The 126,824-nt window shown below is 42.4% G+C and overlaps 1 protein-coding gene across 2 annotated transcripts; it reads left to right on the top strand.

Annotated features, from left to right (window-relative positions):
- Positions 1-48,232: 48,232 nt before the first annotated feature.
- On the top strand, positions 48,233-105,933 carry Map3k9 (mitogen-activated protein kinase kinase kinase 9). 2 transcript variants are annotated; one of them, XM_090344396.1, is made up of 12 exons: positions 48,233-48,632; positions 56,785-57,198; positions 80,611-80,791; positions 84,422-84,570; positions 86,314-86,489; positions 87,680-87,920; positions 89,856-89,978; positions 91,825-91,978; positions 95,032-95,100; positions 96,709-96,821; positions 98,189-98,992; positions 100,249-105,933. In XM_090344396.1, exons 1-12 carry the CDS (start codon positions 48,233-48,235, stop codon positions 100,731-100,733), a joined length of 3,309 nt encoding a protein of 1,102 aa, XP_090200522.1. In that variant the 3' UTR covers positions 100,734-105,933. The 2 variants fall into 2 exon arrangements, with proteins under 2 accessions (XP_090200522.1, XP_090200523.1); XM_090344397.1 differs by lacking the exon at positions 95,032-95,100.
- Positions 105,934-126,824: the final 20,891 nt, after the last annotated feature.

The following is a 126,824-nucleotide window of genomic DNA, read 5'->3' as shown; positions in this document are numbered from 1 at the left end:
CCTAGCCACAAATGAAGTGATGCAAGCAGGACTGAAAAAAAAAATCCCAGGGACTCAGTGTTAAAGACTCACTACATTTAGTTTTGATGGCTGTCACTTTTTTGTATAAGCAAAAATGAAAATTTCCAAGTGATGTAATGAAAAAAAAAACATTCTCTTGGAGATTTTTTTCACAGCTTTCTTTATGGAAACTTTGACAGTACACAAGCATATACTTCTTAGCTTTGTTTATTCATGTGGTTTGGGGTTGGATTTTTGTTTTGATTTTCCTATTTGTCACTAGATTCAACAGCCATTAGTATAGATAACCATTTTCTAACTAAGTACAAACAGTACTTCATTTTTGCACTTGCATACTAGGAGAATACCAGTGCAGGGTAAATTTTTCTCAAATCAGGAGAGATTGTTACTCAAAGTAAAAGCTCCCTGTCTTTTTTCTCAATATTTCCATCATTTAAACTTATTATTGCCTCAAGTCCTGTGTGTTTTGCTTTTGTTCATTTGTTTTGGTTTTGTGGTACGGAGGTTAAACTCGAAGCCTTGTACATGCTAGACAAGCTCTCTACCACTGAGTTACATAGCCTACAGAACCAGAATGGCATTTTGAAGGTTGACATTAACATTTTGGGAGTTTACTTGAGCCAATCTCTTACCATTTTGCATCTAATTAGTCTTTTAAGCCAGTACTTAAAAGTATATTCATATTTGTATTTGAGAAAATAAAACTAAGAATTAGCCAGCAGATAATAACAACCACAGTAGATGTTTGGTTCTCAGCCTCTACACCACCTCTCCCCTCAAACTTTATACCATACTCTCACTGGAATCCAGGGTCTGATTTGGAAAAATTTTATATCAACACATGCCATGTGCTTTGGCAGTTTGCTAAGTCTGAGAAATTTCAGAAGTTATTTTTTTCCTTCTGACTTTCCCCTGTGTTTCACTTAGGTTTTTGGAAACATTCTTAGTGCTACATTGGTATTAGACTGCAGCTGCAAGAAACAGAAAATTTGATTACAACTCACATAAACAATAAGGGAAAGTAGCACTTCATATAACTGGAAATTTAGAAGTCAAGCTGGCTTCTGGGACAGTTGAATTGAGTAGCTCTGGATCTGGGTTAGCTTTGACCTTGGGATGCTTTCTTCATGGAGACAAAATGGCTACTGCTCTTCCTGTTTTCACTGAGAGATGCCACTGATGGGAATAGGAAATGTTTTTCTTTTTCTTTTTCTTTCTTTCTTTCTTTCTTTCTTTTTTTTTTTTTTTTTTTTTTTTTTTTTTTTTTTTTTTGCTAGTACTGAGCTTGAGCTCAGGGCCTGAGCACTGTCCTTGGACTTTCTCAAGGCTAGAGCTCTACCACTTAAGCCTCAGCATCACTTCCGGCTTTTTTCTATGTATGTGGTACCGAGAAATCGAACCCAGGTCTTCATGCATGAAAGGCAAGCACTCTACAACTAGGCCAAATTCCCAGCCCCAGGAAATGTTTTTTTTTAGAACCTGCAGCAAACTTACTGTCCCTGCCTAATTTTGCCCAGGTATTCTCTGAATCATTCATTGATTCTGGCCTGGGTTCCCAAACCAATTACTAGAACCACCTTTAGGCCACTTGATTCCAGATGTGGACAGAGTACAGAGAATGTGGTGGGAGAAGTAAATGCCTAATTCAAACTGGACTGTTAGAATCTGAGAAGAATAGTTCTCAAACAGGCAGACAACCAACCACACATACACTCATAAACATGGTCTTCACATATACATATATAATTACATGTCTACTTATATACCTTAACCAATTTTGGCCTATTATTTTTTCCTATTATTTTCAACTTCAGTTTTTAAAGTTTTAATAAGTAATAGTTTCACATAATTCATTTTTCAATAAATAGTATAGAAATGGCACCTAATATAATATCCCTTCACTACAGATTCAAACCATACAAATATTTAAAATATACAAATACATATAAATGGGAAAACATATTTATACATATATATAAAGAACTTCATCATACTTTCTTGTTGTGTTGTATTATTTTGTAGGTAAGTGCCATAGTTATGTAATGCCTATGAATGATGAACACTTAACTGGCTAATAACATTTTACTCTACAGACTGGTACAAGGTATGTGGAAATGGAACCAGGTGACAAGGAGGGTGGGTGGAGTTGGGAAAGATGAGGATGAGGGGACTTGGAACTGATGTAAAAGGGAGCACATAGGGGCTGGGAGTTGGCCTAGTGGTAGAGTGCTTGCCTAGCATGCACAAAGACCGGTGTTCGATTCCTCAGTATCACATACATAGAAAAAAGCCAGAAATGGTGCTGATGCTCAAGTGGTAGAGCTCTAGCCTTGAGAAAGTCCAAGGACAGTGCTCCGGCCCTGAGCTCAAGCCCAGGACTGGCAAAAAAAAAGGGAGGACATAAAATTAAGAAGATAATCAAAATATTCAATGTACTATGTGGAAATGGAATCATGGAACCTAAGGGATGAGTGGGGCCAGGAGTTTGGCCTAGTGACAGAGTGATTGCCTAGCATGCACAAAGCCCTGTGTTTGATTCCTCAGTAACACATAGAAAAATCCAGAAGTGATGCTGTGACTCAAGTGGTAGAGCACTAGCCTTGAGGAAAGCCCAAGGACAGTGCTCAGACCCTAAGTTCAAAGCCAGGACTGGCAAAATGAAAAAAGTAAATAACCTAAGGGGTGAGTGTAGTTGGAATAGATGAAGGGGAGAATGATACAAGGGTAACACTGATCAAGATGGATTGGACTCACAGATTGACATGTTGAATTGAAACCTCTTTGTACAACTACTTATAGCAGGAGAGGGGAGTGGGGGAGCTGATCCAGGGATAGGAAGTCTATCTCCATGATAGAGTGATTGCTTAGAAGGTGTTAGGTCTCTAGCACTGATAAAGAAGAATATAAAACATTGGTATAATAGATAAAATCATAACATAATTTTGTAATTTGGGATTTTTTTTAGCTGTATTTTTTTTTGCCGGTCCTGGGGCTTGAATTCAAGGCCTGAGCACTGTCCTTGGATGCTTGTTGTTCAAGGCTAACACTCTACCACTTGAGCCACAGCACAACTTCTGGCTTTTTCTGAGTATGTGGTACTAAGGAATCAACTCAGGGCTTTGTGCATGCTAGGTGAGCACTCAACCACTAGGCTACGCTCCCAGTCCCTAGCTGTATTTTTTTGGTCTTTTCTTTTATGGTACTGGGGAGCCAACCTAGAACACTGGACTTGCTAGGCAAGCACTTTGCCACTGAGCTATATCCCAGCCCTAAATTTTGTGACTTGGGAAATGTCCCTCTGTTGTACAAATTCCTCGAAGTTCAGTTAGTGCTGTGTTGCTATTGCAGCAGCTTATCCTTCTGCTGGCAAGGTCTGAAAACACTGGTTTCAGATAAGCCTCATCAGCTGAACTTGTCATATTTTTGGATCTTTAATCATCCAAAACTGATATCTCAGAGTGGCTTTAATTAGAATTTCTTCTTTTGTGAATGAGCTAGAGCCATTTTCATGGCATGCTGAGATGCCATTTGTCCTCCCACCCAAAGGATGTGCCTGTTCATATTCATTGTTTCTTTTTTTCTACTGTACTGTTAATTTTTTTTGGACATTCCCGAGGCTTGAACTCAGGACCTGGGCACTGTCCCTGAGCTTCTTTTGCTCAAAGCTAGCACTCTACCACTAAGCCACCATCCCTGTACTGTTCATCTTTACTTTGATTTGTAGGCATTCATTAGGTGTTAGAGAAATCACTCTTTGGTCTGTAACTGAGCTGAAAATATTTCCATCTTTTAAACCTGTTTACAGTGTTTTTTTCCTTGCAGAATTCGAAGAGATTTAATATATTAATCTTTTTTCTTTATATTATTTTTCAAGTTTAAATTTTTTGGAGGGGAGAGAGTACAACTGGGATTTGAACTCAAGTCTTCATCCTTGCTCAGCTTGCTTGCTCAGCTAGCACCATGCCTCCAGCTTGACTTTTTGCTAGTTATTTTGGAGAGAGAGTTTCACAGATTTTTTTTTCTATCCTGTCTAGCTTCAAACTTTGATCCTCTGGAACTCAGCCTGTTGAATAACTAGGATTACAGATGTGAGCCACCAACACCCAACTAACAGGAATTTATTTGTTCAATTGCCTCCCCCCCCCACTTCATAGTACTGATGTTTGAAACTACTTATTATAGGCAGGGGATCTACTGTGCAATGCCTGCAGCCATTAAATGTATTTTAACTTATAAGTTAAAACATAAAAAATGTACACATTAATGGGGTACTATGTGATGTTTTAATAGATATGTATTTTGTACTGTTTTAATTGGACTAAACATGTACATCATGTACATCATTTTCTTAAGGTGAAAACAATGGAAAATTTGTCTTTTAAAAATATACAGGGTTCCATTCCTCGATACCACATACATAGAAAAAAGCTGGAAGTGGGTTGAGGCTCAAGTGGTAGAGCTCTAGCCTTGAGAAAGTCCAAGGACAGTGCTCAGGCCCTGAGCTCAAGCCCAGGACTGGGAAAAAAAAAACAAAAAAAAACAAAAAAACAGTACTAGGTAGGGAATGTGGACTAGTGATAGAGTGCTTGCCTAGCATTCATAAAATAAAGCCCTGGATTCGATTCCTCGGTACACATACCTGGAAAAAAAAAATACAGGTGGTGCTGTGGCTCAAATAGTAGAGTACTACTCTTCAGAAAGCCCACAGACAATGCCCAGGCCCTGAGTTCAAGCCCCAAGACTGGCAAAAAATATATAGATATAGATAAAGATATAGATATAGATACACACACAGTGTATTGTTTTTACCTATACTCACTGATTGTGCATTGGCACACCAGAACTTGTAATTCCTAACTGCCCCATCTCTCCCCCTCACCCTGAATGAGAATGTATGGTACTGTTCTTCTTCTCCCTGATACCCAGTTCCATTCACGCTGCAAATGATAGGATTTCATCTTCTTATTTCATGTATATTTTCTCTATGTATTCATCAGTTGATAAACACTTAGGTTGATTCCATTGCATGGCCCTTAGGAAGAGTGCTGCAGTATGTACATGGGAGTCAAGATGACTCTTGGATATAACAATTTCATTATCTCTGAATTCATGCCCTGGCCTGGATTATCATTTGGTAATTCTGATTTTTTTTTTTTTTGGTTTCTGGGTTTTTTTGCCAGTCCTAGGTCTTCAACTCAGGGCCTGGGCACTGTCCTTGGACTTTGTTTTGCTCAAGGCTAGCACTCTGCCACTTGAGCAATAGCACCATATCTGGCTTTTTCTATGTATGTGGTACAGGAAATTGAACCCAGGGCTTCATGCTTGCTAGGCAAGCACTCTACTAGTAGGCCAAACTCCTGGCCTCTGGTATTTATTTATTTATTTATTTTTGAGAAACCTCTATACTGTTTTCTATATTGGCAATACTAATTCATATTCCCACAACAGTGGGTAAAGATTCCCCTTCCTTCTCATCCGTACAGGTACTTGTTATCTGTAGTCTTTTTAATAATAGCCATTCTTATTGGGATCTCATTATGGTTTTGATCTACATTCCTATAATGGTAAATGACACATTTACCATTTTTATACACCTATTGGTGATTTATTGGGGCTTTTTTTGCTAGTCCTGGGACTTGAACTCAGGGCTTGGGCCCTGTCCTTGGGCTTTCTCAAGGCTAGAGCTCTAACCCTTTGAGTCACTTCCGGCTTTTTTTTCTGTGTATGTGGTACCAAGGAATCAAACCAAGGGCTTTGTGTATGCCAGGCAAGCACTCTACCACTAGGCCTCACTCCCAGCCCTGTATGTTTTCTTTTAAGAAATATCTATTTAGCTCTATTTAAGTAGTTGAGTCATTAGGCGTTTTTTGCATTTTTTTCATTTTCATATATACTAGATAATAACTCTGTCACATGTATTGACAGAAAGTATTTCTCTTTTCTTTTGTTATACACATTCTTTTCAGTTTGCTATAATCCTATTTGCCCAAATTTGCTTTTATTTCTTGTAATTTTGATGTCATATCCAAAAAAACTCCTTGTCCATCCCAGTCCTAAAGCATTTTCTCTACAATTTTTCTTTTTCTGTTTCTGTGTTCAATGTGATTATTGCAGGGGCCTTCCCCACTATTTAACTGAGTAGCTATTTAATTTCTTCTAAAACTCCAGTGGTTTTCATGATATACATGCAAATATTACATCTCCATGGAGTTTATCCTGAGTAGGTATAAGGATTAAGTTCAACTTAATTTTTTTTCCAGAAGATTTATTTCGTCTCATACTATTATGTAGCATAGCTCCTTATTGCTTTTGTGACACTCAAGGTTTTGTAAGTGTTCTCTGCAGATTAAAAAACATGTCTAAGTTAGCCTTGGCTTTAATTACAAAATGGGGATGGAGGCTGGCTGAGTGGTCGAGTACTTGCTTAGCACACACAATGCACTGGGTTCAAACTCCAGCAACACACCATATACACAACACTTTAGAACTTCTATTTTGTGTGTGTGTGTGTTAGTCGTGGGCCAGAACTCAGAGTCTGGGCATTGTCCATGGGCCTTTGTCCTCAAGGTTAACATTCTAGCATGTGAGCCACAGCTCTACTTGGGCTTTTGGGGTGCTTACTTGGAGACAGGAGTCTTGTGGACTTTCCTGCCTGGGCTGGCTTCAAACTACAATCCTCAAATCTTGGCCTCCTGAATAGCTAATATTACAGGTGTGAGCCACTGGTGCCTGGCAGAACTTTCCATTTTGTTTTGGTTGTTATTTCGATTTTTAGTTTCTGAGACAGTATCACTTTGTAGCTCAGGCTATCCTAGAACTCACTACTCTCCTGCCTCAGCTTCCCGAGTATGGAATTACACCCATATACTACTCTGTCCTACCACACACAAAACAACTAACAGAGTCTCTGTTATATTTTCAAATTGGTGAAGAGGACAGGGCAGAACAATCTTGAAATATTACAAAGAATAATGCCTATTTCATTTTCATAACCATAAAAACATTTGTATAACAAATAAGTTTTGGTTCCGTGATTTAAATAATTTAAAACAGGCATATTTAGGCTGAGTGCTTGTAGCTCACTCCTGTAATCCTAGCTATTCAGGAGTCTGAGATCTGAGGATTGCAGTTCGAAGCCCGGGCAGGAAAGTCTCTGAGACTCTCATCTCTAATTAAATACCAAAAAGTCAGAAGTGGAGCTGTGGCTTAAGTGGTAGGGTGCTAACCTCGAGCAAAAATACTCAGGGGTCCTGAAAACAGCAGGCACTAGCCTCAGTTCGTTCCTTCCTTCGTTCCTTGCTTCCTTCCTTCCTTCCCTTCCTTCCTTCCTTTTTTTTTTAAAATTATTGTTGCTGCTCTAGCACTTGCTTCACACCTCTACACATGCCTCAGCTCTTCTGGAATATGGAATACTGCATCTCTTATACTCTCTTACAGGACTGGGGAGGTAACTTGCTCTGGTTACCGCTGAGCCTTCAATCTCAAGAGGCACCCACTAAGGAGGGATGAAACCCTCTTCAAATCTACCCAGAAGAGGGGCCCAGCAGCAAAGACAGAACATTTTAGTTTTCTGAGTTGTGGATACCAGTAGCAGAACTGGCCAAATCCAGATAGCTCAGGGTTACTCTGTGTAGTTCCCTTTCGTAGTAAGGAGAATGTAATAGGCATTGTCATTTTCTGGTGGGATAGAAACTGTTATTTGTCCACTGCAACAGGATGTCATGGTCATTGCTGAGCAAAAAAATCTTTTGACAAGTACAAACAGAGTTCTGTGGGGCTGTCACATTGCATTATCATTGTTTGTTTACTTTTCTGTTTTTCCCAGGAGACAAGGAGCTCTTTACTGGCAGAAGCTCTTTGTTCTCTTTGAGTCCTCATTGCTTAATACACTCATCATCCCTCTCTCTTGGAATGTGTTTATTGATTGCATTCTAGCTTTTTCTTATGTATGCAGCCAACTTATATATTCCCCTCTTTCTCTGTCTTTTTTCTTTCTTTCTTTTTTTTCTGAAGCCAGCTTGGGCAGGAAAGTCTATGAGATTCTATAACAAAAATCCAGAACTGGAGCTGTGGCTCAAGTGGTAGATCATTAGCCTTGAGCACAAAAATTGAGAGATAGTACCTAGGCCCTGAGTTCAAGCCCCAGGATTGGCACTAAAAAATACACTACTGTTGAAACTGTATATACATATAAGAAGTAAGTGTTGGCTTTAAAACTGGGTGTGGTGGCACATACTTATATCCTAGCTATTTAGGAAGCTGACATGGGAGGAGTCTGGAAGTTTAAGACCAACCTAGACAATGCTGTCTTAAAAAAAAAAAGTTGGTTTTACAACTTTCCCCTCTAAACAAAGGTCCATTACATTAGAATGTATTCAGGATGAATAACCTAGCTTTGATACACGGCAGGGTCTGAGCTGTGAACTACCAAACTCACATCCATCCAGAAGATTACACAATGATCCGCAAGCTTCACTGTTGTCTTTTGGTAATAACCAAAATGGATAACAGTCACACAAGCAACACTGTCCTGGAAGAACTCACATTCAAACTGGTAAAACCCAGAATTTTTCAGGAAAGTAAAGGATAGTAACTTGTAAGGATGTCAATTATTGTCGCTCCATCAGCCCTTATGGTCTTTTATTATAGCACAGATGAAGCTGATACATGTGTGTGATTCCACTGGTAGCATGTGACAGCTTGACCCATCCTTCCTGCTCCAAACATATACCTCAATATGAATAAATGAGGGACATTGTTTACTTTGTAAAGGAGTAAACCACTGAACCTAAAGGAGTAAACAACCACTGAATCTAATTCTTTGGTTAATGATAAACTATTATATAACATATATCACTAATTTATATATCACTGTGTGTAAACTATTATGTGACATATCTCACAAATTATCGCCACAAGGGTAAAATAGGATCTCTGGCTTATTGGGAAAGAAGTGGAATTGGAATACAAATATACTGAGTTCATTTCTGAATTGCAGCTCACTGATTATTGTTTAAGAAATCTAGTCTTGGGGCCAGGAGTTTGGCCTAGTGGTAGAGCACTTGCCTAGCATGCGTAAAGACCTGGGCTTGATTCCTCAGTAATACATACCTAGAAAAAACGGAAGTGGTGCTGAGGCTCAAGTGGTGGAGTGCTAGCCTTAAGAAAAAGCTCAGGGACAGTGCTTGGGCCCTAAGTTCCTGAGTTCAAGCCCCAGAACTGACAAAAAAAAATCTTTGTTTCCTCACCTGTAGATTTCTAATAAAAAGAACTCCTTTCAGGCTCATTGAAAGGATTGGGGTGACTGAAAGCAATGTGTTGTAAACCGCCTGACAAATGTCAATCATTGTTGTTACCTTCTACTACCAGCAGCACCTTGTTATAACTCCTGAAATTTATAGGCTAGTCCTCTAGGGTGACTTATTTTCCTGTTACAATGCAGCCCATGGAAGAAAGACATTTCTGTGATGCAATATATGAATTACTTTCTTAAGGTTAAACGCAATTTCTCTCAACTGAGGTGAGTTGATATACTTTTCCAATCCAAATGTCAGGTCTGCTTAAGCTGCTGCAAAAAGAAAGGGATTATCCCTGCTCAGTTTTCTCACTGCTCCCACAGAGTAGAACAGCAGCTAAGGACCAAGATTCTCTGACACGAGCTCCTTTCTCAACATTATAGGCTAGTATCCTGGGATCTGACATTAACCATTAAGCATTTCTTAAGCAGCAGCACACTGGCAAAGGCAACTGGGAGTGCTAGAGGAGTATGTTAAAATTCTTTTTGATTTTTCTTTTAAACAGTGAAAGTCACGAAGATAGACAAATACACCTAGTTGACTCATACTCCTTAATATAGAGTAAATCATCTTGATGATGACATTTACCATGACTATGCTGAAACAGGTGACCTGTGCTGTCAGCAGTGGGATTTGGAAGCGCTAGAACAAAACGTGGAGATCATTATTTCCTATAGGGAGGAGAAAGTTGACTAAAGCTGCAAGAGCCCAAAGGTTTTAACTAATAGGAAAATTTGATTCAATAGAATTCATTAAACAAGTGGCAGGAAAACCAGGAGCGGGGTGATAAGGGTATAAGCTCAGGCAGGAAGCATGTAAAGAAATGCCCTGGGGGCTGGAAATAGGCACTCCTGTAAATCACAGCCGATGATCTAGGACTGAGACTGACTGAACCACAGGGAGAGTCTGGGAGGTGTTTCCACAGGCATCCCAGCCATGTGCTTCTCTTATCAAGCAAATGCCACTTCCCGTCTTTGTGTTCTCTTTTCCAAGTACTCACTACTGCTCCACCAGCAACTTTCCTTGCAGAAATGAGAGGCCCAACTTTTCCTCCTTGAATAGGATGTCAAAGATAGTTCAGAATGTTTCTAACTTCTCTCTCTCTCTCTCTCTCTCTGTCTCTCTCTGTCTCTCTCTGTCTCTCTCTCTCTGTCTCTCTCTCTGTCTCTCTCTCTCTCTCTCTGTCTCTCTCTCTCTCTCTCTCTCTCTCTGTCTCTCTCTCTCTTTGTTGCTTAAAACAAATCCAGGCCATATCCATACCACCCCACTCCCCAGCCTCATCTCTTCCCATATGCCTTCTTTATTTACCTTTTTTTTTTTTTTGCAGTGGTGGGGATACAATCCAGGATCTTCTTACTGAGCCACATATCCAGCTCCTAAGACTATTTGTTTTGTTTTGTTTTTCGACACCTAGGCCTAACAGGCACAGCTCTGTTTTTCGCTGTTTCATGTGAATCAATCCTTGTCAAACAGATTATAAACTCCTAGAGGATAGGAGCCACATCTTAAATTTCTTGGACTCATCTACCTAATTCTATGATTTCGCAATGAGCACATTCAGAAGCCACTTAGCCCTTGGGGTATCTCTATAATCTGGGAAAATTCAAGAAGACTTAAGCCAGTTACTCAAGAGCATAACATCAAATCAGCTTTTCTGTAGAACTTACATAAACCTTTGCTCTGGTTCTGGTGCCAACTTTGGACTTGGAGATGAAGTCCCTAACAGCTCAGCCCTAGACCTAGATTTTTTTTCTTTTGTTTTGGTGAACCTTGCTGGTATCTCATTTGTTCTTTCTGGATCAGATATCACATTCTTGCTATTGTTAACCCTCTTAAGAACCAAATCCTACCCCTCCACTTTATCCTCTACAGTGTGGTCCCTGATACCCATTACTCAGAGCTTCCAATTCTTATATAGGCCTCTGTGCTATGTCAATTGTGCTCAGTTATCTTAGCTCATCGCTCACCCTCCTTGGCACTGGTTAGCTACCCTTTCTCAGTCCGATTCTTGTGGCTAAGACCTTCTGAGAAAGCCTGCGCTGTTCCTGGGTCTCTGGCTGGCCTAGAAGTCCTTTCTACTCTGCCATCCTGAGCCATCATTCTGAGGTATATTTTTCTTTCAATGTAGAGACATAGCAAACTCTCTCAAATATAGACACCCATATTCATAAAGGCATTCATCAGATGAGAAGATTTCTACTACTATTTTGTAAATTATCTTTAACTTCAGTTCATCATGTCGATATGGGTACAGTGCATCTTGATGAGTTTTATCATTCTTCATCTTCCATCATTCTCCCCCACTCCGTCTATCCCAACTCCTCCCAGCCCCTCAAGTTACCTCATTCCACTTTCACATATGTATATTGAGTTTTAATTTTATGTTATCCCTTTCCAGACATTTAGCATCACTTCTAAGTCTCCCAAAGCTAAGCTTGGAATTTTCTTTATATCTAAGGGACTCTTAGAGATCATTCACTCCAACCCTCTTATTTTATTCCTTGTCTCTACTTTACTACCCTACATTTATGCTTCTATTTAGAAGCTAGTGGCATAAATTTTTTGCTAATGATAACTTTACCAAGGAATTCTTTTTGTCTGTTAGTAAATTGCTATGATGCTAGAAAGCCTCAACTTAGTAATCAGTTACTATCAAAATGCATTTATCCATTGCTAAAATGAGAATTTCCTTCTGTGCCCCAAAAAGGAAGCACATACATACAAGTTTCTCTCCCTCCTTTCTCTCTCTCTCTGTCTCTCTGTCTCTCTGTCTCTCTGTCTCTCTGTCTCTCTCTCTCTCTCTCTCTCTCTCTCTCTCTCTCTCTCTCTCTCTCTCTCTCTCTCTTTCTTTCTCTCTCTTTCTCTTTCCCTCTCCCAATCCCTCTGTATCTCCCTCCCCCTCTCTTCTCTCACAATATGATCAGCCAGTTCTCTGTCTGGAACAATCAAAATACCTCCCAGCTGGAATGACAGCATCATTTTATTGATGCTGAAATGGGAGAGTGATAAAGCAAGTCTCAGCAGGCACAGCAGAAATATGCTGCTTTTATGATTCATATTTCAAAAATGATGCCATGGGACCAAAAAATGCAGAATTTGTTATGTATTGGTGAAAATGTCATTAAGGGCAGTGGCCTCAGCCTTCTCTATGAAACTATGAAAAAGAAAAAAGAAGCAACATTATCAACCAGTTTCCTCCCATACCCTGAGGTTGTACTGGATACTAGGCTTTTCTGACAACCATTACTTCAATGTGCTCTATGCTTTAAGTGGTCTCAGAAAACTGTAATTATTTCCTGTGTTGTGATCTTGCTCTATAGCTTTGGAGTTATCAAAGAGAATTATCATGAAATAGAATCACCAGCATTTTATGTTGCTTAGCTCTACCTCTTTATGGGGACTATTTTTGGTCACTACAGTAGACAGAATGTCTGTCCTCAAAATTTCTATGTTGAAACCAAATCCTACATTAGATGGCATTTCAGAGTTGGGAACTTTGGGAGGGATTAGATCATGGAGCCCTCATGAATGTAATTAGTGCCCTTATGAAAGTGACTTCAGAAAGCTCCCTGCCCCTCATGCCATTTGAAGATGATTGTCTATGAACCAGGGAGCTGGCCTCTACCAGACACAAAATGTGCAGTTACCTTCATCTCAGATGTCTCAGCTACCAGAGCAGTAAGAAATAAATTTCTGTTGCTTGTAAACACCTAGTCTATAGCGTTTTCGTTACAGCAAACCCAATACACTAAGGCAGCCTCAGCTTGTCTCTCTGATTTACTTGGAGAAAGCATAATTCTCCCTCAGATAGGAAACCCTTGGGAACTTCTTTTCCCATAGGTTTCCAGCAGCTCACTTTTCACTTCTTTGACTTCTCTTACAATCAAGTAGGGAAAACAATGCTAGGCTAGCACATTCTATGCTCCCATAGGATTGCTATGGAAATCTGCAAATATGGGCTTGATTCCTGTGAGCTCAGTGGGATCTTTGATGTCAGAATATGCAGACCCTCCATCATCAAAATGCAGGCTCTCAGGTGGACTGGCTTACATCATCTGTAACCACCCAGGGGGTGGTGACTTATTCTCGGACACTGCTAATGAGTCAGTGAAAACCTCTGAACAATCTATGTATTGATTGCTATTTTACACATTTACATTTATACATCAAGTAAAACATTCGGATTTGCTGAAAATCAACAGTGTGCTTTTCTTTGCAATTGTTTTGGCAAATTGTACAGCATACGGTAGGTTTACCATTTACAGGAAGAAATGAAAGCAGAAATGAGTCAGCTTGCATAGTCCCACTTTCTGTAACCCTAAAAATATTGCTCAGCCAACAGAAAATAGAAGAACCTGAGTATTTGCCTCAAGAAACTGAATCCTGAAACAACCTGAAGCTTGAACAAGGGCTTTGAACTCCAAACAAGAACATGGGTAGTCCTAGTGGCACGTACTTGTAATATCACCACTCGTTTCTGGGGCTGGTGGATTGTTTGAAATCATCATGGGTTCCATAGTGAGTCAGAGGCCCGACCAGGGTTATAAAATGAGAAACTATCTCCATAAACAAACAACAAGAAAGAAGGATGGGAAAAAGAAAAAGGGAGTAAGGTCATGAAGAAAGAGCTCAACTAACACCTTGATGTAGCCTTTGAGAATCTAATCCTGCCCTTCCCAGGCTCCCTGTTTTCTGTTTTTTGTTCTTGTGGCAAAATTGTGAGAAAACAAATGGGTGTTCTTGAAGGTGCTAAGTTTGTGATAATTTGTTACTTAGCATGGAACTAGAATACACATCTCACAAATTTTGTTTCTCTTTGGCAGTGCTAGGACTTGAACTCAGGGCTTAATACATTCTATTCAAACACTCTACCACTGAGATATTTTCCCAGCCCCTTTTACCTAAAACTAAATGCTAACATCTTTCAAAGAGAGCCCTGCTAATCTCTGGGAACCAAATCTATAGTATAGGAAATCTACAGAGTAGGCAATAGATTAATAGCATCCACAGAACTGAGGAGCTTGTTAGAAATGCCAATCTCAGGTCCCATCTGGATGTACCAAATCAAAACCTTTGTTTTGATAAATCTCTTGGTGATCTGGATGCACATTAAAGTATGAGAAATACCTGTTAGTGTTTTACTTCAGACCTGGGGATTGGAATCAGCAAAATCTGGATGCCCGGTCTGGCTCACACAGTTTTATTAGCTGTGTGGCTTTAGATGGGTAGTTTAGGTAGGTAGCTTAATCTCCTTGAGCTTCTGTGAATCTGAAAATGGACCAAAAGAGCAGACTGGTTTCAAAGGGTTGTAGTGAGAAGCCAATAGGACAGTATGTAAAATGTTCTAGCCCAGCATTGTATCCTAGCATTAGCGTGGCATGCAGTAAGGGTTTAATAAATGTTGAGCATTTTGGTTCAGGTGGTAATAGCTGGGCACATTCCACCTCAGCTGGAAACATGCAGTATCATTGTGAGCTGTTCCTTCACCTGATGAAGTATGTTATCACAGGACTCCTTAGAGACTGCAGGAGGTTGTGACCTTGGTTTCTACTCCAGCACTGGTTGGATCTGTCCCAAGCTCCAACACAGGCAGCATCTCCCCTAGCCACCTGTGTCCCCCTTGCCCTGCCCCATCTACCTAGTTAGCATTAATCTTGCAGCGCCTCACTTAACTAATGAGATCTGGCCAGAAATCAGAGATGGTTGTCAGAGCTGGAGCAGGTGGTATGAATCCCGGAAGACTGAGCAGACAGCTCATCCACAGGAAAGATGAATTAGATGAGCTACTGGCAAACACAGGCCCTGTGGCAGGGTGAACAGAAATCTACCTAGCATTCTTCTTATTTTTGCTAGAAAGAATGGCAATGATGTTCATACTACAGCATATAAGAACCAATACAGAAACTGGTCATTTCCAATGACCAATAGTAAACCACAGTAGTCATTTGCTGGAGAAGCCCGGCTCCCTATCCTAGCTTCTCTGTTCTTGGTAAATGTCTCACTCACTTGCTTTATTATCTTCTAGGCTTGGGCTAAAGTAATCTCTATGGTTCAATATAAATAAGGAAGATGATGTTGATAATGACAATAGTTCTCATTTGTTGTATTCCAAGTGCCAGGCACTGTTCATACATTATTTATATTCTCTATAACAACTCCATGAGACAGACAATACGATGTTCCTTTTAGCCGTGGAAACAGAGGCTTCAGAGAGGTTAAGTGGCCTGGCCAAGTTTACACAGTAGGATTCAAACTCAAGTCTCTTCAACCCTGAAGTCTGTGCTCCCTTCACTTTGTTTCTGTACCACAGCTATTGTTCTGACTTCTTGCAAAGGATCTCCACCCTCAAGTCTCAATCTTCTCATCACTATTTCCCCCTTTCTTAATTCCTTTCCTAATTTCAAAAGGCAATATTACTGAGGTTAAGGGTATAATATATGAAATATCATACCTCTATATGATGTCGCTTGGTGGTGGAGAATGTGTTTAGCATATACAAGGTCCTGGGATCAATTGGGGGTTGAGGAGGAGGGGGAACTTTATAGTTTTGACTTCATCTCTCTAAGCTTCTATTTCTTACTGGTAAATCATACCTAATAAGTATGCCTCCTTGGGTTAATCTGGAATTTTAAAAATGATACAGATTGATACCAATAATAGTGGTTTTAACTTTCTTATTTATTCTCTTTTAATTTTGCCACACTTTGTTCCCTATTATTCCTTGCAAAATCCTGGAGGAATACTAATAAGAAACAGGCAAGATTCAAGTACATGAAGTTGACTTTCTAGTAAGGAATGAAGTAGAACCATTTTAGTTCTTTTCTTTTTTACCATATGAGTATTTAAAGGTTGCTATGTGAATGTAATTAAAGCAAAGATGGAAATGTTCAAATCCCATTGAAAAGAACACATATTGAGTACATATGCAAGCAGGAGAGTGAACATTCTATTCAGGCCTATGTGATTAATTGGTTAAAGCACTTTCTAATGAATTAGGTCATAACTTCAATTCCAGAAAATGATGAGCCTCCTTCATCTGTCATATGGCTACAGATTGCCCTCTTGAACCGAAGGGCCAGACATTTGTAAGTGCCTCCATTGTTCAGAAGGTAACCAGTTGGAAGAGGCTAATAGAAGCGGTGCAAATCTACATGACAACATCAATCATAGCTGCCGAGGGTGTGGGTCAGTCATGTTGTGTTTGAACATGAAGAACACATAGTCTAAGATACCTTGTAGAGCTCATGGAAAACCAGTGCAAAGCCACACAGCAGTAGCTAGTCTGGGACAAAGGTCACTGCCTCGTCCCTACCATTAATACCTAGAGACCATTTTGAAAACTTCCGTATATGTATTGTTGTTATATGTCCCATGGAACAACCTTTTTTCCCATTCATTGTATTACTACAGGAGAACATGACTGCCCAACTTTAACTGATGCCCTCAGCTTCCCCAGACAGCTTAACTGGTAGAAAGGCTGGAAATATTTCCTTAAAGTCAGCTGAGCCATGCACAACTTGCTCTGGCAAGATTTGCTTGTTCTTTTTTTTTTTTCTTTTTGCCAGTCCCCAGGCTTGAACTCAGGGAGGGCCTGAGTACTGTCCTTGGGATTTCTCAAGGGTAAAGCTTTACCACTTAAGCCACACCACCATTTCCAACTTTTTTCTGTGTATGTAGTACTGAGGAATTGAACCTGGGTCTTTGTGCATGCTAGGCAAGCACGCTACCACTAGGCCAAACTCCCGGTCCAAGTTTTGCTTTTTCTTAAGGTTTTCTTTCAGATTAAAAAAAAAACTAATCCGACCGGGAGTTTGGCCTAGTGGTAGCATGCTTGCCTAGCAAGCATGAAGACCTAGGTTCGATTCCTCGGTACCACATACATAGAAAAAAGCCGGAATTGGTGCTGAGGCTCAAGTGGTAGAGCTCTAGCCTTGCGAAAGTCCAAGGACAGTGCTCAGGCCCTGAGTTCAAGCCCAGGACTGGCAAAAAAAAAAAAAAAACTAATCCTAAGAGCTTTTTAATAATAACTATTGAAAAGCTTTGCCTGATCACTTGAAAACATTCATTTACTGAGAAAATCATACATAAATCAGTATGACTTTCATTTTATATAGGAATCATTCATGGCAAAGAAATGTATATCATAGCAAAAAGGATTGTAATTCTTCATCAAAATTCCATCTAAACTGATATCATGAACATATGTCTTGAATAATAGGATTGTAGCTTTTAGCCATATATTAGCTGTTTCAAAGAATAGAACCAATAGTACGTATGTATATATAGTTTTGTAGTTAGAATACATATATGAGTGTTTGCAGATTTAAATATATAATTACAGAAATACATATAGCTGTAAGAGAGGACTTAATGGATTATTCCAGTGGCTTCCACTACTGGATGCTGGATAATCCAATGGCCATCTATCTACACATGACAGAGCCAGAGAACCCAGTAACAGATCAGGCCAAGAAGCTTCAGTATCAGTCTTGATACTGAAGGCCTGCATAATTGGTATGAATTCAGATTGAAGGCTGAAGAAGCTGGAGACTGATGTGCATGGGTAATAGCAACCATAAACACTTGTGCTCAGGAAGAATGGCTGGCTTCTACCTCCTACTTTTCCTTCTCTCCAGTACAGGAATCTATTATTGGATGGTGCTGGCTACATTCAGGGACAGTCTTCTCCCTTAATGCTATCACACATCAATAGTCTCTGGAAACACCCTTGCAGACATACCTGGAAGTATGCTTTACTAAGCCTCTGAGAATCTTGTAGAGTGGTTCTTGTCCATTGATGGACAGTTGGATTGCTTCCAACTCTTGGCTCTTGAGCACTATGCACATGTTGCTATGAACGTGGGTGTAGTTTCTTGCTCCTTTCTTCATGTGTAGAATTTAAAATTTCCAAAAGACAGTTGATGAGTCACAGTACCACTGGTGAATCTGGAATGTTTCCTTTTACCATTTGTGTTTGGCTTCTTCTATGGGAGTTGTCCTGGTCACAAGAGTCCTTAATCCAATCATCTGTGCCAGAGCAGCTGGGTTTGATTTCCCCTGGCTGACTAAACCGTGAGCAACACCTGGGCCTGCTTTCCTTAAAATGGCAGATAGCTGGGCACTGGTGGCTCATGCCTGCAATCCTACCTACTCAGGAGGCTGAGATCTGAGGATCAAGGTTCAAAGCCAACCCAAGCACAAAAGTCCATGAGACTCTTATCCCCAATTAACCACCAGAAAACAGGAAGTAGCACTGTGGCTCAAGTGGTAGAGTGGTAGCCTTGAGATGAAGAGCTCAGGAACAGCACCCAGACCCAGAAATCAAGCCCAGCAACAACAACAACAAAAAAAGTGGTAGCTATACCTCAGGGGTTAATCCAGATTTTCTTTCCATCCTCTCTTTAATCCTTCATCTCTTGCCTGGAGAAAATAGGATCCACTTAGTGAGTCTAGCTATGCTCACTGAATGAGCATATATTCAAGGACAAATACCCAACACTGGCCAGAACCCTCTATGTGAACATGGGTGACAGTGATGTCGTATCTCATGTTGTGGATACCCAAGCAATTGCCATGTTCAGGAGGAAGTAACTTTTGCCTCACTTTCTCCTTTCCTCTCAGTGTCCTGCCCTTCATCCTTCCTTCAACCTACCTTTCTTCCTCTTTTCTTTCTTCTTATAAACAGGATCTTGCTATGTACCTAGTCAAGGCTAGCCTGAAACTCCTGATCATACTGCTTTAGCTTCCCAAAATCTGAGATTACAGGTGTGTGCCTGTAATGGCTGAATGGCTATTTCATTTGTCCCATTAGAGAACAATACTCTGAGTTTCTCTCTTCCTCCATCTTCTTACCATTCTCTGTGCCTCTTCCTGGTGTAGCTATCTGAAATGGTGGCTATAATGGCAAGGGTTACTTAGAGGTCCACAGGTAGACTGCATGTATAGCTGACTGGAAGCACTCTTGGATTACTTCAAGAAGCAAGACAACTATATAGGTCAAGGTTACTGGATTGCATTCTTTAGCCTTCAGCATAAATGTCACTTCCCAGAGTTTCAGTATAACTTATGCCTTTTATTACACACTTTTATGAAACTGTATGCCTTTCCTAAGTAATGCTAATGAAAACCTGACATTTAATCAATCTCCTCCTTTTTTATATACTTCCTTATTTTGGCTTCCAAGAAAACCATGGGTTTTGTTTTTTTCTTCTACATTCCTAGCTAATCTTATTCAGCATTTTCTTCCTCCTGTTTTTTCTTCTTATCCTTGACTTCTAGATGTTGGATCCCTTAGAATTCAATCCTTTTGGCTTTTCTTGTTTCTTTTCATTTACCTCCTTGGTGGTTTCACCTAGTTTGTGGTTTTATTTTTATTGAATGCAGGGCCTGGGCACTGTCTCTGAGTTTTTGTGCTCTATCACTTGAACCACAAATTGGCTTTTTGATGACTAACAGAGATAAGAGTCTTACAGACTTTCCTGCTGGCGTTGGCTTCCAACCTCCTCCTCAGATCTCAGCCTCCTGAGATCTAGCTAGGATTACAGGTGTGAGCCAGCAGCCACCCACCAACTGGTTTGTGATTTTAAATACTATTTATTCTTACGATGATCTAATTTACATCTTCCCTGGATCCATCTACATAATACCATACAGTATATCTCTATTAAAATGTCTACTGACTCTATAAAGGCCCACAGCCTCTGAAATGAGAAAGATGTCATTTTCTCTATGGCTCAGGTAAAAGACCTTGGTGATACCTTTGCTGGCCCCCTTCCCCCCCCGCTGCCTCTCTGCCACTCAAAAAGCTGGGGAAGGTATTGGGCATTTGTATAATATTATCAAAGAAACAGAAAATGCTCATGTGGAGAATTTCTATCTATTCTAGTATGGGCTTTCTTTTCTTTCCTATTTCTTTTCTTGGGCTTTCTCAAGACTACAGCTCTACCACTTGAGCCACAGTACCACTTCCAACTTTTTCTATGCATGTGATACTGAGGAATCAAACCTGGGTCTTTGTACATGCTAGGCAAACACTCTACCACTAGGCTATGCTCCTGGCCTCTCAAACCTGTTCTTTTAAACCTCCATATCTTTAGAGATGAGCACAGGCCCTAGTGGGCCAAAGAACAGTGTCTTTTTGAGTATATATGCCAGTCCTGGGGCTTGAACTGAAGGCTTAGAATGCTGCCCTTGAGATTCTTGGTCCAAGGGCAGTGCTGTGGTTACTTGAGCCACAGTTTGATTTCTGGCTTTTTGGTGGTTAATTGGAGAGAAGAGTCTCATGGATTTTCCTGCCCTGGCTGGCTTTGGATGGTGATCCTCGATCTTAGCCTCTTTAGTAGCTAGAATTATACACATGAGCCAGCAGCTACTGGCTCAATGCAGGGTGGTAGCCTTGAGCTGAAGAGCTCAGGGACAGTGGCAGGCCTAGTTCAAGTCCCACAACCCATACAGTCTTAGAATCTGGTAATTTGAAATGATATACAATAGTGTAGAGCAGCGTTGAACCATGCTTGGAGTTTAGGTTCTAGAGCCAACAAGTATGGCAAAACTTAAGTATAGAAAAAAACCCACTAAAATCTCTCCAATCATCCATATAGTATAGATTACATGGTTTTGTGTACTCTGTGCCAGCTCTTTCCCTCCAGAGTTAAACAGATGGTTTTTTGGTTGAGTACCAGATGAAGTGGTTGGCTTGAACTGAAGGGCCATATTGTGTGTAGGGGGATGGAAGGATAAAGATGTATATATTCATCTATATTACTTTACTTTTGATGAATATATAGTTGAATTCAAGGAATTTAATATTTGTATATTGTAACTCCGCTGTGACATTTGTTACAATATATGCTGCTAGATCCTTTGCATGTTTGTGCTAGATTCAAGGCCTCTAAAGGAAAGAAGGTAGAAAATGAACTGTGGGGCCACAGAAATAGTTGGCATGACCAAGAAGAATAATAATTTTCCAAAAGATTTCAAAAAAGGCTCTGATTTCAATTGTATAGTAGCTCTAAATACCTACAAAAAAATAAAAACATGTAGGGAGGCTCAGCTCAATGTTAAGTGCTGAGAGCTTTGTCTGCTTTATCTTCTTGAACTGTCTCATAGCAACCCTTTGAAGAGGGTGTTACAAACCCCATGTCCCCTGTGTGCCAAGCAGGCACACAGGTTTGGCTCATTGCCTGAAAGAACACACTTAGCCAGAGCCAATGATGGAGTCTCTGAGGTTGGCATGTGCTGCATGCATTACTGTCCTCTTCCCTTGGGCTTTCTTTCTGTTCACACCAAAGTTGCATTTAAGAGGTACCTGAAAAACTTATTCCTTCACCCCATCAAAAAAACAGAGTACTTAGCTCTAGAGAAAATATAAGTTAACCTATTCTAAGAGTTCTGTATGGTGGGGTTCACCATAGAGAGAGTAGAGTTGGTAGAGTTGGAAACATTCCAATTCTATCTTGCTTTGAATTATTTTATGAATTACCTCTCAGGTAAAAGGTGGAAGAAATCATGGTCATATTGTATGCTGCTTTTTTGAACATGGTCCCTACTTAACACCTTAGTTTCTTTTTTCTTTTTTTTTTTTTTTTTGCCAGTCTTGGGGCTTGAACTCAGGACCTGAGCACTGTCCTTGGCTTTCTCAAGGCCTAGCGCTCTGCCACTTGAGCCACAGCACCACCTTTTTCTATGTATGTGGTGCCAAGGAATCAAACCCGGGTCTTCATGCATGCTACGCAAGCATTCTACCGCTAGGCCAAACTCCCAGCCCCACACCTTAGTTTCTAAGTTGAATAGGTTCTTTGCTCTAATCAGCTCTTCATGAAAGGACTACTAACACAGCACCATTGCTTCAGACAGGTCTGAACTGAATGTTTAAATAGATTAGCTTCCTATCTATTCACTGGAATACATCTTCACCACTTTTATACCTCCTTGTGTTATCTTTAGGGATTACATTTTCCCACATCTCCCAAGATAATATTTAAATATTGGTCAAAAGCCATGTTACCATGTGTACACTTCTGCCATGTTCCCTTCTTTGATATCTCTTCATTCTCAGGAACATGACTCTCTATCATTGGCCTTTATATTGAAACTGGAAATGAAGGACTCTGAACATGGTAGAAATAAGAAGGTTACAGGGAAGAAGGGTGCAGAGAGAGAAGCAGGCAGGGGAATTTAAATAGCTTTACCCATGTGATCCATCTAGGAATTAGTAAAACTGGGAATTGAACCTGAATCAGTAAGGCTCCAAGACACTAAGTATTTTTTATTACATCGCACTACTATTCACCATAAAAGCAGAAAAGTCTTGTGAAATGAAAAGTATTGGGCAACAATGGGAGCAGACTTTATCTGGATAAATAAATAGATTTACAAGTGTGACCTTAGAAAAAGGAGCAGACCAAGTGAAGTACTTTTCAGAGATCATCAACAATGTGACAAATACTTACTCATATGTGGGACCATGTTAAGATTGTTTGAAGAAGATAGAGCATCTGAAAAGATGGCATTCAAAAGAATTAGAGCATCTGAAAAGATGGCATTCAAAAGAATTATAGAGCCGGGCCCACTGGCTCACATCTGTAATCCTAGCTACTCAGGAGGCTGAGATCTGAGGATCAAGGTTCACAGCCAGGCCAGGCACAAAAGGACCTGAGACTCTAATCTCCAATTAACCTCTAGAAAACAGGAAGTGGGGCGTAGCTCAAGGGTAAGGGCAATAGCCTTGAGCTGAAGAGCTCAGGAACAGCACCCAGGCCAAGTTCAAGCCCCATGTCCCACAAAAAAAAAAAAAAAAGGAATTAGTTTCACTGAAGGTAAACTTTATTCACTGTAGTCAAGGAACCTGGCAACAGAAAGAATACACTCACATTGGACAACTAAGGAAAGTTTAAGGGGTTAGTCTACCTGTAAAGATGTTGGTGAGATTTAGGGAACTGGAAAAGGATATTTCAGTGTCCTAAACTAGTAACAGTAGGGTAACCCCAATGCAGGGCAAGGAGAAGGGGGTAGAATGTAGTTGCATGAAGAAGTAACCTATTCCTTCCCCAGGAGATGGGATGTTCCATAGAGAAAAGTGTCCAACTAATACTAAGCTACCACGAAGGGACTCACACTTATACCTTTGTGTTAGTCTTTCCAAATTCACCAAATTACCAGCATCCTTGGCACAGTGAGGCATGAACAAAGGCAAAGTGTGAACCTGAAAGGGTAAATGATGAGCAAAGTAGTTTTGGCACACTATAAAGAGTATTGTAGAGGTTGCAAATCACAACAGTATTCCTGATTTTTTTTTTGCCACTCCTGGCTTGAACTCAGGGCCTAAATACTGTCCTTAGGTTTTTTCTCAAGACTAGAGCTCTACCACTTGAGCCACAGCACCACTTTTGGCTTTTTGTCTATGTATGTGGTACTGAGGAATTGAACCCAGGTCTTCGTGCATGCTAGGCAAGCAAGCATTCTATCACTAGGCCAAGCTCCCAGCTGCTCCTGAGAATTTTTATGTAGATCATATCTCTGTAGTATAGTATCTCTTTGTGTATTGTTATTTTTTTCAGTAGCTTAGATTCAAATAAGAATGGCCCAAGTTAGATATTGCAGTAGACTAGTGTTCTGACTCACCCAAAGTGAGAGGCAGGTGAGTTAAGCAGGCTAAATTCAACTGCACATTTCAATTGCATAAGCAATGTTTTGCTCAATTCTTTCTCTGTTATGTAAGTTTATTCCACTCACTCACATTTTTCTCCATGCCCTTTTCCATCATTTTTTTTAATGTCTTCCTTTCTCCATTTTTACTCTCTCCATTCTTCCAATAAAAAGGGCTGCTTGGCTCACGCCTCCACCAACAGACACTTGGAAATAATGCATTGTGGCAGCCTTTCAAGGATTTTTTTTTTCCTCTTTCCTCCCTCCAGAAAGAAAAACAAAAGGGTAAAGATGGCTGGAGGGACTGGATTGGAACATTGTTTTACTGGAATTTGCAGCTGTTTCTGGATTATAGAATTCACTGGAGGGAAACAATGTGCTCAGGGGCTGAAGGAAACGCTTTGGCTCCAATGTGTCCCAAGTCATCTGAGGAGAGATTTTTTTTTTTTATTGTTACGAAGGTTGATGCTCACCAGAGATTTTTTTTTCTTTTTTTTTTTTTTGCCAGTCCTGGGCTTGGGCTCAGGGCCTGAGCAATGTCCTTGGACTTTCTCAAGGCTAGCACTCTACCACTTGAACCTCAACACCACTTCCGGCTTTTTGCTATGTATGTGGTACCAAGGAATCGAACCTGGGTCTTCGTGCATGCTAGGCAAGCACTCTACCACTAGGCCAAACTCCCGGCCTCACCAGAGATTTTTTTTGTTTCTGCCTCTCTACAAAAAAATGTGTGTTTGGGAGAGAGACACAGAAAGTTCACACAAGATGGAGTAAAAGAAGGCAAAGGTAAAATGTTGGTGAAAGGCAAAGGCTGGGAACTGACCTTTGGTCAGAACCCAGAGTAATTCTCTGGGTTCTGGCTGAGATGGTAAAACCCATGAAAGGTTCACCCTTTATTGCTAAGCTTCTGAGGACTACAGTGAGCCAATGACATGTCCATTTGCCCTGGCAGGCAAAACAAAGATGGGGTGGATCTAGCTAATAAATGAACAAGAGACTCATTTGGGCGTCTCATTCAATGTGAAATCTGAGTTTAAGGGGTTGAACATGGGTGGCTCTGTGTCTATATACTCAGAACAAATAAAACTATACACACCTTTTGCACTCCTAAGTATGTATTCTGGCTAAGTCTGCAGAGCATCTAGAGCTGTGGGGTTTTCTTCCAGGCCCTCTCCCTGTTCTGTGTCTGTCATCACTAAAGAAGGAGCCAGTGGAACACTCCAGCAAGACAGAGTTCCAGCTAGTGGGCAACCTGTTCACCTACTCACTCATTCCACTTTCTCTTGAGAGACATTACAATTAACTTCTTGGGAAGATCTACATGTGGTACCTTCCCCTATAGGATTCTGATGATTGGGGTACAATTCTTAGAGCTTGGCAGTGTGAGAGATAGAATGTTTACTATTTGCATACCCTTAGTCTTCTACTGGGCCTCTCCCCTCCCCTGTCTTCATAGTAGCAAAATTCCCCCCCCCCTTTCTCTCCCTTTCCCCTCTATCTGAATCTCTGGATACCAGAAGAGTCCAAGCCTCACATGCCTCTTCCACATTTAAGTGCCATATAGGTCCTGAGTAGCTGACCTAGGTTACTTAGAAAAATGGGTAGTAAATTGGGAATGTGGCCTAGTGGTAGAGTGTTCGCCTCATAAGCATGAAGACCCAGGTTTGAGTCCCTGAACCACATACACAGAAAAAGCTGGAAGTGGTGCTATGGCTCAAGTGGCAGAGCTCTAGCCTTGAGCAAAAAGTGCCCAAGGACAGTGCTCAGGTCCTGATTTCAAGGCCCAGGACTAGCAAAAAAAAAGAAAGAAAGAAGGAAAGAAAGAAAGAAAGAAAAATGGGTAGTATTTGCACTTGAATTTGAAAGGAAAGCTATAGGTATTACATAACATATGGCTTGGGAGAATCCAGGGGAATCACAACACACTCAAACATTCAATTTAAGTTCATGATTTTGGACCAAAAGGTCACAGATTACCAACATCATAGCAAAAATAAACAACTTCTTAAAGAAGTTTGGAATCTGTCTGCCTGGTTTGGGTTTTGTTACTTGAAAAGTGGAACGGAGTTACAGTAAAGAAGGAAGTCAGAAAAGGGAAGATGAGGAAAGGGCTGCATGATCACTCTCTGATATGGTTCGAATCCTTATAGTTAAGTGGTCAACAGCAAAATTTTGACACCTATGTTTAAAGAGAGACTTTGTGAGATTCTCACAACTAGAGAACTGCTTCAGGAAGAATTGCTTTCTGACTTAAAAGGTTCTCAGAAATTTTGCCTGATTGGACTTCTTTGTCCATAAAATTAAAAAGTCAAAAATTACATTGGATGATGACCGTGGTATAAAGGTAAATGTATTAATATTACATATTGGATTAGTCTGATTTCTAGTACTACAACAAAACGTTTTAGAAAAACACCTTATAAAGAGAAAAGGCTTAATTTGGCTCGGTTTTGAAGGTTCCAGTCTATGATCTGTTGGCTGCATTTCTTTCAGCCTATGACAAGGCAGCACATTGGAGTGGGAACAATATCATGAATACCATAGTCTGGGAAAAGAGCAGAACAAGAAGGACTGAGGTCCCAGTTGAGTCTTCAGGGGTATATTCTGGTGTTCTAAAGACTTCCTCTGGGCCCCTCCCATTAAAAGTTCACCACCACCCAATAGCATCTCTGTGGGAACTGAGACTTTTAGCAAACACATGGGCCTTTGCAAGACATTCAACATCCAAACAGGAGTATGTATTAAAATGTTCATTGATCCTAAAGTTCACTTTCTTCTGATTCTGAAAGAAATGAACATGATTTCACGGGCCTTTAATATTTTGATAGGCCCCCATGCTTAGTGGGTAAGTCAGCCCAAGCTTTGTATGATGTGCACAGTTAATCAGGAAGGGAATCTTTCTTCTAGCTTCTACATGATATCTAGGCCTACCTGATAGCAGCAGAATTAGAAACTGCTGGAAGATCCAGAGATACCACCATCCTTATGATGGGCACTAGCACAGATAAGGCTACTTAAAGAGGCTCTGAGATCAACAAGCATAAACGAGTGAGAGATATAGCAGAAGAGAACACTCAGGAGGGATGACTTCATGATGACTACAGTGACAATGAGGGGTTTTTTTGGTGTCTGTATTTTGAATTTTTATTTATTTATTTATTTGCCAGTTGTGGGGCTTGAACTCAGGGCCTGGGCACTGTCATTGGACACTTTTTGCTCAAGGCTAGCACTCTACCACTTGAGCAACAGTGCCATTTCCAGCTTTTTCTATGTATGTGGTACCGAAGAATTGAACCCAGGGTTTGTGCATGTAAGGCGAGCACTTTACCACTAGGCTATGCTCCTGGCTATTCTGAGATATTTAATCAAAACATTTTCCTTTTGTAAGTGTATTGTCTGATGTTAACTAAGATTTATTGCTGTAGAGGACAACTATCAGTTTTCAAAAACCAGTATTCCACCTCCATTGTTTTCGGTGGTTCTGGAAATGGAACTCAGGGCCTTATGCTTCCTAGGTACTGACCCACAACCTTAGACCTTCCATTTATAGTTTGTTTTCATAAATGGTCTCAAGCTAACTTTTCTTTTTTTTTTTTTCTCATGAAACTTTTTTTTATTGTAATTAGTAAAAGGGTTACATGATATTTGCCAGATAGAAGGTGCATTAATTCACATACATTGATACCCTTTCACATGTCTTGGTATCCGTTTCCCTCCCCCCCCACACCCCCACCCGTCTTGGTTTTCCCCCCTTCCCTATCAAATTTCAAATATCCAAATACAAATAAATTCAATATATCAGATAACAAAGTGAGATACTATACCAATATGAGATAACCAAGGGACAGCAAAGGAGATGAGAGACAACATAGTACATTAAGGACAACAATCATTCATTATATGGCTATTGTTTCACTATCCTGGAGGTCCTTTCAATTTCAAGCTAACTTTTCCATGATGGCCTTGTACCATTATTATACTTTTTTTTGCCAGTCCTGGGCTTAAGCTCAGGGCCTGAGCACTGTCCTTGGATTTTTCTCAAGGCTAGAGCTCTACCACTTGAGCCTCAGCACCACTTCTGGCTTTTTCTAAGTATGTGGTACCAAGGAACTGAACCCGGGTCTTCGGGCATGCTAGGCAAGCACTCTACCACTAGGCCAAACTCCCGGCCCTATTATTATACTTTTAACATTACCACCTGAGTATTCTGGATTCTACATGTATAGCACCATTCTATTTCTTCCTCCTCATTATTTTATTTTGCTATAGTTTCAGCATTCAACTGAACTTCTATTTCCAGAGTTTTTATTGGTATTTCATGGTATTGCCGTGATTGATCAAATCACGAATCACATGATTAAAATCGGTTTCTAGCACTCATCAGGTAAAGTGACATTACAAAGCCCAATGCACGAATCCCTTAATCATGAAGCTAGTTTTCCTAGTATGAACAAACTCCAGGCTGTCACTTCACTAGTATAAACTCAAATATGGTCCCATGGGTGCTCAGCATGAATAACAAAAACCCTCGTCACTTAGGAAATTCTAAGGGCTTAGTTTTACTCCCAGGAAACAAGGAGAAGACTAGAAAAACTACTGACCATAAAAGATTACTGACAGATTTGTTGTGTGAATAAGAGATATATGCATATAGTACACTTAAAGGAGTGTGTACAGAGTAGCTACCTGGTAAATGGTAATTATTAATTACATAATCAGCTTACATTACAAATTATGAAAGGCCTTCATAGAATACCTGCACAATCAAATACCTGTAAAAACATTTTTATAATATCTATGAAAACATCTAGTACAGAATTTTGATAATGAGATTGTCTTAGAAAATCTCCTTTAAACTATCTTTAGTTTTATTTTCATATAAAGTTGGTAACAGAAGTTGTAAAAGGACTAAATGGAAAGAAGCCAACTTTATTAATGATTACGCTAAAGCAAAGATACATTTTATTTTATTTTTTTAATTTTTTGTTGGTCATGGGGCTTGAACTCTGGGCCTGGATGCTGTCCCTGAGCTCTTCAGCTCAAGGCTACCTACCACTTTGCCCCTAGAGTCAAAGCACCACTTCCAGTTTTCTAGTGATTAATTGGAGATAAGAGTTTCTTTGTCTTTAGTGCCCAGGATGGCCTTGAACTGCGATCCTCAGATCTCAGCCTCCTGAGTAACTAGGATTACAGGCATGAACTACTGCATCCGGCTACATTTTAATTCAGAGCTCAATGAAGGTTGAAATACATATGTTTTTGGAGGATTAAAAACACGTCCAATATTATTGCTTCATTTTCTTGCCAAAGCTCCTACCTGAGCATATCACAATCCACTTGAGAAAGCTCATAATCATGTTCTTAGTATTGTGAATGTTGGCCTACATTACTAGTGATATTGAATAATCTGTAAATTTGTATTAAGACAAATAGAGCCAATAGGCTGTGTGTGTGTGTGTGTGTGTGTGTGTGTGTGTGTGTGTGTGTGTCTGTGTGTGAAGAAAGGGATTTCCTTCCTATCCTTTATGGAGGTTGATGAAAGTTTAATTCAAAGCAAGCTGAAGATAAAAGACTTGCAGTTTGAGTCCCAAGACAGTCTGCTACAGAACCAGGAAGAGTTAAACTTCCTATTGCATAGGAAGTTTAGGTACGCTATTCAGTTCAATATACTGGAGAATTCCTTTGCCTGGAGGGGCAGGAAGGCCAGTGTTTGGTTCTAGTCAGGCTGTCAATGCAATGGATTTAGGTAAGGCCCACAATGCTGTGGGGAGCAATGTGCTATTCTCAAAGTCAAATAATTTAAATACAAATCTTATGTCACAACACCCTCCCAGAAACAGTGCCCCTCCCAGAAGAGTGACCAAATATTGGAGCATCATGGTCCAGCCAGGTTGAAACAAAATTAGTCATCATAAAATTGTTATGTACAATGAGTGCAATAAAATGATGTGGTTTGACATAAACAGTTCTGATACATAAGAAAAAATGACTAAAGGAAAGTATTCTAAATGCTGTGGTTGAAAAGCTAGGAGTGAAAGGGCACATCCAATTTCCCAGAAGGCAAAGGGTAGAAAAGTCATGGTCCAAAACTCAGACTGAGACCCTATCTGGAAAATAAATTAAGAGCAAAGGGACTTGGACTCATTGCTCAAGTGATAAAGCATGTGCCTAGTAAATGAGATCTGAGTTCAATTTCCACAACTGAGGAGCTAGAGAGACAGAGACAGAGGGAGAGGGATGGGGGGAAGGGAGGGAGGAAAAAGGAAAGAGGGAGAGAAGGGAAGAAGGGAAGAAGAAAGTCAACTATAGATGTGTGTATTAAGATGGTGGAATCAGGATCATTTATTATCTTCCAGAACTCCTAGCTTGAAGAAAGGCCTAATTCAGAGGAGGTGGGGATACTAATAAAACTCAGCCTAAAATAACTGAATACAGACTGAAGAATGCCGATATTCCTCAGATGGGTAGACTTATAGGTTCCGGTCAGAAAGATTCCTCTAAAGATAAAGAAATTAGAATTCTGAGAGTTAAGGATTCACCTGGCAATATAATAGCCATCAGTCCCAAGAAGGAAAGCAAAGGGAATAAGGAGAAATGTGAAGAAATGAGAAAATATTAACGAAAGGCTTGTCACCATAGAGACAAATTTAGATTAAAAACTGGTCTACTTAACTGAAGAAATTATTCTCATTATACTTACTGGGTTTGCTGGATACACTGACTTTTCCATTTGCTCTTTTCTTGATCTTTCATGTGTGCATTTCCATTGCATTTCTGGCTCCAATAGAACATTAGATCCATTTTATTAAATGAGTGAGCTTTGGTGAACTCTATTAAATCAGCCTCATAAATCAGCTCCCCTATTCCTTAACTATTGATTCTGCTCAGGCCTGGACTCTCTCCCACTTATCTCTGTCTGGCATAGAATTATCCATGGCTGAACAGAGTGTCCTTGATGGTAGCAAGCCTGTGTTATCGCACATCCTCCCTCCTATCTTTCCTAGTTTCTCCTAGCCCTTCTTCTCCATTCCTCCCTTCCAAGGTCCTTGGTTGACTGGAACTGTTTTACACAGCACTTAGTGCTTTGTTGTGTCCCCCAGACAAGACTCTGGGCCAAATCTTATCTAGGCACTTCTCTTTGGCGCCTCTGTATTTGTCTACAAAGTTAGCAACTTCTTCCAGCCAGAGGGACCTTGATGATGTACTCTTGACACAGGAAACTCGTGTGGAAAGTGGCATGCAATGTAGGGCTTTGGAAGATCTGAAGGCTGGGATGTGGTGCTAATAGTAAGAGAACTTGTAGGGAGGTGCCAAGGCTAAACTTAAATGTAACTATGAAGCTGGCAGAATTCATCTTCAGGCGCATCATGACCTTTCCTGTTCTCACAATCCCTCCCAGTTCACAGGCCTGTCAATAAGATCAATCCCAAAGTATATTTAATCAATTCTAAGCCAACATTGAAAGGGCAAAAATGTTAAGAGAAGATACAGAGCCACTGGGAGCCACTGGTTCATATCTGTAATCCTAACTACTCAGGAGGTTGAGATGTGAGGATCTCAGTTCAAAGCCAGCCTGGGGAAGAAAAGTCCCCTTGAGACTGTTATCACTAATAAGCTGCTCAAAAAAACAAACAAGCAAACGAAAAACGTGGAAAGCAGGATGCAGTGGCTCATGCCTGTACTTCTAGCTACTCAGGAGGCTGAGATCTGAGGATCAAGGTTCAAAGCCAGCCTGGGCACAAAAGGACCTGAGACTCTTCTCAACAATTAACCTCTAGAAAAACGGAAGTGGGGCTTGGCTCAATGGTAGGGCAGTAGCATTGAGCTGGAGAGCTTAGGGACAGCACTCAGGCTGAGTTCAAGCCCTGTGCCCCACAAAACAAAAACTAACAAACTAACAAACAAAAAACTGGAAATGGAGCTGTAGCTCAAAGTAGTAATCTTGAGCAAAGGAGTTCAGGGCTAGGCCCTGAGTTCAAGCCCCATAAACAACAAAAATAAAAAGATACAGAACAAATAATTAAGTTCACAAACAACAAAATGACCAAAATTACTCACTAGTCATTAGGAAAATGCAAACTATACCCACAATGAAGTACCACTAGTCAAGGGTGCATTAACCCCAGGGTAGTTAAAATGAAAAGGATGGATCCTACCAGGTATTGACAGTAACATAAAGCAACTAGAAGTCTCATTCACTGCTGGTGGAATTGTACAACTTCTTTGGCGAGCACTTTGAACCATTTCTGAGAGGTAAAACATACATGTCCCACACAACCCAGGTATTTCACTTTCTAGGTATGTGCCCAAGAGAAATGAAAGCATAGCTTCCCCAAAACATTTGTACACAAATGCTCACTGCAGCTTCAAAGCCTCACACTGGAAATAACTTTGGTGGGTTTACTAAAGCTGCCATCACAAAATACCCAAGACTCCATGGCTTAAAGAGCAGAAATTTTATTTTCTCACAGTTCTGGAAGCCAGAAAGTCCAAGATCAAAGGTCTAGAAGGTAGTATTCCCGTTCCAAATTTCTGGCTTACAGATGGCTGCTTTGAGACAGGACTTAGGAGTTACACGTGGTCAGAGTACTTGTTAAATACTGTGAAAGCAGTGTTAATGGTCATGAGAAGCCTTTACTGTAAGCACTTCTAATAGTAGTTTTCCCCTTTAACTTACCTAAGTTATCGGGGGCTGGAGTGATATGATTTCCTATTAGGCCCTTCCCTGGTGTTCTCATACCAGAACCTGCTGCTCTGAACATCCCTCAGATACCTAGAAGAAGCAAGGCCACCACAAGTTGCTGCTGAAGCACAAGCCTGGCTCCTGAAGGCACTGTCCCAGCAAACATCAGACTTTTTGCCACCACAAACCATGGTGAATTCTAGAAGACCCTGCACATGTTTTCACCTAAGGCTTGTGATTGGTGCAATAAAAACACTCCTTTATTTGTATGAAAGGTCTGCCTTGATTAGTGCAGACACTTGGCCATACCCATTTTATGTAAACTGGCTGTTTGGTTCACTTTGAGAGTCAGGTAAAAGCCACCCCCTTGTGCTGCCTGATGGAATTGCAACATTAGACCCAATGAAGCTTTCTCTCAAATGGCCTTCTATTGCCTGGTTTTGATTTGCCTCATTAGCTGAACTGGCTTCCCAGTTCACACAAAAAAGGAAGTGGAAGTGGCAGGGGCAGCCTCGGAGCTAGCACTGGCTGCTGTGACAGAAGAGCTGCAGTGGTGGCCCAGTGGTGGCAGCAGTGACCAGTGGTGGTAGCCTCAGAGTGGCAGAGGAGCGAGTGACAGCAGAGGTCATGGTGAAGTCACAGCAGTGGCAGAGCAGCTGCCCCAATGGCAGTAACCATGGTGTCAGAGGTCAGGATAAATTGGTGGGAATACAACAAGGGATAGCAGAAGTAAAGAGGAAGACAGAGCATGGAGAACTGAGCTGAGGAAAGTCAGGAGGTTATAAAGATGAGAAATTGAGGGCCGGGAATTTGGCCTGGTGGGAGAGTGCTTGCCTAGTATGTATAAAGTCCCGGGTTCGATTCCTAGGTACCACTTACATAGAAAAAAGCGGGAAGTGATACTGAGGCTCAAGTGGTAGAGCTCTAGCCTTGAGAAAGTCCAAGGACAGTGCTCAGGCCCTGAGCTGCAGGGAGAGTGCTATAATACCTATCACCACCGTCCACAACTTATCGGCATGACCTCTGAGGTCCAAGAGCTGCAACCCTGGTCACACCTGCTGTTCACTGCTTTCTGCTGATACCACTCTGAGACTAACAAAAGCTGCCAAGAGCCGGCCAGGGATAACTGGATAAGCTTCTCATCTCCCTACCCATGGTTCCTTGTTCACTTTTTCTCACTGGTTCTGATTCTACCATACAACTGAGTCACATTGGGACTTGAGAGCAACAACAACAAAGCAAATTGTAGTAGTGCACTCTTGGAATCCCAGAACTCAGGAGGATGAGGCAAGAGGATCTTGAAGTTCAGGGCCAGTCTGGGCTACATAGTAAGACATAAAACAGATCAGTGACCTAGTACCAGGTAGTTATCTGGTTTACATGAAGGTTAGTTAAGGTTCAGATACACATCATGTTCTGTTACTTTGATTCTGAAAACTACTACATAAAATCGTCAGAACCTTTACATCTTGACTATTAGTGGAAGCAAATACTTTAGTTTCTATATCCAGATTCCTTGTCATATGTTTACTGCCCCCCAAAAATCTATATAGATTAAGAAAAAATTTATATTTAAAGAAAACAAGTTGTCATGTGTGGAAGGTGTTGGAGTAGTGTAAAGAATTCTGGTTGTGGATCTATTCTATAATATCCTATCATTTTGATTTCTAATGAATCTCACTGTGAGAGGCTACTTGTATTAGGAAGTATTTCCAGCAATCTGAGTTGCCTAGAAAGAGTATGGTGTCTGTTAAGAACACATATAACAACAAAAAAAACTCCCTCCCCCTACACATACTGTCTCTTTTAAATTTTCATTTATTTACTTATTGCCTGTCCTGAGCCTTGAACTCAGGGCTTGGGCACTATCCTTGGGCTCTTGGGCTTTCTCAAGACTAGAGCTCTACCACTTGAGCCACAGCACCATTTCTGGTTTTTTTCTATGTATGTGGTATCTAGGAATCGAACCCGGGTCTTTGTGCATGCTAGGCAAGCACTCTACCACTAGGCTAACCTCCCAGCCCCCACACTGTCTCTTCTTGAGACAGTGTCTTGTTAAGTTGCCCAAGCAGATCTCTAACTCTTTTTTTTTTTTTGCATTTTTTTATTGTAATTAGTAAAAGGGTTACATGATATTTGCCAGATAGAAGGTGCATTAATTCACGTGCATTGATACCCTTTCACATGTCTTGGTACCCATTTCCCTCCTCCCCCACAACCCCCAAGATCTCTAACTCTTAAGTTCAAAGATCCTCCTATCTTTCTCCTTAACTATTATTTGTATCTTGCTTTCAAGTTTGAGTTTTGATGATTTTTTTCCTTTGGAAATAAGCATAGATGGCTTAGTAGAAAGAAGATCAGGTATAGCAGGAGCTAACAGAGGCTTTGTAGAAATAACAAACTTGCTGTCCTGAAACAAGCTTCAGCTTTCAGCCAAATGATCTGTGTAGATTTCTATAAATAAAAGACATGGTAAATATAGATCCACTGTAGAGTCTTAAAATAGGAGCCACTTTGCATTGCAACTTTCCTCTCCTACTTTTTTGCTTCACTCATTCATAAGCTTTTACCCAACATGGATAGCAAAGATGTATTAAGACGCAGGCTAAAAATAACTCAGTGGCCAATTTAGTTCAAAGGATAGTTTTCTTTTGAGATTTAAAAAAAAACTGCCAGGTGTGGTGGCTCACAGCTGTAATCCTAGCTACTTGGGAGGCTGAGATCTGAGGATCACAGTTCAAAGCCAGCCATGAGACTCTTATTTCCAATTAATCACTAGAAAACTGGAAGTGGGGCTGAGGCTCAAGAGGTAGGGCTGTATCCTTGATCTGAAGAGCTCAGGGACAATGCCCAGGCCCAGAGTTCAAGCCCCATGACCCACAAATAAAGAAAAAAACAAACAAACAAACAAACAAAATACAACCAACTAAGTCCCAAGATGGGGCAGCCCTAACCTGAGCTCGTGGATGACCCAGCTCCAAACACCTTCTGTATTTGTACCTTTGCTCAAAATTCCAATTTCCCAGAGAGACATTTCAAGTGAACATTTTGGACTGCTGACATTAGTGAGATGACTTGTAGCAGACAGTAGGGTCTTGTTGACATGAAGCTTCCACCATTCATGGAAAAATGACAGCCCCAGTCTGACCATCCAAGGTCAAGAACTTCTTGCTGATATACGGAGGAGATGAGGCTATAACTAATCTCTGGAAGTGATACAGTCACTAAGATTTCCAGACCTGACACCCCCATGTCTGCAGACCCCATTACAGCTTGAGGCCTTGTGATTACCAATGCAGCTCTTCTTCCCTTTCCCATCTAGACGGTTCACTTTTTATAATCTTTTTTGTGCTGATCCTAGGGCTTAAACTCGGGGATTGGGCACTGTCTCTGAGCTTATTTGCCTCAAGGCTAGCACTCTACCACTTGAGCCACAGCTCAACTCCCAGCATTTTTTTCTGTCAGTCATGGGACTTGAACTCTGGGCGTGAGCACTATCCCTGAGCTCTTCAGCTCAAGGGTAGTGCTCTACCACTTGAGCCACAGCACCACTTCTTGTTTTCTTGTGGTTAACTGGAGATGAGTCCAACAGACTTTCATGCCTGGGCTAGCTTTGAACTGTGATCCTCCGATCTCGGCCTCCTGAGTGGCTAGAATTATGGGTGTGAGCCACTGGTGCCCAGCTCTAGAGGGTTCACTTTTGCTCTGCTTTTGCTTTGTATTAATAAACCTGCTCTTACTTATGTCTCCTCTGTGTCCAGTGAATTCTTTCTCTGTTGAGACCAAGAACTTTGTAGAAACCAGAACCAAGGTGGTAAAAATATGAACCATTCCTAGAAAAGAGATATTTGACAGGCAAATCAACTGGTGTCTCCCATAGGAAACACACAACACAGTATGTATTTACCTTTGCTTTAAGAATACTATCTGGGGCCCGGGAGTTTGGCCTAGCGGTTAAAGTGCTTGCCTAGCATGCACAAAGACCCGGGTTCGATTCCTCGGTATCCCACATACACAACCAAGCCGGAAGTGGCAGAGACGAGACACAACCAAACCGGAAGTGGCAGAGACGAGACTGCAACAAGCGACAGAGAGCGACGGAGCCCAACCGAGTGGTGGCCGGGGCCAGGAGCGTGCGGGAGCGGGGCCGGAACGAGTGGGGCCGGAGCGAGCGGGGCCAGAAAGAGAAGGGGGCCAAAAAAAAAAAAAAAAAGAATACTATCTGGGGGCCGGGAGTTTGGCTTAGTGGTAGAGTGCCTGCCTAGCATGCAGGAAGACCTGGGTTCAATTCCTCGGTACCACATACATAGAAAAAGCCGGAAATGGTGCTATGGCTCAAGTGGTAGAGCTCTAGCCTTGAGAAAGTCCAAGGACAGGGCTCAGGCTCTGAGTTCAAGCCCAGGACCGGCAAAGAAAAAAAAAAAAAAAGGATACTATCTGGGACTGGGACTATGGCTTAGTGGTAGAGTGCTTTCCCAGCATGTGTGAAGCCTTGGGTTTGATTCTTCGGTATCACATACACAGAAAAAGCCAGAAGTGATGCTGTGGCTCAAGGGGTTGAGCATTAGCCTTGAGAAAGCCCAAAGACAGTACCAATGCCCTGAGTTCAAGCCCCAGAACTAACCAACGAGAGAGGGAGAGAGAGGGAGAGAGAGGGGATACTATCTGTCCTTACTCTGGATCAAATCAACTATTAAATTATTATTATTATTAATATTGGGGTGGGGAAGGGGTCAGGGGCTGAAGCCTTCCTAGTCAGAAACATCAGCTGATTTGACAGGCAGTGACCCAGAATCCACAGCAATTCTACCCTTAGCCAAACCAGTCTTTGGGAAATGTGAGGCAGAATTCATATTTTCAGCACTAACAACTGGCCGGAGGTCTGGTGGCTGAGGTTGAGGGCTTATCAGAATAACTGCACTTATTTAATTTTCTTCTCTCCTTCACACCTACCCCTACCTATTATCATAGTCCCAAAATACAGAGGAAGTAGACAAGTGATAGGGGGTGCCAGGCAATAAGGAAGGGAGAGGAACCAGACAGTACCAGGGACCCAGCAAAGGCTCTGCAGTTGCACCCATCATTCAGCCTGTGCCAGAACAGCTGCGAGATGACAAGGCCACCACGGGAGTAGTCAGAGTGACAGGAGGCAAGTGTGCTGACTGCGGGATATTAATAGGCACTGAACACACCTTTACAGTCAGTGGCATGAAATAAGGGCAGAGGAGTCCCACAGAAACATATCAAGCTCCATAAAAGGCACTCCAAGTGCAGTGTGCAAAGTTAGCATTTTGGACCCACCTCGCCTACTCCATAGGGACAAGTTTAGGCCATGGTTTTAGCAAGGTTTTTGGTGGATATGTGCTCCAGGAGTGTGCTGCAAATCTGCATGCAGTTTATGCAGGAAAAATAATCAACTGAGAGGGAGAGAGGACAGACAGAGTGGGAGGAATGAAATGAGGAAAGAGAGAAAGGACTTTTTGAGGACCTGAAGAGGTTACACAATCCCTTCTACTTTCATGGTGGGCTCAATATGCCCCAAGGTGTAGTGCACCGTGCAGTGTATAGATCCCCTAATTTCATCCTGAGAACCCCTTTAGGGATTAAAAAAAATTGTACTTGAAGAAACAAGTTTCACACAGAGAGGTCAAGCAAATTGTGTAGGCCACACGAGTCACAGCAGAACTGGGATGAAGCAAGCCAATCTGTTTTCAGTCTGTGCTTCTGAGCAGAACATGAACACCACTTGGCAGAGCTGTTTTCTGTTAACAATTAGCATCCAAGTGATATTTGACATCAGATCCATGGAACAGCTGGTTAGGAGAAGGCTTCATCCTTCTGTACTAAGGGCATGTATGTGAGCGCCTAACCCACTGGGGCACTCTCCCAATAGGAGAGTGGCAGAGCCCATAGAGCCACACCTGATACAAGTGAACATCGACAAAACTGAAAGAAGCAAAGAAGGGAAGAGAGTCTTCAGCTAACTCTCCTGCTCTTCAGTAGACCACGAAATACAGGATACAGGGTTCCATTCAGCAGACATCTGAGGTCTAACCAAGTATTTGGAGACTCACGTGTTATGTCTAGGACAAAAGAGAACAGCTTTCATCCAAAGAGGCAGAGCTATGTAAAAACATTGCCCGGTGAAATTTGGGGAAACCATTATGCTGGAATGTAAAGCATTTCATCACTTGAGGCCCTGGAGTCAATGTCTTCCATGTCTGTGGGCTTATGAACAATGGCTCTTGTTTGAACTCAAAACATACATCATCAACTGTCTACTTGACATTCCCAACCTAGCACACCGAATTTTGGGATTATTCTCCTTTTCTACAAATGGAACTCTCAGCTCAGGCCCAAATTTTCATATTATCCCTGACTCCTTCCTTTTGGCCCCCTTCTAATCCATCAGCAAAGCTGTGGTCTGCCTTCAAAGCATATTTTACAATCTAAGCACCTTTCATTCTACCCCACTGTCTTTCTTTGTTGAGTCTGTTCTCATTTCTAAATAGCATTATTAAACAGCTGGTCCCCGCCTTTCCTTTCTCAGGCCATCATGAATGAACCCAGGCATCTCATAAGCCTATTAGAGTCAGTCTGATCACAGCACTTCATTGTGCACAGTTCTTCAATGGCCTAGCTCCCTAAAAGTAGGAGCCAAAGTTCTCCTGTGACTGAAAGGCCCCATCTGGACTGGACTTCCATTACCTCTTAGAGCTCCTACTCCTTTCAAATTCTTTTCCTGGCTCTCTTTTTCAGGAGCATTTCCCTGCTCCAGGGCCTTTGTTCTATTATGCGAAAACTTGGCTGAATGTTCTTTCCCCATATCTGTATGGCTGGTTTGCTCAGTTCTTCCCTTTCCTGATTTAAAGGTCACCTTGGCAAGGAGGCCTTCCCTAGACAGCATGAAATGTATCCCTTCTAAGTTTCCCACTCCCATCCTCAGCTTTTTTCCTTCTTTGCATTTACCTCTCTCTAATATTACATTATATATTATTGCATATCCTGTCATTCTGTCTCTATTCATGAAACATGAGCTTTAAGTGAGGTGTGCTACCTTGTTTGTTCATTATTGTAACTCTTAGTGCTTTTAGACACATGGTAATCGTGTATGTAAATATTTGGTGACTAAATGGATGAGTAAAAAATGATGGGGCTGAGAGTTTGGCCTAGTGGTAGTAGAGTGCTTGCCTAGCATGCACGAAGACCCGCGTTTGATTTCTCAATCCCATATACATAGAAAATAGCTGGAAGTGGTGCTGTGGATCAAGTGGTAGAGCTCTAGCCTTAAGAAAGCCCAAGAGGAGCCAGGAGTTTGGCCTAGTGGTAGAGTGCTTGCCTAGCATGCATGAAGACCTAGGTTTGATTCCTCGGTACCACATATATAGAAAAAAGCCGGAAGAGGTGCTGTGGCTCAAGTGGTTCAGCTTTTTCTTGAGAAAAACCCAAGGACAGTGCTTAGGCCCTGATTCTAAGCCCAGGACTGGCAAAAAAAAAAAAAAAAAAAAAAAAAGGAAAAGAAAAAGAAAGCCCAAGGACAGTGCTCAGCTCAAAACCTGAGTTCAAGCCCCAGGCCTACCAAAAAAAAAAAAGACTCTAAACTAACCATGGAAACTTTAGCAAGTAATTGACTCAGTCTATGTTTGTTTGGATGTGAAATTATATATCTAACTCTAAGTACTCCCCTTGCCTCTGCCTCAGCTAAAAGGCTGGGTTAACTTGAAAACCTGGGAAGTTAGTGGTAAGAAAAGTTCTGGTCAGGCACAGTGGCTTATGCCTGTAATCCTACCTACTCAGGAGTCTGAGTGAGATCTGAGGATCACCCTGGTTCAAAGCCAGCAAAGTCCAAGAGACTCTTATCTCCAATAATCTGTTTTCTAAACAGAAAGTGGGGCAGTGGCTTGAGGGTAGGGCGGTAGCCTTGAGCTAATGACCTCAGGGACAGCACCCAGGCCCAAAGTTCAAGGCCCATGACCCACCAAAAAAAAAAAAAGAGTTCTAATGTTTTGTTTTCATAGCCTCCCTTTTATTTATTTACTTTACATGCCAAATATAAATTGTACATATAGTACAAAGTGTTTTGGTCTTTTGGTTCAAGTTCTGACAGTCTCATTTGTCTCAGTTTTTGTTTCCCCACTAAGGAATTGATAGGGCCACACCCAGTGAAGGCTGCAGTTATTTCTAGTGCTTAAAATGTAAACAAACAAACCAACCACAACAAAAAAACCTCTAAAGGAGAGGATATATCCTTTGTGACCACACGGTGTCGCAGTTGTCTACCACTGGCTCTAGGATTATGTTGTGCCAAGTCCATTATGAAACTGCAGCAACTACTGCCCACTACTGGGTTGGCCCACTACTGGGAGAGATGCTTGTTCAGATTTTTATTGGTTTGTTAAATAGAAAATGCCTGCAACAAAATCCTTAACTTGATATTACTTCAGATAACAAACACAAATCTTGAAGGAGTTGAACTTTGAGCTAAAGCTTGATTTGGAAAAACTGAGGAATCCCCCCTGCCTTGTTTTGTGGCAGTGAAATGCCTCTTGATCATGCACAAGTGTTTCACTGTATCTGGTTTCTGAATCTCATTACAGTTGCTTGGCTCTGCCATATGGATCCTATACTCACTTTTGGCACAGCTACTAAATCGTTTTTGTAGATCAGTGTAATTAAAGGAGTGATATGAAAAGAAATTAAAAATACATCACTCTTGTGATCACCATGCTGTACAGTAGCTCTCTTGTCAACATTCCTCTTTGCTAAGTGAAATGTTGTATGCTTCGACCAATGTCACCCTCATTTTCCACCCCCCCAGACTCCTTCCATTTGCTGTTTTCCAGCATCAGCTTTCTTAGATTTCCCCCATAAAAGTAGGATTTTATAGAATTATTCTTTCTGAATTCAATGTGCTTTTCTAATTAGACAATCAGTATGTTTTAATGGCAGGAAACCCTAACTAGGCCAGACAAAGAAAAATAATTAACTCTAAACCCATCATCGACATTGGAGTGATTGTTGTTCACATTTTAATATCTCTCAATAACATTTATGCATTTTTCTCTCTTGACATATCAAGAGAGAAAATTGCAAAATTTTCAAAATTACAAATGATTGGTTTCTACTTTTTTTTTTTGCACTTATGTGGTTATTTTTCTGGTCATTGCATGTTCTTTATGAACCCCAATGGTTAAGTATAATCTTTGTAATGGACTATCTCTTCCTTTGATTGTATCTATTTGGGAGCCCTTGATTATAAAGCTTAAATGATGGCCTTGAGAGCTAGCACAGTAACAGCTGTGTGATTTCACAGAGAGCTATCCCAAGGGCGCAATATGCCACCAGACTGCACGAAGCAGACATTCTGTTTGCCTCTGCTCCTTGAATTAAGGCCTGATCCTTGCTCAGATGCAGCTCCCACCTTCTTCCTTAATCTGTTCTCCTTCTTTACCAAGATTTTCCTAGGAGACAGGAGGGAGAGGCAAAAAAGGAGATTCCTTACCACTCTGGTGTTCTAAAGCAGCATTCATTCTCAGAAGGCAGGAATAAAAATACTGTCAACTGTATGAAGAACATTTATAAATAACTGAACACTTATCTACTGGTTATTGCCAGGAGACCCATTACTTCACCTAATCTTACAACCCCATTTTATATGCCTTCAGGAAAGGCTCAGAGAGGTGAAATGCCTCTTTTTTTTTTTTTTGTGAAATGCCTCTTCTGCTGCATACTCTTCTATGCCATCTGCTTAAAATCACACTTAATATAATCAAGAGTTTATGAATCAGGGTCTAAGAGTTCTTTTTCTGAGTGTCATATCATGGGAAACAAGAGGAAGGGACAGGCTGACCCTTTTTTTTCACTTTTTTTTACAGAAAGGTTGATGTTTTCACTAAAGCATTGATTTAAAATGATTCCCAAAAGGACCAAGGGAGAGTGACACTCATTCACTCAATAAAATTTTGGGACCAAATAATGACCACTTACTAGAGTCTGTGTTTAACACAAAACACACATAAATCATGGGTGGCCAGAGATAAGTATTATTATCCCTAATTTCTAGATGAAGGATCTGAGGCACTGGGGAGAAGAGTATCACTCAGAATCCAAATTTAAATTTGAATCCAAGAATTTAAACTCAGAATCCAAAGCATCCAACTGGTCATTTTTGATTTATTCTTTTTCTTTCTTTCTTTCTTTTCTTTTTTCTTCTTTCTTTCTTTCTTTCTTTCTTTCTTTCTTTCTTTCCTTTCTTTCTTTCTTATTTTGCCTGTCCTGAGGCTTGAACTCTAGGCCTGAGCTTCTTTGTGCTCTAAGTACTCTACTACTTGAGCCATACCACCACCTCTGGCTTTTTTGATTAGTTTATTAGGGATAAGAATCTCATGGAGTTTCCTGCCCTTGCTGACTTCAAACCACAATCCTCAGATCTCAGCCTCCTGAGTAGTTAAGATAGCAGGCAGGAACCACCAGTGCCTGGCTGCTTTTATTTTATTTTTTAAGAAAAGCTTTAGGTTCAGCTTTTTGCCAAGAGATTGCTACAGTTTTCTAAGACGCATATTTCTAAGGATAGTGCATAGAGAAAAGAAAGAGATCAACATATTGACTCCTTGCTGGGTGATAAGCAGCATGCTTTTGGATGTCATATTTAATCCTGTAAACATATATTGGGGGAAAAAAGGTTCTAAGCTGGGCTCAGTGGCTCACGCCTATAATCCTAACTACTCAGGAGGCTGAGATCTGAGGATCATGATTCAAAGCCAGCCTGGGCACTAAAGTCCATAAGACACTTATCTCCAATTAACCACCAGAAAACCAGAAGTGGCGATGTGGCTCAAGTGGTAGAGCACTAGCCTTGAGCTGAAGAGCTCAGGGACAGCACTCCAGGCCCAGAGTTCAAGTCCCATGACCAAAAAGAAAAGTTCTATTATTATACCTACAACAAAATGAAGAAACTAGGGCTCAAAAAAGTATAATGCTACATCTTTTCTACATCTCTTAGTTTTATTTTTAAAATTTCTTTCAAAGGATAGAGTGAGAATATATCATGATTTTCTAACCTAAGTCTAGTGCCAACCTGATAATTTTCTCCTTGCTTTGTGCTAATCTTCCCATGCAGGAACCTAATAGTGGTGAAATTTGGCAATTTCACCTGGATTTCAAAGTCTCAAAATCTTGCTTTAGTCCCCCCCCCTCCTTTTTTTTTTTTTTTTTTTTTTTTTTTTGCCAGTCCTGGGCTTTAGCTCAGGTCCTGGGCTTTAGCTCAGGGCCTGAGCACTGTTCTTGGAGAGCCTGAGCACTGTCCTTGGACTTTCTCAAGGTTAGAGCTCTACCACTTGAGCCTCAGCACCACTTCCAGCTTTTTTCTGTGCATGTGGTACCAAGGAATCAAACTCAGGTCTTCGTGCATGCTAGGCAAGCACTCTACCACTAGGCCAAACTCCTGGCCCCTTTAGTCCCGTTTTTGCCCTGTCCTCTTGTCTAGTTAGATTTTGTTGTTGTTGCTGTTTTTTGAAACAGGGTCTTGCTATGTAGCTCAGGCTGGCCTCAAACTGGTGATTCTCTTGCTTCAGCCTCTCTCTAGCTAGAATTATTATTTTTGCCAGTCCTAGGGCTTGAACTCAGGGCCTCAGCACAACTGTCCTTGGGCTTTTTCCTCAAGGCTAGCACTCTGCCACTTGAGCTACAGCACTATTTCTGGCTTTTTCTATGTATATGGTTCGAAGGAATCAAACCCGGGTCTCTGCATGCTAGGCAAGCACCCTATCACCAGGCCAAACTCCCAGCCCTCTAGCTAGAATTTCTATCATTGCCCATAACATCAGTTCCCAAATCCATGACTTCTACTATATACCAATTAAATTAATTAATATCCTTCAACGCCCAACTTTGGTCTCTCCAAATCCACCCCTCATCCATTCTAGAGGTATTAGTCATTTTACAGCCCTGATCAAAACCTTCCTTCATTCTGCTGCATAAAACCCAGACTTTCAAAGCTAATATCCAAGTCAGCCATTCAAGTGTGACTATTTCCTGAGAGTCAATTAGGTGACAGGAATTCTTTAGGTGCTGGGAAAACTGAAGAACCAGACAAACTGGTTCTTGCCCTTATGGCAAACACACTTGGCATTAAATAATTACAAATAATCAATTAAGTAATTACAATGATGAGTCAAGTAATTACAAGGTCCTCTACAACTTGTTTGCAATCTATCTTCTCAGAATTCTTTCTTAACCTTGATTCCATCCAGATGGATTCACTTTTCCACCATTTCCCTCGTCTATGCTTGTACCTCCTCCCTCCTTCCCTTCCTGAACTCTAGCTCTTTCCTGCTCTTCCCCACACCTCTTCAGGACCATCTCTTCCCTGAAGCTCTGTCAGACAACTGTGGCCTAAAGCCTCTTTCCGCCTGTGAATTCCTAGCATTACCCATTCAACAAATATTTACTGAATGACTTGCTGAAGTGTTTGATGAATGATTCTTCATGAGATCTTAAATACTTGCTGTGGTATTAAAGATTTAAATTACACCAGAAGTGAGTTGCCTACTTCTAAGGGATCAAGGATTGTTTTCCTCTTCTCAAAACTAAATAGAACATACAAAATTACAGTTCAGCAAAATGACAATAAAGATTATCCAACTGCTCATAATACTACTAGTGGAACCGACCTGCTAGATATTTCTTCTGGTGTTTTCTTTATTTTTCTCTGTGTCTATACCTAGTTTGTAAAAAAAAAAAAACAAAAAACTTTCTTTCTTAAAGGCAAATTTTAAGAAGAAAATCAATTTTCATTTGAACACTAGTGGCTCATGCTTGGAATCCTAGCTGGCTATTTGGAGTGTTAAGATTTGAGAACCATAGTTCAAAGCCACAGAAAGTCTGCAAAATAGTCAGAAATGGAGCTGCTGTTTAAGGGGAAGCTGTCATTTAATGCCAGTCTTGAGAAGAAAAAGTTAAGAAATAGCACCCAGGCCCTGAGTTTAAGCCTCAGTACTGGCGCAGAAAAAGAAAAAAAGAATATCTTTAAGATTATAAGTTCCCTTCTGTGCTTCTAATACTTTCATCCTAAAAAAAAAATGTAGAGAACTTACTCAGACTCATCTGTATGCTCTCCAGTTCTCAATTCTATCTACAGTACACACTGCACATCAGTTTAGGGCAGTTACTTCTTAGATTTTCTCCAGAACTACTCTGGATACTCTTCAGAAAAATGCCTCTAACGTTTCACTTTTAAAACCGTAAATACGTTGTGTACTAGGTTGATAGTGCCCACCCAGGGTCATACAATTGCTTGGTGATTTTTTTTTTTCTTGCCAAAACGTTTCCCAATAATAAGTCCCAAACTAAAATTAAGCAATAGTCAGAAGTGGCATGGTACTACATGCCTGTAGTCCCAGAACTCAGGAGCCAGAGGTGGGATGATTTCAAATTCACAGCTAACCTGGCTACAGAGTGAGACCCTATCTTATACAAAAACAACCCAACCTATCTACCTCAGTGAAATACTAACTCTTGCTTAAATAACTTGTGTCTGCTCTTGCTTTGAAGAGGAAAAAGGTTGGAAGACATCGGGCTAGATACTTAAGTATTGGTTTGTTTGTCATATCAGAGAACATTCATAGGATGTAGACATTGGTAGCATGAAAGTACAGCAGAAATACTAGGGGCCACCTATCTCGTTCTTTCTCAAGGTTTGAAAAAAGAAAAAAAAAAGGAGTCTGAGCCAGGCACTAGTGACTCACACCAGTAATCTTGGCTAATCAGGAAGCAGATATCTGAGGGTCATGGTTTGAAGCCAGCCGCAGTCCCTGTGAGACACTTACCTCCAATTAACTACTCATAAGCCAGAAGTGGCAACTGTGGCTCAAAGTGGTACAGCACTAGTCTTGAGCACACAGAGCTCAGGGACAATGCCCAGGCCCTGACTTCATGCCTCACACTAATTCCCTCCCCCATCCCCCCAAAAAATGGAGTCTCACGCCTGTAATCCTAGCTATTCATGAGGCTGAGATCTGAGATTCATGGTTCCAAGCCAGCACAGGCACTAAAGTCTGTGACTCTTACCTCCAATTAACCACTACAAAACCGGCAGTGGCACTGTGGCTCAAGGGGTAGAGCGGTAGCCTTGAACTGAAGAGTTCAAGGACAGCACCCAGGCCCAGAGTTCAAGTCCCACGACCGACAAAAAAAAAAAATGGAGTCTGTATAACAAAGAGCTGTGGAAGGCCAGGCCTTGTTCGGGAGCAAGGCTCCAGCTTCTATATCCATACTTATATACAGAGAGACAGACAGACAGACATATATGCTTTGGTTTTTTCTGATCTGATTTCTATAGGCGTCACCACCGGTGGAGGTGCAATTAGAATTAGGCAAGAGAACCTGGAGTCAGAAAGATTCTCACCAGGGCTTCCTCAGCCTCAGCTTGAAGCCCATACAGATGTTTTGTGGGCCTTTCCCTTCTGGCCTTCTAAGGCCACGTGGCATTTGGCTGTACTAGGCCCAGTGGGCCAGAAAGACTTCAATAGGGAGCTGGAAGCTCCCCTGTGAGGAAGAGAAGAAGCATCCAAACTGGTCCCTGAGGTTGGGCCAAGAGGCAGATGCGATAGATGCAGAATCGCATGAAAATAGAGTTCTTTTTTGGGGGGGAGGGGGAGAGCACCCTTGCTCATTTCTCGGCCCTTTGGGGTGAAAACACAGTACACCCCAGAGGAGCTCCACTCCACCTACCGCAAACAAAAGGAACGGGCTCCCTCCCAGGCAGCCTTTCCGTCTGAATGAGCGCCCGGCGTCACCTTTCAGGACCCACCCTTCGCAGCTGACGTGCGGGAGGAGGCCAACCCTCCCCGGAAACGGACAGGTGCGACTGACCAATGGTTGGAGCCACGACGGGCCAATGAGAGAGAGCGCTGGGTCGACCTGGGGTTCGAGAATAGGAGGAGAATTCGCCAAGAGGGCGGGACAAGGGGCGGCGCGTCGGCAACAGAGAGGGCTGAGAGAGGAACCTGTGGAACTACCTATGTGTAGGGGGGGCGGGGGAAGGGGAGAAACCTAGGGTCGCGTCACCGCAGCCAATGGAAGGACGGCTTGGTCCCGGGGGCGGAGCCAGGTCTCAAGCCCCGCCCCTCAGGGTCCGCAGGGCTGGGGCGGAGCCAGGTCTGCGTCAGGTGGTCCCTAGCGTGCGGGCGGCGCAGGGGGCGGGGCGCGCGCGGCGCGGGGCGGATTTGGGGAGCGGCAGCCGGCGGGCGGCGGCGGGCACCGGCAGCGCGGGCAGGTAGGCGCACGGCTGAGGAGGTGAGGCCGCCCCGGGAGGAAGGCGGGGGGGCGACGTGCAGGCGGGGACTCCTGTTTGCCGCGCCCCTCTGCTGCGGTGAGCACTCGGCTGTCGGCACCCTCGTCCAGCCGCGCCGCCCCGCGCCGCCAGCCCCGGGCCAGTCGGCTCTCCCCGCCCCGGCAGCCCGGGCCCTACCTGCGGCCGCCGTCGCGGGGGAGGGGGTCCCCCCAGCTCTGCGGAGCCGCATGAACAATAGGCGGCGGCGGCTCCTGCGGGCGGCGGCGGCCCCGCACCCTATGGATCGGCCGCTCCATGGAGCCCCCGAGCGCGATTCTCGGCTGCCTGGCGAGCGCCGCCGCTGCCGCCCCGCCGGGGGAGGATGGAACGGGGGCCGGGGCCGAGGAGGAGGAGGAAGAGGAGGAGGAGGCGGCGGCGGCCCCCGGGGGGCTGGGTTCGGACGCCCCGCTGCCCTACTGGACGGCCGTGTTCGAGTACGAGGCGGCGGGCGAGGACGAGCTGACCCTGCGGCTGGGCGACGTGGTGGAGGTGCTGTCCAAGGACTCGCAGGTGTCCGGCGACGAGGGCTGGTGGACCGGGCAGCTCAACCAGCGGGTGGGCATCTTCCCCAGCAACTACGTGACCCCGCGCAGCGCCTTCTCCAGCCGCTGCCCCCCTGGCGGCGAGGACCCCAGTTGCTACCCGCCCATTCAGTGTAAGGCGAAAGCGGGGCGCGGGATCCGGGCGAGGGGTGGGTGGGTGGGCACGGGATGGAGGCCTGGGGTGGTCGAGGAGGGAGGGAAGGCCCGGCTGAGAGTGATAGGTTACAAGTGGGAAGCCAGGAGGGGGCCGTGATGGACTGTCCGGGTGGGGTGGGGTGGGGGGCGGCGCGCGCGATCCCCGGCCGCCGGGGCTTTAGTTGGGTGAGGTGGATTTCCCTGAGACCCCGGCAGGCCAGACTTGGAATTCAGACGCTTGAGCTTCTTAGCCTTCCTCTCCCACTCAGCAAGAACTCCAGGGGTCCACCGTCCCGAAACCCGAGCCAGAGAGTCTTCCCGCTTTCCAACCCTTTCCCCTTCCTCCTCTCTCCTGCAAATCGGGCAGGCAAGCCGGTGATTGGTTACTACCATAACCTAAGTCCTCCTGATCGGGGACTGTGCTGACCTCTGGTGTCGCCTGTCCCCGCCTCTTAGAGGTGTTTGCTGGGAGAGAGGTGGAGGGTTGGGCTGGCTGGCTTACAAGTCCCGGAAGCATGTGTGAACTCAGGGCTGAAGTGTCTTTGAAATGTGTTGATTTCCTGGATCCTAGTGTTCTGTTTCAGAATTGCACCTTTAGCAGTCTCGCTGTGTTAAGTAAGATAGGGGAGTGTGTGTGTGTGTGTGTGTGTGTGTGTGTGTGTGTGTGTGTGTGTGTGTGTGTGTGTGTGTGTGTGTGTGTGTGTGTGCGCGCGTGCGCGCGCGCGCGTGTGTGTTGACGATTGGGGGTGGAGAAATAATTAGAAAGGGGCAAGTATGTCGTTCCCTTACGAGACAGTTCAGGAGCACAAGGTCCTTTAACAGTCATACAGTTCAGACGATAGATTTTCTACTTTCCTCTCACCCTAGATCTTTGCCTATATTTGGAATTGCCTAAATCTCAGGGGGGCCAAGCCCAGTGTTCCCTCCCAGGGCCTTTCTCCCAGTGTCCTGGTTTTCCTCAATTTCCCAAGAGCACTCTGGTCCACACCTAAAGGACATTCCCTTCGGTTTTTCTTTACAATTCCCTGCCTACCCACTAGTCCTAGGACTTGAACTTTTTTGCTCTAGGCTAGTGCTCTAACCTACTACTTGAGCTCAGCTCCACTTCCGGAGATAAGAGTGGATCGGGCTTTCCTGCCCAGCCTGGCACCCTTATCCTCAAATCTCAGACCTCCGAGTAACTAGGATTACAGGCATGAACTGCAGGAGCCCAGCTACACTGTTTTTGCATTTGAGAATTCCATAATTTCTTCTCTGTTAAAAGGTATTGCTAGTATGCATTTATTATTGTACATTTCCTTCAGTTATAACAGTTATTTTTGTGGCTCTCCAACTTATCTCCACCTGAACAATGGTGGCACTTTATCTTAAGATATGTAGCACTTAATATCAAAATTACAGTACTTAGGATCAGAATCATTAGTTTCCTTGTTTTTCTACCCTTTTCTTTTGGTGTTTAGAATGCCAATTTGATAGTCCGATCTTTAATTTTCTTTATATTTCTCTCACTCAGTTTAAAGCTTTATGTTTCTACCTTTTGATCTCTAGAATGCCTGGATGACAAATTAAATTGTTTCCAGTGCTACATCTTTTTGGCACTGGTATTGGTAAGATGAAGGCCAATCAAAGGTCCTGGCATAATATTTTGAAATAGTGTTAAAGATAACCTTGGCCATATGTTGGAAGACATAAAAGTAGTGGCATGTTAAGAAACATTGTAGTTTTAATTTTAAGTCAGAGTTTGAGCTCTTTGTGGGTGAAGTTCTGTTTTGTTTTTAGCAACAGCTACTGTCAGTGTACATGTGCAGTTTGTGAACAGAAACTCAGTTTGTTCAGGCTTGATTGCTGTCATTGCAGTCAAGAGTGAATATGAGTTAATTTGACTTAGGCTAAAGAAACTTTGTCCAGGGAGCCAGACATGTCAAAAGTGTGCTGCATTAGGAACTTACTTTCTGTAAGATGGCCAGGACTTACCTAAACTGTAATGAAAATTTCCTTGGATAGAGTCTTCTGAAAACTAGATGATGAGGAAAGAAGAGGTATCTTGTGCTTGAATAACAGCCTTTGAAAGTCCTGCTTGTTAAGTATTTGAATTTGCTTTGTTAAACTTGACTGCTACCAATTCCTGATAATTCTGATATTTCCAGTCAAAAGTTGTTCAGTACCTAGTGACAGATACAGTGTTAGGCACTAGGAGATAATGACAATAAGGTGCTTGAAAGTTACATTAGGTCATGTAAATATAAAATTTCAGTTTAATGCTTTGACAAGACAGGTGGTTCTCTGATCTGTATGGTTCTATCTACATGTGCACTTAATGCCAGGCAGAAAATAAAAGTGATTGATAAAATTTTTCTCCCCAAACTTGAAATATAAAGGCTTCCATCATGGCATTCAGGTTATATTCTGGATTATGTGAATATATAATACTCAGTTAATATATAATGCTCAGTTAATAAGTTAGGTTTTGTTAGTTTTTCAAAGTGAAATTTTTGTTTGAACTTTATTCCAAATAAAGGGAAAATTCCTAAGCTTTTTGTTTAAAAAAGTGATACAAACCACTTGCATTTATATAATGCTCTTTTTCTTGTCCATTGTAGATGTTAGGGCTCATCTTTCCTTTGATGACAAATATAAATAAATCAGAGTCTCATGGACTTTTGTGGCCAGACTGGCTTTGAACCCAGATCCTGAAATTTCCTGAGTAGCTATGATTACAGGCGTGAGCCACCTGGCTTAGGATGGATTCTTTTTAAAGAATAGTTATTATAAATGTGCTATACATACAGAATAGTTACAGTTAAATAAGTCAGGTAAAGAGTACATTTACTAGGCTGGGAGTTTGGCCTAGTGGTAGAATGCACGAAGACCGGAGTTCGATTCCTAGATACCACATACATAGAAAATAGCCGGAAGTGGTGTCGAGACTCAAGTGGTAGAGCTCTAGCCTTGAGAAAGTCCAAAGATAGTGCTCAGGCCCTGACCTCAAGCCCAGGACTGGCAAATAAATAAATAAAATAAAATTTTAAAAAATGAAATGTTCAAAAAAAAAGATTACATTTACTTTTGGGCAGTGTTATCCCATCCTTTGCTGTCCTTCCAGTTTTTCCCTCCTGTCCCCAGCCACAAGTTGTATAGTTCATTTTCAACATAGTGTCTAGTAAATACCACTGCTACATTTGTTTGCCCTTTCTCGTCCATTTCTGCACCCCACCTTACCCTCTCAAAGACAGGTAAATGAATAAGACAGAAAAGGGGCCGGGAGTTTGGCCTAGTGGTAGAGTGCTTGCCTAGCATGCACGAAGACCCAGGTTCGATTCCTCGGCATGACATAGAAAAAAAGCTGGAAGTGGTGCTGTGGCTCAAGTGTAGAGCTCTAGCCTTGAGAAAGACCAAGGACAGTCAGTGCTCAGGCCCCACAACTGGAAAAAAAAGAAAAGAAGGCTAGGAGCGTAGCCTAGAGACAGAGTGCTTGCCTAGCATTCACAAATCCTGGGTTTGATTCCTCTGTACCACATACATAGAAAAGTCGTGCTGTGGCTCGAGTGGCACAGCGCTAGCCTTGAGCAAAGTGTTCAAGGACAGAGTCTAGGGCCTGGGTTCAAGCCCCAGGACTGGCCAAAAAAAAAAGGAAAGAAATAAAAGAAAACAACAACAACAAAGAAAAAGCTCCTTTCTATATCCTGGAGTCCATTTTAGTAAATGTTATTTTATATGATCAGATGCACATAGGTATTCTCCTTTGGTTTCCCTGTGTTTGAATGCCTAGAGTCCTATATAATTTGTCATGTCCCAGTGTATTTTAGATGTAGCTTTTTTTCTTATTTTATTTTATTGTAGGGTAATATATAGGGGAGTTACAGTTACATTCGTCAGGTAGTATGTGCACTACTTCTGGCACATTGATACTCCTTCTCATGGTTTTGTCCCCATTACCCTTCCCCCACCCCTTCCAAATTATCTATGTTATTTTTTTTTCTCTCTTTTTTTTTTTTACCCTTATGGTTAATCTCATGTGGTTACTGAATCTGACTTTGTTACCTGGTATATTGTATATACGTTTATTAGTTTATTTGAAATAGGGAAGGGAAGGGGGAAAACAGGAAAACTAGATGTAGGTTCTTCCTTCATTTGAGAGAAAACATGTGCCATTTGTCTGTCTGAGCTTGGCTTACCTCATTTAACGTGATTTGTTGTAAGTCCATCCATTTCCCTTTAAGCTACATAATACTATTCTTTCTAATAGCTATGTAAAATTTCACTGTGTGTAGGTATCACATACTTTGGATCTACTCACCTATGGTAGGGCACCTGGGCTGTTTCCATAGCATGGCTATTGTGAATAGTGCAGCAGTGAACATGCTTGTGCAAGTTACCTTTATGGTGATGTTCTGGGTAGAATACCCATGAGTGGTGTGGCTGAGTTGTAAGACCTATGTTTAGTTTTTTGAGGAACCTACAGACTGATGTCCAGAGTGTTTGTATTAGTTTACATTCCCACCAACAGTGTAAGAGGATTCCTTTCCCCCCTACATTGTATTTTCCCTATTCTCTTCATTTGTCCACTGCTTTCCTCTTGACCCACACTACTATTGAGTATCTGCTTCTTGGTGCTTTATTCTCCTAAACTTTGACTTTGCCTTTCTAAGGAATTGCACTATTTGAGTTTTCCCTTGAATCTATCATATTTCTGTACTTAAGATTGGGAGTTTTTATGAGACAAGATCTCATGTGTACCTAGGCTGGCCTTAATTTCTTGATTTTTCCTGTCTCTGCTTCCCAAGTGCTAGGAATATTGGCATGTAGCAGTATTTCCACAGACCTGGCTCTGTAGGTAAGATTTAAAAAAAAAAAATGAGTGGAGTATATACCATTCATATTCTTGGATCTTCCTGTATATTCATTTTCTAACCATAAAATTAAGTAGTAGTATTTTCACTCTTAAAATTTAAAAAAAAACTGTCTTAATATTCCCAGGCATATTGTCTACAGAAGCTGAAAAATACGCTAAGTGCAAGTTGACCTGATTTTTTTTTCTTTCTTAAAACCAGGTCTTGACTACAGTAATGAATACACACACACACGGAGAACTCCATGTAATTCTCTGCTGAAACTGAAGCTTTAATTCCTTAGCTCTTATTCAAGGGGATTTCTTAGCAGGGAAGGAAGGAAAAAGAAAGTGCCATCCTGCTTCCAGGCTTTTTATGTTAGAAACCTGTGTTCTATACTTTTCTTGAAGACTGGTCACAGAAGTTCCTTAACTAAATAGGAGGAACACCAGCTTTTATGGTCTTTCCAAAGAGAGGCTATTGTTTTCCTTTCTCCATATAGGGCTTCTGTCTTTGGTGACCTGGCCCAGAGGAGCTGTCCTTTCAGCACCTCAGTCCCACCTAAACACCCCTTCCCCAATTCAAATAAGCATTCAACACCTACTGTGTGTTAAGGAAGAGCAATAGAAATTACCTCAGGAAGAACTCAAGACACTGTTGAGGAACTAGGATAATGAATGAATACACATTTGCTGAGAGGTAGGTAACTTTTCATCGTCCTAAATGATAGGGGGTGAAGAGACTTAGCATTTCTAGCTTTCTTTTTTTTTGGGGGGGGGGGTCATGGGACTTGAGCCTGAGCTCTGTCCCTGAGCTCTTGGCTCAAGGCTAACACCCTACCCCAGGGCCTGGGCACTGTCACTGAGCTCTTCAGCTCAAGACTGCCGCCCTACACCTTGAGCCTCAGCCCCATTTCCAGTTTTCTAGTGATTAATTGGAGATAAGAGTTTCATGGACTTCAGTGCCTGGGAAGGCTTTGATCTGTGATCTTCAGATCTAAGCCTCTAGAGTAGCTACGATTACAGGGATGAGACACTGTGCCCGGCTTGTAGCTTTCTTTAAGACAGATGTTTTTCTCATTCATAGAGAATGGATCAGGCAAAAATGAGCAATCAGTTAGGGTTCAGTTTTAGGACTCAGAAACACTCAAGCTATTTTAAGCAGGAAAGGGATCTTGCACAGGAAATTAAGTGCTCACAGAGTTGTTAGAAGACTGAGAGAAGAGACTTGGCTGTGCCTATGGGAAGAACTTCCAGGGTATGGCAAGCTACCACTTCTCTGCTTAGGCAGGTACAGATTCTGGAGTCACCATTGAAGATATTGGCTTGAAGAACCCTTTTGTTTCTGTAGCCCAGAGTTGAGGCCACCACTTGGCAATGAAGCAGTCCTTCCTACATCTATAGAGCTCGTAATTGGACATTTACCTGTTGTTACAGGTAGCTCTGCTTGTTAGGAGAAGTATCAAGAGGGTCTCTATGTTGCTTCTGCATTGGGTTGGCAGAACTTATTTTGTAAGGAAAGGTAGTTTCTCACCTTCTCACCTTAATACTGAAAGACAGCTAAATTGGAATGGATGAAGACTGCTAGTCTCCAGTACCATCCATATCATTTGTTTTTCAAGACTGCCAGATAAGGCAGTAACTATATTGGCAGTCAAACCAGGTCCTTGCAAATGCTAAGCACGTGCTCTACCATCATCATCCCTAAGGCCATAACGCACAACTTTTTTTTTTCTTTGTGCCTGTTCTGGTGTTTGAAATCAGGCCAGAGGTGCTGTCCCTGAGCTTTTTTGCTCAAGGCTACTGCTCTGCTTTTTGAGCCACAGCTGCACTTGTGGGTTTTGGTGGTTAATTGGATATAAGTGTCATATAGACTTTCCTGCCTACCTGGTTTTGAATCTTGATCTTCAGATCTCAGCCTCCTCAACAGCTAGAATTATATTGGTGCCTTGCTGAGACCATAACTTTTTTTTTGCCAATCCTTGTGCTTGAACTCAGCGCCTGAGCATTGTCCTTGGGCTTTTCCCTCAAGGCTAGCGCTCTCCCACTTAAGCCACAACACCACTTCTGGCCTTTCTATGTATGTGGTACCAAGGCATTAAACCTAGGTCTTCGTGCATGCTAGCTAGGCAAGCACTCTACCACTAGACCAAACTCCCAGCGTGGCCATAACTTTTTTAAAATTAATTTTTTATATTTTTGCCAATCCTGAAGCTTAAACTCAGGGCCTTGACACTGTCTTCAGTGTTAGCATTCCACTACTTGAGGAATTGAACCCAGGGCTGCATGCATACAAGCACACTACCACTAGGCCAAAATCCCAGCCCAAGGCCATAACTTTTTCATTAGAACTTTTAGAATCAAATGACAGTCCATCTAACTTTCTCTAAGAGATTCTCTATGAGTTTAGCAGCCTGACAGTTGCATTGCAAAATACAAGTGACTATTAGCTCCAGATAAAATGGAAGTGCTATAATCAAGCAAGGGCAAATTTTTGGGCATCATTAGCATCTGAGTAGAGAGCAGGGGTGTGGCAGAGCTGGTCAGGAAAGGAAGTAAACATCTAGCAGTGGGCAGTTCCTCTTTCAATCTTGCCAAACATTCAGAATTATCTTTGTTTTCTTAGTATTTTAGTACAGTGTGATTGTTGTTTGTGTTTGTCTCAGAAAGCCCGGAATTTGTTTTACATTCTGCTGAGGTAGATTTGTTTTCATTTTATGTCAGCTAACTATTGGTCATCTACTCTTTTTGGCATGGTGTGTACAGTGCTGAGAGGGCAAACAGAATCTCTATCCTATGGATCTCACTGTCCTACAGGGTGGCAGATGTTGTAATCTTGACAAGTCTTTCAGAATGGAAATTGCTATCAAAGTGTTCAGTGGGGGGCTTTACTACATTGGTCTTGGGATTAGAAGTTCCTCTGTGAGATCTTTGAGGTGAGTCTTAAATCAGTCAGATTAAAAACAAGAGTCTCAGAGGACAAAGTTTCAAAGGAGAAGCATAAAATAACACTGTTCATATAGCTCTTAACACCTTATCTTTTAGCTCAACATTTATAATCATTGGTAACTGTTATTATGTATCCTTGAAAGGCTTTTTGAACAGAGCTGAAGGTATAATCAAGTACCTTAGGTTCAGAAGTTCAGACTCTGGATTTGGGAAAGAGAATGAGTTGTGTACCCATCAGGGGAAAAGATAGTTAAATGTGGTTCTTAGGAATTTTTTTTTTTTTTTGCCAGTCTGGGGGCAAACTCCTAGCCCCAGGATATTTTTCACTTGCTTCTTTTTCTGTTCTTTTTCAGTGTTAGAGATTGATTTTGCGGAACTAACCCTGGAAGAGATCATCGGCATTGGCGGCTTTGGGAAGGTCTATCGTGCTTTCTGGATAGGCGATGAGGTTGCTGTGAAAGCCGCTCGCCATGACCCCGATGAGGACATCAGCCAGACCATAGAGAATGTTCGCCAAGAGGCCAAGCTCTTTGCCATGCTAAAGCATCCCAACATCATTGCCCTTAGAGGGGTGTGCCTAAAAGAACCCAACCTCTGTTTGGTCATGGAGTTTGCTCGAGGAGGCCCTTTGAATAGAGTGTTGTCTGGGAAAAGGATTCCCCCAGACATCCTGGTGAACTGGGCTGTGCAGATTGCCCGAGGGATGAACTACCTTCATGATGAAGCAATTGTCCCCATTATCCACCGAGACCTTAAGTCCAGCAACAGTGAGTATAAAGAGCTGGGATGCCCACTTAGTCTCTAGCTTCAGCAGGAGTGGATTCCCAATGGAACCTCACTTAAAAATGTTCTGTCTTTGAGTGGAGATGTAGGGCTAGAATGAATGCTAGGAAAAACAGGTTTAGAAAGAGAGGAATGAGGGCCAGGAATTTGTCTTAGTGGTAGAGTGCTTGCCTAGTATGCACAAAGACCTAAGTTTGATTCCTCAGCACCACGTACACAGAACAGGCTGGAAGTGGTGCTGTGGCTCAAGTGGTAGAGCTCTAGCCTTAAGAAAGCCCAAGGACAGTGCCCAGGCACTGAGTTCAAGCCCCAGGACTAGCAAAAGGAGAAAGAAAAAAAAAAGAGAGGAAGAGGTACCTGAGGCACGTGTAATTTTGAACTCATCAGGCCAAATTGACAGTGTTTTGATTCTTACATGCAGTGTAGAAACCCCCAAAATACAAATATATTTTCTCACTTGAGGGAAATGTATGTATAATCACACAAGGGGGTTACCCCTTTGTGGAACAGCAGGTAAAGCTGTTTGAAACGCTGCCTCAAGATCTCAACTTGAGGTGCTTGCAAGAGCAGAGACCATCAAATACTGAGGCACATTCAGCTTAAGCTAAGCCGGTTAAGGTGCTGGTACGAGTCTGGAGAGCATGTTGTAGTTGGTGGTGTTACAGACCTCTTTGTAGCCCAAGGGTGGTATTAATTAATTTCATAACTCTTAGAATTTAATACAGGTAACAGAGAAGCAACTGTTTATTAACAGAATCCATAAACTAGATTGTAAAGTAGGTATGAGATATAATTAAAGCAGTAAGTTGCTAGAGACATCAGTCTTTCACCTCTGTTGAGTGTGCTAGGAATATACTTCATTTGGGAATGATTTGCATTCTCTCTTGCTCAAACAGACTACAGAGATGAGCATCATGTCCCAGAGATGGGGGCATAAATATATGTATACATAAATGTTAATATATTACCAATTTACTTTGGAATAGTCATTATTACTTTTGTCTTTTCTACAAGTACCCTCTGTCTGCCTAATAAATGAAAACTTTGTCTCCTAAAGAGTAGAAATATTAGATCTGTATTTTAGATACAATCTATTTTTTCTCCTTTGCCTTTTTTTGGGGGCGGGGGCCTTGAACTCTGGGCCTTAGCACTGTCCCTGAGCTTTCCAGCTTAAGGCTAGCATTCTGCCACTTGAGCCACAGTGCCACTTCTTCCTTTGCCATTTATCTTCTTAATATTCATTTCTCCTCCAAACTATGATCTTTAAGGTATTAAATAATTTGGACTTACAGTGGCTTCTTTTCAGAGTACTTTCTACCTAGAGATTACTCTGGGTGATGGGATAAGAAACAGCAGGTGTGTTAAGAAATATGACATTGAAGATGAATTTTCCTCTTTTATTTCTTATGTCCTACTATGCTGAAAGAACTAGGCAAAGCTCTGTTATATAATTAAGTCCATTCAGAAAGCTAGGTTAGTATAATAAAATTGAAAAAGTTTGTGATTTCCTCAGTGAAGTTTTCAATTGAATTACAATCTCCAGCTTGACATACAAGATAATGTCTTTCATAAGATTTCCTTTTCAGATCTAGGTTCTCATGAATTAAAAAGCACCTTGCTAAATAGGCACCGATGGCTCACACCTGTAATCCTAGCTGTCAGGAGGCTGGGATCTGAGGATTATGGTTCAAAGCCAGCCCAGACATGAAATTCCATGAGACTGTTATCTCTAATTAATCACCAGAAAACCAGAAGTGGCACTGTGGCTTAAGGTGGTAGGGTACTAGCTTTGAGCTGAAAAGCTCAGAGATAGCTCCCAGGCCTAGAGTTCAAGCCCCACAACCAAGCAACCAACATACATACATACATAAATGCACCTTGCCCAAGTTAGGATGTTGGCAGGATAGGGCAAGGGAACTGGTATCACTGCTATCTAGATGACAATGCTCTGGTCCTTTCTGGTTCTTAGGATGCTAGCAGGGAATCTCTCAGGGGAATATATATCACAAAAATTGATTTCTACATAGGCAGTGTTTTAAAAGGACTCAGGCAAAATGTGGCCAGTAACTCCTAGGTAATAGGCTATGGGTGGGTGAGGATTCATACATCGTGTGTGTGTATACATATTTGGAAATCTTTTTGGAAATGTAATGCCACTTCTTTGCTTATTGCTTCTAGTTTGGGAGTTGTAACTTTGTTGTTTTTGTTTTGTTTTGATTTTTGTAAGTTGTAGGGCTTGAATTCAGAGCCTGGGTACTGTTCCTGAGCTTTTTCACCCAAGGCTAGCACTCTGCCATAGTGCTACTTTATTTTTCTGGTGGTTAATTGAAGATAAAGGTCTCATAGACTTCCTGCCCATGCTGGCTTTGAACTGTGATCCTCAGATCTCAGCCACTTGAGTAGCTAGGATTACAGGGATGAGCCACTGGTGTCAGGCTGAGTTGTAACTTCTTTATGTTTTGTAGCCTTGAAGACTTTATCTTCTATTTTTTATTTAATTTTTTTTGCCAGTCCTGGGCTTGAGCTCAGGGCCTGAGCACTGTCCTTGGGCTTTCTTAAGGCTAGTGCTCTACCATTTAAGACACCCTGCTACTTAGGCTTTTTCAATGTATATGGTACTGAGGAATCCAACTTGGGTCTTCCGTGCATGCTAGACTACCACTAGGCCAAAGTTCTGGCCTCTTCTCTCTGCTTTTATTAGAAGTTTCCTGGTGCTAGATTTTGATCACTATCATGTAAGGGCAGAATACTGCAAATCATATTAGTTAATACTGAGCCAGTAGGGTGATGGATACAGAGGAGCAGCCTTTTTGTGGGTAAATAGTTGATGATCAACATTGATTTGCCATAAAGTCTTAGTGATTTATTAAATTGTTTTGCTATTATGATCATCTACTTAAAATAATTATTTGCTCTTTACTGATAGTAAAAGATATATGCCAGCTGGGTACAGTGGCTCACACCTGTAATCCTAGCTACTCAGGAGGCTGAGATCTGAGAATCATGGTTCAAAGCCAGCCCAGGCACTAAAGTCCATGAGACTCTGATCTTCAATTAACCAGAAATTAGAACACAACCACAAGAGGCCAAAAAAAAAAGAAAAAAGATTTATATCATGGATGGTATAGTACCCAGTGCCAGTGCATACTTGGCATTAAGTTTAGGTTTGATTGCATATAATATAGGAAAAAAATCAAAATGACAGTCATCAAAATAAGATCTAGATTTATTTTTCTTTGAAAAGAAGTCTGGAGGATTTTAGAACAGGCTCCACAGCTACAGTGTCACCAGGCCCCAGGCTTCTCCCATCGTCACAGCACCTGTTTGCATCCTTACATTACTTTCTGGTTTTAGATGACCATCGTAGTACCAGTTATTTGATCCAAGTACAGGCTTGAAGGAGAAGGAAAAATAGATATTCAGAAAATTCGCAGTCAGGCCAGAGGTCCAACCTGAAAATCCCATCATCTCTCTCAGCTCTTTAGTATAGAATCCTTTATTTCCCTGTTCCTCAGGCCTTCCTGGCCTCTCCTGAGTGAAATGGCTTTCTTTCTTTGTTTCTTCTTTTCTTTCAGTTCTGGGGATTAGATCCAGGGTCTTACATAGTGGCTTACTTTGAGCTATACTCCCAGACCTGATAGTTTTTTTGTTTTCTTTTATGTAGAAGATGAATACATGTTTGAAATATAACAATACGCAATAACAGACACAAGCCTGACCCTGTGGGATCAAGGAGAAGGACTTATCAAAGCAAAACACGCACAAATGTAAATCCAAGAGTGTGGTCAGTGAAGGGGAGGTGTTGGTGCCCTGAGAATGACTGGTGAAGGCATCTGCCTCCATAGGTGCAACTGCAGAAGAGTTTTCTGAGGAAGTGTATCACATGTGAGCTGAGGAAGTTTTTATTTCAAATTTTATAGGAAGACAGGAATCTGCTTGCTTTCTTTTCCTCCACATCTCTTATGAGACTTTTTCATTCCTTAACATGTACCTCATTCCTGTGAGGTAGCTCAGGGCTTCTTGTTGTGCAGACATAAAGCCATGATTTCAGTGGTCTGTTGGAGTCAAAAGAAAAATGTAACTTCTTCCCCAGGCTCAGGGACATAGTCTTTTACCTGAAGTCTTCAGTATTGCAGCCTCTTGTAGAACCATACTGCAGTCCACGTATAAAGCAAGGATCGTTAACATTAGGTCTGTGTATTCCCTGGAGTCTATGCAAAGTGTGTGTTGGTGCATCTTAAGGAAGAAGATTGAAACTTGTATTAATTCAAATCTTAAAGAAGATTATGAATCAGTACTCTCATCAAGAGCTTAAATTGGACACACATGGGAGGTAGACTGAGGCAGTAGAAGGAATATCGGCTCCAGTGCCATTCTTGATACTGATTGGCTGGATGGCTGTGAGTCCATCTTGTGAGGTCCTCAAGACCTCCAATTCTTCATCTGTAAGGAATTCTTTCATTGGGATGTTTGGGGTTAGAGATGTGCCTCAGTTAAAGCATCAGGTAACCAAGTTTGAATCTCAGTCTTAGACAACCAAAAAGGTACCCTATGTTGAGGAATCTGGATGAAGCAGTGTCTGAGATCCCTCCTCAGACTTAATGTTCATATTTCGAAGAGGTGATGACAATATATAGTTTATATCTCCATTTGCATGGAAGGGTACAGTGTGTTCAGGTTCACAACTTCTGGGCTTCTTACAGGGGCTCAATTTCCTGAGATTCTGCTAAGAAGGTTAGTGGAGAAACTGGACAGGAGCCTGCAAGTACTCTCCTTCCCCCATTGCTGCCCAAACTATGACAGATGGCTTTGTTAAGAGAAGATGCATGAATCATGTATCATGAAAGGGATTTACAACAAAATAAGGACAATCTTCATCCTGGAAGCAGGGCATAGTGAAACACCAGATCTGCCCTTGGAGCCGGGCATATGGGTATCTCAGACATTTGCTGCTGAGTACAGCAAAGAAGGTGCTGACTTGTACTTTTTTTCTTGTACACTTTTCTGAGTCAACCTGGGGCATATTCAGAGTGGGCCTGGGAAAGTGGAGATGTGGCTGATCAAAAAAGCCAAGTGAAGCCCAGTGCTGGTGGCTCATGCCTATAATTCTAGCTACTCAGGAGGCTGAGGATTGGAGAATCATGGTTTAAAGCCAGCCCATAAGACTTTTTTTTTCTCCAATTAATCACCAAAAATAACAGAAAACAAACAAAAATAAAAATAAATGGAGCTGTGGCTCAAATGGTAGAGTGCTAAGGAAGAGCACTTTTTTAACCATGAGCAAAAAACTCAGGGACAGCATCTAAGCCCTGAGTCAAGCCTCAGGACTAGCACCAAAAATAAGAGTGTAGGGGTCGGGAGTTTGGCCTAGTGGTTAAAGTGCTTGCCTAGCATGCACGAAGACCCGGGTTCGATTCCTTGGTACCACATACATAGAAAAAAGCTGGAAGTGGTTTTGAGGCTCAAGTGGTAGAGCTCTAGCCTTGAGAAAGTCCAAGGACAGTGCTCAGGTCCTGAGCTCAAGCCCAGGACTGGCAAAAAAAAAAAAAAAAAAAAAAGTGTAGTAGTAAGTTCAATCCTCAATATTGCCATAAGGTGGGTCTGGAACTTCTTGCATGCTTTTAATTCTGTTCCTGTACATTCTCATTTACCAAGAGAATCATGGAAAGTGGCTCTACCACTTGAGCAATGCCTCTAGTCTTTTTGCTGTAGTTATTTTTTCCTTTCTTTAAAAATGCCTCTTGTGGATCAAAATTTAAGGTGAAGTACTAGATTCCCTGGAAAATGCTACCTTGTCCTGTCTATTAAGGCCTTTGGCATGATTAGATGAGACATCTGGCCATTTTATGGCTCTGCTGGATTCTCAGTTGATAATTAAAAATACTTTTGCCGCAAGAGAAAGATAGGACATTTCCTTCCCTCCCTTCTCTGCTGCTGAGGTCAAAAAGAGTATGTTTTCACATCCTCTCTTTGCTTCCCATTTAGTATTCTGTGACATAACCTTTTTAAAGACTGAATATTGTATTTAAGATGTGCTATAGCATTTTTATTTGGAAAGTGCTTGCCCTGTTTCTATCTTTATGGGGCAACTATATCTCATACAGCTACTTCCTGGCTTTAACTGGGTCCTCCAGAAGTGATTGTGAGTTTGGTCACTGCAAATTCCCACACTGCCTTTTTCCATGCATCCTCTCTCCCCAGTAGACATTTCCTAGATGTTGTCAACAGTCTCCTCAGATCTTAAATGTAAGATGCGAATCCTTTTTTCCATTGGAGATCACCCCTTGAGCTCTGTGTCCTGCCTGGTTCATTTACCAATGAGGATCTTGAATAAATGACTTGCTGCATAAATGTGAAATAGGAATAATTATAACAGGATTTATGTCCTCTTATAGGATAGACTCAAAGATCAAATAAAACAATGTAAGCAAAGCTCTTAGTCTTGCTTGATACTTAGTAAGTACTAATGCTCAATGAATTATAATTCTGGCTGTCACACTTATACCCTCAATATTTAAATCTCAGCAGTGCTGTACTTTTAGTATATTTTATTCTGTGTGTGCTCATTTTGTGTTTTAGTCACATTTTTCTCAGTTGCACTATAGACTTAAAATTTTTTTAATGCAGTGTGGGCACAAGGGTATGAATAGCACAAAATGTGAAACACAGAAGAGAATCAGTGTCCTTCCCACCCCAAGCCCCAAGCATAATTCTTACAAGTAAATGTAATTTTAAAAAATCTCTTTTGACAATGTAAGAGTGTCAGTGTTCTCTTTTCTTTTTCTTTTATTTTTTCCTTTTAAAATGTTTTAGTCTATAGTATTTTTGATAGCAAAGGTGTTATTTTTTAATTACTCAGGAGGCTGAGAATCAAAGAATCAAGATTTCAAGCCAAACTGGGCAGAAAAGTCCATTAGACTCCATTTTCCAAAATAACCAGCAAAATTGAGGCTGGTAGCAAGGCTCAAGTGGTAGAGCACCAGCCAAGGGAACACAAGGCCCTGTACAAACCTCAAGTACCTCAAAAAAAATTCTCTTTAAGCCCTTGGTTTTGTGTGTTCATTTCCTAACCTTTTCAGAATCCTGGGATCCTAAAGAAAGTGTCCCTTGGAGTAGCTAGTAAGTTAGAAGCCTAATGTTTGCTTCTAAAACTTCAACTCTAACTTCTAAATCATTCCTAAGAGCCGTGGGGGCAGCAGATCCTTAGCAGCAACTAGTCTTATGACTAAGCCCTAGCTCTGTAGTCTCTTGTGACTGCAAGTGTTGGTGCTGGTAAATCAAGGCCACAGAAGAGGGAAAAATGAATTATCTCAGTTTCTAGAGTGGAGTGCAAACACATTGTTTCCATCTTTTTTTTTAAAATTTGGTTCTCCTGCATGCCTTATCTCTAAATACCTTATCTCCTCCTACTTGAGTCTTAGTATATATGTTATCTGGACAGTTAAGAGTTTTTTTGGGAGGAGTGCATCCTGTAAACTTAGTCTGGCAAAAAATAAAAATTGGGGGTGGGGGGTGGTCTGGGAATGTTGCTTTGTGGTAGAGTGTTTGTCTAGCATGCATGAAGCCCTAGGTTTGATTCCTCAGTACCACATAAACAGAAAAAGCTGGAAGTGGTGTTGTGGGTCCAGTGGTAGAGTGGTAGCCCTGAGCAAAAGAAGCTAAGGAATAGTGCCCAGGCCCCGAGTTTAAGCCCAAGACTGCCCCCCCCCCACCAAACAAAATATATGTTTCCAAGGATTTCTACTTTTCTGCTAGTAACAGATATGAATAGACTTACAAGTTTGTCACCTACTATTTTCATTCCTACTTCTTTGAAATAACCCATTTCAAACAAGAACCTTGTTGTTATTTCATAGAGACAGTAGATCAGGCTTTGAGAAGGGGATAGTAGGGGAGGTTCTCAATGTTAAGAACCTCAGCTGGGAAAGTATGCAGGCTCAGAGTGGGGCCACAGATGGAAATGGGAATCTGAAAGTTGATTGTCTACATACCTAGTACCTAGGCTGAGAGGCCTTGAAGACTAGGGTAGTAGGATACCTACCTGTAACTCTCCCATGGGTTTGGCTACCTCAGGACTCTTGGCCTTATGTGGTAGCTTAGTGCTGCAGGTACAAGGGTTTCAGTGAGTAAAGTTAGAATCTACAGTATCATTTTTTATGAGCTTAGAAGTCATGAAGTGTCTCTTCCACTGCATTCTGATGGTTGTAGGGAGTCTCAAACCCAACCAGATTCAAGTGGAGGGGACAGAGACTCACCGCTCAGCATTGAAAAAAAAATGCATATAAGGTAAATGATGTTGCATGTGAGTTTGAAAATACATTCTTCCATACTACCTGCCAAGGGAACAATAGAGCAGAGATTAGGGGTATGCTAGATCCTGGGAGTCTTTGCAGCAGTTCAATTCCATGTCTACATGTGGAGGAAGAACAACGTTCTTTTGGCAAAATCATACAGGGTCTGATGTACTGTGCACTTCCTCTTAAATATTTTTAACTGGCATGTATCTTGGTGCCTTCAATGCCTGAGAGAGATCTGGTAGAACTTCTCAGTTGATTGGAGTTGCTAAGGTAGGAGAATATAGTGCAGGCAGGTATTTGAGGAGATGGTCACACTGAAGCCTCGCTCTGGCTTTCTGTTTGCTTGCTTTCTGTGATGTCGGTATCTGGCTGGCGTCAAGGCTTGATTTCCAGCTGTGCCATTTGGGCTCAATTTCATAAGGTAGATGCTGCATCACACTTTTTGACATAACTTCTGTTTTTCTGAGTCTTTGGAAGCAGTTGTATTTTAGGATGTTAGAATCAGATGTCTTGCAAACACAGGCTGGGAGATTTAGTAAGGGAAATGGTTTCAATCACAAAAAACTTTACCCAGCAGTATGGGGATAAGCGAAGGGATAGAGCCTCCAAGGAAGAGATGAAAGTGAAATTGGCATGGGAAGTGGCAGCTGGCTAAAGGACTTGTTTTTCAAGGATAATGAATTAGGGTTGGCTTCCAATCATGCCCTCATCCCAGTAAAGTAGCAGAAATCCACATGTACTATAGACTAATGTGGCAGGCACAGGCATGGGAATATTATGAAGAAGGGTGCTGCTTTAATTTGTTTCTCATATTCAAGTCTATAGGTCTACATCTGGTTTTCTTCCTTGTTCTCTGAGGCACAAATTGATAGCCAGGAAAAAATTGGAAGTAACCTGGAAGCCTAGAATCCCTTGATTCCAGCTAGACCCCAGTATTTCGGTTCTCTATATGTCTATCTAAACACTGTGCTTCAAACCGATATGGCACCTGTCTGGGGAGAACATGAGTTAGACCTGGATGCTCTCATATCATTCCTTGACCTCCTTGCTGCATGCCCTTTTCTGACATTGATAATGTGGGCTTGCCCATTGTCTATGATTAATGGAGGCCCAAGCCACTTAAGAAAACAGTTTGGTTTTATCATCTAGAACTATGATATTGCATCTGATCCAGATAGTGGCTGTCAGTAGTTTGGAGTTGATGACTGCAATTGAAAATGAGATAAAGAAATATAACCACAAAAGTCCCTCTGCTGTTTGATCCTAGTGCTGTTTCATAGGATTGGTTATATACAGACACCTAGCCAGAGCAAATAGATAGGACAGTGGTGGTAGTGATTGGGGATGTTTTCCCATCATTACCACTTGTAATGTCCTTTACCATATTCTAGACAAATTGTATCCTTGCTGCTGATCTATTGCTTTTTCAGTTGAATGTATCTCATTACAGTCATGGTTTTGCTGAAACATATATCTCATCACACCACTGCCTAAAAACTGCTGGTTACTCAAATGTAGATTCCAAGCTTTTTTGGCATGATTTGTAGTCTGGTCCTGTCCCTTCACTTTGTTTCTTTTTCATGAAGGTCCTACTTCATCGACAAGGTTTAATTGATAGATGTGTCAGGCCATCTGTGTCAGCTAGTCCATGTAGGAAAGTCTATAACACTCTGAACTTCAAATACCAAAAATGCCTGAGTGATTAGAGTGCTAGCCTTGAGCAAAGAAGCTCGGACAGTGCCCAGACCCTGGTAGTTCTGGCATATGTAGGTATGTATGTCTAGCTAGCTAGCTGTGACAATATGGATGAATGTAAAGAAAGGCTTTTATCTGTATCCCATGATATCACCAGTGTTTGCACTTTTTGTTTATTATTTTTATTTTGCCTGTCCTGGGGCTTAGACTCATAGCCTGGGCACTGTCCTTGAGCTTTCTCAAGGCTAATGCCCTACCACTTGAGCCACAGCACCACTTCTGGCTTTTTCTGTGTATGTGGTACTGAGGAATCAAACCCAGGGCTTCCAGCATACTAGGCAAGCACTCTACCACTAGGCCAAACTCCATTTCGTAGAGATCCTGCAAGGCATTTTTCCATCTTATAGACAGTGCTAGATACAATATCCTTTAAAAAAAAATGTGGTCCAGGCCTGACCAGGTGGTTCACACCTGTAATCCTAGCTGCTCAGGAGGCTGAGATTTGAGGATCAAGGTTCAAAGCCAGCCTGGACAATACAAAGCCAAAGGTGAGAGACTCTTATCTCCAATTATTTAATCACTAGAAAATGGGAAGTGGGGTTGTGGTTCAAGGGTAGGGTGGTAGCCTTGAGCTGAAGAGCTCAGGGACAGTGCCCTGGCCAGTGTTAAAGCCCCAAATGTAGTCCAACTATGCATTTTATGTATTACTTATTTAGTGTGATGCAGTTACATGTATTATCAAGCTGCCTATTATATGCCCCCCCCATGTTGTTAATTTGACTTAAACTCAGGGGTTGGGCATTGCCCTTATTTCTGGCACTAGAGCTAGGATTACAGGCTTGACCCAATGGCACTAATTAAATCTTTTTGTTATACTTTATTTTTTGTGGTGTTGGGGTTGAACCCAGGGCCTTTAAGTAATATGCATAGTATTTAATTTAAAGAAACATCAACACCAGGCATGGTGGCTCACGCCTGTAATTGTAGCTACTCAAGAGGCTGAGATATGAGATTTGTTCACCTATCTAATTAATGCAAACTTCAATTTCAACATGATATAACCTCTTCAATGCAAAACAGAAATACAGCTGGGCTTTATGGTATGCACCTACAGTCCCAGCTTTGTGAAAGGCTGAAACAGGAAGATCACTTGTGACTAGGAGTTCAGGGCCAGTCCAAGCAGCATAATGAGACTTCCTCATCACAGGAAATAATGCAAGGAAGAAAGAGCTAAGGTATATTACAAGTTTTATAATAAGTAGCAAACATCCTCTGTTCTGCCATTTCTCATTCTCTTGAATTCTGGTTAGTTAGTGTCTGAGGAGCTACTAGTTTGATAGCTATTGGAACATCCAGTACACAGTGCCTTATACATGTGGGCCTTCCCTTTACATGAGTTTGAGTGCGTACATATGTGTGTATGTGTGTTCATGTGTGTCTGCACCCTGTGGCTTGAACCCAGGGCCCAGGCACAGGCCCTGAGCTTTTTCACTTAAGGCTAGCACTCTGGCACTTGAGCCACAGATCTACTTATGATTTTTTGGTGGCTAATTGGAGATAAGCATCTTACAGACTTTCCTGCCCAGGCTTGATTTGAATCATGATCCACAGACCTCAGCCTCCTGAATAGCTACAATTACAGGCATGAGCCACTAGTTCCCCCACACATGAACTTTTTTTTTAACAGATTTAAGTCAAAACCTATTATTATAGAATGTAGCATAATGCTTTAAAAATACGTAGCTGAAACATGTTTCATTTTATAGCAGTATAGAGTGGCTGTCCAAATTGTTAGATATGTACATATATTTTTGGATTGCTTTTTTTAAAATGTATTTCTGTTACAGGCTTGTTTTTATGTTTTGTCTGTCTGCCTTTCTTCCCTTCCCTTCCCTTCCCTTCCCTTCCCTTCCCTTCCCTTCCCTTCCCTTCTCCTTCTCCTTCCTTCCTTCCTTCCTTCCTTCCTTTCTTTCTTTCTTTCTTTCTTTCTTTCTTTCTTTCTTTCTTTCTTTCTTCTTCCTTCCTTCCTTCCTTCCTTCCTTCCTTCCTTCCTTCCTTCCTTCCCTCTTCTTTCTTTCTTTCTTTCTTTCTTTCTTTCTTTCTTTCTTTCTTTCTTTCTTTCTTTCTTTCTTTCTTTCTTTCTTTCTTTCTTTGTGGATCATGGGGCTTGAACTCAGCCTGGGTGCTGTCTCCGAACTCTTCCGCTCAAGGCTACTGCCCTACCCTTGAGCCAAGCCCCACTTCCCATTTTCTAGAGGTTAATTGGAGATAAGGGTTTCAGGTCCTTTTGTGCCCAGTCTGGCTTTGAACCTTGATCCTCAGATTTTAGCCTCCTGAGTAGCTGGGATTACAGGCATGAGCCACCGCGCCCAGCTTTACTTTCTTTTTAGACAGGGTTTCTGTATGGAACTCAAGCTAGCCTCAAGCTCCCAGTTCTCCTATCTTAGCCTCTTGATGGCTGCTGAGATTCTAGGCATGTACCTTCCACCAGTTATATTTCTGTTTTGCCTTCAAGATATTTTTTTGTGGGGTGGGGGACACGGGGCTTGAACTCTGGGCTGGAGCACTGTCCCTGAGCTCTTCAGCCCAACTCTAGTATTCTACCACTTGAGCCATCGTGCCATTTGGTTTTCTAGTGTTACTTGGAGATAAGAGTCTCACAGGCTTTCATGCTCGGGCTGGCTTTAAACTAGGATCCTCAGATCTTAGCCTCCTGCATAGCTAGGATTACAGGCGTGAGCCACCAGCGCCTGCTTAAAGAGATTTTTGTCATTGTACTTTTTTTTTTAATTGTTGGAATAATGTATAGAGGGGTTACAGTTACATTCTCAGGTAGTAGGTGCATTATGTCATTGTACTTTGTAATAGTCAGCTGTGAACAACAAAGTGACAGTGACTAAAAGAAATAGAAAAGTCTGTTCCTCTTGTATGTGACCATCTTGTGGGAGGCAGTCTATGGCTGGTGTGACATCTCTCCTGCTCACAGCTCTGCCAGCTGGGCATTATCCTGTCTCCAGGGGTCAAGATGGTTATGAAAAGCAGTCTCATGCCACTCCTTAGTTACCTGGCTACACCTTGGTGGAGGAGACTGGGAAATGCCATTCCTGTTAGGAGTAGATGCTATTACTGTGGGAGGAGGGGACAAGAACCATTGTGATTAACAGTCTGACTCACAGATTTCAAGCTCTTTTCTTGTCATTAATCCCTTGTTAGCTTTCTATGAAATGTTGCTGGGTTGCTAATGTAGCAGCAGTCTATTTCTGTCCCTTTTCAATTTGTTTTCTTTTCCTTTCACATACTGCTGACACAGACCATTTGCTTTAGCCCATATTTGGAGATTACTTTCCCATTTGTCCCTCTGGAGTGGGAGGCCTTGAGATACCTTGAGATACCTGGTGGATTCTTAGGAGCACTGATCTCTGCTTTTGGTATTGTGCAGCATTGAGATCAGTAGTCTCCCCAAAGGGTCTGCTGTACACATTTGCAAAATGTGAATAATAATCTTTCTGTTTTACAAATGTTTGTATATAGAGATAAGTGGTGTGTTGTTAAGTGCAAATTTATTTACAGTTCTCTTTAGGGTATATATGTGGTCTGAGGCCCTGGATAGTTTCTTCTAGACCTTTGTTAGGTCTGGCCTCTGTGGGACGCTGTTTGTCACTTATAGTTCAGCCTGTTTGAATTCTAGTCTCCACATTTTAAGTAATAATAATAATAATAGCCTACCTTCTGGAATTGTTGACACAAAATGCTTCTCAGTCAGTTCGGGTGTGGGTTCAAATACCTATTTGAAGCCTTCTTTAGATTGAGCAGAAGCATTTTGTGATCATTTGCCTTTATTATGCAAGATCTACTACATTTTCTGATTACTGGAAAAGGAGAGGCCAGTATGGTTTACTTTTAGCTCTGGGACCTAACAGAAAGGTTACTGTATTGAGTGCTCCTGATTTTACCTATATCCATTCACCTTGGTTCTTCTGTACCAAGAGCAATTGTAAATCCCCCAAAATCTGCCACAGTTGTTCAGCAGGACTTCGGTTGCCTTTACCTGCGTGCTTGGGGGGAACAGCATGCTGGTTGTGCCAACAGAACTTGACCCACCTCTGCTGACAACATAGAGCCTGGCTAGGCCACCACTGGGCCTAGAGTCGAGGAGTCTAGGCTGTGAATCATTTGCCTCAGTAAGCAAGTCCTCACAGTGTGCAAGGCCTTGCCTTGGAAAGGCAGAGTGGGCACAAGGCCAGGAGAGGTTGAGGGAGGCACACTCTATATCATACCTGGTGGTGGACCCTAGTCAGGCTTTCTCATGTAGCTTTTGCTGAGTTAGCCACTGGAGGCCATTCTGTGTCAATAGTTGCTTTGTTGGCATTTCAGGCTGCCAGCTACAGATGTAATTCCAAGATCATCTTCCTTCCTTCCTCTGGAGACATGGTGCTGCTGGCTGAATGTCTCAAGTGCTAGGTCAGTGCCCTAAGGCCTGTAGTGTTGCAGGAATGTGGCTTTGCCCTACAGTAGACTCACCTTGCCTAACTCTTCCATGCCCTTGGATTTAGCTGTTCTTCACTTCAGACAGATGGTGGAATTTGGCTGGCCTCCAAGGAAGATTAGCATTGCTTTCAAGAAATTCTAGATTTTGAGAATGACAGTATTAAGGAAATGGGGTCCCATTGAAGAGTACACACAAAAATGGAACCAGAACCTAGACATCCTGGATCCATGTCTTGATTTCTTCCTGCTGTGCTGCAGCTCACAGGACCTCAGAGAGATTGCTGGAATACAGACCTGGTAGAGTTTTGTTTTGTTGGCAATACTATGGCTTGAAGTTGGGGCTTTATCCTTGCTAGGCAGCTGGTCCTCTACCACTAAGCCACAATTATAGTCCTAGATTTGGTGTTAGAGCTCTGGGCCTTAGTAGGAGCCAGCAATAGTATGGAGTTTGCATCTTGGAAGAGGTGAAAAAGCACTAAGGAGAGCTGGAAACCTTCACAGGTACCTTTGAAACAGACTGTGCATACTATCTTCCTTCTTTCTGTCCCAAGAAAACAAACAAAAACAAAGCATGGTGCCACTCTAAGGAAGCAGACCAAACACAAACAAATGGTACGTCTGCCTCTGCTCCTCTTGGAACAGGTAAAATGACAGCTAACCCCCACAAGTACACCAGACAAGGGACAGCACTAGCTAAGTTTTAGAAGTTGGAAAGCAGGTGGAATGGTGTCTGATGAAAGCAGGAAAGCAGATTCAGTATAGTGTTAACCACAGAAGTTTAAGAAGTGTAGAAACCAGAAGCTCAGGGCAGTAGGAATTGGGGTGAAGGATGTGCTAAAATAAAATAGAGTAGTGTTAATACATGAAATGTAAATTCAGGCCCACAAATCTCTCTTTTTTTTTTTTGCCAGTCCTGGGTTTGAGCTCAGGGCCTGAGCACTGTCCTTGGACTTTCTCAAGGCTAGAGCTCTACCACTTGAGCCTCAGCATCACTTCTGGCTTTTTTTCTATGTATGTGGTACCGAGGAATCGAACCCAGGCCTTCATGCATGCTAGACAAGCACTTTAACCACTAGGCCAAACTCCCAGCCCCACAAATCTCTTTCTTTTCTAGTCTAAGTTGTTTCCTAACTGGTAGAACCAAATTTCTATTTTGGAAACACCAGATTTGGCAGAGGATGGGAGTACTTTATTTTAAAAAAGTGGCGATGACTTGATACTGGTGGCTCACACCTGTGCTATTCAGGAGGCTGAGATCTGAGAATAGTGTTCCAAGCCAGCTCAGGCAGAAAAGCCCATGAGAAGCCAGGTGCCGCTGGCTCATGCCTGTAAGCTACTCAGGAGGCTGAGATCTGAGGATCAAGATTCAAAGCCAGCCTCGGCACAAAAGGACCTGAGACTCTTATCTTCTGTTAACTTCTAGAAAATGGCAAGTGGTGCTTGGCTCAAGGGGAGGGTGATAGCCTTGAGCTGAAGAGCTCAGGGACAGTGCCCAGTCTGAGATCAAGCCCCATGACCCACCAAAAAAAAAAAAAAGAAAAAAGCTCACGAGACTCGTATCTTCAGGTAACCAGCAGAAACCTGCAAGTAGAGCTCACAATTGTAACACTTGAGCCTTGTAGAAAAAAGATTTCAGGGACAGCACCCAGCAATCGAGTTCAAGCCCCATGACCAATTTAAAAAAAAAAAAAAGTAGAGATAAAGTAACTTTATGTACTGAGGCCTGCATGCTAGACTACTTAGCCCTCATAACTTCATGCCTAGCACATTTTCCTTTATTATTATTACTATTATTTCTTTTATTATTCCTAGCTGGAGTTTAGAAGAGTGCTGTGGAGGTGCCTGACAGCTCAGTTACCTTAGATATTAGCCCTTCCATCTGCCTCTTCTCCCTACCCAGAGGTCCTAGTTAATTTTTGGCTCCCTTCTCTCCTTCTTTCCCTTCTCTCTTCCTTCCCACTAGTTACTATGGAAAACATGCATGGGTATACGGAGGAATGACCCACTGAACTCCTTTTTACTTATCTTCCTGTTCTAACAATTATCAACTCATGAATATTTTTCCTCCTTTCCTCACCTTCTCATTTCCCGTCCTTGATCATTTTGATGGGAAGGGAAGCTTCAACATCCTCCTTGTCCTACAATTGTCTTGGTTAAGTATTTCAGTGTGTTCTTTTAAAACTCAAGGATTACCCTTAAAATATAAACACAATTATGGTACTTAATCAAAGCCAAAGATGACCCTCTCTCGAAGCAAAAGCAGATTTGAGACCAAAGTAAATTGGAAAAGCAGCTGAAATAAGATGTGCAAGGGACACCGAGCAACAAAGAAAAAAAAAAAGAAAAGCATGTAGCTGAAGTTTGGCTTATTGGTAGAGTACTTGCTTGGCAAACATAAGGCCTTGATTTCAAAAACTAGTACCTGCAGAAAAATAAATATATTTTAATATATTTTTAAGAACTACACCTGTGCAAGAGAGAAGACTTGATACCCCTCTTATAAAACCAACTGCCTTTGTGTTACCCACTCCAAAAAATATAAAACTAGAAAAGAAAAATATCTCTTAAAAATTATAAAAATTCACCAAGCACAGTGGCTTATGCCTGTAATCCTAGCTACTCAGGAGGCTGAGATCTAAGGATCTCGGTTCGAAGCCAGCTCAGGCACTAAAGTCTGTGCGACTCTTATGTCCAATTAATCACCAGAAAATGGGAAGTGGTGCTGTGGCTCAAGGAGTAGGGTGGTGGCTTTGAACTGTAGAGCTTAGGGACAGCACCCAGGCCCAGATTTCAAGTTCCATGACTGACCAAAAAAAGAAAGAAAGAAAGAAAAGAACAAAAAACCCACAAATTACAAAAACTCTTGAGTTCAAATCCCAGTAGTATATCTAAATATATAAGATTGTGATAGGGAAATTTTTTTCTTTTAGAAGACAAAGTGCCACATCTTGGAAAGAAGAGCAAAATGATGGGAAAAGTAGATGAGAAAAGTAAGAAAAATGGAGCAATGATCTAAAAAGTCCATTATCTGAATAATAGAGATTCCAGAGAGAAAAATACAGAGAATACAATGAATGTTCAGATTTTACCATATTCACTAAACACTTCCTTTGGTTTTTGTTTGCTTTTTTGTTTTTGCGTAGACCTTGGGCTTGAACTCAAGGCATTGGCACTATCCCTCAGCACTTACACTCAAGACTAGCACTCTACCACTCGATACAGCTCTGGTTCTCAAGGACCTTACTGCCTAGGCTGGCTTTAAACTACAGTCCTCAGATCTCAGCCACCTAAGTAGCTAGGATTACTGTGAGCCAGTGCCTGGCTCACTACTCACTTTGAAGCCACATTATCTAAGATTTTAGAACATTGAAGAAAATAAATATCACAGAGAAAAAGGTATATGTCATGTACAGAGAGGATCAGGAAGCAGAATGGCTCTGGGCTTCCTAACAGCAGTGTTGGAAGCAAGAAAATAATGCATAGGTGCCTTCAAAGTTACAAAGGAAAAATCTCAAACCATCTTTACATCAAATATAAAGGTGTAGTATTTTCACTTCCGACAAAAGGAGAGAAGGGAAATGATCCCAAGGACTGTGAAGAAAGCGGCTAGGGAACCTCTCTGCACTATGCCTGGAGGATGGCAGCCTAGAGCCCAGCAGCACCACTCAGGCTGTCATTGCCAACTTACCTACTGTCAGTGTGCAATCCCCTGAACTTGAATATTCGCCGCTTGGGGAAATCTGGTCTAGATGACTAATCTGTACTTGGCTGGCTGGCTGGGGTGCTCATGAAATTCCTTTCGACTGTCCCACAGATCAAATAGACACTCATTTAATTCTCATTGGAAGTGTTTTCTTTGCCCAACTCCAAGAATATGAGGTGGGCCAGATGAATTTAGAAACTGAAAATACAGAGCGGCCCAATTGTCCAGACCATATTCCTGATGGATATCCAATTATCTTCCCTACTGTAGTTCCCTGCCTCATGACCTTGCCTTTCCCCAGAAGGCTCTTTTTTCTTTGGTAGTACTAGGGTTTGAACTCTGGGCCCTGAACTTGCTAGGTGGGTAGTCTCACTGCTGAGCCACACCTCTAGTTGTGTTTTCTACTGGATTTGTTTGTTTAGGGTTTTTGTGAGGGGATCAGTCTTGGGGCTTGAACTCAGGGGACGGGCATTGTTCCTGAGCTGCTTTTTGCTCCAGTCTAGTGCTCTGCCACTTGAGCCACAGCACCACTTCTGGCTTTTTTAATAATATATTGTTGATAAGAGTTTCATAGATCTGATATCAAAGCCAGGAAGCAGAGATCAGATACAACGGTTTGAGGCCAGTCTGGGCACAAAAGTTCACAATACCCCGGTTCGTTAAATAAATGCCAAGTGTAGTGTGTATCATTATTCCAACAATATAGGAAGTGCCAATAGGAGGATCAAGGTCCAGGTCAGCATAGGCATAAATGTAAGTCCTTATTTAAAATCATGGACAAAGGACTGGGAGCATGATTCTAATAGGAGTTGTACCTGCCTAGCAAGCATAAGTCCTTGTATTCAACCCTCAGTTCTCCCCCACCTCCCACCCAGAAGAACTAAAACTAAAAGCTCTCTTCGAAGAAAACCTAGAGGTAAATCTTTAGGATGCTAGATTTGGTAATGGATTCATAGTTATTATATCAAAAGATGAGCAACAAAGGAGAAAATAAAGTGGATTTCATTGAAATAAAAAACATTTGTTCCAAAGGAATTTAATAAGTAAAGACTGTGAAATGGAAAAGTTACTTGAAAATCCTATGTCTAATCTGAAAACATATAAAGAATTCTTACTATGCACCATAATAAGCTAAACCACTCCTTAAACATGAATTGAGGATTGAGTAGACATTTCTCCAAAGAAGATAAATGTCTAACAAGCACATGAAAAGATGCTTAACATCATTAGTCCATTAGAGAAACTCGACTCCAAATCTCAGTGAAATACTACTTCACATGCATTAGAAGGACAACTTAATAATAGTTATGGAAAACAATAAGTTATTAGAATGAAAATAAATGTTAGAAAAGATATGGGGAAATCCTCATTCTGTTGGCAGAATTGTAAAATAAGTTCAGCTGCTATGGAAAAGTTTACTAGTCTTTTAAAAATTAAAGCTTAGCTAGGCGCTTGTGGTTCAAGCTGTAATCCTAGCATCTCAGGAAGCTGAGATCTAAGGATTGTGTTTTGAAGTCAGCCCAGGCAGGAAACTTTGTGTCTCCTATCTTCAACACACAACTCAAAAGAACTGGAAGTGGCCCTGTGGCTCAAGTGGTAGAGCACTCACCTTGAGCAAAAGAAGCTCAGAGACAACGCCCAGACCCAGAATTGAAGCACGGAGACCACCACCACCAACAAAAAAGGTTAATTGCATTGTCTCCAAAGAGAAGTTAGAATGAGTAATTAGGTAGATTTAAGCACTATTGACCACTGAAAAAATAAAACATACAAGGTTAATTTTATGTTACATAGTTTTAACCTCAGGAAATAAAAAATCTAAAAAGCACTAACAAAGAAGAAAGCTATCACAATTTTAGTGTTTGGTAGGTACCTATTGGTAAGATTTCTAGTTGCTTCCTGATTGCAGCCCCTCTTCTTGGATGAGAGTAGGACCTCTGGGTCAGGCATTCTTAAATCAGATGCCTTCAGAGACCTGAACTGTCAGGGCAAGTGTTGGAGTGCCATCTGTCCAGGTGCCAGGCAGCAGGGACAGTGGGGATTAGGTGGAATTGACCTGCAGCTGTCCCATCTCAGGCATTTCCATTCACACAGACTCCCTAGCTGGTCCTAGCCTATCCATCTGCCATCCTTTGTAATTCATCTGACAGACCATCCTGAAGCTTTCTTTTCCTTTCCACTTTACCCTGCTCATGAGGGTTTGAAGTGACAAGCCTCCTGGGGCCAGGGGTTTGGCCTAGTAGTAAGAGTGCTTTCCTTGCTTGCACGAAGACGGGTTCAATTCCTTGGTACCACACACATAGAAAAACACCAAAAGTGGTGCTGAGGCTCAAGTGGTAGGGTGCTAGCCTTGAAAAAGCTCAAGGACAGTGCTCAGGCCCTGAGTTTAAGCTCTGAGATTGACTTAAAAAAAAAAAAGACCTATTAAATATGGAAAGACTCCTCCCTTTCCATCCTGGTATGGGCTTCTAAGAGGGTAGCAGTTAGTGCCTGTTGGCTGCTTCTGCAGGGGAAATGGTGGATTTCTTCGGTGATATCTGCCATGCTATTTGAATGTCTACTTGCTAGCTGTCTGTCATAGATTTTTTGTTAATAGATGAGCTAGAGAAAGGATTAGTTGTTGTTCTTTGTTCTCCCTTCCCCTCCCCCTCTTTAGATTTGCCTAAGCATTTGAGGCCTGCACTTTCTCAGGGTATAGGAAGCCTGCAGTGGGGATGCATGTGTAGGGAATGAGAGTAAGAGAAGAGGCTCTTGTAAGTTAGGTCTGAGGAAGGGTGGTTTTGTACCATTAGTTCTGTAGCTGCTAGTAATCTGGTGTGCTGCTCCTTCTCTGAGAAATACATAGGAACATAAAGCTTGCTTTATATTTTTTCAATCTCTGATAATTCAGTGGATAGCCAGAGAGCCATGTGGCTTTGAGTCTCTACCTCTGCTCTGAAATAGCCATCCAAAGTGCTACTGTCCTAGATTCTTTTCTGGAAATTTGAGCTCTCAGAGAGCGTTGGTATGAAATACATCTTTAGAGGTGATAGCTTTCATCAGAAGCAAAATGGAACATAAACCAGGAAGGACAGACTAGTGAGGAATCCTCTGAGATAACCTGATACTTAATGCTTAGATTTACCTTCATAGTCTTCAGATTGTCAGACAGAGATGGCTAGATAAAGCAGACCTAACATTTCTTCTAGTTTCTAGTCTGTCTCCTGCAGTTTCCTTGATCACACTCACCATTTAGATTTGAGTAGCAGGTATGAGGAGGAGGGAGCCTTGCATCCTGCTCTGAAATCCTGCATTCAGAGCCCTGAAGTCTAAGCAGCCCAGTGTCTGACTCATGAGAGGTCATGTTCCTGTGGAACCATCCTACTTAGGAAAACAGAGGCTTCCTTTCCACATATCCAGAGAGTCCATAGCTGCCTGCTCAGGCAGTTTGTTACAGTACTTGAATAAATTCATGGTTTGGGTGTTTTTGTAGATCAGCTCCTATAAGGATATAATTATGAATGGGACTTTGTGTCACAAGGTGAGGTAGCTGCCTAGGCTGCTGTGCTAAGACAGCCAAAATGCCTCCCAACCCAGTGCTTTGGGGTTAGAGTTCAGTGTAATTTAGGGTCTAGAGAAAAACTTTGCCAAGGCACCAGCTTCTTCCTGACATGTATCCATATCATAGTTGTAAACATGTATGTACTTCTGACTTCCCTGACTTTCCAGCCACTTGTTAGTGCATTGGGGCATTTCTGGGTTATGCAGTAATTTGTGGAGCCTGGTAGCCATGTTTTCTCTAAAGAGCATAAAAAAAGTGTGGAGAAGAAATTCATGGATAGTGTCCAGACACTATGAAACCTTGAAAATCGAATGTGCACCTCCATTCCCTGTGACCTTCCAGTGTTATAACTAGGGATGCCCTGGCAGATAAGACACTAAAGTAGATGCAGCTCAGAACCCCTGTAACACACAGCTCTTCTCCCAGAAGATGTGAAAAGCCTGCTGGTTAAGAAAGCAGGCTCTGATGTCATATGGCCTAAGATTCAGCCTTGAATGCATCTAGTGGCCTTGGGAAGTTTAACAGTTTTGTCTTAAGAGTTTCTTCATTAAATGAAGATGACAATATAGGTTGAGTAATACTAGAAGAATTATAGGCTCTGGCTTTTTTTTTTTTTCCTTTCAAGATTTGGCCATATCTGGGGGACAGGAGTTTGGCCTAGTGGTAGAGTGCTTGCCTAGCATGAATGAAGACCCGGGTTTGATTCCTCAGTACCATATACATAGGAAAAAAGCTGGGAGTGGTGCTGAGGCTCAAGTGGTAGAGCTCTAGCCTTGAGAAAGTCCAAGGACAGTGCTCAGGCTCTGAGCTCAAGCCCCGGACTGGCAAAAAAAAAAAAAAAAAAGATTTGGCCATATCTGTTGACTACTGATTTAGCGATCCTATGTCATTTTTAGACTTGTAGTACCTACCATCTAAGATTCTGGTAAGAATTAGAGGCAATGCTTAGAAAATATATAGCATAAAAATGAGTGAGTTATCAGTGTTTAAGAAATGGTGGAACCTGGCACAAAAGGACCTGAGAGTCATCTCCAATTAACCTCTAGAAAAGGGAAAGTTGTGCTTGGCTTAAGGGTAGGGTGGTAGCCTTGAGCTGAAGAGCTCAGGGACAATGCCCAGGCTCAGGGGTAGAATAGTAGCCTTGAGCTGAAGAGCTCAGGGACAGTGCCCAGGCTGAGTTAAAACCTCATGACCCACAATAGATAGATAGATAGATAGATAGATAGATAGATAGATAGATAGATAGATAGATAAATGGTGGATCCTAAGCTGGGTGCTATGGTTCATGCTTGTAATCCTAGCTACTCAGTAGGCTGAGATATGAGGATCACAGTTCAAAGCCAGCCCAGGCACTAAAGACTGTGAGACTCTTATCTCCAATTAACCACTAGAAAATGGAAGTGGTGCTGTGGCTCAAGGAATAGGGCAGTAGCCTTGACCTGAAAAGGGTCAGGGACAGTGCCCAGGCCCAGATTTCAAGCCCCACAGCCAACACCAAAAAAGGAAATAAATAAATAAATAAATAAATAAATAAATGGTGGATCAATCAACCATTGCAGAATGATATAGTCCTGCAGGAGAGGCCAGAAGGCTAACAGGAGGCTACTGTGTTCACTGCTTTTCCTGTGATTAATGCAGATCTGGTTTCTTATCTGTTTCTCTTCTTGCCTAGTACTGATCCTGCAGAAGGTGGAAAATGGAGACCTGAGCAACAAGATTCTGAAAATCACTGATTTTGGCCTGGCTCGGGAATGGCACCGGACCACCAAGATGAGTGCAGCGGGAACATATGCTTGGATGGCACCTGAAGTCATTCGTGCCTCTATGTTTTCTAAAGGCAGTGATGTGTGGAGGTAAAGACTAAAGGTGTGAGGGTACTATGCTAGATTCATTTTGCCTGCCTGCACACTTGTCTCAGGACTTGAAGAATGGAAGTTACAGAGAATCTAAGACAATCTAAGCAGGGCTAAGTGACTCCTTCTGAGCTATGTGTGCTTATTCCTACCATAGTGCTAAGGCACAGCCCTGTGCTTTCTTCCACCAAATAAAATCCCTATATTGCTGTGACAAGCACCACTTGGTGCAGACCCCCTTGGTATTGGAGATTGTTCCTAAGAAAAGTCCACCTTGTGCCCATCTCCCTGTATTATGCATGGTAAGCACATTTAGTCACTCCTGGAAAACTTCCCTGGTAGTCAGCTTGGCCTGCTCAGCAATGGTACTGGGCTTTGGGGCTTATAACTGTTGTATTCAGGGAGTCCCGATATTCATCCGGACTTTGTCTTACCAGCTTTCTTCATTTTTCCTTTTTTGTTACTGTGACTTTTAAAATTAGCCTGTGTAATTATCCAGTTAATCATTTTACTCAAGGCTCCATTGTTGGATATTGATCTAGAAATGGGTAGAATTACATCCTAAGTGTGTCCCAAGAACTACAAGTTATGACTTTTCTCCCCAGTAAATGTCAGCATAAGAGGACACAAGGATAAGAAATTAAAAAAAAAAAAATTGTGGAAGTAGACGTGTGGCTCAAGTGATAGAGCTCCAGCCTTGAGTGAAAAAGCCAAGAAAGAAAGTGAGACCCTCAGTTCAAACCTCAGTACTAGCACAAACATTTTTTTTTCTTCTTTTCAGTGAAGGAGAATGAGCAGCTATAAAGTGTATGCTTCCTCATACCTGTGGGACAGGTGCTTCACCCTGATTGGACAAAAAACAACAAAAAAATACAGTGTGCCCTGGTGTATGCAGTCAGTGTTTCCTGACACATAAAGCTATTAATAGCTTCTAGTCTGCTGTGGTAAATGCCATATATAGTTAGCTTAAAGCAACAGAAATCTATTCTTTCATAGTTCTGGGGCCAGAAGTCTGAAATGAACGTTTGTAGGGTCACACTGGAGAATCACTCATTATAGATATGGGGTTTCTTTTTGGGTGATAAAAATGTTGTACAAATACACAGTGTATAGTAAGTTGGGTTAATGATGGCACTAAAAAGATGTGCCAAAATCCAAGTTAGGATTCCAGATAATAGGATATCAACACATCTTTTTAGGAAAACTGGCTGGTTTAATTATATCCAGAAAAGCTGGGCAAGAAGTGAGACTCTATCTTATTTATTTATTTTGTAAAGGGGGAGAAGGCTGGGCTGGAGGTGTGGCTCTAGTAGAATACTGTCTGGCTGCTCAAAACCAGTGAAAAACAATAGTCATTGCAGTGAAAAAACAATAGCAAGCCATAGTGATGCACACCTGTCATATCCACTTGGGAAGTTGAGACAGAAAGATAGTGAGTTCCAGGCCAGCCTGGGCTCTATAACAAGACTTTTTTCTCCAGGAAACAAATGAGGTGTGATAAATAAGTACTGGGTATTTTTTACTTGACATGGCTTTAATTGACTGCTGCATACCACTGATAAATATTACAGAAATTTAGTCACTGTTAAAAACATAAGGAAATCAAGTCTTCTGATAGATCATAGTCTTACGGTTTCTTGTCCTGACTTATTCACTGGAGAATTAAATGTAATGTTATTTTGCTTGATTTTGGTTGTGAATTGTAGAATAATTTTTCCATTGAATTTTGTTCTCTACATTCTCTGACTCAGGGGGCATGTGAATTTTTTTTTTTTTTTTTTTTTTTTTTTTTTTTGCCAGTCCTGGGCTTGAGCTCGGGGCCTGAGCACTATCCTTGGACTTTCTCAAGGCTAGAGCTCTACCACGTGAGCCTCAGCACCACTTCTGGCTTTTTTTCTATGTATGTCGTACCAAGGAATTGAACCTGGGTCTTTGTGCATGCTAGGCAAGCACTCTGCCATTAGGCCAAACTCCCGGCCCCGGCATTTGAAGTTTTTATGTGGACTCTACAGGGTTCATGACTAATAGCATGTTGTGTCCTCCCTGAGAAATATCACCCTTCACATTAGACCAAAGTCCCTGAAAAGGACTCACTAGGGTCCATGGATCTTTGATCAAGTGGACATTTAGAGGAAAAAACTTGGGGGCAGGGAGGTCAGTTGTGGGGATTGGCACTGTCCCTGAGCCTCTTTGTGCTCAAGACTATTGCTCTACCACTTGAGCCACAACATCACCTCCAGTTTTTGAGTGGTTAAATGGAGAATGGAGTCTCACAGGAACTTTTCTGGGCTGGCATTAAACAATGATCCTCCGATCTCAACCTTCTGAGTAGCTAGAATTACAAATGTAAGCCACTGGTTCCTGGCTAGACAAAAATTGTTGAGTGGTCAGCTCTTTTTTCTTTTCTATTTTCTGTGTTTTGTGTGTGTGTGTGTGTGTGTATGTGGTGGGGGGGCGGAATTGTTACATGAAATTGAACTGTAGTACATATTAAGCAAGCACAGCCCTTTTTTTTTTTTTTGCCAGTCCTGGACTTGAGCTCAGGGCCTGAGCACTGTCCTTGGTTTTCTCAAGGCTAGAGCTCTACCACTTGAGCCTCAGCACCACTTCCCGCTTTTTTCTATGTATGTCGTACCGAGGATTTGAACCCAGGTCTTCATGCAAGCTAGGCAAGCACTTTAACCACTAGGCCAAACTCCCGGCCAGCCCTTTACTTTTTTAAAGGTAAAAATGTGTATTTCAGAAAAGCTAAAGGGTTTTTTTTCTTTGTTTTGTTTCTGGTCAGTCGTGCGGCTTGAACTCTGGGTCTGGTCCTTGTCCCTGAGCTTTTCAGCTCAAGGCTACCACCCTACCCTATGAACCACAGCACCACTTCTGGTTTTCTAGTGATTAATTGGAGATAAGAGTCTCATAGTCTTTAGTGCCCGGGCTAGCTTTGAACCTCAGATCTCAGCTTCCTGAGTAGCTAGGATTACAAGTGTGAGCCACCACGCCAGGCAAGCTAAAGTTTTCTAAAAACAGTAAAAGATTATGTTTGAAAGGCTGCCTCTTTTTTTTTTTTTTTTTTTTTTTTTTAACCAGTTCTGGGCTTGAGCTCAGGGCCTGAGCACTGTCCTTGGACTTTCTCAAGGCTAGAGCTCTACCACTTGAGCCTCAGCACCACTTCCGGCTTTTTTTCTATGTTTATGCTACTGAGGAATCGAACCCCAGGTGCATACTAGGCAAGCACTTTACCACTAGGCCAAACTCCTGGCCCCTGCATCTACTGTTTTTATTTCATTAATGATGATAAATAATTGTAGCCTTTGAACACTTGTTTAAGCCCTTAATAGTTCATTTAATTTTAGATAGCCTTGTGAGGCTGGTAGTGGTATTTGCTTTCTGCAAAGGAGTAATTAGAATCAGTAGTTTACCCAAGCAAGTTCCCAAGAATGATGGAATAAGATTTTGAGATGTATTCTACTTCAGAGCCTTTGCTTTAGCCAATAGGCTGTGCTTCTTTTTTCTGTTATATTAGTATGTCTATTTCATTACTCTCATACCAATGTAGGATCCGTGGTAAAACCTCATGAGCTGTTTCAGTGAGGTTGAAACTGGTTTCTTACATGACTTTTTTCCTCTTCTTCCTAGTTATGGTGTGCTGCTTTGGGAGCTGTTGACTGGTGAGGTGCCCTTCCGAGGCATTGATGGCTTAGCCGTGGCATATGGAGTAGCAATGAATAAACTTGCCCTTCCTATTCCTTCTACATGCCCAGAACCTTTTGCCAAACTCATGGAAGGTAAGTCACGCTTAGCTTGTCCAATCTTTAAACAAACTCTGGCCTATATATTGTCTCTGTGCTTCTGTGCTCAAGGCTAGTAGTGCTCTACCTCTTGAGCTAGAGCTCCACTTCCAGCTTTTTTTTTGTTTTGTTTTTGTTTTTTGTTTATTTGGAGATAGAATTTCATGAATTTTCTTGTCTGGGCTAGCTTTAAACTGTAATCCTTAGATCTTGGCTTCTTGAGTAGCTAGGTTTATAGGCATGAGCCATTCTCTGCGCCCCCCACCCTACCCCAGGCTTATCTTTTTATAGCACTTGGTCCCATTTCATGAGATCAGTCACAGAAAGAGGGGATAGAATTATTATTTTTTTTTCCAGTCATTGGCCTTGAACTCAGGACCTTGGTGGCCTTTGTCTCTGTGCTCTTTTTCACTCAAGGCTAGCATTCTACCAATTTCAGCCACAGCCCCATTTCTGTTTACTGATGGTTAATTACAGATAAGAGTCTCATGGACTTTTCCTGCCTGGGTTGCCTTGGAACCATGACCCTGAGATCTCAACCTCACAGACATGATCCACTGGCACCTGGCTAAGAGAAAAATTTTACTCTCCCAAGGAAGAGAGCCCTATGTCAGTTGGAAGAGCTAAAGGTAGTAACAACCCTGCTAAGGCAGGTAGGTCCCTTTTGTTATTTCCCATGGCAATAGAAATTAATTTAGTAACTAGAACTTGCTACTTCACTGTCTTACTTAGTACAAAATAAGAAAGTACAATAGCTTTAATTTTAGGACCTCTGAGTGTTTTTCATGTAAAAATAAAGAACATTGCTGGGTAAGGTGGCTCACTCCTGTAATCTTAGCCATTCAGGAGGCTAAGATCTGAGGATCAAGGTTCAAAGCCATCCCAGGCACTAAAGCCTAAAGTCCATGAGACTCTTATCTCCAATTAACCATAAGAAAATGGGAAGTGGAGCTTGGCTCAAGGATAGGGCAGTAGCCTTGAGCTGAAGAGCTCAGTGACAACACCTAGGCCCAGGCGTAGGGTGGTAGCCTTGAGCTGAAGAGCTCAGGGACAGCACCCAGACCCAGAATTCAAGCCCCACAACTCCCCCCCCACCAAAAAAAAAAAATCTAACAAGAAAGAATATGTAGTCATCAAGTCATATTCTAGTCTTTTATAAGAGAAATACAAATCAGAACAAGTTAAGAGAATAAATGGTGGAAAAAGCACGCAGAAGACAAAGACAGGAAGATCCAAGTTCAAGTCGAGGCAAGGCTATATAGCAAGAACCTGTTTGGGAGGTAGGAGGGACTTGCCATCCCATTAGTGACTGGGCTGGGATTAAACAAAATTCATTTTTCTTGACTCCCACTTGCTTGCCTTTATTTTTGTCTTATCTTCCTTCCGTGAGGTGGGACAAAAGCAATGAATGTATTGATGAGAAATTGAGGCAAGCCTGCAGTTAACCATTGTCAAACCTTGTATTGTGGAGAAATATGGTAAATTGTGCTAGTAGTACTTGATGCAGAAAATTGTATCGATGGGGAACTGTTACAGTTGATTTCCATCTGATTTTCACTATTATATGGTTGTGATATTAGGTAAAGTCTACTTTACTTGGCTTGGGATTATTTAGATTCTTATCTCTGTTTCTAGAAGAAATTGTGTGCTAGTCTCCTGGTAAGTTAAGTAATTTAATATCCTAAGTCTATGTTTACCTCTTGTCCATTCATGCCTCTTTTCCTCATATGTGCCATTCAGACTGCTGGAATCCTGACCCCCACTCACGACCATCTTTCACAAGTATTCTGGACCAGCTAACTACCATAGAGGAGTCTGGTTTCTTTGAAATGCCCAAAGACTCCTTCCACTGCCTGCAGGATGACTGGAAACATGAGATTCAGGAGATGTTTGACCAACTCAGAGCCAAAGAAAAGGTAAAAAAGAGAAAAAAAGTATATACTGACTTAGTGGACCTTCTCCATCGGGGCATAACCACCTTAATCCTAGTGCAGTCACTTTCCTGCATGGCATCTCTTAATTGTGTAAGCCGGATAAAGAGCACTCTTGGACAGCTGCCAGTGGGGTGTCTCATCCTTCCGGCTAGAAATAAAAGAGGATTCTAGAAAGTTGCTTGGATTTCTAGAGGGAGCTTGACTTTATATAGAGATACTTAAATGTTGACAATGGTTATCAGAAAATCCTGCCATTATCTTTTGATATTAGAGTCAGAAACAGGGTAAGAGCCAGAAATATCCTTGGTCTGCAATGTGGCATTTTTTGGCTTTATAGAAAAGGTTATGAAATGAGACTATTAATGGAATGATCACAAGAAAACTACTACTGTTCCATATAAAAGAACTCCCAGAGTGGCTGGCTTTTTATAGACTTGCGAAATTATTGACTCTTAGCTCTTTCTTTTGAGTGATAAAATTATAATATAATTATAATAATAAATTACATAAGCTAGTGAGAAAAATGACAATTAGATTTAATCAGTAAGTAGTTAATAACTACCCTGTCCTTTGTCCAGGTTCACTTTCTGTGGTTTTAATCACCCTCTATAAACATTATATGGAAAATTTCAAAAGTTATAAGTCAACCTACACTGTGTTTTGAGAAGTATGATAAAATCTTTCCCTAACTCACCTGCAAATCAATCACTTCTGATGGTATGTTCTAGGAAGAAACACTCCTATCTATGGTTTTAAGCATCCTCCGAGGGTCTTGGAAAAGAAGATGCCCAAAATGAAGGGGCACTACTATTTTAGGAAGTGAAACTCATTCTCAGAACATCTAATATTTGTAGCACATGTGCTATACTCTGTAATAATTGGTATGAATTGTCTTAAACAATAAGATCATGCTTGTGCTTATTATTCTAGTAATCCTTTATTACTTGTGTATCTACTGGACTCCTCCAGTTCCTGATCTGTAACATTAACATTTCTTGTTGAGGCCTTTGTATGGTTACCCAGAGCCTTCCCTCTACCCATCCTTAGGATGCTCAAGTGTGCACTTATCCGCTAACTGTTGAGCCCCTTCTCCCCACTGGACAGTTTAAGCTGTTCCCTGGATTCCGTCTACACTGAACACTCTTTTCGCTGATGTTTCTGCCCACCTACAGGAGCTCCGCACTTGGGAGGAGGAGTTGACAAGGGCTGCACTCCAGCAAAAGAACCAAGAAGAGTTGCTGCGGCGTCGAGAACAGGAGCTGGCTGAGCGGGAGATTGACATCCTAGAACGGGAACTCAACATCATCATCCACCAGCTGTGTCAGGAGAAGCCCCGGGTGAAGAAACGCAAGGGCAAGTTCAGGAAGAGCCGGCTGAAACTCAAGGATGGCAACAGAATCAGCCTTCCTTCTGGTCAGTGGCCAGTGGCAGGAAGTAGAAACAGGATCAAGAGCCATTGTGCAGGGGAGTTTGTTGGAGTCATGGCTCAGCTTGGATGTTCAAGTTCCTGAGTCAAAATAGAGCCTATTGGAATGGGCCATTCTTTTCAGGGAAGGACTAGCCTGCTAAAACTATCCTACTTCAGGGGAGCTGTTGAATGGGAATGAGTGCAGGAATTGAAGTGAAAACAGACTTGCAAGGCCCAGGAACTCTGAAATATGGCAGCTCACCCACAACATCTAACTATAGGCAGAACCAGAAAAGAATTTCAGGTTGTATATATGAGACACCAGGATTTGGCTCTGCAAAACAATTCATCTTGAGGTTTCTTTAAATAATTTTGTGATTGCAGTTGAGATTCAATTTCATGTGTAAGAATTTAAGTCAAGTGAGGTAGTATAAACCTTTAATTCCAGCACACAGGAGACTGTGTCAAGGAGATTGAGTTCAAGGCCAGTCTGGAGTACATAGTAAGACCCCTGCTCCTCCCCAAAAGAAAAAAAAGCCAAAATGAATTTACATTGTAAAGTTTAAAAATGACCTTTCAGAAATGAACCAGCTAAGAAAAGGTACATTTGTGGTACTGCAGCCTTGGAAAAAATGTAAATTGGAATATTTTGGTATATAATGTACCCATAGAGGGAGTTAAATGCTAAGTGTGTTTATATAAATAAAATGTTTTTTGTGTTCTGATTCTGTGAGGTCCCAGGAAGCAAGCTTATTAGAAGTGTGAGGAACAAGGCAGTTGTAGATGATTTTAAGCCTCAACAGTGGTGGCTGGGGCACAGAAAAGGGACTTCATTCAGTGCAACTGAGAAAATGTGCTTGTGAAACTGATTTACTGATTTTACTGCTTGCTTTTTTTTTCTGCTGCTTTTCAGATAGCCAGATAGCATGGTGTCTTGAAGTATCTTTTAGTATCTAGCCTGGGTCAGGATATCACTGTAGCTGGGGATGGAAATGTAAAAACTATAGTCCCCAACTGTGGGGAAATCTAAATACAAACAGGTGTTTATTGTATTTCTTTGATGTGAGGAATTTGAACTCAGAAATTCAGAGCTGAAAGTATCACATTCTTTAAGCTGTCCCCATCTCCCTGGTGTCCCACCAATGGCCAGTCTTTAATATTCTGCCCTCTTGTCCTTAGTGAGAAGCACCAAACTCTCTATAAAAAAGATATATACTAGGGCCAGGAGTTTGGCCTAGTGGTTAAGTGCTTGCCTAGCATGCACAAAGGCCCAGGTTTGATTCCTTGGTACCACATACATAGAAAAAAGCCGGAGTGGTGTGGAGGCTCAAGCCAGGACTGGCACAAAAAAAAAAAATAAAAGGTATATACTGAGCTTATGTGCCAAGAGTTTTAAAATTATACATCTTAAAATAATCAACAATATTCTGTTGAGCTATAAAGATGTTCCCCATACACACACACACACACACACACACACACACACACACAGGGAGCTTCTGAAGACTGTCTAATGATATTCACTCAACCTGTAAATTTTGCATCATTTTTTTTTTTTTTTCCCCAGTCCTGGGCTTGAGCTCAGGGCCTGAGCACTGTCCTTGGACTTTCTCAAGGCTAGAGCTCTACCACTTGAGCCTCAGCACCACTTCTGGCTTTTTTTCTATGTATGTGGTACCGAGGAATCGAACCCGGGTCTTCGTGCATGCCAGGCAAGCACTTTAACCACTAGGCCAAACTCCCGGCCGCATCATTTCATATATTCATCTTGCCATGTCCCTTTGGGGAAGAGATAATTGTTAAAGACATTACCAGGTAAACAGAGCTTTCAGAAAACTGCAGCCTATCTCTCAGGCCTGCCAAGAGACATCATATTTTGTAAATGCATTCAATAATGTGATAGTTTTAATACATGCAATTATATTTGTTTTCCCCAGCAGATTTTCAGCACAAGTTCACGGTGCAGGCCTCCCCCACTATGGATAAAAGGAAGAGTCTTAGCAGCAGCCGTTCCAGCCCTCCTGCAAGCCCCACTATCATTCCTCGCCTTCGAGCCATCCAGTGTGAGACTGTTTCCCAAATTATTTGAGACTAGAACAACCAAGGGAACCTACCCTTTGCTCTCTATGATTTCTGCTACTTCTCCTCAGCAGTCTGTATATACATAGACATATGCATGAAAAACCCTTGCTTTTCCCCTTGTCTCTTTGCATTAACTTAACCACTATCTCCTCCATTTTTTGCTAATTTTTTCTTTTCTTGCTTTTATTTTTTGGTGTGTGTGTGTGTGTGTGTGTGTGTATGTGTATGTGTATGTGTGTATGTGTGTGTACCAATAGAAAGGTTTAAACTCAGTACCTTGTGCTTGCTTTGTTTTCCTGCTCATCGCTGGTACTCTACTATGTCTCTAGCTTAGCTTTTTGGGGAAAAGACTCACAGACTTCTGCTCTGGTGGGCTTTGAATCATGATCCTACAGATCTCAGCCTCCCGAGTAATTAGAATTTTCTGGCTTACCTTTCATTCTTGGTCAGATATCAGTTCAGGTATTTGTGGTGCTGAAAGATCTCTAGTGAATTACAAAGTTAATTGGAAACTGCTATATAATACAACCACAGTCTGGTACCCTGGTCTGGGGAACTTTTAGTGTCTGCCCCATTTGTCTCTTTGTCCATGCTTCCCAAGTAGGAACTTCTCTAAAGAAAATTCTTTAATAACCTACCAAATACCTTCTAGTGGTGAAGAGCAATTTTATGTTTACTATAATATTATCCTTAAAAATGTATTTATATTGGACTGAGAGTTTGGCCTGTTGGTAGAGTGCTTGCCTAGCATGCACGAAGACCCAGGTTCGATTCCTTGGTACCACATACATAGAAAAAAACTGGAAGTGGTGCTGTGGTTCAAGTGGTAGAGCTCTAGCCTTCAGAAAGTCCAAGGACGGTGCTCAGGCCCTGACTTCAAGCCCTAAGACTGGCAAAAAAAAAAAAAAAGTATACATAAGTGTGTGTGTGTGTGTGCGTGCGTGTGCGTGTACGTGTATGTGTACATGTACCTACCTCTATACAGATAGAAGGTAGAAAATGTTTTAAAATCCTGAAATCTGACCTTCCTTAAAAAATTAAATCAAGTTCCCTTTTTCCTGTATCCACAGTTGGCTGGAGCTGATAACCACTTCTTCATATACTCCATAATTTGCCTTTGGCCTCTCAGCTCAATATTTTTGGTGACTGACTCCCTTCCCTTATTTCTGATATAAATCTGGCCCCTGAACATTTTGGTCTTTGGCTTTTGCTCTGATTGCTCAGTATCACAAGACTGTCCCTTCTCTCTTAACTGCTGGTTCTCTAAACTTACTCATTTTTCTCCTCTTTCTGACTTCTCGATATTCCTGAACTCATTGTTTTCTTTTTTATTCCAAAGTTCATTTTTTTTCTACGTTTTCTTATCCCTTGTCTTTTTTTTTCTCTTTCTTTTCTCCCCAACAACCTCTTCATTTTCCCACCATCCAGTTCCACCCATTAAAACATGTTCCTTAAGTCAGATCTGCTTAGAACTTTAGTTTCTGGCTGGCTTGACTTCCAGCTTTACATTGGACTTGAGAAAAATTTAGGACTTTTTTTTTCATGTTTCTTGCTATGAGAGAGCTAAATATTTGATGCTGAGGATTCCATTATTCTTCTGGAAGGATTTACTTCGACATAGAGTTTCTGATGAGATCTGATTTCTGTTCGTGCGTGCGTGTGTGTGTGTGTGTGTGTGTGTTTGTGTGCACACACGTGCACATTTGTATAGATGCATAAACGACCATCTGCACGTATATGCACATATCTGCCTGCTGTGATAGATGCTGGATTCAGAGAAGCCTGTTGTCCATTTTCTGTATCTCACCCAATCTTCGTTGTTTACAGTAACACCAGGTGAAAGCAGCAAAACCTGGGGCCGGAGCTCTGTTATTCAAAGAGAGGAAGGGGAAGAGGAGGAGAAGAGGGGCCCAAAGAAGAAGGGACGGACATGGGGGCCGGGAACACTGGGGCAGAAGGAGCTTGCCTCAGGAGATGAAGGGTGAGAGCCACATGGTGTAAAATTTTCTCACTTAGAGATGGATAAAGCATTTTAAAATATAGAGGTAATACCTATAATACAGAAAAATGTATGTTTTAATACTTTCTGAGAAGTTGCAGCCTTCTTAGTCTTTATAATAGTTTTCCCATCTGTTTCCCTGGACACTCTAGGACAAGAATTGTTAAGCTTTATCTGAAGAGGTAGAAAATAAATATTTTAGGCTTTCTGATCCATAGTGATAGAGAAGTACAAAAACACTGGTAGACTTTGGGTAATATGTAATGAAAGAGCATGTCTGTGTTCTAGTCAGATCTCATGAGAAGAGGTGAACAGAATTGAGTCCACCAGCACAGTTTGCCACTCCCTGTAAGGACCAGGTAATCATTAAGGAAATGCGGGAAATTCTGCCTTAAGCTTTCCACTTACGTCATACTCTTCCCCTTAAAACATCCATTCCAAGACAAGACAAGAAAGAGTAGGAGTTAATGAAAGCTCATCCTGAAACAGGGACAGGCAGAGAACCCAGCATCCTTATTGTAGTAGTATACATATAGGATAATTCAGAGCTCTCTCGGGCCTCACCTTATCACTCATGGATGCATGTAACAGCTCCTCTGGGAAAAGCTCAAGGACCTTAATGTCTTCTTTTCTTTTCTTTTTTTCTTTTTCTTTCTTTTTTTTTTTTTTTTTGCCAGTCCTGGAGCTTTAACTCAAGATCTGAGCACTAACTTTGTGTTTTCTCAAGGCTAGAGCTCTACCATTTGAGCCACAATACCACTTCTGGCTTTTTCTATGTATGTGGTACTGAGGAATCGAACCCCAGTCTTCGTGCATGCAAGGCAAGCACTCTATCACTAGTCCAAACTCCTGGCCCGACCTTGATGCTTTGAATGTGATGTATACTCACTGTAGGCGTGGAATCTAATGAGGCAGTTTTTCCCCTGTGTCTGTGTTCTTTACAGAATAGGAATTTGTGGCATAGTAATAAAGAACTTAGATTCTTACCCCAGACTGATTGGGGATGAGTCCCAGATCTACTGCATCACCTATGTCAGCATGTGTTTTCTCATTTCTAGAATGTAGATAATACTAGTACCTAGTCATATGGTCAATGTGAGGATTAGCTAAGTCCATCTTTATGAAGAGCATAAATTAGCGGGCTTGTATTTACCCAAGTATGGATAAATATTAACTGTGATGATTTTTCCCAGCCTCTCTTCTCTTTCATACCCAAAGCATGGAAATTATGGTTTATATATGTTTTTATTCTTGGTGTTAAACTCTATTTCCTAACTTTTCTAAATGTGATGATATAGCCATTTACCTGTTTTTGTTTTTTTGTTTTTTGTTTTTCTTTTTTTTGCTGGTCCTGGGCAATTTCTTTAGTGTGCTCAAGGCTAGTGTTCTACCACTTGAGCCACAGTTCCACTTTTAGCTTTTTGCTGATTAATTGGAGATAAGAGTCATAGACTTTCCTGCCTTCAAATCACAGTCCTCAGGTATAGGCATGTACCACTGGCACCCTTTCGCCTTTTTTAGTGATTTTCCAAAGACTTTCTAAGGCTAACTATTAGATTTATGGGTACCCTAAACCTGTAACTAGCCTCAACTTTATTCCCTTTGTCAGATCAGAGTGTGGGTTGAAAAGTTTGGTTCAAACGTACTGACTTTGTGATGCCTGTCTTCAGAAATCGCTAGATATCTTTGAAGAGAGATTTTTTTTTTGGCCAGTCCTGGGGCTTGAACTCAGGGCCTGAGTCCTCGGGCTTTCTCAAGGTTAGTTCTCTGCCACTTGAGCCACAGGACCACTTCTGGCTTTTTTTGTGTATGTGATACCAAGGAATCAAACCTATGCATGCTAGGCACTCTACTACTAGGCCAAACTCATGGCCCTGAAGAGAGAATTTGTAAATTTAGACATGTAGAACAAACTATGCAATGTATGAAATTCAGCAGCTGACTCCTTTGGGAGTTCTGTAAGAGCAAGAGTTCTCTGTCTGTCTTTTAAAAACCATGCTAGATAGAGTAGGATATGAGAAACTCAGTCACCCTGAATCCTTGCTATTTTTAAGATTATTGTAATTGCAGATAGTATTAACCAGGCTGTAGATCAAGTAATTTCTTTGGCTCTGCTTCATTTAAAGATAGCTTTTGTCTTGGTAGAAAATTAACTTTTATTTCACACTGGTAAATATCAACTTTGAACTTTTCTTCTTCACATAAACTCCCTTTCTTGTAAATTTTTGAAGCAATTAAAAAATATGGCCTTAAATTATACTTCCCAGTTCCTATTAAAGACCTGAAAGTACTTTCTCTCTGGTCTTAAGTAAAGATCTCATTGGTGTCAAAACTTTTTTTTTCTTTTGTTTTGGTGCAGGTCCTGGAGCTTGTACTCAGGTCCATGGAACTCTCCCTGAGCTTTTCTGACCAAAGCTAATGCTCTCCCACTTGAGCCACAGGTCCACTTTGGCTCTTTTTAGTAAATAGGAGACAACAGTGCCATGGACTTTCCTGCCCAGGATGGCTTTGAATCATGATCCTCAGATCTCAGCTTCCTGAGCAGTTAGGAAGGATTATAGGTGAAAACCACCGGCACCCACCTGCCAAAACTTTTTAACTGCCTCTACATGATAATATTTCTAATTTTAATGCCTGCTGAGTAGAAAAAAGTATGTAAGTGGCATAAAGCTGTCTTGAATTCTGTAGTAGTGAATGCTCATCTTTCTCCTTTTAACCAACAGTAGATATCCATAGGAAACACACACATTGGTCTATAGACAGCATAGGTATCTATGAGGATCTGCAGATCTCCTGCAGTTAACTTCATTACTGTCCAGGAATATTTGTCTCATAGATGGAGAGAACCTAGACTCAAGGCAGCTCAAATAGGGCCTTCTTGTTGAGGTCTCTACTGGTGTAGGCTTGCTGACTGGACAAGGGAAGGGTAACTGGTCACATAGCTCAGGTCTAGTCTTAGGCATTTGATATGGGAGAGAGGCTTAAGTCAGCCCTGCCCTTCACTTTCTACTTCTGATTTTCTTTATTCATTGAAGATCCCCTCAGAAACGAGAAAAGGCTAATGGCTTAAATACTCCATCAGAATCTCCACATTTCCACTTGGGGTGAGTCTAACTTCTACTCACCAGCTATTGTGGTTGGTAATAATCATCTTTTCATTTCCTTCCTCTCATACCCCCATAGAATTAAGCCTCATCCCAATAGGGGCTAAGCTGATTTTATTATTTTTTTTTTTTTGAGGGCACTACCTATCGCCATGCACATTGGGAAAATTCCTATGTTGAACTACCTCTTTCCTAGCCACTTCAGTTACTTCTGGCCCCCTTAGTTTTAGGGGAAAAGAACTGGTCTTTGATTTTGCTAATGTTTTATATGTATGGGTCTAGAGGAACGGGGATTAGAGCTGGATGTGATATTACAGAGTTGGCAGTTAGGGATCCCAGAGTGTGGGTTTAGTTAGTTAGCATGTCTGTCTCTGGCTTTGTAATTTTACTTACTTGTTATTTGTTTATTTGTTTATCTTTATTTTTGGTCAGTTGTGGGGCTTGAACTTGGCCTGGACACTGTCGCTCAAAGCTAATCTCTAACACTTTGAGCCTCAGCACTACTTCCACTTTTCTAGTGGTTAATTAGAGATAAGAGTCTCAAGTGCTTTCTGCCTGGGCTGGCCTTGAACTGAAATCCTCAGGTCTCAGTCTCTGAGAAGCTAGGATTACAGGTGTGAGCAACCTTTGCTCAGCTTGGCTCTGTATTTTTGTTGAAACTAGCAGCAGTTGGGATGTATTTTAATTCATTGATATTTCTGATAATACTTGAAACAGAGTTTTGAGGTCAAGGAGAAAGCTAGTCCTTCTGTCTCCCTTAGGTAGGCTGGGTCATTAGAGAGTAGGCTTTCATTGAAAATGTCTTCAACACTGAAAGTAGAGCCATCTCTGATCGAAATCCTGAATCTCCATACCACACAGATTTCCTCAGTGCTCCTTTTTACTGCCCTTGAAAACAGAGGCTAGGACTCTCTGGCCTCTTGATATACCCCTTTGTGTAAGGGGATGGTTCAAGACCCAGTCTGTATCCTTGGAGAGTTACTACCTTGCCAAATGATTTGATTGCAGGGATTTGTAAGAGAACTGCTGTCCTCTTTTTAACCATACCTAGACAAACAAGGGCCATGTACAACGTAATGTCCTATTCACATAGGTCTGTCCCAAAGAGCACTTGGGTTGGTGCAACTTTAATTGATTGTTGCTCGTTTTTTTTTTTTTTTTTAAAGCAGATGGCTTTGAAAATTGCTTAAGCATGCTAAACAAATGCATGGAAGGAGAAGTTGAGACATTGTGTGAATGGAATGTCCCAGCCTGTTTCTATTGATTCATCTACTCTGTGCTTAGTTTTCATTACAGTATTTCTAATGTCACGAATATTGTTTTATTCACTGTCTGAATCGATTGCCTCTGCCTTAAGAATGGCTTATGTAAGATCCATACCAGCTGGGCAGCCCAAGTTATTTCTGTCTGCTTGTTTACCTGCCCACCACATCTTTCCACAGGGAGCATGTGAGGGGCTCAGCAATACCACTGTTTTTCTTTCCCTAGAGCATGTGCACTTCTGTTTGTGAAGCAAGTGAAAGCAGTAAGAATTATTGGTGTGATCAAACATATAGCTAGAATAAGAAAAGTAGTTTGTTGTGATAGTCTCTTCATTTCCTCTTTCAGCCTCAAGTCCCTGGTAGATGGATACAAACAGTGGTCATCAAGTGCCCCAAACTTGGGGAAAGGCCCAAGGAGTAGCCCAGCCCTTCCAGCATTTACCAGCCTTATGGAGATGGGTAAGCATCAGGTTTCCAGAACTGTGTAAAGACCCCCTCAGGTCATGAGGTTTGTTTGATCTTTTACTTGACTCCCAACCTACAACTCTTTCCTTAGTCTTTTTTTTCATTTCATTGAATCTCTAAATCACAGTTGTTTTCTACCTGGATTTCACCCCAAAGGCCAGTAATAATCTTAGGGCAATAGGCTTAGGCATTGAATCAGACATTTTTTTTTCTTCTCCCTGAGTCTGTTTCTTCATATATTAATTTGAGGAGTTACAAAGTAGAGGATGTTAGAGAAAATAATGCATCTTTCCAGGAAGCTTTCCAGTGTTGTCCTCCAATTACTGAATGGTGGAAAGTTCTTTTCAACATTTCTCTCTCTTCTGGCTTCCTAACTTTCTTCCTTCCCTCCCCCTTTACCCCTCTATTCTTCTCTCCTTTCCCTACTTTCCTCTTTCTCTTCCTCCCTGTCTCTTTCTCTTCTTCCTTCCTTTCTACCCTCCTTTCTTCCCTCCCTCCCTCCCTTTCTTCCTAACTCCCTCCCTCCCCCCCTCTCTTTCACACACACGCACTTTTCTTTCTTTCTCTCTGTCAGATGATATTCTTATCTCTAGATTCCCTTAGAATAGGTTAATCCATAGAGTATTGGCCTTCACCCATGTAGAGGATACTAATCCTTTATAAAGACCAGTCTTAAGTTACAAGGTTATAATTCTAGAGATCCAAATGCCTTTCTAATTTTAAGGTACAAAACATAGGACTGTTTATTTTCTAGTCAGAGTTCTAGAAACTCATAATGTATTTGATTGAGGGTTTCTGTGGTACTGAGCATATAGCTCAGTGATAGAATACTTGCCTGGTTAGTATGCATTAGATCCTGGGTTCAGTCCCAAATATCATACAAGAAAGGAATGTCTCTAAGAAAGACATAGCAAATGCTGGGTGCTGGCAACTCACGCCTGTAATCCTAGCTACTCAAGAGACTGAGATCTCAGGATCCTCATTCAAAGCCAGCTCAGGTACAAAAGTCTGTGAGACTTCTTATCTCCAATTAACTACCAGAAGAGTGGAAGTGGCTCAAGTAGTAGAGTGCTAGCCTTGAGCTGAAGGACTCAGGAACAGTGCCCAAGTCCAGAGTTCAAGCAGAAAATTATCACATTCCCTTTTCTGTAAATAGGAAAATGGGCTCTAGAATGCAGATTGATTTCTCTGTGTTGGTCAAATCTGAGTTAGGGGAGGGAGAGATACAGCTCTGTTGGTCTAGGGTCCAATTACATGTGCCTTCTGTTAGGCTATTGGAACTTCCCATCCCAGACCTTGAATCAGGTTGCCTGGGTCTGGGGGACAAGGATCAAATTCTTGTTCTGCTCTTTTCTTCACAGAGGATGAGGACAGTGAAGCTCCAAAGAGTGGAGAGAGTCATCTACCGCATTCACCCAACCAGTCTTACCTCTGTATCCCATTTCCTCGTGGAGAGGATGGGGATGGCCCCTCCAGTGATGGAGTCCATGAAGAGCCCACCCCAGTCAACTCTGCCACTAGTACCCCTCAACTGACACCAACCAACAGCCTCAAGCGTAGTGGTGCCCACCACCGCCGCTGTGAGGTGGCTCTACTTGGCTGCGGGGCTGTTCTGGCAGCCACAGGCCTAGGGTTTGACCTGCTAGAAGCTGGCAAGTGTCAACTGCTTCCCCCAGAGGAGCCTGAGCCACCAGCTCGGGAAGAGAAGAAGAGGCGTGAGGGTCTTTTTCAGAGGGCCAGCCGACCTCGTCGGAGCACCAGCCCCCCTTCCCGAAAGCTCTTCAAGAAAGAAGAACCCATGCTGTTGCTAGGGGACCCCTCTGCTTCCCTGACATTGCTCTCTCTGTCCTCTATCTCTGAGTGCAATTCCACACGCTCCCTATTGCGCTCAGACAGTGATGAGATTGTGGTGTATGAGATGCCAGTCAGCCCAGTTGAAGCTCCACCCTCGACCCCATGCACCCGTAACCCCCTTGTCAATGTTCGTGTGGAGCGCTTCAAGCGAGACCCTAACCAATCCCTGACCCCCACCCATGTCACCCTTACTGCCCCCGCACAGCCAAGTGGTCACCGACGGACTCCTTCTGATGGTGCCCTTAAGCCAGCAGCTCTCCAAGCCAGCAGGAGTCCCTCCAGCAATGGATTGACTCCCAGCCCTGGAGCAGGTGAGTTCCTCTTTGTGTCTCTCAGAGAGCCAAAATGTGGTAGATGCCCCATTTCTTCTTCCTACTTCTGTATCTGTTTTCCTCATCCTCTTCAGCCAAGCATGACAAACTGATCTTGTCTCAGGGAAGTAGCCAAGGCTGGCTGACAGCTCCCTGTTCTGGACCCCAGCAGGGATCTTCCCTGGAGAGTAAAAGGAAATAGACATGTTCTAGGAATAATAGATCTGTCTAGTGCTATCCAGGATAAGATACTGCTTTCAGGAATCTAGCTTCTGGTTATTTCCTGATGTGTTGGCAGCTACTAGGAAGTAATCTGCACAGCACTTAGTCGGTGCTTTCCCACAGAGCTGGGCCCTTGCCTTCTACTACCATAGTGCGTCAGACACACTCATACAGTGAGCCTCCACTCATATCCTCGTGCTCTGCAGCAGCCTTCCCTGACTCACAGCACCTCTTCACACGTAACCAGGCAGATTATATCTTAAGTGTACATTTCTGTCTTGTGCATCTGACACCACACCATCTCAGCCTAGGACTGCCACCATTTCTAGCTCCACAAACCTAAGTCTGAGTTGGAAGCAGTCCCTAGTCCAGTGGGAAGAGGGATTTAAGTGCCAGTGACAATTGTCTTCTTTCACTTGACCTCCCTCCCTGTAGATTGTTTATTATACTCAGGTATGTAATCTCCTGGGGAACAGAGACTCTGTATTCCTCACTTTTAGACTTCTGCTACCTGGCTCTGTTCCTAAATGAACAGGGAATGACAGACATTCCCTGTTATAGGCTGGTAAACTGTTTGAGAAAGGACAAGAAGATAAGTAATTAGGATTTGTGGGTCAATTTCTCTTGTAACTATTCAGCCATGCAGCTGTTATTAGAAAGCAGCTATTGTGTGTATCCACAGTATATTCCCATAAAAGCTCATTTACATACTCAGTGACCAGCTTGTGGGTCAGTATTTGTCTTATCTGTCAATTGTCAATATCTGCCTTGAGTTATTACATTATAGAAGTGACTCCTATCTGTCATTACTGTTAAACCATAAGGCCAGTTATTAGACCCACAAGGCCTAGACCTTCTAGTTCATTCACTGTTGAGTCTTTAGTACTTCCCAGCATGGTACCTAATAGTTGCTTGTTTGTTAATTTTCATTGTCTTGAGTGCATAGGGATACCACAGGGCCCGGGAGGAGCAGTGGTATGGATCTGACCTCAACTATGGTACTATCAAGTAATGCTCCTTCTCTCCTTGACCAGGAATGTTGAAAACCCCTAGTCCAAGCCGAGACCCAGGTGACTTTCCCCGTCTCCCTGACCCCAACGTAGTCTTTCCACCAACCCCAAGGCGTTGGAACACACAGCAAGACTCTACACTGGAAAGACCCAAGACTCTGGAGTTTCTGCCTCGGCCACGTCCTTCTGCCAACCGGCAACGGTTGGACCCTTGGTGGTTTGTGTCCCCCAGCCGTGCCCGCAGCGCCTCCCCAGCCAACAGCTCTAGCACAGAGACACCTAGCAACCTGGACTCCTGCTTTGCTAGCAGCAGCAGCACTGTGGAAGAACGGCCTGGACTTCCAGCCCTGCTCCCATTCCAGTCAGGGGCTCTTCCCTCCACTGAGCGGACGCTTCTGGACCTGGATGCAGAGGGGCAGAGTCAGGACAGCACTGTGCCCCTGTGCAGAGCTGAACTGAACACACACAAGCCCACCCCTTATGAGATCCAGCAGGAATTCTGGTCTTAGTGTGAAAAGGGTCACGGGTGGGCAAAAGGGAGGCCAGAGGAGATGGAGCTGGCTGGCACAGCCCGTTCTCAGAGTTGGGCCCCCTGGCATCCAGCCCTACTTCTTGCACTGATAATGCACTTTGAAGATAGAAGGGATGGAAACAGGGCCACTTCACAGGGTCTCCTGTCCTGCAGGGCCTTTCTACCCATGTCCACTGGAGGGGCTGTGGCCATTGGCTCTGGCTGTGGGAGGGAGGGAGGGAGGGTGCATGCATGTATGTCCTCCACTCTCCAGTCTTCCTTGCCTTTAGAGTGACTAGCAGAGTCACTCAGCCAAATCTTTTCTGCTGCTCATCCTCAGCCAGAGCTATCCTTGGGTCCCTTTGTTAGCCTTGAATTCCACCCTCTCACACACCAGTATTGGGTGTACTGTGATTGATTTGACTCCTTTTCCACTCTCCCCAACACTTATGAATTGGGAGTCTTGTTTGGTGTGAGATATGATCTGTCCCGTGTTCTAATCCTTTTTGTGCCAACTGGAAGACTGAAGGTGTATGTAGTGTGGGGCATAGGTGTTGACAAACAAGGCACTACCCACCTGCATTTGCAGGTGCCCTGCCTGTTTGAGCCCACATGTGGTATGGGGAACTGGCTCTGTGAGAATGGAGGGGAAGGGGAAAATGCAGCCAAGTTTCAGTGAAGAGAGTAAATGAGCCATCCTGCCTGCCTGCCTGCCTGCCTGCCTTCCTTCCTTCCTTCCTTCCTTCCTTCCTTCCTTCCTTCCTTCCTTCCTTCCTCTGACTTCCTTCCTTCCTCCTACTTCCTTCCTTCCTTCCTTCGAGTCAGGACATGGTTACACAAGGTACTGATCCAAACATGCTCGTCCTAGGACTAGCTTCTTGGGAAACTTAAATCACTGGTGTCAGTTCTGAAATCAGATATAGTTCCCATATTTATCTCTTCTTGTTGTATCTTTATGTATTATTCCCTCCCCTTGGCCTTCCCACCAATGTCTGTGATCAGTGGGTTTCAGTTCATGTTTTTGGATAGGGTCACCTCCACAGCAGAGCAGAACAGCACAGTGGAGTAGGTCCTGGACACTGGGAGTTGGAACTGAGGATTCCCTCTCTGCTGGACCATCTGTTTTGTGGTACCCTTGAAGTAAAATGGAGCCTAGTAGTACCTTCTGGAAATGGATGTTATAACAGGATGCAGTGTCAGTACTCAGCCACTGACGCACAATCGCTGTGAAGTCAAAAGCTCCTGTCACTGACTGAGGCTGCGTTTGTCTCTCTGCACAGGTGGCCACCATGCTAGGCTGTACACCCTGAGCTGGGTAAAAAGGAAAACAGAGGGTGATGCTGATATATCAAGCTTATTTCCCGCACTTGAATGTTGAACTTCATCTAATACTTTCTCATGTATTTTCTATACTGTCCACTTTTTCTGAGGCCTCTGTGTTATATGTGGACTGTGGTCTGTTATAGCTCGTTTGGGAATATAGTCCTCCCGTCATGCTCCTCTTCTCCCCCCCACCCCAAGACTCTCAGTGTTGTTTCATTGTCTTTGATCATAGAATATTCTGTTGCAGATGAGTCTGCAGGTTTCTTGTACTTGTTGCCTTGAGGCCTGATTGATAGATATAGAGGTAGAGCCGACACAAGTGATAAATTGGTCTTAATATTATTCTTAGCTTTATGAGCGTATTGTAAGACTGGCTCAAGAGTCTCGCCAGTTCTCAGATAGGGAAGTGCTCCTGGTAGTGTTGCCTGGGATTTCGTTACTTTATCTTCTCTCTCTCTTCTTGGTTCATTGAAATCAGAGAGTGATTTTTTTGCCCCCATATTTCTACTCTTCTCATAGTAGGGAAAAATCTGAATTCAATCAGAAGTTCCCGCCAACCCAGTAAGGACTCTTAACTTGATGAGAAGAAGGAACCAAATTGGGCCCTTGAGAACCCCTGTCCCTGAGACAGGAACACACTTGTTTGTCTGTAGACCCTTAAGTGATTCTCAAGTAGACTTCAGCTGACAACATTGTCTACATAACAGAGCTATGCTGGCTTTAGACTTCCCTGGCAAAAGGTAGGATTTTGTTCTTTGCTCAGTTTTTACTTTGCCATTTTGTTAGGGTGTAGCCATCCTTCTTGGTAATGTATAATGGCTATGGTGGAAAGTGAATGGCAGCTGCTTACCACTAGGTGAGAAGTCAAACTCATTTCTCACTCATCTACCCAGGGAAAGCTAGAGAAGACTGATTTTTTTGCTAAAGAGATTATTGTACCAAAGAAGCAAAAGCAGGATTGTTCTAAAGATACTTCTATGAGCATGCATAAAATAGAGTTACCATCTCTCTGTTCCTCCTAGCCTGTTGGGCCTTTATCAGCACACTCTGGTGCTGAAGATGGGATAAAGATCAAGAAAGTAGCCATTTGTTTTCTGTCCACACAGGCTCTGTGGTCATGGTCAAGAGCAGGCCCAGAACTGTGCACAAAGCTACTTGAGCAGCAGTTGCCAACATCCCTTTTCCCTTTACTTCCCTTTCCTCAGAGAAGGTCCTGCTTTAAGCAGGTGGTCACTACATGGAAGATGGTGATAGGAGCAGGTGTAGCTCTCTGCCCCTTCTCTGGATCCTTCAGCTCCTTACCAGTGTGTCTATACTTGTTTATTTTCTTTATGCCCTTGGAGGGCCAGGCTGCTGCTGGCAGCTGAGTAGATGCCTCACTTTCCTTACACTACTTCTAAGAGGCTTTGGTAGATTCTCTCAAATTGGCATCCTTTGGCATTGCTAGGGTCTACTAGTCATAACCATAACAGTAACTCACATGTGGACTATTTAGAATTAAGGGCTAACTTTTTCTCCTGACCTTTACAAAATGACATCATTTTCCTTCTGCATTTGATAACCTAGCTGGTTCAGGTGGGAAAATGATTACAGATGAGGATGCAAGTGGCTTGTTCAAGGGCTAGACTGATCACCTAGTCAGGCTGCTTGGCTGTTTCCCCATTTGGCTTTATTGTATGACCTTTAGCTCATCTCTTAGCCCTTCTCAGATTTCTTTCCTTTAAAAGCCATCCTCATGTTTCCTCTCACTTTAGCAATAGGAGTATGTATCCGAGAAGGTCAGTGAGGCTCTGTGGCTCCCTGCCAGCTCCAAGAGGAAGTTTCTTCCCTCTCTGCAGTTCCAGTGTGTTGAAGCTGACACTGTGATTCTCCCTGCTTTTGCCTCGGGCAATCTTGCCTTGTTTTATCCTTCAGCCTCTGGAAGAGGAGTGATTCGAAGCTATGGCTAGTAATAGCGCCAGGCAACGTAGTGAAGCACATGCCCTCTGACCATGTTCCTTAGCACCTCTCATGACAAGCATCCTTTCCTACTTAATTCCTCCACTTAATCTGGCAAGCCAGCCATCCTCACCATTTGTGTCTCATAACATAGGAAGAAATGAGAGGTGAGTTGCTGGCAGGATCAGAGTGACAGTTTGCTGTCATTCTACCATTATCAAGCTCTTTTTTGTTTTGTTTTGTTTTGTTTTCAGCAGAGATCAAGTATTGAAGGTTGGATGGCTTTGACTGGAACATGTCAGGGTTGAAATGTTCTTCCATTCAGCAGCCCTTTGTCACTTTGTGTTTATTTGAGTCTGTCCCTTTTGAGTCAAGTGTGTGAGGAAAGGGTCAATAGGTAGGAAAAGGACTCTGAAAGTACCTGGGGAAGGAAAAGCAGATACTATTGTTTGTATAATGCCTGTCTTACGCAGGAGGCTCAGCCAGATTGTGGGCCTAGGGTAGAGATGAGAGCAGCATTGTGGCCCTAGTGAATGAAGCACAAGGACCTGGTGATCTGAGCTTCCCACATAGTACTAGTAAATTTGAAAAACAACAGAAAAGCCCTCTCTCTCTCCCCAGCCTCAGAAGCAGTGCTTTCTTGCCCATCCGAAGCCCCTTCTAACATTAAAAATGTAAGCTCCTATAAAATATCTGATCCTAGCCAGGCGCAGTGGCATGCACCTGGAAATCCAGCTGTACCAGGAGATGGAGGCAGGAAGACCATTTGAGCCCAGGAGTTTGGGGACAGCCTGGTCAACAAAGCAAGACTCTGCTATCTCAGTTATCTGGTCCTGGAGCTTCTACTTCAGCACTGATAAGCCTCACTTTGCTAGGTCTCCCATGGAGAAAGTATATAAATGTATGTGAGGTTGTAGGTCAGAAGTCACATTTATTCTGTTTCATGTGTCTCAATTATCACTTGTCCTTCTTGTAGGTTGACCTGAGAATGAACTTAGGAAGAGGGTTAAGGTTGGGAACACATTCCCAGATGCCTTCCTTGCAAACAAATCAGTTTTTTCCTAGATCCTAATTAATGAAATTTTATGTGTCAAAGGAAAACTGAGGAGACCTCACTGCCTGGGTTCTCACCACTCAGCTGCTGGTGTTTGAAAACAGGAACTGGGGCTGGGAGTTTGGCCTAGTGGTTAAAGTGCTTGCCTAGCATGCACAAAGACCCGGGTTCAATTCCTTGGTACCACATACATACCAAAAAAAAAAGCCGGAAATGGTGCTGAGGCTCAAGTGGTAGAGCTCTAGCCTTGAGAAAGTCCAAGGACAGTGCTCAGGCCCTGAGCCAAAGCCCAGGACTGGCAAAAAAAAAAACAAAACAAAAAACAGGAGCTGGTTGCTGAACTCATGGTCAGTAAGACTAACAGGTGCCTAACAAGTCTTACGCAACCCTGACATCTGGTTGGACCTGCAGGTCAAATGAGTCTCATTAGCTTTTTCAGACTCTTAAATGTTTCCTGTCCATCTTGATGGACCTTCTCCATCCTTGGTCCATTTCCATGTGTTGTGAGCCATGAATTCACTTAGGTTACTTAGGAAACCCTTGTTGCTGTCTTTTCAGAATTTTCTGCCTGAGCTCCAGTTTGTAGAACTGGTTCTTCCTGATTTCTTCCTGCCTGTGGCTCTCTGCAGTCCCTGTGCTGAACCTGTTTTGGGCATTGAGCTGGAAAGAGAAGAGCCTAAAGCCCAGCTGGTTACCAGAGCTCAGAGATTTCCCACAACTGTTTCCCCGACTGTTTTTCCTACTGACTAGTCTGACCTGCTCTCCCATGGACTGATTGGCAGGCTTGGACATAGCAACCTGACTGTACAGCAGAATAACTTATTGGAGTAAAAATCTCATCCATTTAATGACAGAACTTTTCATTTCAGTTTGTTTTTGCCAGTCCTGGGCTTGAGCTCAGGGCCAGAGCCCTGTCCTTGGACTTTCTCAAGGCTAGAGCTCTACACTTGAGCCTCAGCACCACTGCTGGCTTTTTTCCATGTATGTGGTACCGAGGAATCGAACCTGGGTCTTCATGCATGCTAGGCAAGCACTTTTACCTCTAGGCCAAACTCCCGGCCCCATAACAGAACTTTTCTACTGGGACACTTGAGATGGGTATCTCAGGATGAGGTGTGCCGGCAAGCAAAGGCCTCGTAGCTTTGTTGCTGCTTGTCTTTCCCTCACTGAAGTCCAAGGTCAGGTTTCAGAAGTCACATGTTGCCCATATTTCTAAAATCCAGATACAGAGTTGACTTTGTTTTGATACTCTATCACGAATTTTTCATTAATTTAGATTTTTAAAGAATACTGTATTGAAATAAGTTGATTATGTGTGTTTATGATGCCCTCTTTCAATTTTACATCCAAGGTACGGGCTTTACTCTGCTCCCCTAGCCTAGGCCCTGCTTGCCCCTAAGTCCATGAACAGGCTTAGGCAGTGTTGTGAGGAAGGTATTATTTATTTTATTTTATTTTTTTGCCAGTCCTGAGGACTGAACTCAGGGCCTGAGCACTGTCCTTGGGCTTTCCTCAAAGTTAGTGCTCTACCACTTGGAGGTTTTATATTTTTATGTTTTGTTGTTACTGCCTTCCCCCTCTTTCTCAGTGAGGAATGTTATCTCTCTGGGAGATATTTATTTAAGAGTGCATGGGAGAGATCACCCAATTTCTAACTTCAGACTTGCAGTTTTTCTTGGGTATTCTCTGGCTGCCTTTTAGGCTTTCTGAAGCCCTGAAAGCCACTTTCTAGGTACATAATATATTCAGGAGAGAAGGGGAACAATTACTATGGAGAGGATCCTATAGATTCACATCTTTAACCTTGAACTTGGGGTCACATAGCTGTAGTCCTAGCACTTGGGAGGCTGAGGCAGAAGGACCACAAGTTTGAGGCTAAGCCTATTCAACATAAAGAAGCTGTCTCAAGGGCCAGGAGTTTAGCCTAGTGTTAGAGTGCTTGCCCAGCATGCACGAAGACCCAGGTTCTATTCCTCGGTACCACATACATTTGGGGTGGAGGTGGGGCCAGAAATGGTGCTATGACTCAAGTGGTAGAGCTCTAGCCTTGAGAAAGCCCAAGGACAGTGCTCAGGCCCTGAGTTCAAGACCCAGGACTGGTTAGAAAGAAACTGTCTCAAAATAATAAGAAAAGTACACTGATACATCTTCGAATAAGTTCAGTCATTCTCTTCCCCAAGTTCTTGGAAGAAACTGAGGAGAATGGAGGATTCTCCAATCTGCATTGAGTCTCACTAGCCCAAGGCCCGCACAGGGAGCCTTTTAAACACCTCCATGAGTATCATTTCCACTACTATTTCTACCCACAATACCCTTGTATTGTTTATTCTACCTCTAGATCCACAAGCCACACCCTTGCTGCTCTCTGCTTTTCTGCTTTTGGTGAAGCATGGCACCATCCTGACCTATATATGTGGACTCAATAAGTTATACGAAACAGTCATTAAGTCTTCCTTGTCAGAGGTTCTTTCCTGGAATTTATGTGCTTTTTTTTTTTTTTTTTTTTTTTTTTGGCTTCTTAGAGTAATCCAGGCACTTAGAATATTTGCCACTTCTAAGGATATGTAAACAGGCTCAGATAGTTGTATAATTTGATTGGAGTCACACAGCTGAGGAGTGATGATTTGCTTGGTTCTGAAGTTGACTTGTCCTCAGAGCACATTTCTAGATTAATTGGCCCAGCTTAGGCCCACCTACGCTTTGAGATCACTACTTAGGAGTTGTTTCTCTTGGATCTCCTGCTATCTGCCTATGTGACTGGAGTTGCCACCCCTCTAAAGTTGACAGCTGCGGTCTGCTTTCTCCACCATTCCCTCTACCTGGTTCTGCAGGGATTCGTGCTTCACAGAGCTGACCAGTTTCATTCAGTAGCTCCTTCTAGCCCCCTGCAGGCTCAAGGCCTGCCTGTTTTCAGCCCATAGTTATCCCATTACCATTCCTCAGTACAGCCTCCCCACACTCTTCTTAGTCTCAACCTTGGAAGTCTCTTTGTGGCTCATGTCTCCTTGGGAAATCATGCTTTGCTTCTGTGACATGGTTACATGCCCTCGGTATCCAGCTGTAGCAAACAAAGGAGGTGATGAGCTCCCTAACCCCTTCCCTTTGCATTCCTTCGTTCCTCATACTGCTTATGCCGCCACAACTGCAGTCTGAGACTGGTCTTTCAGAGGACTTTAAGGAAAAGAATTGGAGATGGGTTTTACTTAGTTCACAGAAAAGCTTTCTTTAGGATTTTTTCCTACCTTAGAGTCGTTGAGTGTAGCTAAAGTGAAAGTTCACATTCGTGTTTTGTTTCTTTCCTCTGTTAGTGTCCAGTTTTCCACTAGTCTGTGCCAATGTCTTCTCTGTATGTCTTGACCTTGTGTTCTCAGAGTCCCCTTTGCTTTGGGGATTTAAGTTATTGTATATTGTCGATGTTTAAAGATGGAAAGGTTCTGAAAGAAATCAGGTTCTTTCCTTTGACTTTTTCTTTGCCTTTTCCCCCCCTTTCTGTTGGAGGTACTGTAAATCATTAACTAGGGATGCCAAGCAGGCTTGGTTCAATGGCTAAACCTCTTATTGTATTACAGTGTAATGCTGATCTCAGCCTGGTCTCAACACCAGAATACACAGAGACTTGAATAAAACTTGGAAAGATTACTCCTGCTTGCTCATAGTCCTTTGTAAATTTGTTTTCCTCCCCTTTTCTTTTTCACTAAGCCAGATGTCCTTGTACCTGAGCTGTTCCTAGAGGATTTTCCTAGGGAAGAAAATACAAGGAGAGAGTTACTCCAGGAATGAGGTAGTGGGTGAGAACTCTGAGGGATTTGGGGAAGTTGTGCTGTTGACCATTGCCTCCCCGCAGGCAAGGTCATGGCATAGGCGGGGGAATTAAGCTTTTGAGAATCACTTTCCAGTATGTATTGTCTCCTAGTTCCTACCTATGTCCATGATGGCACTCCAGGTAAACCTACAGATGGGGTGAGGGGGACAAGCATAGATAGAGGTGTAGACAGATTTATCAGCCTTACATTGAGTATTCCTTATGGCTCTGATATCCTTTTTGATGTTGTAGTTCTAGGGTTTGAACTCAGAGGCACTCTACCACTGAGCCATGTTTCCAGCTCCAGCTCTGATTTGTTCACTGACACTTGTCAGTTGTGTGAATTTGGGTAGGCCAGTTACATTCCACAGCTGCTTCTGAGCGGAACAAGCCTGTCACAAAGCAGCCTTTATGCTCCCACTTTCCATGATTTTGTGTTGGAGAGAGATAAGGATAGAAGCGGAGCAAGGGTCTTGTTGAGGTCATTCTTTACCACTATGTTCCTGATTCAGTTACCTGTGGAGAAATGGCATCTGAGCCCCTATACTAAGACACCTTTGTGCTCTAATACTGTGATCTTCATTTCACTCCTGGCCTCTTGAGATCTCCTGTGACACCTGGGGAAGGGTGATTGCTTGCAAGGAGATGCTGGCTACTTGCCTGAGGACCTGCCGTTTTCAGTGCCAGCCACACGTTGGAGAGTCACAGTTCATCAGACCGAGCCCTCCCTCTCAAGACTGTGAACTGAGGAGAGTAGAACATGAGAAATACATTTAATATAAGCACTTGTCAGTGGCATAAGGGTTCCGGTGGGAGCACTGTGGACTGGTGTTAACCTCAGTGGGGAATTCATGGAGGATTTCAGTGCAGGGTCCCTAGGTATTCTCTAAAAGATGGAAAGATATAAAGGTACACATGATGGTATGGTTCTCCAACATGCCAAGCAACATACTTTTCTTTCTAAAAGTAAAATCTTAAAGGTGGGGGGGACTGCTAGGTTAGGATAAATAGGGGGGAGTCTGCCTACTCTGTGTGCTTGCTTGTCAGATTTTTTTTTTGGCTGATGGTGCACCCTCCTGTAGAAGTAAACTTTGCCTTATTGGGGGGAAAAAGTGAGGTGTTTTTTTTTTTTTGCCAGCCCTGGGGCTTGAACTCAGGACTGGGACACTGTCTTTGGGCTTTCTCAAGGCTAGTGCTCTATCATTTGAGCCACAGCACCACTTCCAGCTTTTTCTGTGTATATGGTACTGAAGAATCGACCTCAGGGTTTCATGCATGCTAAACAAGCACTTTAGCACTAGGCCATGCTCCTGGCCCCCAAAAAGTGAAGTCTTGTGATAACTCACTCTAGGTTCTTATCTTTTGTTTTACCCATCATATGAGATATGTTAACACTAAAGTTAAATTGTTAGGGAATATTTAAGAAAATGGATAACTGTTTATAGAAAGTCAAAAGACAGGATACAAAAAGCTTCAAAGACAAAAGCCAAGTGTGATGGGATATGCATATAATCCCAGCACTCAGGAGGCTTAGGTAAAAAGACCAAGTTGAAGGCAACTGGCACCATACAGGATATGCTATCCCCAAAACAAAACAAAAAACCTAAGCAGGTTAAAAAAAAATTATCTTTTAAAAGTGCACAGTTGCAAAAAAAAAAAAAAGCACAGTTGCTAGACATAAGGCAGACTAAAGGAAAGTCAAGTCAGATATCTTGGTGGAAAGTAATGATTTTAAAACTCTTGAAATTGCTGCAACTTTTAAACAATATAAGAATATAGGACTATAGGACCAGGCACAGGTGGCTCACAGCTGTGAACCTAGCTACTCAGAAGTCTGAGATCTGAGCATTGTGATTCAAAGCCAGCCTGGGTGTGAAAGTCTGTGAGACTCTTCTCTCCAATTAAACTGGCAGAAAACCAGAAGTGGCACTGTGGCTCTAGTGGTAGAGAGTGATAGCCTTGAGCTGAAGAGCTCAGGGACAATGCCCAGGCCCAGAGTTCAAGCGCCACCACTGACAAAAAATAAATAGGAATATAGGAAAGTTTTTATAGTCACCAAAAGAATGGCAAAATAGTTGGACCTGCTTTTCCAGGCCACTTACTTCCAAGCCAACCTCTGTCGTCAGCAATAAAGCAAATATCTGTAGAACTCTTAGTAGAGTTGGGCCCAAGGTGAGGGCCATCTTTCTTACCGTGAAGGATTTTCCCTTTACCCCTTTATTCACCAGTGGAGAAATGGTGCTGGAAGGATAAGTCACCTACAAACCGCAAGTATAATGTGAGCAGAGAGAGTTTTGAGAGGGGAGGTGCTATGTGGGTCTCCTAGAGGGCAGAGCTGGGTATGAATGTCAGGTCTTGTGTGGGCTTAAGACACACTAAGCACACACCCCTTTATAAAAGAACCTGGTCTGGCCTACCCTCACCACACCCTGTTTACCTGGCTGTGGAATGAGTTTCTTTCAAGGCCCAGGCTGGTGTCCTAATCCTCTGAGCCCTCCAGTCCCCACCCCATCTAGTCCAACCAGCTCAAGCTGGAAAACACGTTTTGACAGGAGACGGGGTGGCATGGGGGTTGGGTATCTGCTGTTTGGCCTGGCTCTTCCTCTCAACACAGATCACAGACTGCTGTCAATCAGGAGGCACTGGGCACTTCTTCATGATGAGGAAAGGGGAAGAGAGAGCTGAAGATCAGTCCTGGCAAAATACCCGAAGAGTCCTACATTGCCTGGTCCCCACCTACCTTCCCAAGGCCCCCATCACAAGTTGCCTGCTCCAGTTCTTCCCCAGCCCTAGACTGCATATGCTTCTGCTTTCTAGGTTTGGTTTTCCTAGAATGGTGGTCCTCTGTTTGAGACAGTACTATTTACTTATCATCATATATCTGCTACCTACCCAGCTATCTGAGTCACCAAATCATGTGGTAGAATTTTTAATGGAGAAGAGGTAAAGGAGACCTGGGCATGAGGAAGGATAGAAGGAACGAATAGAAAGCAGATTCTGAAGCAGGTATATCGGTACATGTCTGTAATCACAGCCCTTGAGAAGATGAAGCAGAAGGGTCTTGGGATAGAAGCCAGCCTGGTAAAACTCTGTGAGATGCTGTCTCAAAAGAGAAGAAAAAAGAAGAGGAGACAAAGAAGGCAGGGAGGAAGGGAGAGAGCGAGGGAGGAAGGCAGCATCTGTCCTTCACAAGATGACAACCTCTGTGGAATGCAGTGAAATGTACCATGTATCATAGGACTGACTCCTTCGAATGAAATGAAATTCTGAGGGTCATAGTTGGAGATAGCCAGTTAAACATACACTTCCCATATTGGTTTTTGGTTTTTTGTTTGTTTGCTTTGTATTGTATTAATGGATTTATCCAACCTGAAAAGAACTCAGCTTCCTCTGATAAATAATTATTTTGGTTTGGGAGGAAATGTACCTGGCAATTCTGAGTTTTTGAGGGGTCAGACAGGTGAATGGGTGAGGTAGTCTTAGGACACAGTAAGATGAACAGAGAACTGAGGAGTGGAGAGGCAATGCCCCACCTAAAAATATTTACTCGGAACTAAAAGCACAAGTCATCTTTTCGTTCTAAAGCCCCAAAGAGTGAAAGAGATGGAAATTCAGTCCTGCCTTTTGTGGAGTTTCCCATCAAGTGGAGAAAATCAAGATGAGATTCTATGAGAGGCTATAAATATCTGTATTTTCATATCTTTGCATCTATTTCTTTATCCTTATATGGAGAAGGAAAGGGTGGGAGGGAGAAGAACATGACATACAGGTGGAAAAGTGATGTCTAAGCTGAGACCCAAAAGACTTGAAAGATGACTAAGCTCAAAGTAGTCCCTGGGTGCCAATGATGGTGATTGTCTTGTATACCAGGAGAGACCCATACAAAGGGGATTTTTTAAAATCCTCTGCCAGCCTGCTTTTCTTGCATTTCTCAGGAACTTCATTCTGAAAGTCTTTTCTTTATCATTAACATTAGGGTCTGGCAATAACGGACAAAGAAAAACAATTTTCATAGAAAACAGAGCAGGTACTTCTAGCTAGATCCCATTTAGGTCATGTGGGCTGCCCTGGGGAAAGGAAATAGTGTGCCATTGAGGAGAGTCTATGAGGAATCAGAAGCAGGCACTGGGAAACAACAACATGTGCATGAGAGCTTTGGGAGACTGGTTTCAGACATTAGAAATCCTTTCCTTGGTTCCATCTTTTTGAGCCAAGGATACTAAAATTACCATATAACTGCCCCTCCCTCCTCACTCATACATTCAATTCATCTTGGGAGGTTTGTCTCCAGAGAGCAACAGTTTCACAAACTATTCGTTTCTGGAGCCTAGACAATTTTCCTGAGCACACTCAATAATCAGTTGCCTTTTCTCCTGTGTTAATAGTGCAGGTAAAACTCACACCATAGCATATGACATGCCACTCACCTGGTCAGACAGTGTATCATGTGTTCTTTCCCATTAGGTTTTCCACATTGTAGGGATGCCAACTCCACTGAAGAATGTTCTTGATATATAGGAGTTACACCGTAATATTATTAATTATATCTTGACTCATAAGAACAGTGCATATTTTTATGATTCTTTGTGATGAAATGTGAAAGTCATAACAAGTACTTGGGCCATGTAGCATTTTATCTGGAGAGAAAGATTATGGATTGATGGACTTGTGAGATGAAAAATTAAATTAGCTACTTATTTTTCATAGAATACTATTTTTACTCAAGAAAATGATGACCAATCAAACTGTAGTTATTCAGGCTTGAAAATTTGGCAAGTCTTTTCTTGAAAATGAATGAAGTAAGCCTGCTATTTCAAGGCAAACCACTATATTTGCTGCCAATGATCAAATTCAAGCTTTCATGTAAAAATTAGAATTTGGAAAAGTTATGTCATTAACTTGACAGTTTCTGGGCACTTACAGAATGTTTTGATGGGATTGCTAGCCATATTAATAAGTGTGATTTTTCTAATGTCATATAATAATATTTGGGAGATCTGTGTTGTAATCAATGAGCCAATATTTTCCCAATAACAATGTATGAACTTACAAAATTAGGCATTAAAAAATCTACTCTCAGTAGCCACACACCAGTGGCTCAGGCTGTAATCGTAGCTATTCAGGAGGCTGAGATCTTAGGATAGCAATTCAAAGCGAGCCTAAGCAGACAAATCTGAGACTCCTGTCTCCAATTAATGAGCAAAAAGCCATAAGTAGAGCAGAGCTCAAAAAAAACTGAGCAAGAATAAGAGGCCCGGAGTTCAAGTATGTATTGGCATGTATGCACACAGACTTGCATGCACACACACGCAATTCACTCACAGTTGAAGATACATCAGTAACATTAAACAGTATAAAAAGCTCATGGATATGGTTTCAAATTCTATATTCCAACTAAACTCTATGAAACTAGAACCTGTTGGGTTTTGCTTTAGTTTCAAAAAAGAATACCCACCATCATCTTAAAATAGGTATTAAGATATTCCTTCAGCCAGATACAGGTAGCTCACATCTATAATCCTTGCTAGTCAGGAGGCTGAGATATGAGGATCCTGGTTCAAAGACAGCTCATGTAGAAAAGTCTATGAGATTCATATCCCCAAGAAACTGCTCAGAAAAAGCCGGAAGTGCCACTGTGGCTCATAACCTTAGGGACAGTGCCCAGGCCCTGAACTCAAGCCCCAGGATCAGAAAACAAAAACAAAAACTTCCTTTTCCAAGTAAATATCTCTGTTAGGCCAGGTTTTCATTTTTCAAAAAAACAAGATATTGAAACAAGTTGATTATAGAAGCAGATATAAAAATTTAAGTGTTTTCCATGCAAAAATATAAAATAATGCCACTCTGCAGAGAAAGTTTCTTTTGGTTGGTTGTGGGACTTGAACTCACAGTCTGGGTGCTGTCCCTGAGCTCTTTTGCTCAAGAATAGCACTCTACCACTTTGAGCCATAGCACCCCTTCTGGTTTTTAGGGGGTTAACTGGAGATTTGGCTTTGAATTACAATTCTCATATCTCCTCCTGAGTAGCTAGGATTACAGACTTGAGCTACCAGTGCTCAGATTCACAAAACTTTTTTTTTTTTTGCCAGTTCTAGGGTTTGAACTCAGGGCCTGAGCACTGTCCTTGGGCTTTCTCAAGGCTAGCACTCTACCATTTGAGCCATAGCACCATTTCTGGTTTTTTCTATGTATGTAGTACCGAGAAATCAAACCCTAGTCTTCATGTATGCTAGGCAAGCACTCTACCACTAGGCCAAACTCCCAGCCCCCAGGACTATTTTTTTTTCAGGACTATTATTTTTAAATGTATCAGTATACCCTAGTTTATCTGGCTAAGCAGTATAAAGAGAATCAGTAAATATCAAAAATATTTTCAGTAAAGTAAGCATCATTATAGACACATGACATATCCATATTAATTACTGAGAGTCTTCTGTAATTTCTGAGTGCCAGAACACTCAAAATACCACTAGATGGTGCTGGTGAGAATTAAAAAAGAAATAACCAAGATTTTGTGTGTGTGGGCGGGGGGGGGGGGGGGGGAGAGACAGAGACAGAGGTGGGATTTGTTAATAGTTTTATAGCATTGTGAGTTCTAACTAATGGTGATATTTGTATACCAAATGGGGAAAAAATGTTGACAGACCTGGGACTTAATCATTAGGTTTCTAAATTAGATAGACTAGTTTGTGCCAAATAATATGTTGAGCTTTGGGTCTCTTTTTTTTTTTTTTTTGGTATTAACAAAAGATCTGCACATTTTTTGGAGAAGCTTTGTACAGCCTCAGAAACTAAGCAGATTAAACTGAAAGAGCTCAGTCTCTCCCATTCTGTGTTGCTAATAAGATAACATTAATCTCTGGGGCTTAAAGTAAAATGTAGGCAGTCTTCCCAGGAGTGCATGTATCACAGAAACCTCACAGCTTCCAGCCAATTCCTACAGTTCCCTGGAAGTCCTGAGTGGGGAGGAAGCAAATGGAAGATAATGGGAGAAGCGACTTTTGAATGTTAGCTAAGGCCTTGGAATGACAAAATAATATAAATGCCCACAGCTTTGTGTGAGGAACCAGAAATTGGAGGCATTCAGAAAACAAGAAAACAAACTTGACTTCCTTTCACAGATGGCCTAAAATACTGGGATATAATACCAATATAAAATTATTATCCATAGGTGAGTTAAAAAAAAAACCCTGGTATTACCAGTAAAGGGTTATCAATAAAAGGAGCTCTATAGGTGACTAAAGGAAAATGATTGACAGGCATTTGTGAACAGTGCAGGGGCTGTGTAGTGAAAGCACTGAATGTGGAAACAGCTGGGAAAAACTCTTAAAAAAGTATTAGGGGCCCCAGTAAATCTTGTTCATTAGTTTATTTTTAATTGCCCAGAACATGGTTGCCAGGGTTTAAAATTGTAATTCAGTATAGCATGTAATTAAGTGAGAGGGCTCGGTCAGCATCAATTGGGATACCAAATTGTTGATGTAGCTTATGATAATGACCTTCTGATATTAAAATTGGGGGACTAGGGGTGTTATTTGTAAATAGCCCTATTTGTAAATTTTTCCTCTGGGCCATCGTCAAGTTTCAGGTAAGAATAACCATATCTGTTTAGTATGTTTTCCTGCTATCTGTGTGGAAATCTCTACATGAGTCTCAATATGGCCCATGGCAGAGTTGTTTGTCAGAAAGAGTTTCTTGACCCCAAGCATGGATCCATCAATTCAACCCAATCATGAGCCATCCTCATCATTACCAGTGCTTCATGTCATTTCTTCTTGGGCTTTAATAATGCATAGAATTTTAGAGGTGGAACGTGAAGCTAGTAACTAGCTTCTTGTTTTCTCTATGAGAACTCTGATCTAAAGATCATTTAAGGGATGGGAGGTGTGGAGAAACAACTGGGAACCTGGAAGCTAGACCTAGAGCCCTTTCTGGGGTGACTGAGAAGAACAGCCCAGTAATGGTTCACTTTCAAGTCTCGAAAGAGAAGCATTTCACCTTGGCAAAGACATACACTTAGTGAATGGTCAAGGCCTGGAAGAGTTCCTGCTCCTCCCCAAAGTGAGCAATTATCTACTTCAGCTCTGCCTGCACAGGCCCATAACATCACAACGGCCTTCTGCATTTATCTAGCAATTATTTCCAGTGGGAGCCAACTCTTTCAAGAGGTTCTTTGATCTCTGATAGCAATATTGGTAGGCAGGTGGCCAGGCAGATGAGGATCGTCTAGAGAAGAGAAACCAAGACACACAGTTGGACCCAAGTTGGTCAGGCATTAATCATGACAGTCTCCAGATGGACATCTCCCACCCAAGCATTTTATAGATTTGCTAATGCTCTGGCAAGTAGATGATTTTCAAGAATCTCAGTTTCCCTTCCCAGTGGAGGGGAATCATAGACAGCAGTGAAGAAGGTGTTTATTAGAGGTTGCTATTATTATAAAATCTGAGAATCTTTGATCTGAGGATCTTTGGGATCAAGTAACATCTATATATACCTGTTTAAGTCCCGCATCTCTTCAATACCTTGACTTCAAATATTCTGTTCCCTCCTTCAGGGAATGGACTTTGAGATAGAATCTTACTATGTAGCACAGGTTGGCCCTACTTAGGTTGGCTCCAAACTTGCTATCTGTATCTGCAGCTGGCCTCAAGCTCATTGTATTCCTGTTTCCACTTGTGATTGGCTGCGATTATTGGCATACACACCATGTCTAATCCTCATCCTCCTCTCTATGGTCATGTGCTTGTATATATTCTGATTCTGAGCACTGTATTGACACATCACACTTGTTAACAAATGGGATTCTTTGACTCCTTCTTGGTATTTGATTTGGAACCCTAAAAAGCCTTCCCTAGAGAAGCCAGCATTAACCTTCCCGGTCTCATCAGCCCATCACCTGAGGAAGAACACATGAGAGTCTGAGAATCAGTTCTGAGTCCTTTACTGAGTGTTAGACTTTATCTCCCATGGCCCTTTCCTGTAGTCTATACTAGATCTCCAAGTTCCAAGTCTATCCATCAAAAGATATTTTCCAAGGCTCTCTTCCCACCATGGATACCAAAATTTGCAGAGGCCCTGCTATAAAATGACACAGCATTTTCACATAGCTTATAGATATCCTCCTATATATCTTAAATCATCTCTAGGGTACTTACAGGACTTACAAAATATAAATATATATATAGCTGTTCCATTTTAGGAGTAATGGCAAGGAAAAAGAGTCTATACAAGGTCAGAACAGACACCGTTCCCTCCCCCACCCCACCCCTGCCCCCTGGCCCAAATATATTGGATTGCAGTTGTCTGGCTCCATGGTTGAGGGTGCCGAGCTGAACCTGTGGACATAGGAGCATGTACCAGCTATACTTAGTGCACGCCTCAGGACCTTTCTCTGCAATGCTCTTCCCTCAGAGATTGATATGCCTACACCATTGCCTTTTGTCAAGCCTGGCTCAATGTTATCGTGTGGAAGCCTTCCATGACCATTTTCTCTAGAATTACAACACTCCCCTCTATCAAAATCTCTTCTCCCTTGATTTGTGTTTCTGGATTGCTTTATTTAATCCCCACAAAAATTATATGGAAGAATATTCTTTGTATCTTCAGTGTACAGGTGTGGAAATAGAGGCTTAAACTCACATTCTTATTTCTTAGAGTTCAGAGTAAGGACTGTTTTTCCCCTCAGTCCTGAAGCTTGAACTCTCAGCCTGGGCACTATCTCCGAATTCTTTAGCTCAAGGCTAGTGCTCTACCACTTTGAGCCACAACACCACGTCTGGTTTTCGGGTGGTCAATTGGAGATAAGAGTCTCACGGACTTTCCTGCCCGGGCTGCCTGTGAACCATGATCCTCAGATCTCAGGCTCCTGAGTAGCTGGGATTACAGGCTGAGCCACTAGCGCCCAGCTTAAAGCTAGCTCTCTTAACCCTGGCAGCACTTTTCTAGGTCCATGTAGCCACAGCTTGATCAGTACAAATTTCCATTTCTATGTTTTACAGGTTAGGAGCCTTTATGATGAATCCTCTCTGATATTCTTCCACTTCTGGCTTTTGCTGATTATTTGGAGAGCAGAGTCTCATAGACTTTCCTGCCCTGGCTGGCTTCAAACCATGATCCTCAGATCTCAGATTCCTAAGTAGCTGGGATTCCACATGAATGCCACAGCTGCCCCTTCTTTTGTAAGCCCGTCTTCCTCCTGTCTTCAGGAGACAGTGTGGTGTGGCAACAAGACTGTAAGCTTGTTAGTGTTGGGAGACCTGGGCTCTGGCACCTCATGTCTCTACCTTACTGTATGATCTTGGGCCATGGCTTGCTTTCCCCAGGTTTCATTGGTTTAGCAAGCACTAAGGTCTTTTCCCAGTTCAAGCCACCTGAGACCAGTCCCCCTGGGGCACAAAATCTTGTCCCCAGGTTGTGCCCTCAGCCTCTGCCTACTTTGAACATCCAGGCTTTCCCCTCACATACCTCCTTAGTGTACAAATCAGGCTGATAGATTTGAGTGGGCAGATAGAGGGGGTAGGGGCCCAGTGTTTTTCTAATCCTTTCTCTAAAGGCAAGATCATGAGAAAGAAAGGAAGTTCAATTCTCTGGGTTCAATTACCCAGCCCTCTAGAAATCTCGGGGACTACATGAAAGAAGACATCCACCCAAAACCCCCTTTCCAGTTCGCATGGCATGCCTCCTACCAAAAGAGGGACCCCCTTCCTTCCCAACTTGAACTTCATCTCTCTTGACCTCCCAGTTCTACACTGGGAAATCTTTATCAGCCTTCTGCAATAGTGGCTGAATAAGTCAAGCTAGCCAATGGCTTGGGTTGTTCTCCTTGATTCACTTATTCATTCATCCACTCAATCTGACATTTATGTTCTAGACTGCGAGGGCAATTAGTCAGGTCCTGGGAACTTTGAATTGGGTAATAGATAATGTGAGGAGGGTTTAATGAAGTGTTTGTTTTTAGAGGTAAAGGCAGAGTATAGGAAAACATACAAGTAGTGTCTTAGAGCCAGTGTGGCACAGCGTTGGTATCACCAACCCCACTGGAGGAGGAAAGTCCCAGAATCTAGAAACAGAGTCTAGTGGAAAGGGCTGTCAGAGAGGAGCTGTAACATCTGTTGAGGGTCTTTTCTAGCTGGTGCCATGGAAACGATGCCATGAAAACTCTCCTGTCTGGTGCCTGATCTTCTGGGAGGCTGTTAGCCTGGGCCAGTCTCCTGGGACTCTTGGAGAGGGGTCAGAGAAGGATTGCTGTAAGACCAACAGAAGATTTCAATCACAGAAACCAGATGTGGCCTCTGTCCTCAAGGAGTATATGTCCTATCAGGAGAGAAACAGCCCAAGGATAAATATCAGTGTGGTGGATACTTCCATAAAGATAAGGATCAAGTGGAGTCTCCCTGTTAGGAAGTAAATTCTGTCAGGAAGAGGGTTAATGGAGGGGAAGTTGGCTTTAGGGAGGGGTATGTAGAGTGGTTGGTGTTCAAATGATGATCTGGCTTCAGAAATTTTAGGTGAGTAGGAGCTACCTAGGAGCAGAGGAGAAAGGAAAGTTGGAATTCTGGAAGAGTGAAAACTATAAAAAGACTAGAGGCTGGAAGAGTATGTGGAACTCACTGGAAAACCCTAATGTCATATAATAGTGTCCAGTGTGGAGGGAGAGAGGAAGCACACAGAGCATGACAAATTCTTTGGCCAGACTAAGGAATCTGGAACTTTGTCTAAGCTCAATGTTAAAGTCTTTAAAAGTATCACTTGGAGGAAGTGAGAGTTGATTTAGGGCTGATTAATTAGAACATAGCTGGTTTTGTAATCCACATGACCCAAAGCAAGCTGGCAGAACAATGGGTGGGAAGAAGTATTAAGAAGACAAAACCTACCAGGCACTGGAGGCTTAGGCCTGTAGTCCTAGCTACTCAGAAGGCTGAAATCTGAGGATTGCAGTTCAAATCCAACTTGGGTAGGAAACTGTAAGACTATCTCCAGTTAACCATAAAAAGCCAGAGGTGGAGCTGTGGCTTAAGTGGTAGAGGGCCAGCTGTGAGGTGAGCAACTGAAATTAACGTCATTATCAGAAGCCTCAGAGTCCAGAGGACAGGTAGGAAAGATCTAGATGAAAGGGTAGGTAGTGGGGGTCCATGAAAATGTGAGGCATCAGTAGCAAGAACTTTCTGACTGGGAACATATGGAGGATGGGAGAGGCATGTGAAGACAGACAAGCCAATGACAGGGTGACCCCACTTCTGGCATGCTTCCCCTCCCCCTTCCTCCCTCTTCTCCACCCCCTCTTCCTCCTCCCCTTCCTTGTTCCTTTCTTTACCATCCTCCTCTCCCATCTCTTTTCCCCACATCTGACCCCTAGGCTTCTGTATCTCTCTGCTTTCCTTCCCATCAACCACTTTCTCTCACAGGCCCTACCCTGTTTTCCACTGGCCCCCATTTATGCATTGGACATGTCCACACTCCCAAGCCAAACCCATGCAGCAAGGAAAAATCTGTTTCCTCAGCTTTGTTCTCCCATGGTGACAGTGACAGACGCTGACACATCTTTTTTAACCTTGCTTCTCTTTCCATTTCCTGTTTATAGAGTGGTTTAAAAAACGTTGACCAGTGTCTAGGATTGTTCTAAAGACAGACACATGGCTCCAAAGAGAACCTCGAGGGAATTTCTAACATGAGGGAGGAGGAAGGAAACCCTTTGTCTCACTCTTGCTGTTTTCTCTGGAGTGGTTCCTAAAGGACCGGGCCTGCCAAGGCAGCCCTGGGGCCTTTGGGGGTGGCCTTTCTATCCTGGCCCCTGGTACAGCCTGCTTCAGGACCTGGGAACTGGTGCTGCATACATGCCGGGCGCCATGCTGGCTGGACCTTTCATGTTTGGGCTCCAGCCCTGTTTCCTACCCCAGCCCCAGGGGAAAGGACAAACTGTTTCACCTCTTCTCTCTGGTGCACTCCTCCTCTCTATGCCCCACTGCTTGCCTCCTCCCAGTCCATTTCCCCAGCGCTCTGTGCCCACTCCTAGCCCACAGCACTTCCTAGACAACAGAGGGATATCCCGGTTTCCCTTTGATTTGGGGTTCTAAGTATCTTTTTTTTCCCGTTCATTGCCCTTCCTTCCAGGTGTCTTCCTCCTCATACCCTTTGTCCCATCCCTTGTTCTTGGGAAATAATGGATCATCAGTCAAATCAGTGGCCTTATCTTGTGGGGTCATAAAGCACTCTGAATTTCAGTGGCTTAATCTAGGCTTGGGTCCCCTAGCATGCCACTGAGGCTATGTTTTTTGTTTTGTTTTGTCGATGGAAGTCTAGGCCTGGGCGCGCTGTCCCTGAGCTCTTCAGCTCAAGGCTACCACTCTACCCCTTGAAGCCACTGTCGCTATGTTGACTAACTTCTTCCTGCTCAAGTTTCCTTAGCCTGTACATCAAGGCTAACAATAATATATCCTCATGGAACTGGGGGGATCAAATGACTATTTGGACACTTTGAGAGTGTTATTGGGGGTGATAAATAATGATCAAAGTATACATTCATGTGTCAAAATAGACTCTTCTATTTTTTTGCATAGTTCAAGTCTCAATGCACTTCATGTGTTCTTCTTCCTCTACCCCCTACTCTCACTTCCACAGAGGGTTGCATGAGAGTTAAGGGCTTCAATATGTCTTCTCTGCTTTCACTGTAAGAAAGGGATCCAACACTCTGTGTGTGTGTGTGTGTGTGTGTGTGTGTGTGTGTGTGTGTGTGTGTGTGCAGTCTCAGGGCTTGAACTCAGGACCTGGGTGCTTCCCTGAGCTTCTTTTGCTCAAGGCTAGAGAACTCTACCACTTGAGCCACAGTTCCACTTCTGGATTTTGGGGTGTTAATTGGAGATAAGAGTCTCATAGACTTTTCTGTCCAGGCTGGCTTCCACTTGTGATCCTTTGATCTCAGCCTCCTGAGTAGCTCGGATTACAGGTGTGATCTGGTGGCATCCAAGCATAAGGTTTTAAGTTTAATTAGCAATTGGCTCATTGTGACAGTTCCACACATACATACTATGTTCCCTGATTAATCTTAAACACTAGCAAAAATATCCTTAAGCCAAGTCCCCTAGCTAAGGTGGATTTCCATAAAAATTTCTATTTCCACAGTAATGCCAGACGTTAATCATTTTATGGCAGATTGTCAAGGAAGTCCTTGATAGGGTAAGGGGATTTACGTGTCTCTGGGTAGTGCCATTTATTCATCTAGGGAAAAAAAAACCCTGCTTCTTTCTACTAATCTATATATAGGTCTTGAATGCTACCCCTGCTTAGCCCTTACTTCAAATCAATTCCTTACTTCAAATCTAGTACTTACCCTTGATTTAGTTTTAAAGAAATTGCTTTCCTAACTAGGCATGGTGGCTCATGCCTATAATTCCAGTTTTTCACTGGGCAGTGATTGTGAGGGTCATGGTTTTCAGGCCAGTCAGGAAAAATGCTCTAGGATTCTGTTTATTCTCTAGCTCCAGCAGATGAATAAATGAGTAACTGAATAAATGAACAAAGAGGAGATAAGACTTCTTGAACAATGAGTGAAAGTTATCTCAAAAGAGGATTGTTGCTGGGCGCAGTAGCTTATACCTGTAATCCTAGCTACTCAGGCAGCTGAGATCTGAGGATCACAGTTCAAAGCCAACCTAGACACTAAAGTCCGTGAGACTTTTATCTCCAAATTAATCTGTAGGAAAGAGGAAGTGGGGCTGTGGTACCAGGAGTAGGGCAGTAGCCCTGGGCTAAAGAGCTCAGGGATAGCACCCAGGCCCAGAGTTCAAGCCCCATGACCCACCAAAAAAAGTGTGGGGATAGTTATTTAGGCAAGAAGTAGGGGATGTGGGGAGGAGGAGGGAAGGAGAGGCCTAAGGGACCTGACTTACCACTCACAGTATTCATCGGTATTTTCATTAATGACTTGAAAGATAGAGTGCAGAACATGCTAATCAAATTGGTGAAGCTTGTAAGGCAAAACAGAAGCTGAATGCTCAGGAGGCAAGCTGGAGCGTGCAGACAGTCCTTGACAAATTAGAGAAATAAACAGTCGATAAACACAGCTTCAGGAGCTGCCGTCTTCAAGTAGCTCCAAGGGAGGAGCAGCTGCTAATGGATCTGCTTAGAGATGCTGGTGACCCACTTTTCTGTAGGCTTCCCCTGGTCCCATTGCATTGTGGGACCAAGGCCGACTGAGAGGCTCTCAGCGTCCTTGATGGCCACCAATTTGGGCCTAGGAGCCTTAATGCTTGGGCTAAATTGTCACCACACTCTTTTTGGTCTCCTATTTCTTCCTCTTACCTAGCTGTTTGGCTGGCTGTGTCTCAAGAGAGAGAAGGAGATGGTTCCATTGCTCCCCCAAAGGGTTTATCCTCCACGATTCCTACTCACCAAATGGTACTGCCCCTCTCTGCTTTCTCCTCCCTGGAAGTGTTGGTTTCTTGTCCAGTTTGAGGCTGACAAGCACGTTCTTCTGCTTAGGACAATGAAGCACTACGGTCTGATGGGAAAACTACACACAGCCCCTTCCAGTCTTGGTCTGAGAAAGTTGGTGGTTGCAGAAATGAATGGGCTGAAGAGTTCCAGCTTCATTCTTCTCAACCTATGTTGTGTTAGGTAAGTCTGACTTCTCTGAGACAGGCTTCTTTGATGATAAGTAATTGAAAGCCACTTGATTTATCTTTAAATGGGGGTATTTAATTGGAAGAACAAGAGTCTCAGAGAACCTGGGAGTTGGATATTCAAGAGGGCTTGTAAGGATGGGATCTGGAATGGATAAGCTACTGTAGACCAAGACTTCCTTCTCCTTTGGAGTTGTGAAGTTCTCTGAAGCTAATTTTCTCAGCAATCTGAGTCTTTCTTTTTCCTCTATTGGCCTCAAGTGTTCCAATCCTGTCTTAGGAAGAACAGTAAGGACACGTGTATCCAAATTTATACTTCTATGAAAAAAGAGTCTCAGGTCCTTTTGTGCCTGGGCTGGCTTTGAACCTTAATCCTCAGTAGTAGATGAGTAGTAGAATTACAGGTATGAGCCACCATGCCTGGCAATTTTTTACTTTTATTTAAAGTAATATTCATTACCTGGTGCCAGTGGTGTACTCATGTGGGGTTTTTACTGGGCCTGGGGCTTGAATTCAGAACCTAGATTATATCCCTGAGCCTCTCTGTGCTCAAGGTTAGTGCTGTACCACGGGAACCACATAGTACCACTTCTAGCCTTTCTGTTTATGTGGTACTGAGGAATCAAACCTAGGGCTTCATGCACAGGGGGGGGGGCAAGTACCCCACCACTAAGCCCCATTCCCAGCCTGAGGATCACGTTTGGAAACCAGAGCAGGCAGGAAAGTCCTCATGAAATATTTATCTCCAATTAACCACTCAAAAGCCAGAAGTGGAGCTGTGGCTCTAAGTGGTAGAGCACTAGCTTTGAGTACCAGAGCATAGACATGGTGCCGGGCCCTGAGTTCAAGCCCTACAACTGACAAAAAAAATGTAATAATCGTAAGACTTATTGAGTCAGTCCCCACCCCCCAAACACATCTTACTACATACTTCTTTTTCTTGGGGGTTGGGGTGAGGTGGTTGGTCCTGGAGCTTGAATTCAGGGCTGTTTTTGGCTTAAGGCCAGGGCTCACAAGCAGTGGCTCACACCTTTAATCCTAGCTACTCAGGAGGCTGAGATCTGAGGATCACAGTTCAAAGCCAGCCCAGGGACTAAAGAATCTGAGACTTATCTCCAATTAACCACTAGAAAATGGAAAGTGGGGCTGTGGGTCAGGGGTAGAGTGGTAACCTTGAGCTGAAGAGCTCAGGGACAATGCCCAGGCCCACAGTCCAAGCCCTATGATCCACAAAATAAATATATATATATATATATATATATATATATATATTTCACAGACTTTTTTGCTTGGACCCAGCATCAGGTCTCAGCCTTCTGAGTAGCTGGGATTAAAGGAGTGAGCCACCATTGCCTGACCTAAGATGCTTATTTCTGACTGAAGATGACGTAAGTCCACAGAAATAAGGGCATCAGGGAAGGTGACACCTGCAGAATTTCATTTCCTTGTATATTAACCGGTCATGCTTGGCTGCCAAATTCCACTTTTGTAAAATCGCTTTACCTGTTTGACCACCTGTGTGGTCTCCACCACCTGTTTGTAGTTTTATCCTCGTGGTTATTGACTTAGCATTTGGTGATGCCATTCGGTAATGACCACTGCGTGTGATTATGATCACTAGCGTGTGGTGTTCACCTTTAAAAACTCAGCCCCACTGAGGCTCTGGGCTGCTCTCTACCAGCCCAAAGGTGGAGAGCAGTGGCCGCTGTGAAAGCTATTAAAAGCTTTAATGCTGTGGGCTCATGTCCCACCTGAGTGGTCCAAGTATTGCACCTGGTACCCAAGTTATCTCTAGTCTGTTTCGTGTGCGGTGCCTTTTCCCAAAGCCAACCCAAGGTCTTTGTCTGCTCCAGAGCAATAAGTGTGGCAAAGGGAAAGGTGACTCGTCAGTCTTTGTGTGGCTATGACAAAATATCTGGCAGAAACCACTTAAGGTAGAAAGGATTTCTTTCACTCCTGGCTGCAGAAGCTTCCGTACAGGGTTGAATAGGCAAATGAGCAAGCATCATAGGATTGGAAAATGCACCTTCTCTATTCTTTATTAAGTGGCAACTGTGGAATATGTAGTGAAAGGTAAAATCAGCCTCACTGGCTGGAGAAGGAACTGGGAGGTGGCTTCATGGAAGTGTGGATGGGACAGGAGAGCTAGGATCTCAGTGATTAATCTGGCCAAATTCTCCAGTGCTCTTCTTGCTTAGAGATAGTTGAACTATGATCCTAGACATCTATGACCAAATATAATAATTTTTATTGTGTTTGGTCTGAGACTAAGGAGAGATGAAAGTAGCCAGAGTGAGTCACAACCAGATACATGTAACTTAGATTGAGGAGAGGATGTGTGAACCTTTGACA

This window comes from Megascapheus bottae, chromosome 14, assembly GCF_031878675.1.
Source record: "Megascapheus bottae isolate mThoBot1 chromosome 14, mThoBot2.hap1, whole genome shotgun sequence".
In the NCBI taxonomy this organism is placed as follows: Eukaryota; Metazoa; Chordata; class Mammalia; order Rodentia; family Geomyidae; genus Megascapheus; species Megascapheus bottae.
This window is presented reverse-complemented; position numbering and strand designations above follow the sequence as displayed.

Bases quoted from the DNA above. Each gene is read 5' to 3' on its own strand.
- Map3k9 (XM_090344396.1), top strand. From the start codon at position 48,233: ATGGAGCCCCCGAGCGCGATTCTCGGCTGCCTGGCGAGCGCCGCCGCT. The intron at 84,571-86,313 runs GTAAGTCACGCT...TGTGCCATTCAG, and splicing joins TTTTGCCAAACTCATGGAAG to ACTGCTGGAATCCTGACCCC. The intron at 86,490-87,679 runs GTAAAAAAGAGA...GCCCACCTACAG, and splicing joins AACTCAGAGCCAAAGAAAAG to GAGCTCCGCACTTGGGAGGA.